Source organism: Brienomyrus brachyistius, chromosome 23 (assembly GCF_023856365.1).
Source record: "Brienomyrus brachyistius isolate T26 chromosome 23, BBRACH_0.4, whole genome shotgun sequence".
In the NCBI taxonomy this organism is placed as follows: Eukaryota; Metazoa; Chordata; class Actinopteri; order Osteoglossiformes; family Mormyridae; genus Brienomyrus; species Brienomyrus brachyistius.
This window is the reverse complement of record NC_064555.1, coordinates 6,118,252-6,258,719: the sequence shown is the minus strand read 5'-3', so window position 1 is coordinate 6,258,719 and position 140,468 is coordinate 6,118,252. Positions and strand designations below refer to the sequence as shown.

The window sequence follows — 140,468 nt, the reverse complement described above, 5'->3', positions numbered from 1 at the left end:
ATACCTTTGTGTGGGCTCAATTCATTCCACGGGTTCAGATTGAATGAATAAAGCACACAAATCAATTTCGTTGTCATTCTCTTGTTTATGTGTGTATGATCTCATTCCATCTTTACTGCTGTTTGGAGCTTTTGACTTTAAATTTAATGTGTTCCTTCTCTTTGGGTGGCCTTAAAGATGTTTTGCTGCTTGCTGTACTGTTGTGCGTCTGATAAAGTTTGATTATACTTTGAATATTTTTATCAGTTGATAGTATGGGTACAGTTTTATTTAACTTAATGTTATATAGACAGCCATTAGCTGAGACTGACTCAAACTCACCTCATATATGATGTTTAACAAAAAAGTCATGTAATACATGGTCTAACAGCTTAGTTTTGGTTCTAAGCCCAGTTAACTGAAAAAACAATCATCCTCATCACTGGCACAGGGGTATCACTAGATTTTGGGCCCCCAACCCAGAACGGTCCAATTATGTTCAATTTTTTATGGTCCTGTCACTCAGTGTTATATACCAAGGTTATACAATTATTGAAAATGATTGCGCCATTTTTCATAGATAAGACCACCAACATTCAGAATATTTTTGTTTTAATACGATTTCGCATGCTTTCAAATACTATATCTTATAAATGCGTATATTATTAATAGTAACATATTTACCTTTGTTATTAATATATATTATGAGCACGCGACTCTGCCCACAACAGATATCCCAGCAGGCCCCGCGAGGCTGCTCTCTGCTCTTGCGTCCGCCGTGTTTCAGTTTCCCCCTGCAACTCATCACTATGGCAGAAAGAGGATACAGCTTCTCTCTAACTACTTTCAGGTACATGCACGGTGAAAGTAATTTGCGTCTGGGATGTGGAATACGGTTACTCTGCGGCTGGGTAATCGCGAAGCAAAGGTGTCCGTAAAAGAAAAGCGTGTGTTCCTCTCCGTTTGAGTAGACCGGGAGTTGCAGTGTCACGGTGCTGACGGCTAGCCTTAGCATTGCTAGCACTGTTAGCACTGGTAACATGGTTCGTTCCGTTAGCAATGTTAGCACCGGGAACAGGATTATTTCACTATTAGCCTGGCATCACGGGTACAACTTTCCAACGTTTAAACGCTGTATGCTTATTCCAGCTATTGGAACATATATCGTTTTAATATGCGTGAAGGCGGTGAATAATATGTATTTAAAAAGTTGAATTGGTTTCACTTTCATTTACTGAGCACCTCTGGGTAGTATAGAGCCCAGTCTCTAATAACTTGATACTTATTTCGTAATGTGGTGTTATATTTGTGCGTGGGATGATTAGATGCTCCCATTGCATTACGCAAAGTTGTATTTACAATATTATGCACAAGTAAACCCAGTAGTATCATAATCGTTAAAAATGTGTCTGTGCTTTTAATGGGTTCGCATCCTCTGCAGCCCGTCCGGCAAACTGGTCCAGATTGAATATGCTCTGGCGGCTGTTGCTGCTGGTGCTCCATCCGTCGGCATTAAAGGTGAGTGTCTGCTCCTCTGGTGGTCTGTTTCTCGCTGCCCCAGCAAACTGTATGTAACACACCGTATGATTTTTCGTCCTTCAGCATCAAATGGTGTCGTTCTGGCTACTGAGAAGAAGCAGAAGTCGATATTGTACGACGAGCAGAGCGTTCATAAAGTGGAACCAATCACCAAGCATATAGGAATGGTCTACAGTGGGATGGGTCCCGACTACAGGTAACAGCAGTTTTTACGCCAACATGTACTAAGGCGCCATCGTGCGGCGGAAGTGGGTGATTGCAGCACTTTGACACCGAGCGACAACATGCTTTAAAAGCGGATTTCTTCGTAGGGTACTCGTGAGAAGAGCCCGGAAGCTGGCCCAGCAGTACTTTCTGGTTTACCAGGAGCCCATTCCTACAGGTCAGCTGGTACAGAGAGTGGCATCAGTCATGCAGGAGTACACGCAGTCAGGGTGGGTCCCTACAGCTTTCACATCGGTGACTTGTACGCTGCATTAGTCCCGATCTTTAAAGGCTGTACAGTAGACCTGTGCCTGAAATGCCTTGTGTGCTGCAGGGGAGTGCGCCCTTTTGGGGTCTCACTGCTGATTGCTGGCTGGGATGAAGGACGGCCCTACCTCTTCCAGTCAGACCCTTCTGTAAGTGCGGCTGGCCTGTCCCTTTTATAAATCTGTGTGTCATTATAGTGTGGTTGTGTGGGTTGTTCATGTCTGGTTAACTTAAAGGTGAATGACAGTTTTCTGTACTCCCATTCAAATGTTGGCTGGATCAGCCTTTTAAGAATCTGGCCTCTCTTTCAGATGAGAGAGATGTTGATTTTTGCTTAATATCTTCATACAGGGAGCATATTTTGCCTGGAAAGCAACAGCAATGGGAAAGAACTACGTCAATGGAAAAACATTCCTTGAGAAAAGGTAGATTAGCATCAACCAACATGTTTTTTTTTTTAAATCATTATCATAAGTATCAGCTGAATGTCTGATTGAGGCTGGAAGGGTTTACAAATTGTGCTGGATGATTGACAGATACAATGAGGACTTAGAGCTTGAAGATGCAATTCACACGGCAATCCTGACTCTGAAGGTGAGTTTCACACCGAGCTTGGGAACCGGGGACCTGTGTCACGAAGGTAGACTTTTGGGTTAGTGAGATAGGTAGTCTGGGATAATGTGAGTGAATGAAGATGGGGGGTGAATCTCAAAACAAAGAATGCAAAGACTTGTGGTCTTGGCAAGACCGGTCTCGCTAACTTGCCTTCCAAGGATGAACTTGTGGCTCAAAGAATCATGGGATTGGTGTCATTTGGCGAGGATGCAACTGATGTATCCTCGATATTTGTGGTGGAGCAACAGCTACACCTGGGCAGCTTTACATTACTCGTGTACTTGCGTTCTTAATATCGGAACTGGTTTTTGGCAATGGAAGATGACGTGAGAACACAAATACCAGTCAAGTATGCATATTGAGATTCACCCAAAGTTCCCCGGTTTAAATGGACTTTAAATCCAACAAGTTACCTATCTAACCAAGAAGTCTCACTTCATGATCCAAGCCTCTGGTCGGCCACTTTGAGCAAATTCGTCGTCTTGCTGTTTCTCTGCTACAAGAACAATCTTTTATGTCACAGGAAAGCTTTGAGGGTCAGATGACAGAAGATAACATCGAAGTGGGCATTTGTAATGAAGACGGTTTCAGGAGACTTTCCCCTTCTGAGGTTAAAGATTATTTGGCAGCCATTGCCTGAAACCACCGGCAAAGCTTTCTATGCGCTTTATTTTTCTAGTTGTCTGGAGTAAAATGACTTAAAATACTGTATATTCAGCCTGTCTTTTTTATTTTTTCTTAAAAATGAAACCAATAAATGGTGATAATGCAGTGATTTCTTTATCCCTCACAGAATCAGAGCAAGGTGTCCTTTAATATTTACAATTTCTTATCATAGTTTACAATGTTGAGAATTTTACAAATATGCTTGGAAAAACCATCTGCCCAGGCTTACTGTTACGATAAATTAAGTCCTCTTATGAAAAGCTGAGCACCAAAGTGCTGAACAGTGTCCTTCTCCCTCAAGCCCCATTTGTTTTCCTGGCCAACGGGCTTCATTCTCAGCTACGTCCAAACCGCTGGACAAACTCAGCCAGAGTGTGGACCTGCCCGTATCCCACACTGGGGTCCATGCTAATGAAGTCATCTAAGTTCATCTTGGACCCTGCAGAGGAAACGGGGGGGGGGGGGGGGGTATGGTGTTAAACTGCTTAAACTGTACATCAGGTCCCTCCGAGGTGTCCGTCTGAGTGCTGAGAGAAACGCTTCATACCTGCAGTTTCGATACAGGGGTATGGGGGTGGAGACATGCGCCAGGACCCAGTAACATCTTTCATATGCGATCTGTCTGATGCAAAATTCTGCAGGAATTCTTCTGCCGGAATAACACGCAGTTTCCTAGAAACAGGCGCACTGATGTGAGTGTCACCGTTTAAGTGATAGAGCCACCATTCTGTTTCACTTAAGATGAAGCTGTTTTGTAAACGAGAAATAAGTATTTCAGGTACCATGTCATAATTGTTTGGTTTTCTCCATTTACCATGCACTTTCTGAATCATTAAATTGTTTAGGCCTACATATTTTAACAGAACCTTAAGGTCTTGAAAATGTGCAGAAATGAGAAATCAGTACCTCCAGAAAGCTGGCTTGATGTATGTGTCTGACCGGAAGGCTTCTTTTATGTATGTATCAAATGGACAAGGAAAAGGCAGAACAGTATCTAGATCATAAATGAACCTTTGATCCTCGTTGCAGTCATGCAGCAGAATAACATGGTAATCCTTCAAGAAAAGTAAAAGGTTGAACATCATATATCATACGTAATATGAAATATGGTACATTTTCATTACAGCTTGGACATACTGTAAGCGTTGACAGAATAGAACCTACCCAAATTACGGGTTTGTTTCCATGGCTAGACTTCTGTTCCCAAAGAGGAACCTGCATGGTATTGTGGACAGATTAAATGAAAGAACAGTGGCACCTACATAAACATCTCCCACTACATCAACAGACACGTGCACCTTACCATCTTTTGCTCATTAGATATGAAGACAGCATAAATGTCATCCATGGGGAATTGCTTTTGGATCTTGGCATATTCACATAGTTTCCAAACATTTTCCTCGCTGTAAAGGAACACATTAAAGACAAAACACTGGGCAAGTCTCAAGCTCGTCTTAACGGCAGAAACCGTTACATTTTACAACGTAATACACATCGGACTGTGGAGGGACATGCGTAAATATTCTGGGTTCCCTAACAAAATATCATACTGAGATCCCTGTCCAATTTTATGTGTAACTTTACGTATTCCCATATCAAGTGCTGCTGCTGCTGCCCCCCCCCCCCCCCCCCCAAATCTGCCAGGGTATCCATGCCCCTCCAACACCCCTGATATTATGTGTGCAATACTCTTTGATAATGAGTTTGCTGTTAAAGCAAAGACGAAATAAAAAAAAACAAGCTAAACGATGGAGAAGACATGGTCGCCACAAAACACTGACATTAACGCAGCCAAATGAATATGTATGTGCAGCCTTACCAGTAGCAGCTGGTGTAAACGCAGTCCTGCCTGCAGGGAATAATGCGCTCGTACTCCGGCGAGGAACTGCTAACCTGCATATCTGAGAATTACTTAATACATGTCGCTGACTAACAACCCGGAGTGAGCCGGAAACCAAGAGCGAACGTGTCCTAGCGATACGCGTCCGTGTTAAAACCACAGCGCCGCCGATACGTTCCGGTTGCGCGCCTTCAGCGGATTCACTTTCTGGGAATGTACAGCACCGTGCGAACGATCAACCACCGTCTGAAATTTCTGTTATATCAATCAAACGTAGTTTTTGTATGATTTCTGCGTTAGTGTGCCTACGCACATCTACGTCTGTTGCACAAATATTTTCAATAATTTAAGGTGTTCTTTTTTAATCAGATAACGTGAAAGTTATGTAGACACATGGCATGTGTAAAGAAACAGGGCGGGGGCGGTCCGAAGCAGCTGCGTTGAAGCTTAGGCTGCGCCCTTCTGTGGAAAGCTATGGAAAATCTTTGTCTTAACCGTACCAAGCAAAGCCTCGTTTCTTCAACCGCCAAACCTAAATAAAACAGAATAAAACAAATATGGACAACAATGCAGAAAAGAAGATAAAGACACAAATGCAACCATTTCTTTACAAATTTGAAGTTTCACCTTCATTAATACATACCATTACGGAAAATGCTGACTGACATTCTTGTATGAAAGATCTGCCAGAACATGGTGTAATATAACACTGCTAAAAGAAAGTGTTGCTCTCATGATTATTGTTATATTTATTTGTACAATGAGATGCTTACTCGCGCCTCCTGCAGGCTGTAAGTTAACAGCTCATTAAAGAATAACACTAAATAGCAACACTGAACAATAACGATGTAGAACCAATATGTAATGCAGACAATAAACAACATAAAACAAATAACATAAAATTGTGAGGTGACTAAACTTTTGCTGTGCCGTAGGACTCCAGGCTGGTAACTTAGCTCATGATGGGAGCCGCCAGCAGCAAAGGATGTGAAGTGAATAAAATCACCGGAGACCCAGGATCGTCTCTTCAGTCCAGATGGACAAAAATGAGCTTAATTTTCCTTGAAATATTTATCTACTTAGATGGAGACGTTGGGTCCAAGTAGGTCAGGCCAGGCACAGTGTGTCACACTTAAAATGTGTGACCTGTTGATCTTAACTTGGTTATAGCTAAGTGCACGCGGCTTGGTTTTGGTGAAATGCTGTCTTCAAGTTTCTTAGCATCACAAAATTCTGGCTTTGAACTTATCTTTAATGTTCACTGATTTATTTATTATATATATTTATTTTTGGGGGGGGGGTGGAGTTTGGACCACTGTTATGATTCAGGTATGTTGTCTCTCGGGATAGTGCCACAGAGACCCCGCCGTGTAGGGGTACAGTACCAAGCCCTGCGCCCGATGTGCAAACCCACGTGTGCGGTCTACATCTTGCATTATTACGCGACCTTGTGACTACAGACGGGAGTCGCGTCACGATGACGTAACGACGTATTTCATCGGCGGTGACGCCCGGTCCATTAAAAGCCTACCATTTAGACCCACCAACTATTTATATTTTATTTTTGCTTTGTTAAAGGCGATGCCGTTTACATTTCTGCCTGTGCTTTTTAACCGTCTCATTCTGCGAGGGGGATAATAAAGCAGGGCTGGTATAAAGTCAGAGACTGACCGTTCAGCGTTTTTTTTTTTTTTTAAATTTTTTATTTATTTATTTTTTTTGTTGTGTATCTATGGCCAGAGCAGCCGGACCCGCTTCTCCAGCCTGTAGATGCGCAGCACCGGAGAGCCTTCGGCGGCAGCGAGCAGCGGGCGCGGCGGTGCTAAGCGGTAGGCAGCCAGGCGAGCGCTCGGTCCCCGCTGCTGTCACACGCCCGGGGATCCACCGTGCAGCCGCCGTCCGTGGTTCCGATACGGATGGGAAGTTAACGGGCTCAGAGCCACCTTGCATTAGTTTGTTAGTTGTTGTCACATACTTCTGGGTAGCGCCACTAACAACTATATATAGCATAATATAGATAGACATTATATGATTATTCTATATTATATATAGCTTCTGGCGCTCTTCCACCATATATTGTGTGTGTGTGTATATATATAACATATATAACAATGCAAGTGGAATGTAAATATATGTCTCCACGTGTCTCGCTTGTAATATCTAATCGTGTCATTGAGAAATCAGTATCGAGGTTGATTTGTATGAATTTCTGGGATTTCACTTTCGCTCTATGTGTGTTTAGCGCAACCTTTGAATCAGGCTGCTGTCGGTACTGCCTCTTAGACTCGCGTCAGTTGTCACACCGAGCTGCTCTACGTTCTTCGGAATAAAAATAATGAAGTATCCGGTTCCAAGAAGTCCAGACAGTTTCAGTGAAGGTAGTGATGGTGGTCATGGAGTCTTGGCTTTGCAGTAAGCTTTGGAGCCCGTAAGATTTAATACTGTTTAATGTTGACTAGTTTATGCTCATAGTTTTGTTCCTATTATTATTATCATTATTATTATTATTATTAATAATAATAATAATTAATAATTTTATTGTTATTATTGCTATACTTCGTATATGTAAGTGCTTTGATGGAACTATATTAGGAAAGGTGTTATATTTAAAATCGTATTGAGATTCAAATCATTGAAATCATGTCTTTCCATGCATCATCTTGTAAACTACAGGTGCATTCCAGAAATGCTGCTTTATCAAACTCTTTCTTTGTTTTTGCAGGATATCGTTGAGATGTACATCCATGTTGGTGGACATGTGAGGCAGACCGTTTCTGTGCGATTGCAAGCAGGGAGATCGCAGAGGAGCAGTGAACCGTATCTTTAAGAAGACTCTTATTTTGGCGCCATCGAAACGCCATGGCAAGCAAACGAAAGTCATCCACACCTTGCATGGTCCTTCTCTCAGAAACAGTGGAGCAGGACCCGGAGATGGAGATGATAACAGAAGGAGAGGAGGGAGTGGGAAGCATGGCCACTGCCCCCGTGGAGGGTGCTGTTGTCCCTGCTGAGAGCGAGCCTGGTGGGGATGGTATGTAGGCCACCATGCAATTTATGAGAATACACATGTAGTAGATTTCAGGTCTCGGTGTTTAGGTTTAATGTTGACAGTTGGCATCATGATGTAGGCCTGAGCTCATCCTGTGTGTTTCGAGATTTTTCTAACCTAGTGGTACAACGCAATTTCAGAGAACAACTTGGGCCCACACTCCGAGGAGGATAGTCTCATCCGGACCAAAGCGAAGCGCAACAGCCACACCGTCCTCGGGCAAACAGCAAATGACTTGTCCTTGGACAGCAGTTTTGGGCTGCAGCCGGAAAGTGAGGAGGGTGAGGACACGACTGTCACGGGCATCTCCTTCAGCAAGACTCCCATCATGAAGATGAGGAGCAGGGCTGAACCTAAGAGGATCGCTTTGTCTCACAAAGTATCAGATGAGGGGGATGTGAGGGCAGAGAGTGAGGGGGAGCAGGAGCGCAAAGAGGCACACTCGGGGACCTTGGACATGGTGACACCATTTCCTGTTGACCCAGGGAAGCCATGTGTCATAATCAGTAATCAAGGTCAGATCTTGACTGAGCCAAAGAAGGCCATCATCAACTCTGCCACGGTTCTTCCCGCAGGCTTGGCCCAGGTTCTGTCCGCCCTTCAGGCCCAGCAGAATTCCCACACCCAGCTCCTGATTCCCGTTAGCAGTATTCCAACATACAATGGTGCCATGGATAACAATGCCATGCTGGTCAACACATACAACAAATTTCCCTATCCATCAGTATCAGAGATCATGGGATTAGCAGCGCAGACGAAGTTTACTGAAGAGCAAATAAAGATCTGGTTTTCAGCTCAACGTTTAAAGCATGGGGTGAGCTGGACCCCTGAGGAAGTAGAGGAGGCTAGAAGGAAGCAATTCAATGGTACTGTCCACACAGTATCTCAAACGATCACAGTCATACCTGCCCACCTCTCTGCTGCAGCCAACGGCCTGCAGTCCATTCTTCAGACCTGTCAGATCGTGGGACAGCCTGGGCTCGTGCTGACACAGGTTGGTGGTGCAAACACCTTGCCGGTGACAACACCCATCACGTTAACCGTGGCTGGGGTCCCTAACCAGGCTCAGCCGCCAAAACCTGCCACAATCCAGACAGCCCCAGCTGCTGTAGAGGTGAAGAGGGCCACTACAGTCCAGCCCCCTGTTCTCACACCTCAGGAGAACTCTGCCCTCAGTGCTGATCACCTCAGTATGCGGACTAAGAAATCCAAGGAGCAGCTGGCGGAGCTGAAGGCCAGCTACCTGAAAAACCACTTTGCCAGTGATGCGGAGATCGCCCGGCTAATGAAGCTGACAAATCTCACGAAAGGTGAGATCAAGAAGTGGTTTAGCGACACGCGGTACAACCAGCGCAACTCAAAAAACTGCCACGTGCCCATTTTCAACGACAGTGCCCCCAACGACAGTGCCCCCAACAGCAGTGCCACCATTGTCATCGATTCTAGTGACGAGACCATGGAGTCTCCCACATCTGTTCCCGTCAAGGAAACGCGTAACAAGGGCAGCCGGAATCCCTTTCCTGACTTCACACTTCAGAAGTTCAAAGAAAAGACTCCGGAGCAGCTACTGCTTCTGGAGGACAGCTATCAGAAATGCAGCACACCCACCGACGAAGAACTGAGCCGTTTGAGGACAGAGACGAAGCTCACTAGGCGAGAGGTCGACGCTTGGTTCACTGAAAGGAGAAAAGCGCCCGAAACTGAGCAGAGGGAAGTGGAGGCTGCAAAGGCCATTTCCTCCACCCGGCATGGAAGGCAAACTTCTCCTAGTAGCAGGAGGCAGGCCAGAGATAAAATTGGTAAGAAGACTCCTGAGCAGCTACATATTCTCAAGGGTGCCTTTGTGCGCACGCAGTGGCCATCTGCTGAGGAGTACGACAAGTTGGCGGAGGAGAGTGGGCTGCCCAGGCCCTACATTGTTAACTGGTTTGGAGACACTCGGTATGCTTGGAAGAATGGGAACCTCAAATGGTACTACTTCTACCAGAGTGGGAATGCGGGAGCCGTGAATGGGGGCGGTTACCGGAAGAGGGGGAAGGGCCGGGCACGGAACCGGGGCAGGGGATGGTCCCGGAGGAGCAAGCGATCTTCGAGTTGGGGAAGATCGCCCCCTGTGAAGTCCAAGAGTGGGAAGGAGATTCTCAAGGAGTATTACCTTAAACACAAGTTTCTCAATGAACAGGACCTGGATGAGCTGGTCTCCAAATCTAATATGAGCTATGAGCAGGTGCGGGACTGGTTTGCCGAAGTCGGCAAGAGGGTGGAAATGGGTGTTGACCCATTTGAGGGCAACTTGGAGGAGGAGCAGCAGCAGCACGGTGAAGGCAATGGCAAGACTGCAGCGAAGCGGCGAGCCGATGGGGCTGGCCAAGAGGAAGATGGCGAAACGGATGACAGCGATGCTTGGGAACCCTCTAAGAGCGCGAGAAAGCCATTTTCTGGTTCAGAAGATTAGTGATGGAGATTCAGGTGAGTGATTAGATCTGAAAGCTCAGGCGACTCTTGTGGGGCAAATCGCACAGTCTGCCCCCTAAGGGCCAATCCTGCTGGCTTGCACTTCTCTTACATCCTCAGACTGATACTGTCTGCTGTATGATGAAGTCTTTCAGGCGCTTAAAACGTGTCGCTTTGTTTCTTACAAATGCAGTTTGTGAATTAATATGATACAGTAAACAGTAAAGATCAGGATATAGCAGGTTTGTGAGACTTTTCAAATATATTTAGCTAATTTCCTGAATGAACAGCTATTCATCTTCATTCAAGAGCAGCTCCTCATTTCTAATATTCAATTTTATTTTGTTTTCCCAGAATTCTCATTTTTTCTCATAATATGAAAACAAAAGACTGAAGTTGACGATCCCTAATTTGAATGGGCAGATTTCAGATGATTTTTTTTTTTTTTTGTGGACCAACCAAAAGGCAGAGAAGCATTCATTTGCAAATCCAGTTGTGGATCTTTGGTGCCAAAATAATGCTGTGGTAGGCATCTCCTGTTTTTAGAGTGAAGTGTCTTGGTTGCTCATACTCTGAAGAATTTCCTCATTACCTACACGGTAACAGAAATATTTTCAAACAATTCGGTGTTGGTCAGTCTTGTGTGATTTCATACGTAGCATGACTTTCCAGTCAAACGTTTTATGTATTTTTCTAAACAACAAGTAGGCAAAAGCTTTGCAGGTCTCACTGTTTAAGCAGCAGCCTACAAATGGCATGAAATTTATACGAGAGGCCTGTGGAAAATCCTAGATGTGCTGCTGTTTTTATTAAACTGCTTCATTTTTAACCTCAAGCACTTAGTCAGTTTTCTAGCTTGGTTGTAGAAAACGGTATTTGTATAAATCTTTTTGTTGCATTTGTAAGGTAATGGTGGGTTTTGATGGGGAGAATTTAAAGGCTCTTTCTCTCTTAAAGGCATTTTCCAGCCCTGACAGCACGATTAATGAACCTCTGCTGTGGAACCGTTCTGCTGTGAGATTTGACAAAAGAGGGGTCAGTATTTCCCAGAGATGGGGCAAAAGGGGTAGGTGGAAAACAACAGGGGGGGTGGGGGGGAAGTACTGAAATGATGCAGATTTCCTGTCAGATTTTTTTTCATTTTTGGTCACTCTGTCTGAATGATTATTCAGACCTGGCTTGGTAAACAGCATGCAATGTTCACAGTATGATGTTATTCTGGTTTGTGAGGTTCTGGGTCAGCTTGCTTAACGCTTCTTTCCATCTTTTTGGGGCTGTACTGGCTCCTTTTGGCCCGATCCGATTGCAACACCAGTTTTCTAATCAGCCGCAATGGTTCCATTAATTAAAGTAATGTTAGGTTATTGTTATTAACATTAAGAATTTTATGTATATATTCTTTTCCAGTAATGCATGGTCACATTTTGAGTCTCGTGTAAAGAACATAATGTAGTATTTGATTTTTAAAGTAACAAAAAATACGAAATTCTCTGCTTTTCATTTAAAGTAACTTAAATCACTTTAAGTAATACTGTTTTGAAGTGCTGTGAAAATAAGTATAATTTTGGTCTAGGTTAGGAATAAGTTTTGCTTGATGCACAGTTCAGTATGTTTAAGCTATGAAGTTTTTAATTTGTGCTGTGAACCTTGTGTAAATGTAGATTTCTTTCCACTGAGGTTTTACATACCTAGGATGTAGATGTTTCTGACTGTGGCTTGAAGTAAATTGAAATTTCCTTATGGAAACTGCATTTCAACATCAGAACTAATGCAGCCTTGGGCGAAGGTATCGTTTTATCAATTGCGAAATATTTATCTGCACCTTAGCAGTTGATTAGCAAAATGATTACTGAAGTAGGCCGACAGTGTTTCATGAATACGTCTGCCCGCTGAAGACCAATGGAAAAATGCCAACGGTACCTTTAGCGTCAAGTTTATAATTTTTGTAGTTTTTTTTTAATCTAGATTTTATATTTTGACTCCTACTTGGTTCCCTGCACACTTATTCTAGAATTTTATAGCTGCTCTATTAGGTCTCATTAAAACGTTGCTTGGAATGCACACAACATAAATGTTGGATTCCCAAGCTCTGCGTTTAGACTTCAAGGACCTCACTATTGTCTCGGAACGTTGATCCTGCACTTCTAGGAGCCGTGGAAGCTTTTTATGGACAGATGGCAGAACTGAGATCAGAGATATCCGGTAAAAACCTCTGAAAGTGGTTCCTGCTGGAAAAGACATATGGGGGAAAGTTACAGTATTTTTTACAGTGTTTTATGTTGTCGCTTTTGAACTGATTTTTTAAAAAATGTTGCCTGGGTATGAAACATGCCTTTCATGCATACTGTGTATAAAGACATTTGGTAAAACAGGAGTTTCCTGCACATTTTTAAGTGGATTCTCACTGAGGAATCATTTTGGGAAGCACAGGACATAACTGTGTACGTCCTGCGATTTGCAGCTCAAGGATGTGGTTTGTGCCTGCCAAACTCAATGAGTAGCCCAAGCCGAACTCCATTAACAGACCAGTTTTGCACCTGCAACGTACTGTAGCTCACTCTCATTTTACACATTCTCAATGCACTTTTTCCATATAAAAGAACCTACAAGGCTTTCTTTCCGTGAACGGCCGCTATAATTATCTGAATTGTCACCTGAATCATTTACTTTCAGAAGTATTTTTTTTTCTGAATGTGAAGTTTCTGAAAATGTTCTTGTCTGAATGATGTTTGAAAAGTAGAAAAAAATGTCAAGTTGCGCATCAAATGGAGCCATGCATTATTACAATCTGACTGTCTAAACAGGGTGCAATATGCCATGGTTTATGTCCACATAGTGATGAAAATAGGCAATAGTGCATTTCTCAGAAGATTTCCTGATCAGTTCTAGCTCCTTATAAATTAAGAATGAAATGTTACTAAAATATATTGATTGTGCAAATAGATGTTTTGTTGTTTGTGTGTATATAGTCCCTTACAGGACAGATCTGTAAACCCTTTTAAGTTCTGTTTTGTCTGTGGTGGCAGGAGCTGTATGTATTGTAAATTGCAATTAATTTAAGACTGAATAGCTTTTTTAAGCTGTGGCTTTTACTTGGGTAACTTGAAATATATATTTTCTACTGTGGCCAATAAATGTTTGAAGACACTAATGGGTTACTATGGTCCATTTTTTTTCTTAATTGCAAATGAAGTACACAGATACTCATACAAACATTAAAAAATTAATTTACTCATTCTTAAGCCACACATAAATCAACTTCTCAGTCACTTCAATCCAGTTTTAACCTGAAGGAACTTGGGTCAGCGCTGTGGAAAATAACTCTTGAAACTTTATGAACTTTGAGCACTGTACCTGATTGTGCTTTTTGTCTTCTTGCCATAATGGATTTGCACCTCTGTGTTTTTGGTTAAATTGTTTGATGATATGTCCTGTGGCTTATTTTTGACTCTATACAGGTATGACACCTGTTTGTTGATCATCTGTTCTTCGTGTGTTGCTCTTTAAGAATAAATTGTTGAGAAAACGTTCTGTATTGTGTGTAAATTTTCAGTTTTTTTTTGGGACTGTTGGTGAGCTATTTATATATAAACCATCAACCAGACCCAGTAATCACCTCAATTCTTTCCAGAGCCATGGAACTTGAAGTCATCTTTGCTGCTAATAATCTCTCTTTACCACAAATGCTGCTGCCCGGGTTTATCTGTGAGGGCATCTGATGAAGGTCTTGGCTTTCGGTCTGTGTCTTATTCAGGAGGTTGGGGTGGCGATTGCCCATGGCATAACCATATAATTCAGCACTTGGGCTTCCCGCATGATGCAGCTGCTTTGTCAGTGGTAGAGAATGTCAGATCTTAAATGTGATGTTCTTGAGATGTTGCCATGATTTTGTAAACAGTGGCATAGTCATAACTTAGCCAAAATATTCTAGTCCAAAAACATGCTGAGGACTAACTGGACTTGCAAAATTGCCCGTAGGAATGCATGTGTGAGTGACTGGTGTGTGAGTGTGCCCTGTGATGGGCTGGCCCCCCATCCTGGGTTGTTCCCTGCCTCGTGCCCATTGCTTCCGGGATAGGCTCCGGACCCCCCGCGACCCACTGAACATGTTGCCCCCATATGTCCAAAAATGCAATACTAAAATGTGTTTTTAGTGTTCAATGTAAACTAACTGTTACATTCTTTAGTGCCTGTTTTGGAACAACCCTCTTGGAACCAGCAACGGGCTAGTGATAATTTAAATAAAAGAGTCTGACCTATATTAACCACTTATTGTTAAACTATTCAGACTGCTGCAGAGATAAGACTTACAAATAATATCAGGAGTAAAACACATGGATCAAATCATAAACTCTAGTAATCAGTACGTAAGTTAGGATATATATTGTGCACTAGTTTTTCTGCACTGGGATTTGACAAGACGAAATAGTGCCCTCTGGCGTTTTCTCTGCTTTATCTGCCACAGGAAGTGTGTCTCTGCACTAGTCCTGAGCAGCCACGTCAGGAAAACTTAACAGAGAAGGCCTCCGAAAATCGATACCGTAGACGTGTAGAGAAACGAGCCTTAACGCTGAGGAAAGAGGTTCGCTTTGGACATTTTCAGTTCCTTTTGGAACATCTGTGAGACTACGCTGGAGGTGCAAGTCCAGAACAACCGAAAATGTCAGACATTGGGGACTGGTTTAAAAACATTCCCTTCATCACTCGGTACTGGTTTGCTGGGTCTATCGTATTACCCTTGATCGGAAGGTTCGGGCTTATTAGCCCTGCGTATCTTGTTTTGTGGCCGGAGAAGTTTCTGCACAAGTTTCAGGTGAGCCGTTATTTATTTCTGTGGCTGGGACGCGAACATCAGTGTTTCTGCGGTAATAAAACCAGTTCGGGGCTGTCAAATGCATGATTTCTGTTGTTTACCTTGCTGAAATCGCCGCATATGTATATTTGACGATGCACGTAAGTCGGTAGCCGAAAGCCTTTTAATAAAAACTAGCAGGAATCGTTAATCAGACACTGTGTTGAGTTGTTATATAAAGAAGAATATCTTTAAATGCACCATGCTTTGTAATAATCTATAGGGCTCTAGGCCCAAGCCTTACATTATGGACGGTAGTACTGACAATAGACTTCCGCCGGGACCAGCCAATAGGCGGCCCCCACTTCTGGTCCCGTGTCGGGGAGGATTTTCATTGGTTCCTTTTGCTGTCTGTCTTCCTTACGAAAGATGAGCCTCAGCATCGACAAATGGTATTTTTTTTAAAGATAGCGGAAGTTACCGCCCTGAAAGTGGGCGCGCCCGGACCGTTTACTGTTTATTCAAATTGGCGGCTGTCAGACTGTTCCTCAGGGAGTTCAAAAATCCGTTGGCATTTCACACCAGGTGCACCTGTTTATCGGCTTCAAATTTAGTTCATTAGTTTAATTACATTGTGTGGAATTGTACTAAAAGTGTCATAGAATAAATTGCTGTGTTCGCGGTGAGTCCAGTTTATGAATCCCAATATAATCCAAAGGGTGGGTTTTGTTTTGGTCTTGGCCACAGATGATCTATAGTCGGTGATACTCAGAATCTGTATCTCAAAAGCAAATATCTGTTTCTCACCAGTGTATTGATAACATCAGTAACAGATATGTACACGTAAACTTAAAAAATATATATATGTGATAAACTCGTATGCTATCTTACTACGTTGAATTAAATGTATACGTGTTGATTGTGTTCGTTCATTTCCGTGCGATTTAATATGTTATTTTTAAATAAACTACTAAAAGGGTTTATTTGGAAAGCCATTTCTTGGGAGCCAGTCGGGAACCGTCTGGTGCAACTCTGAAGATTCGCCACTAGATGGCGTAACACACCTAGTGGCCACTCCTGTTTACGCAACCGACGGTAGTCTGCCATTCAGAAATTTTAGCTGTGGCAGAGTCGATTCGTTCTTACTCACTTGCACAGATTTAACTGGGATTACGTCCAGCAGATCTGCTGTTAGTAGCAAGTGTATAGTAGACACATAAAAATATGCAAATGTGCTCAGTAACTGTTTACAGGTGCGTGGACGACGTGCTACTCACGAGTTGGGCTTCCATTGCGTATATGGACTGATTTCCACATTCCTGATGGTCAGAGTTATGAGCTAATGCTGTCTAGCTGTTAGGCACTGTTTAGGTTTTAATTTAGTACTTATTCAGGAATCACACTGTAAGAAATATTAACAGCACTGATTTTAGGTGGCCTAGTTAGACATCCTTAGGTTTCCTGTTACGAGTATTTCTCAGTAAGGCTTAGTTACTGCGCCTTGTGTCCTTTAGTCCGTGTGTGTATGGAGAGAGGCTGTATGCTCATAACTAGCACTCAGCTAACACTCATGAGTGTCTGATTCAAATTAGACAGACTATTTGATGCATGACAAATGTGTAGTGGGGATTCGTTTTAATGATCCAGTAGATAAGTCTTTAAAACAAATCACTGCAGCATTAACACTGGTAATTCTGATGTGTTCCCCTCTGCCTCTCATTTGTCTGCTTTTGTGCCTTGAATTATATTTTATGAAAATGTTGCCGTACTTTCTGTCTAGATCTGAACAGTCACAGGCGTAGCAGCTCGACCCCAGTTATGCACGTTTTGTTTTGCTGTTGCTTTTGAGTAACCTAGACTCGGCAGCTCCTGTCGAACGTCTGAATAAACCGTCTGGTTGCCAAGGAACAGTATTTCCTGTGGGGGGCGGGGGTTAACTGGCCCGTTGGAAGCTGCCTGGTTGGCCTTTCTTCCGCCGGCTCTGCAGCTGAAGGTCACCCACAGGCACGCGTTGGTGTGGATGTGAGGTCCACGTGACACTCCGGGCTGTTTGATGTGCAGCCATCAAAGCGTTAAGACCCAGGGGCCGTGCTGTCCAGAGCGCTGCCTGCGAGTTTCCATTCAGACTACAGAGAGAGACTGGCTCTTGTTTACTGACCTAGTTTTCCATGCCAGCGAGTCACTAAGCAAATGTGAACAGCAGAGCAAAAAAAGCGCATGCGGAGTAGTCAGACTGCCCCGGCACCAGGACAGGCTCTTAGGGGAGCCAGACTCCTCTCCTGGGTCACTCTGAAGACCCACCCCACCCATTCTTAGACTGGCTTGGAATGCTATGAGATGCGCGTCACGCCTCACAAGTCATGTGATGAATTTCCCTTCCCATATATACCACCACATACATGGCTTTCTGAAAAACCAGGAAAGGTGTGCCGTCACGCTTGGCCGTGTTGTCCTCTTCATGTTATGCCATTGTCAGTCGTCTGGTTTCTCTCTATGCAGATTTGGAGGCCAGTCACTTCGACACTCTATTTCCCCGTGGGTCCTGGAACAGGCTTCCTTTACTTGGTCAACCTCTATTTCTTGTACCATTACTCCACCAGACTCGAAACAGGTGAGGCAACACCAGCCATTTGTCCCTCTGCTATGTTCTTAGCATCGTCATTGTTGTGGCCTTATGACGAGATCTGAGGCAGTAAGTGTGCAGAAAGGCTCCGCTGTCCCACCCACAGCTAAAGAAAGAAAAATTGGTAGGCACTCATCAGACACTTGGGCAAGGTTGTTCACTATGGTCCTGCAGAGTTACTTCAGATACAAGTCTTCCTGCTTTCTTTGAATATGTGCAAATCTCAGTGCAGATGAATTGATTTAAAGAAGTTATTTTGATTGGGTATTTATACTTGGCTGGAAAGAGCAACTCCCAAGCCACATCATCAAGAGTAGGGTTAGACCCCAGTGAGGTGATGGTCTAAGTCTTAACAACATAAAGTTTTGTTCTGGTAAAAACCAAGCTGGGGTTCTCATTTGGGCTGATCTGCTACTCCGATTACAGTGTGGATCTTAGCTCTGTTGTTTTCCCAGGTGGGAGGAGGGAGGGAGGGTTTCAAATCTGGTCCGGATGCAGTTTTCAGCCGCTTTGCTGACCTGTTAGGCTCTTGCCAGTCGCTTGCTGCCAACAGCTGGGGCTGTGTTGGTCCTTCATTCAGCGTTTAGCTCCCCTGCTGGGGTACCATGTGATTCTCGATGTGAGAACAGGGCAGAGTAATACGCAAAAAGTCATGAATCGGAGGAGCTCTCGCCAGCTGTCATCTGCTTCCTGGCAGATGTTTCGTGGACGTGTGGGGGCTGGGGGTTCATTTTTGGTCACAGATCACACCCAGGAGTAGGTGGATTTCCAAACTCTGTCCATTGTCTTTTGAATTGTATAGTTAGGAGACATGTCAGATGTGCTGTCTAATAATTGTCCAGTGTCTGGGAGGCTAACATGTACACCTGTGTCCTTTTGCAGGGGCTTTCGATGGAACACCAGCAGACTATGTCTTCATGCTGCTCTTCAATTGGATCTGTATTGTTGTATCTTTTCTTAACTATCAGGGTGACGGATTACGTCATTTTTTTCAGTGGTTATTTTACCCGTTTAAAAAATATATATATATAAGATTATATACAGATTATTTATATTGCAGTGATAAAGCTAAAAATCACACAACAGCCTCAGCTTCCTACCCATAAAGAATATCCATACAGTGTGGTGATTATGCCCACTGTAAGTGACGTCATCACTGTAGCCAGTGATTGGGTGACAAGCAGGGGGATACACTCATGACTGTCCCGGCCGGATATTTCATACAGCCACCATCTGGGTTCTGAGAGCCTGGGAGGGGAGGGGATCCCAGTGCTAGTGACCAGGAGAACACGTCTGCCTTTTTGGTGCCGGTCCTTTAGGGACCCTGGGTCCAGTGCTCCCTGAAGCGTTGATCAGCTCGGCTTATGTGACGTAACTGAGGTGATCTGCCAGTTGTTTCCCCAAAGAGTGTGCAGGCTTATTTAGGGCTCAGCTGACATTTAAAGTCTGTTGTTTGAATTGTCAACTTTAACCATCTTCATGGCCAGTGTACAGCTTCTCCGCTGTGGCAGCCTGAAATTGTCCTACCCACCAAGGTGTGGCATTGGATAAGAGGTTCATTTATAAACAGTCACCTTTCACTTTCCGGTGTGGACGGTCATGTGCTGAATATGCTTGATGGCCCTTAACCAAACGTGCAGATAACTGGATTAATCATGGACATGCAGGTAAGAGTTCTGTTTTTCAGTCTGAAGTGCTTTATGTAATCGTGCAATTTAAGGGGATAAAATAAATATAATACTGGAAGTAATATGCATACATATACATGCAACTGTATATCAGGCGATGTTTAAATTAAATATATAGATAGGGTTAGGATGAATTACCTTCTACATTCGATATGGTCGACAGTGGGTTTCTTAGTAAGTCTCAGGGTTCATTTGCTCTTTGAGCGACTTTTTTCCCCCCAAAAATCTTACCTCAAGCACCTAATTATTCATAATTGAGAGTATGCCTTGTTTGACAAGTGCAGCAGGAAGGACCTTAATCAAACCTGGTTCTGTTCTTCAGCTCCTGATGATTCCTATGATCATGTCTGTGCTGTACGTTTGGGCCCAGTTGAACCGGGACACGATCGTTTCCTTCTGGTTTGGAACCAGATTCAAGGTACTGGTCCCTGCTTACCTCATAATAAAGATGGTGGCTAGATGTTCCTCACAAGTACCACACATAAATCAACTGTCCTACTTTCCAGGTCCAAGTTGCTTACAAGCATTAATTGGATGCTTTGTTTTAGCATAGATACAAAATGATTTTACATCCTTGAAAAAACATGGCATGAACTGGACAGTGTCTGACTTCTTTTAATTCCCTTAAAGGCGTGTTATCTTCCTTGGATCATTCTTGGATTCAACTACATCATTGGAGGCTCGTAAGTTGTTCATGCAAATGTCGATCTCAGCTGTGACATTCCTCTTTCAATTGCTCATTATCATGTGTATGTACGACCAATCTGATGCTACATGAAAACTCCATGTGTCCATTTTCATATACAGCATTATCAACGACCTTATTGGAAACCTGGTGGGTCACCTATATTACTTCCTGATGTTCAAGTATCCCATGGACCTGGGCGGTCGAGCCTTCCTGTCAACGCCGCAGTTCTTGTAAGCGTTTTTCCGCTCCTGAGCGGGCTCTAACAGGGCCTGAGTATTAGCGATGATGGCATCTGCTTCTTGCTCTATATAAATACCTGATCTGAGCATATCTATTTAGTTTCAAAATGATGTCATTGGAAGTTGGCTGAGACAGAGAAATCAGTCTGTTTGGTATCTGAATTGTTGGTGTTAAAGAAACACTGACTCACGTTGGGCTGTTTGGATGCCCACCAGCGAGGTCTCATTTGACTCCTTGTGTCACGTCTCTCACAAGCTGCTCCTCCCCCCGGCAGGTACCGCTTCTTCCCAAGCCGACGGGGTGGAGTCTCTGGATTTGGCATTCCACCTCCCAGCAGGAGACTAGATCAGGGTGGGCCAGAAGGGGGACGTCACAATTGGGGCCAGGGCTTCCGGCTAGGGCAGGACTGAGAGATGCTGGTCCCCTGTTCCCCACGACATCGGCACTGACTTTACCGCGCAGGGGGAAATGTTGCCTTTCCCTCGGACAGCCGAATGGAGAGACCTGTCCTATGACGATGTTGCGTAGCACCCTTCTGTGTTTTTGTTTTTCATGCTCTTATGCCATATTTTTTTATCACACCCCATAATTAATATCCCGAAGTGTACAGGTCTGAAGAGCTCACATGTTCAGCGCTTGTCAAGAAGGTGACAAAGTTGTCTCCGTCCCACTTAAAGATTGATAATGTGCAGAATGCTTGTTGTAAAGGAACCTTGGCTAAATAATTTTGGTTGGCCTTAATCCGCTCAGATGTAGAGAAATAATATTTCATATCGAATGCTTGTCTCTTATTTTCCCACCCTGATTGGGCAGAGATGATCTTAATGAAAATTCTCCAGCTCGGCCCTGAAACCAGCTGGTCAGGGCAGAGGAAAGGAGCCGTGGCGTTCTGCCCTGGGGCAGCCTTGTGAAGAAGGCCACAGCAAGGCATCATGGGTAAACATGGTGGCTTGTACGTGGTGTAAATACATCAGCAATCTCTGGGAAATTACAAATGGCTCCATGATACTGTGTGCAAGGGAAAGGTCCTTCACTCGTCTGCACTCGAGACCGCAAAACAATGGCAGCCTGCTCTCAGAGATTTGTGCAGTAATGATGGCACATGACCTTAATTACAGCTGCAGGCACTTTGTAAAGAAGATTGAGATCTGAAAATAATCCAATATGAATAGAGCAGACAGTCCTGTAAGAAGTCACCAGGGTTGGGTGGGGTCAACTAATGTATGGTTTTTATTACAGTTAATGTACTTCTGTTCATTCTGTTAGTAGTAAGCATTGATCAGCTTTGTGTCTGTTTTGATTCGAAAAGAAGGTCGGACATCAGTTCTGATGAGTTCAGAACATTTATCTTAGAAATGTGAGAAGATTAAAGACATTGTGATCGATCTTGGTTTTTCACTTGGGTCATTTGTTGTGGATTTGCCACATGTAGTAATCCAAGACGTCAGTCAGTCTAATAAATGTATTCACGATTAGTAGCTTGGTGACTCAGTAATGATGTAATGGTTCTCACGAGTCCAGCATGATCGCACACCTCAGTTATGTTCCAGCACCAGCTCACGTCATTCAGCTATCACCAGTAAATGCTGTAACCTACTGTGTGTTAGTAATTCCATTCTAAATATCTAAGATACAAAATATACATAAAGAAGACTAGTAATTGGGTGGAGGTTGGGTGTATAAAACATAATGAACAATGAAATTACAGCCTTCTCAGAGTTTCTTGATTGCACTCCATTCTCTGGGAATATAAAACAGCTAAGTAAACATTTAGGACAACAATGAACAAGCCAAAGGGAGTCTTACTGACCCTCTGCAGTGTTTCCTGTGTAAAATTGAGCGGTTTTACTGTCAAATAGCATTAGTGTGGTGACACTGGTCACTCCTGGAAAAAAAAATAAATCAAAAATGATCCAATACCTCAGAAGGACAGAGGAAGCACCTAGACACTTGGCAGTCATGCAGAACATCTCAAAAATCAGTGCTTTTAAATAGGCTGTGTTTTATTGGATTACAGCAGATGGCAGCAGGATTCAGAAAGAGTAAAGCAGGATCCTGGTAGAATTACAGTATTTTTGATATATTTGAGAAACTGACATTATAGCAGAAGAGTACCATAAAGAGCATGTATGTGCTGATATTTCCTGTTTATACAGTAAAAATGGAACTAGCACTACTAGGGTTTCCCTAGAAACCCAAATACTAAGGCCAATAATAATGTGTGTTCATCTGAAAGGAGAAAGTAAGACTATAGAAGAGTTGTATGTGCAGGATGTCACTAAGATCCTTAAGCCGTTCACAGCCCTCATTTCCTCGCCAAAATGGCAGTTAGGTGCAGGAGCCCTGTGCTCCTTGTTCGCGAGTCAGGCACCTTGCAAAATGCATACTGAGGGCAGCCATCTCCGTGTGAGTGCTGTGTAGTCCTGGACATTCAGCTGTACCCAACGGTGGTCAGTGCTTGGACTTCTAAAGTTTAGAACATCCTCAGGATGGATTACAGTTGGACACTGTAAAGTTACAGGAATAAGATGCCAAAATATGTAGTGGTTTATGGCGTCATTACAAAAATCAGAACAAGGACCAGCCAAAACTCAAGGGACGAATCCATTCCTATATAAACGTAACAAAACTCTCCCAATATCATACAAATCTATCATGTAACAGAAGAAATATTTACAGGGAGCATCGCAGCAGTTCCGTTTTGGCACTCGACGGTCACCTCCAGCGGACGGTCAGCGCCCTGGGCGTGTGGCTTTCTTACAGTGCCCCTGACCATCAGTCGGCACTTTACATTCCACCAGCATTTCCACAACATTCTCAAAGTTTTAACAGCAGACTAACTATTGTAAGAATGCAGCCTTTTAGCCCAGAGCAGGGGTGTCAAATCATTGGTTCCAAAATATGGAAAAACAAAGCCTTTCCTCTTCCTTTTCTTCTGTGCAAATGGCAGCAGCCAGTTTTCAAACCTGCAGCCAAAACAAGAAGCATAATCATCTCAGTCTAAGCCTGACTACTGAAATCCAGTGGACCCTCCATATATACTGTGCTCTACCGTTATGTCCAACAATCGGGCACACTGATTAAAGATGAAAATGGTCATCGTGACTAAGATTTGGCTGTGTATCTACAAAAAAAAAAAAAAAAGGAGTCTGTTTACAACCAATTTCAATGCTTCCTGACAGGATTCTTTGCAGTGAAGACTAAGATCTTTAATCACAGGTTTCCTCAGGTAACAGACTGCGTTTATATACACCCTGAGCAGTGTGAAGGGAATTGGTTCTCACCAGTCCTAGTGCCCACAAACCTGTTAGCTATGTAAAACGATTTTTTAGACACCTGCAATAGACAAAAATAGCTCATAAATGTATCTATAAAATCTAATTAACGTATCACATGAAACCAGCACAATATGACAAGCAATTATGTTAAATTACATGGCTTTAATACCTAAGCGCTCATATTTTAAAAGAAAACAGTACCATGTTCCCTACCACTGCAGTAACAAAATGTTAATAGATTACTACTTAAACATTCTGAAAGAGCAGCCTGCATTTTTTTGTTTGACAGAATTGCTGGGAACCTCAGAATGTGCTAATAAAACCAGTCATAATCATAATTTAGCCCACAGAAATACTGGTCATGGGACATGGATGGGAGTTGGAATTTATTGAAAATATAAAATTTATTTCAGTCAGTTAGCAGAACATTTTAAATACCCTGGTTCTCGAATTGACATTACATTTTTGCATACTAATAATTGAAACATGAATATGCTTTTCAGGTTACTAGGCAACAATACTATCCCTGAAATCTCCCATTCACTCATCATCACTAGACATTGTTTTGTCTGTTTGTAGGTATGTATGTATATAAAACCGTTTTCCACTGAAGTAATAATCCCATGTTGGCTCCATGAAAAATAAAGAATACTGCATGCTAAAAACCATCCCATTTCTGGAATCTGACTCCCACGTGCATAGCTTACCTGGCACACTTTGTATCACCCTTCCATAGGTGTCTTCACATTCCCAGCATCCAGGACAAGCTCCTGATCCTTCAAGCCAGCAGCTGTCCCCATGGTCATGTTAACCCAGCTACCAGGTTCCTCTCTACTTAGGCCATTTTGGCCTATATTTTTGCCAATGTCAGAAGTGTTCTGCCCCAACCTGTTGGCGAACCAGTCCGTGATCTCCTGGTTGCTGAGCTTGGTGCGATCCGTCAGTCCATCCAGGTCATCGGACCGTGTTGCTTTGCCTTCTGGATAGTGCTGCAAGATAGCACTCTGGGTGTGCTCTGTGCTGGACAATGCACCTTGCCCATTCGCTTCCCTACCACTTATAGGCTGGAAAGTCTCCATCCACTCCAGAGCTCCATTTTTAAGCAGCAACCGGTTGTCTTTGAACCAGCGGACAATTTCGGTGCGTGCAAGACCTGTCCGGGCTTCTAACTGACTGTACTCCTCAGGTGACGGCCACCGAGTTTGTGTGAAGACATCTTTCAAGAGAGTCAGTGATTTACTGTCAATAGGCAAGGAGCATGGAAAAGGGGTGGCGATGGAGAGAGAAGAATCCCTGGACCAGCTGTCCTTCTCATGGCATCCGTTCAGCACACTGTGTCGCTGCTGCCTCTCCCCTCCATCTGCCTTCCTTGAGCCCATGGAGTTCAACACTGCTTGCTCCAAGTTGTCTCGTAGTGCTCTGCGCTCCGAAAACCAGCAGTCGATTTCCATCTTGGAGAGCTTAGTCTCACTTACAAGGCTCTCCAATTCTCCTTGTGTTGGAACACTACTCCTCTGGAAGCTTTCTTCCAGAATCTTCAACTGTTCAGCAGTCTTCCCTTTCACTCTGTCAAGAAGAGGGAACCGAGAGGGAACAGACTTATGCAATGTCTCTTTTGGAACAAATTCGCCACTCATGTGTTGTGGACCCTTAGCGGTTCCGTGCTGGTTGCTGAACCCCTTTATGCCACCTGCAAGGACAGCGCCTTCATTAAGAGCATTCGCCTCATCTTCTGGAAGTTGGCTCTTGTCATAGTTGGGCCTCAGCTCCGTGATATGTTCGCCCAATTTCTTACAATCCAAAGAAAACGTGATAATGGGAGAGGTGGCCTTGCGAGGTGACTGGATTGAGTGGATTATAGTTGGCCGCTTCACTTCAACAGCAGGTGCTGCAATGTTCTGCTTCCCAGTAGGAGAAACTGCCTGGGGAACAGGTAGTGACTTTCCATCAGTAGATACTGTGGGAGCTGTGAGTGGACGCTTCACATCTGGGGCTACAATTACAGCTGCTGCTGGACGCTTCACTTCAGGGGGATAGACTGAGGCTACAATTGGCCATTTTGCCTCAGATGTGGCCACTGAAGCTACAATTGGGCGCTTTGCTTCAGAGACTGCCACTGGAGCTATAATCGGCCACTTTGTCTCAGATGTGGCCACTGGAGCTACAATCGGCCACTTTGTCTCAGATGTGGCCACTGGAGCTACAATCGGCCACTTTGTCTCAGATGTGGCCACTGGAGCTACAATCGGCCACTTTGCCTCAGATGTGGCCACTGGAGCTACAATCGGCCGCTTTGCCTCAGATGTGGCCACTGGAGCTACAATCGTCCGCTTTGCTTCAGAGACTACTACTGGAGCTATAATCGGCCGCTTTGCTTCAGACACTACCACTGGAGCTACAATCGGCCTCTTTGCTTCAGAGACTACCACTGGAGCTGACCATTTTACCTCAGAGGCCATCGCTGCAGCAGCAGTTGGCCGTTTCACCTCAGGGGCTATCACCGGGGCTATGATGGGTCGCTTAGCTTCAGAGGCTACTGCTGGGATAGCAGCTGGCCGCTTTGTTTCAGAGGCTACCAGTGGGGCTATAATAGGACGCTTTGCTTCAGGGGTCAGCAAGGAAGGCGCAACTGGACGTGTCACTTCATTGGCTAATGCAGGAGCCGGAACAGGAAGTTTCACATCAGGGGCCATCACTGGAGCAATCACACGAGTCACCTCAGGGGAAAGTAAGGGTGCAACTAAAGGTCGCTTCATCTCAGCTGCAATCACTGGGACAGCCACAGGTCGCTTCACTTCAGGGGCCACCACTGGGGCTGCCAAGGGCCGCTTTAGGGCTTGTGTCTGATTGGCAACTGTAAGTGCAATGGGCGAGCAAGTGACAGTTGACCCACTGGCAACAGTCGTCAACACTAAGCTTGTCTGTCCCAGGAGGCGGCAGGGGACAGTCTGAATAAGAGGCTGGGCTGGCTTGGCAGGCTCTGTCACTGGGGCAGGTAGAACAGTAAATGTCTGATGTGCAGGTGGGATGGAGCCATTAAACATTTTCTTACGAGCCTCCTCTACTTCCTCTGGGGACCAGGTAATGCCTTGTTTTAGCCGTTGGGTTGTGAACCAGACTTTTATTTGTTCCTCTGGATGCTTAGAGGCAGCGGTCAGCCAGGACAGCTCAGCATGAGTTGGGTAGGGAAACTTGTTGAAGGAGGTGATCAGGGTTAAGTTGCTGTCTAGTGAGGGGTTGTATTTGGTGGTGTTCAAGGGGACAGCAACTTTTGGTATGGAGTTAAAGTTGGGAGGACGCTGAAGTAAAGGCATTACGTGAGAGAGCCCTTCTTTAATTGTCGTTTCAGGAATTATAACAGTCCCATTCACATTGATGGCAGTGATTTGGTTTTTTGGGCTAAGGTTAGTTAGAGGATTTTTTTCAAATTTAGACTGACCAGTCTTGGTGGTAGCCAATTTACTCAAGGGACAGGAAGGAAATCCTTCTCCGTTATGAGTGCTTGCGGCATCACAGATAACCACGTCCGTCAAGCCTTCGATGGTCTGCTCCAGTACAGTCTGACCATTGACTTTGATCCTTTTGAACTTAAAATTGGTCTCTCCGGGATGACACTTCTCATTATGTTCTGTGAGCGTGTCAAACTTTTTTGTGTTGAAGTTGCACACTGCACACAAGTACAGAGGGTTGAGTATGACATTGGGGTGACTCGAGTCTACATGCTCTTTGAAGTCGTTCAAGTTCTGAGTGGAGAATGGACAATACTTGCATTCATAGCCACCCTGTTGTTTCCGCAGTGGACGTGTTGCCTCTGAATTCTGTTCCTCAGGTTCCTCCCTGTGCTTAGATCCGGAATCCCTTCCTGAAGAGGCATCTTTGTTACATGCTTCAAGAGGTGGGATGTTTTGGATAGTGTTATTGGAAGAGACATCCATGTCATCAGAGTCATCCTGTTCAGTCATATCACTGAGTCGGATCATGCAGGGAATCGTAGACTTTCTTCGACTGGCCATAGCTGAATGGCACAGAACTCAGGGAGTATGGTGAGTGGACAGGGCAGGAGGGTGTGTCTATTCCTGAAGGAGGTAAACTCCTCCAGCTGTATTTGTGTACTGGAGATTCCTGCTGACGGTCAATGTCAGCTCCAATGGAGGACTTCATGAGACTTCATCACACATTGCCTGACCTAAAGCAGAAAAAAAATATGTATATTATTATTTTTTTTTCTTTTAAAGAACTTCAAGCACTGCAAGCTCCTACATCAGGGTGGCGAATACACTGTAACCAAGGTCTCAAAGAAACAGGGTATGAGATATTGCTCTTCAACTAAGAAATGTAATAGAACATTTCAAGAGAATTTTAAAAAGGTTATAAGTGAGTATTAGACCACTGATAAAACAGCTGGGGTCACAGTCATCTGGGATAAACACTACAGAACACTTACATCTGCAGTTCACTTCTAACCATCTTAGCACTGTGAAACAAAACTTTTGGGGAGAACATGCAGACTTCAAACATGGGGCTTGAATAAGGAGACATACAAAATGTACAACATTCATTTCCTGTTAACCCAAAGAAAGTGTGCTTTATACTTATAATTGTGCTTGACACAAGCTGTTCCATGTCTAAAGACCATGAATTGGTAATTATGAAAAATCTTCAACTCATCTCCAATCCTGTCACACCAGTTAAATATTATGCAGACCATGTCATTAGGCCTGTACACTGAATACCAATGTGTGTCTAACTGCCCTTTCACCATTGCCATACATCAGTAAATAATCATAACCAGAATACAAGTGACAGACAACAGGATTCTCAGCCAAGCACGCAAAGGGAACTGCATTATGGAAGGCAGAACATAAGGACAAAATATATTCAGAGACCTATCGGAAGCAAATAGCCTGGTGTCTTGAGAACAGCAAAGGGAAAAAAAAAACCCGGAAGATTCTGGATATACAAATAAGAGAGATAGAAATGTGAGTAACAAGCAAGTCTCACTATCAGTTGGCACAAAAAGGAGGATGGGCGATATCTGCCTCGCCATGATCATGGCCGTCCCAAGTCTTCCCGGCAAGTAGTTTCTGACTTGTCCAGTTGTCTTCTGAGATGTATGCAGGTCATGCTGACTAGCTGAAGCCTGAACCCCTACGAGACTCCTGACACGTCAAAGGCTGGCACATGGTGGGGGATCTCCTGACAGCCCCTGTCGACATGAGCTGCATCCAGGCAGTCAGGACACCAGTCATATAGCGGGGAATTTCACAGGCCCCGTCAAAGCGGCGGCACGAACAGAACGCGAAATAAGCCAGAGACGCAGAGGTTGGAGCCCGGAGAGAGTGATGCAAAGCGACAGCAAGTGAACAGGGGGAATCTATCGCGTGCATGAAAAAAGTGGTGAGCCCACAGAACCAGTGGGTATAAGCGTGTGTGTGTGTGTGTGTGTGTGTGTGTGTGGCGTTGCTCCCTGAAGGTTCCAGTAAAATTGGAGTTCTTGTTTCATCAGCAAGCACAGAGTCACCATCTATAATGCAAACTGTCACTCGTCCTGTGTGTGACTCATTTCATAATCAGGAAGCTTATCTGATATGGGGAAGGCGACTACACAGAACTCATTTCCAATAAACAACCTAAGAGGTACACAGCACAGATGCAGAAAGCACACGCTAAATCGTGATACCTCAATTCTACCATACAAACAAACAACAGACACATGTCCGTGTGGTGGAACAAAAGAAAAACTCTCAGATGAAAACAGAATACAGATGCACATTTTTTTTTTTTATTATATTGTAGTCAGAGCAACATAAAATCCACCATGCAGGAGAAAGGACTGATACGGTAAGCCAGGTCCATCACAGCTGAGTCTTAATTTTTACACGACGAAATTTGGAATGAATTTAGATTTTGGTTATACAGCCTTTACTTATCATTGTCATAATCATCAACTAAAAAAAAATACAAGAAAGGACTGAATGACTTCCAAAAGCATGAGGTGGAGGTGGGGAGAGTCTGCTAAGCCCACAGTACTTTCCATCTGTTGATAGCTAAAGTGCTAAAATAGATTTTGGAAGAAAGTTCCTGTCTGCTGCAGTGCAACATCAAAGACGTGGAAAGACAAACATCAATCAACCTTCAGAAAAAGGCTGTTAGACAAACAGGTCGTTGCTGCCTCAGAGTTTTTTTCCCCAAGACGCAAATAAACTTGAGAACACAAATGTATTCATAATGAAAATGTATATATTTCTCATTTTCTCCTAAGATTATAATACGGTATACGCAGCATCCATCTTCTATCTATTCAAAATAAGATGTAAATCCACAGAAATTGAGCAGTGCTCCCATTCCACCTTCATTGTAATGTTTGCACTGTGATCCACCTTCAGAATTAAAATAAAAACTATATACTATAACAATATACTATTATTCTAATGATGATAATAATCCTACACTTCTTAATCTATAAGTAGAAATATTCAGTCACTATCAAATATTTTATAGGCTAATTATGGTTTGGCTTATATTTTTACAGGTGTATAATACTATCCATAGCCTCTTACTCAATTGATAACTATCTTTTGAGAAATGTCACAGGCAGTCAGTGGGCAATGCGCTTCACAGCTGATCAGGCTGTACTATGGAAAACATTTTGGTCTATTTTGCCATCCACCAGCGCATCTGAAGATCGTCAATGCATCGACACACAGATAATGCACAAGCTACTTGGGCAGAATACTGACAAAAATGTTGCTTTTTGAATTTTGTGGAATAAGAGCAGGTTCTAAAATAATAATACAAAAGTAATACCCCAAGGAGGTTAAACAGTCCTTAATTGTCACATTCTTTAAAAAAAATTACATCAATTTGAATAAAATATTTAGATTAGACATGGAGATGTAAGATGGGATTCAATTACCCAAAGCTTTGGAGTATTCAGGTCAGCCCAATTTTTCAATCCAGAGGAAACAGGCATGATGGGTAAGTATCTGGGGGTAGAGCAGGTGTTAAGTCTAATTAGTTTAAACATATCATTACTGTCCTGGGGAAGGCCTCCTTACAATGCGTGTCTGTGAGAAGTCCAAGGCAACCTGTCCAGGGAACCTGTCTGTAGCCCTGTGCAGTACAACCATTTTACCTTCCATTTTAAAAGACAGAAAATTCTGCACCAACGTATGGCGACTCCTAATGATTGGACATGTCTTATTTCAGGTTTAACATGAGAATGACATGTTTGCAGGATCGTTACCTTGTACCTGTGACCATGTATCTTATTTATTTACCATCGGGTGTGACATTCCTGGTAAACATCCATGCAGACCAGTGACTTTAAGCCAATATCTACTAAACATTGCAAGGAACTGCTGATGAACCGCTGACACTATTACGGTTTTCTCCCACTGTACTGTTAATGCGATAGCAGTTTCGAAATGTAAAATTTAGGAGGGCTTCATTTTCATGCTGTTGTTATAGCAACAGCAGAGACGGAGACGTCCCCTGGCGAGCCTGCTGCTGCATATTAATGACCTTCTTGCAGGTATTAATTAGGCGAGGCGAGCAGCGCCGAGGTGAGACGCAGCGCTGGAGGGGGCACGGGGGGGGAGCCAGAGTGGACCGGCCTGGGCGCCAGCGGGGAAAGGCTGAACTGATCAATCATGCATGAGTCGCCGTCTCGCTCGGCGTCGTGGGCCTGGAGCGCCAGCGACAGCTCTGAGACAGGAGGAGTCCTCAGCCTCCACATAAAGACAGGCTGCAGCTGCTACACTGGGCGAGTAGCACCAGGCGGGCAGCACCCTGCCCACCCGACTCCATAGCACAGGTTATGAGCACCGAGCACAGAGGAGCTAACGCTGGAGAAAAATACCAAATCGACTCTAGACTAAGCTATAGAATATGAACACGATTCCTTTCCGAAAGTCAAATGGCACTCAGACAGACATTCATTACAGGTCATCTTTAGGACATCACAGTGCCTGGTCCCAGATATTTTAACTTCTAGGGGGTGTTCGTTTCCCAGGTTCAGGGAGCGCACAGTCCAAGACTGTGGCTTGGACTGACGGGTTGCTATGGAAACCACAAACTGCAGGTAGACCCATTTAATTTCCCCACAGAGCCATGAAAAGGAGACTTTTCATACAGCTCCCCCTGGCTAGCGCGTCCAGGATACCACAGAGACAACACTGCTTGAAAAATTTATTAAAAAACCCTAATCCAACTTGAAATGATAGGTATGAAAACTTTTTGCCACAATCCTTTTTTTTTTTTTAAATACTTGCATAATATGATGGTTATTTTCGGTTACGACACCCCCCATACACACACACACACACACACACACAGTTTAGTGTAGTTTCAGATTGGCTCCAAGTTGATAAGAAGCTTCAAGAAAGCACCACGATAGGTCACAACCTGTAGCAGATGCTGACCTGTACCACATACTGGAGCCTTTCCACCTCCATAAAGACGTTCGTTTCAAATACCAGCCAAGCAGGGAAATATTTTGGCTGCACACTGTGTGTAGTATTAAGCCTGGATCCTGTAAATGCCAGTGTTTCATTCTTCCTTCCAAATACCTCAGGGACAAAGAATCATTTATTTTTTTTCCCTGTGTGGAGAATCACAGCACCTATGTGTGTTTTTTTATACTGATAGAACACAAAGAAGTTAAAGTGGTGTGTAATATTCCAATTACAGGACAAGGTTAAAACTGCAGAGCACTGGAAATGCTGAATATTTCAAGAGGGGGAAACGGCGGAGCATGAGAGAGCAGTGGACAGGCAATCGATTTGTGGCCCTCTGCTGAGCTCATGTGAGTGGCCCGGCAGGACCAGAGTCCTGCAGAGAGATGGCTCATGGCTTCCTTCCCAGAAATGATTAAATACAGTAATACAGTAACGCTGGCCGATCGCAAATAAGGTCTGCAGAAAGGGAGAGGGGTGGGCGGGGGGGGGGGGGGGGTGGACAGCATTAGCCAGCAGTAACAGGACAGCAACATCCAATTACAACAAAGAAAACAAAAACACATACTAAAAAAATTGGCTCTCCATTTTGAAACACATTTCACAGACCTCGTAATGGACACCGGGCATCATTAATCAGGACCACATAGGAATGTGATGCGATTCCTCTCCCTCTCAGCTCCTGGCTTTTTAACATTTTGGATAAAAATAAATTAAAATTAACTGCGCGGCAACCGTCAGTCACACTGTGACATTTTTTATAAAGAATTTACAGTAACTATGTACACCCCACAAAGCAGCAGTCTTACCACAAACAGTGGTCTTATGCTGCTTTCCATTTACCTTGAAGGTTGGAAGCTGGAACGGAGAGCGACGAAAGGACGCAAGTAGGAAAGCCATTTAGCAATAGCAGGGACCAGTTTCAAAAAGCAAAATTTCTTGCTTAGCTGGATAACTTGTCCAACTTAAAGGCCATTTAAATTGGGGTAAATTATCATCGTTCACTTACATTTAGCCCAGGCTATCTGGCTAAGCAAGAAATCCTGCTTTCTAAATCAGGCCCCAGTCCTAGCCCGGTTAATTGTTAGTCATTGTTAGCAATATCAGTTGATAACACATTATGTGGTATTTTGCACATAAAAATAACATAGCAACACGTCTACAGATAGCGGCAGGACCATTCTGTGTGCACGACCAATTTAATGAGCCACAAATAAGACATAGGTACTAATAAACAATAAAGACATAAGTACTAATAAACTTCTGTTGGTAAAGAGTGCAGCCATCTTGAATTCTGAGGTCGGCAGGCATTCCGGTTGAAATTTCCAACTAGGAACTCGGAATTTCCGAGTTACGAGTTCAAATGAAACGCAGCATTAGCACAAATGATCTACTGTAGTAGCAGGTCACCAGATCATCATGCAATTCCTTAGGTGACCATTTACTTTGTATTGCTCTTTGTAACATCAGGAAAGCAGAATGTAAAATGGCTGACAAACTCTGGCGCAGTATTGATGCTACACTTTTGTCACCACTGTCATCACCAACAACAAACTGCAAATCGTAAGTACACTGTATAGACGTAAAATCAGCAGCAAGTTTTGGAAAGAAACAGCCTTCCAAAGGGAGTCTCAAGTCCAGTGAGATGTCCTACCGCAGGACAAGACGACAGAGGAGGAAATACGCGTCTTAAGAAGCATTCGGATGCCAGCTGGGACGTTGCTAGCAGAACACTGGCTATGAACAACGTCCGGATCCCTCTGTCAACTGACATGCAAGTGAGCTGGGAGCAGAAAAGCCAGCAGGCCAGATCAAAGGCTTCAACTCGTCAACCAAGAAAAACACTTATCAAATATCTGACAAGTATGAAATAGAATCGAACAATCAGGAATTGCAGACACTCATTGACCTGGCAGCAGAGCAGTGTAAAAACAAACCTGCACAATGCTACAATCTGTTAGTATGGCTCTAGTGATTGCAGATTTCAACAGTGTCTGGAATTTGGTAATTTATCGAGTAGAGCATGAGCATTTAGCTGTATATTTACAGAGTGTTATGTATTATATGCGCATTTTTGATCTTGATACAAGGACTAAGGACAAGGGTCAGGCTACTGACTAGACCTGTGAGTGAACCACCTGTCAGTAAATCTCATCTGATGCTAAGGAATTGGCATGTATGTCAAACAAGGAATTATGGTCTTTGTATTTTGAAGTAAAGGTTTTCACTAAGACTAAGGACTATATACCACTGCCCACAGTATTGTTTTAAAAGAATTTTGTCCCATCTACCATTACGTATTTTACTACTCAGTGCCAACTGAGTTGTGAAACGGTTTTACCAGTGAAAGACTTTATTAATCACCTTCCATGCACAATGTTTTAAAACTATTATCTATAAAGTTAAAAAAAAATCCACCAGTTACGAATTTAATAAAGATATGTTTGATAAACGGTACTTAAATAATCATTGTGTATGAACCATGTTTAAAAACAGTTCCATTAATAAACTGAATTTATGGATACTGTTTTAACATGTATTACTTAACATGCATGCATGTGTAGTTATTATTATTTAAATGCAATTATGCGAGATGCTACAGGTTTACATTTGAAAGGTTTATATTTAATTAAATACTTGTTTAATAATTATTAAAACTGCATGTGTACAAGAGTACAGGGTAGGTGAAAAGGGTTATTTATAATTATAATATTCTTGGTGTTGGCATCATTATTCCTGTTAATAAAATGTCATTATTTGCACAAGCTTCTTCGTTGGAAAAATTTAACAACTGTAAACGAGTTTCACATGCTGCCATTGCTTAAAGTGATTGTTTTCTTATTCACGCTGTATTGTGCATAGTTAAATGCAAAGAAAACTAGGGCGATTTAAGGCACCATATAAAAATGAACTGAATTAATACTAGACAGTGATGGATTAATCATAATAAACAGAGAACTATTAACATTGAACATAAATTACTCTATGGAGGATTTGTCTCCAAATAAATTTACACATTTCCCCCTTAGCGATTTGTTAAGTTTAACACTGTATTCATTCAAGCTCCATAAACCCACTTTAATGCCGAAACGAAGAGGCGGAGCATGTCTTTTACATCATTTCCTTACCCTCAGGTGAAATTTACTGACAGAGGAGTTTGACTCACAGGTGAAGTTTGCAGCCAGACCCTTTATTTGGATTCATCAAGGTTATTATATTGGCCTCGTTCAACTAATACAAAATTCAAGATTAAACATATTGACTCAAAACCTATATGGTTTACCGAGGGAATGCATGCTTTATTTACAAATTGTGATTATAGTAGTTTAAAGGTTAAGAATCTTCTATGGATCCTGGATGTCAATAATTACTTTAGGACTAAGACTAAATATACATTTTTTTCCATTATGGCAAAAGAACAGACTGTTTTCCATGAAATCCATGCTTATCAGAGACAGCTTTGCAATGTGCTTGCTGAGCGTCCTGGCTTCCATGTTTTGCCTACGGGTGGGGGGGCAATCACCTGTATCAGACTTGCCCTGCTCACCTTTTCTCTCTTCCTGACACAGAGCACACTGGGCAATATCCCTGCAGAACCTGGGACGAGAGGAAAACAAAGCGTGGGCCTGCAACAGAGGCCTAAAGCTGCACCGGTCTGTGTTTTCTCAAAAATAGAAGGTTGTTACCTAGGAAACATGTCGAAAGCAAGTCGGTGGCTTTGGGACATTATATTGAACAACACCATCTGCACCGTTTCATGTTATTGCTCTCGCCTTCCATTAACTTTGTGCAACCTAGAAACAGCCCACTGAACCAACATTCTCCTGAATATATGATCAGCACAACTTATTTTGAGAATCTGGCCCTCGGGAGAAGCACAGCTGTAGCCATTAGCATATTAATCATGAGAAAGGATTTCATTAATAAATGTACTTTTAGAGAAAAGCCTTGTCACTTTAAAAGACGTTTCACAGAGCTGGTATCTCCCACTTTATGCAAGTTCACACTTCCACCTCTGATGTAGGTTTCCAGCCTTTCATGATGACGACAAATAGCAAAACACATTCATTTGATGATAGTCATCTGAACCCGACCCCCCCCCCCAGTTGCACTGGGGGTGGAAGTTATTTGAAGGCTACCCTCCAAAGCTCACAGGTGGCCGAAAGTACTTCGAAGACGATTTCAAATATCCAGAGAATCACTCAACTATATCACATGCAAAAATACACAGACACCTACGCTGCAAAAATACAACCTTTTATACAATGCAAAAGACATTTGTATGTAAAAAGAACCAATGAGACAATGGCTGGTGAAAACCTATGAAAGGCAAAGAAACAAGGGGCTTAGAATCAGTCTTTGCTGCTACAGAAGTGTGTGAAGCATTTTAAAACTTAGACCTTATTTTAGAGATTGAACCAACTTATGAAGACGTGACTAGATAGAGCAGCAACTGTGTAGGAAGCTGGGTCAGCCTCTGTAAAGTGGGGCAAAGAGCTGGAGAGGAGCCAAGTCCGTACACTGCTGCCCTGGGGCAGTGTGCATGCGTGTGAATGCATGACCGCCTCTTCACCCCATACTACCATATCAAATACACCTTTTAAAGAGATTACATCATTAAATTTCACCTGATCTCCTATTAAAAGAAATAAAAACTGCAAAAGGGCCATCAAGAATAATTATATAAAGCAATGTGTTATAATGTAGAATATATAAAACTAATCCAATCACAATCGGTCATCATGATACGAAAATATTCTACACAAATTTAGCTTACATAATCAAAGAAACAGTAAACAAGCAAAAACTAGTAATTTCTTGCACGGGAGTTTCCAGCAGCCTAGTCTAACATGCACACGGACTCAGCGATCAGTAGCTGAAGTTGAAAGGCCTTCCTGTGGCACCTGTGAGTAAAGTACTTAATACAAATTACGGCAAAGAAACGTCTGTGTCTCTTTTTAAAGCTCCAGTTCATGCAGCTGAATTTTACCACAGCAACTCAGGTTATATATACATAACTGGCTAAAAAACTAACTTTATGGTTGGAAGCCTGCTGTGTTCTGTGACCAAGGAAACAAGCCTCTGAAGAAAAAGGGAAACCTACAACGATGACATCACACAGCCAGCGCTCTTAGTCATCACACCTGGCATTTTCTGGAACACAGGGAATCTAACTCCCACTGCGCCCTGACCAGCCCGCCTCCGCTCTTTGCATTCTTTATTAGGTGCCAATCCATCTAACTAGAGAACGATGAAACATGAGCTGTTGTGCAGATGTAATCTTTTATTTATTCAGTGTTAGGGAATTCCTCCTGGTTGATGTATACTTTTGTGTCTGAAAGACTCAAATTGATAAAGAGTGTGAGTGTGATGCCGTATATATATTAAGCAAAACACACTTCAAGTCCTTCGGATAAGTGTCACCAGAACCCAGGAGCACAGCTCACCTGGTGGTACTCCAGGTACTAATACTAGCCTGGATTATTCCTTTTTAAGGTACAGGTTTTAAAGGAACGAACTACGAGTAGGAAAATGGATGGGTTTGTAGTTGTCTCTCTCACAAAAGAGGCTGTCTACTCAAAGCCTCATTGGCTCCCCTATTCCTAACACTTGCATTGGTTCCATCCAAATTACCATGTACTGGATCTTGCAACTGCATCTGCACTATGGACTGCTGGAATCGCCATCATCATGACTTCATCTTGAACTATTGAGCTCAGTATCCAGATCATTATTCCAGATTATCCCAGATCATGCATATTCTGGAAGATTTTATTTCAATTAGCATCATTTGGTCTTGGTTTTGAGTATTTCCAGGGATGATGCGTTTGTTTTTTTTAATCATATCCTTGTACATTTGCATACATTCCTGTAATTGTGCTGTATCACTGTCTACCAATTAGCATTTGTATTAGAACTTTTACGTGTCATTTGCATTTTTGTTAATGTACATCAGTTTGTATGTATTGCATATCAAATACACACACAGTCTTCCCAAACAAATTCAGAAAACAGCAATAAAAAAACAAAACAAAAACACCACGACGTGAATTCGCACACTTAAGGGTCAACATAATGAGCAAAGGCTACAGCTTCATTATAAATAAGCTATTGCCAAGGTGATGAAGCATTTATACAACCATCACTGTCACATAAGTCACGACACAAAGCTGCTAGCTTCTATAGCAAGTATAAGCTAGCTTTAAAGGTGACAATTGTGGATGTTAGTGCAGTCAGGAATCTGCATCTGGACACACTCAAGACGAGAGAGCAACTCTGCCTGTGGGACCTGACATTATTGTGGGGCACATGGGGAAAGGCTCCAAGATACAATTTATTTGATAAAAAAAATAACTGATCTGATGTTAAGTTTATAACTGGAGATTTCATCTGATGTTATGGAAAAATATATGGCATCTCCTCCAACAAGTGTATATAAGATTCATAACGCCGCAAAACCCTTTGCACACCAATGGCCATCCAGAACTCTTATTTTATTGGGTGACAATTTATGACAGGTATTAATTACAGATTGGATGTATGAAACCACCAGCAGGGCATCTTGAAATTCCATGGTGCCACGACAGCAGTCCTGCTAGCCGATCATTAGAAACATGAGGTGCGAATATGTCACTGATAGCTTTGCTGGAGACTAAAAACTGAAGGCTGATTTCTGAAAGTCAGCTGCATGTCACACCAACACATTTTACATGACACTAAAACAGGAGAGATGGAAAAGCCAAGGAGACAATGAATCTTTCAGGCCCAGAGACATCAAATATCCAAATTGATTATTTCACAGGTTAATTCAAGTGCACCACACCTTCATTAAAAATTCACTAATACAAATTTAACAGAACACTCTGTCTCAGGGGCATGGATTAGCTTCACAGGATATGACATTATATTTGCAAAAGACTTGCCCAGCTTGAACAGAAACAGAAACCCACTGTGGCTCAGACTTATGGGTTTTAGCAATACATAATTCAGTTCATGCTAAGACGAGCTGTCACAGAGTAGAATGTATTCAGAGTTACAGTGCAGCAGTGTGTTAAAAGGCTGAGCCAAGCTGTTTCTGTTAACTGTGCACTTGCAGGACAGGTATTAAAGGATGCTTTTCAGACTACATCTCTCTGTTAGTGGGTGGAGATGAAACCATACAAGTGCATCTGTGCCGACAACTAGAGTTAGGAAATGACAAATACAGAAAACTGGCTTGCTGAGCAGATGTAAGACATTTGGTAAAGCATCCGAAGCATTCTTGAAAACAGAGAAGATTTCTTGCTCGCCAACAACTATTCTTCAGAGTTCAAGAGTAGGGCATGGCAGTAATGATTCGTCCCCTTGACATTCCTAATATTTTCATAACTGTCTGCTTAAGTATCAAGCAGAGCATTAACCTGACTAAACAATAGCACTATATTGTATTTTTCTCCAATAATCCTATACATAACTTAGAAATAACCTCCTTACTGGGAAACACCGTGAGAAGGCAATAAAAAACAATTTACTGAGTGGAGGTACTTAAGGCTATGAATTATTCTGTCGCTGAGCCCCAAGGACCATGGAGAGTATTTCAGGTAAATACTTTGCTGTTATCTTCACTCATCACTGGTTAATTGTATAAATTTGGATAGATGAATAGACTAAGTGGAAAAGGCCATCATTAAATTTTCAACCAGCAGGCTTTCGAGGCTGTAGAACAGAATGGTCATAAATGTTCAGGTCTGAGCTATAAAGAACAGATATGCTGAAAAAGAAGAGACTACTGGCCAAGTCTACAGTGACATCCTTTGGCAGCACTTATCCTTGTCAAGTTTAAGAGATGCTAGTATCTAAAATGAACTAAAATACTAAGTGTTTTGGTCAAGGGTTGTGTGTAGGGAGGAAACGAATCATCTAGAGACAAAAACATCTGTCAAGCCATATAAAAACCATCTACAATGAAGGCTACGATCTACACATGAGGTAGATGCAGTCTTCATGGAAGAATACTACTAGCAGAAAAAGGATTTTGCTCAGGTTACAAAAATAATACTGTATGCTCCACTGTCTCAGTCACATACTGCTACAAGCATAACTATCTAAGTTACAGGTAATCTATTATAAAAATCAACCCAATTTTAGAAATGCATTTGCTGACCTTTCATTTAACATCCAACTCCTGAGAAGCTTTTGAAAGATGTGCACAGTGCACTGATCATAAACCATATAAAGTTTATATATACCCGTCAAGCAGCGGCTCATTGAGTTGGTTAAGAGCTGTACTTATCACAGTCGCCCGTGTCATTCTAAGTCATACCAGTAAACTACAAACTTAAACAACAGTCTCAAAGTCTAAAGGTAAATATATGGAGTTTACAAAAAATCTGCAACTAATATTGTTTCCAAACATTAACAGATTATTTGCATGCAGTTGCTCATCCAACTCTTAACCAGAGTAACTGGGGTTAAGTGCACCAATAAGGGACTCCACATCACAGTCTCTCCTGCCACTTGAACCAGAGATGATTAGTTTGCAAGTTCATGTTCAGAGCCCACATGCTTACGGCAGCCCAACAAATAAACTTCCACTGCAACACTGAATAATTTAAACATTTAAACAGAGACTAAAATCATATTCATTCCTTCACAAATACATATTTCAGCTTGCTTCAGAAATACTTTAATCCACCGGTTTCTGTAACTACTGCTTGTCTTTCAGCTGACAAATATGTACAACAAAAATGTAATAACGGGAGGAAATTAAATAGCAAAAGCATTTCACTTTAAAGTCAATAAACAAGTTGGAAAGGTAATCGATTCTGCCGCCCCTATTTAGACAGTTCCGGTGTTATCTCTGAAGAAGACAAACAATTTATGCTTCACTTGGTTACACAGTAATCACAAAAACTATAATATGATACATACTATATTTACACGGTTACCTGAACAGACGGAAACCTTCATCTAGACGGTATGAAGGGGGAAAAAAGAGGAATATGTGCGTGCAGCGGGAGGAAAAGGCGAATATTCGGTTCGGCGAAAAGCGGGTCGACTGGGCGGGGAACGGACAGGGGTGGACAGCTCCACAGGGCAGCGGGCTGAATAGCACTTCAACCTCCTTTTCGTTTCTTTGCTAATTATGAACTAATAGTAAATAATAATAATAAATAATAATAATACCCAGATCGATTCGATACGGACGGCCGAAGGACCCCAACCGTTCCAGCGACTGACACACGGGTAAAGGTTCGGGTTAACCGCCACGGGCTCGGTAAGTTACAGTCACAGAGTCTCTGGCTCCAGCTGTTTTCCGGCGGGGGTGGCCAGCTCGTGCCCCCTTTCTCCACGGTACTCCCCGTACTGGGTGATTCTCCTAGGCGCCGCCAGACAGTCCTGCTGCGGAAGGCGTCGCCGCCGCCGGCCACAAATCAAAGCGCCGCACAGTTACCTCAAGCACGCGTTTAACCAGTTAGTTCCTCCCCTCTCAAAAAAAAAAAAAAAAACACTAACCAGGCAGTAGTGAGTAAAAGTGCGAACCGTGTCCTCCCAGCGCGTGTAAACAGCGAGGCGTAACGGACAGGTAGCCCGCCAGCCCCCCGCTAGAAACGGCTTGTTTTATTCACGGCGACGTAATGTTAGCCGGTTAGCAAGGCGAGCTAACGCAACGCCATTTCGACACCGGGAGCCATATTTCGGTGATTATTTCGACATTATTAAAAAGTAGAGCGCGCTGCCACACGCGCCACCGCCGACCCAAGCTAACCACTGGCAGGGTGTGCGCTGAAACTTTTGGCTCTCCGAGCTAAAAAGATAAGAGACACATACGCGTGTAAACGCTGCAAAGATAGCCGGCTAACGGTCCCTCGGGACGGGAGCCCGTCGTTGTATTCAACCTACCCAGTCCGGTGCCTAGCTGGGCCAGCTCTCCGCACGATTTGGGACGACCAAAGTTCACGCACTAGTTTAGCTTAGCCTAGCATAGCCTAGCCAGCTAACTTACCAAAGCACCGCGAGTGATGGGAGAGACCCGGAGTAGCTTAGCCTAGCCTAGCCTAGCCGAGCGAGCAGCTTTTAACTTTACTTTAGAAAAGGCAGCCTCTTTTTAACTTGTTTTCTTTTTTTGTCGGCAGCCTCTAAACCATTCCGTTCAACAAAAAGGGAAATGTGTGCTTTGGCAGTTTCCTTACCTGCCCCCGCTACATACGCGGTGCTGGGTGGGCGATTTAGCGGGAGACTCCCCCCAGAAAGCGGTGCCTTTCTCGGCTAGTAAAAACAAATACGGTGATTAATTCTAAAGATTCTCACTGAATCCTAAAGACAACAGTGGGGGGGGACCTTCACGGGGGGAGCTACGCCGAGGACCACGTGACCTGCGACGTCAGCGCATAATTTGCATACGATGCCGAAGTTACTTTCATTGCAGTTATAGATATACTTGTTTGCTTTGGTAAGGGAAAGCCTGTGAAAAGACAACAAAATCAAAAATATGTATACCTATATCTTAATTAAACGATATATTGTCAGAGTGGCGGGTCCCCAAAATAATTCCCCCATGAAAGTGAATGAGACTGCGGCTTTGGCGTCACGTTGCGCCAGCAGTGAAGTCGGCGTAATTGCATATTAAATTATTGATCTGGTAATTGCATGCTGTCCAGTTGGACCGAAGGATATCTGAAAAGCCTGTTGGCACCGCAGAGAGGCACAGTTTGTATATCAATATTTATTTATTTTACATAACAAAAGGACATTTAAAAACGAATGTCACCTGTTTAGAAAGTTGCCCTGTGTATTAATATACAAATTAAGTTGAAACCTTTATAATGTATGATTTAATTATATTAAATGTGTTTATTGTAGAGCGAATTAATCCCTGAAATGAAATTCGGTTGTATCGCATATTTTGATCCTGACTCATAACTGTCAACAAATTATCCATATACTGTAAACAGATCTCGGTCCGTATGCAACCTTTCTACTACGGACTTCGAAAGAGAAGCCAGCATTTAATATAATTAATAAAAATACATCAAGAAATTATCAAGAAATTGTTTCGTTTGTGCTGTTGACGTTGCTACATTGCATAAGAATTTCAAACTACCACTGGAAAAGGTTGACCGAATGAAAATGCATGGCCAACAGCGACCTCTACCGCTCAGTGATCATAGTAGCGTATTAAGATATTTCCTTGGTATGGTTTGTTTTATTGGGTGATTTTTTTTAGGGCCTGCTGTCACGCAGCCGCCCTAATGGGGAGTTTGCATGTATTCCTTTTGTTGCTTGGGTTTATATCCGCACTGCGAAGACTTCCAGTTAGCTTAAGTGACGCTCATTAAATTAGTTGTGTTGTGAATTTGAGTGCGCTCTGCGACGTACTGGCATCACATCCAGGGTGTGACCATGCCATGTTCTCTATACTCGAAGGGACAGGCTCCAGCTACCCGCACCTTGTGTCGGATGAAGAATTTATGGGTAATTTGATTTTGACAATAGGTCGTAATGTTTAACCTTTCAATATAACACTTGCATATTAACTGATTATAGGGAGATTGTCTTTACCATGTTCTGTAGACACATTTGAGTATATTAATCATATTCAAAACAAACAGACAGACATGCTTTATTTGCACAAGTACAGGTACATTAGAACACTTCCCTTCACCAACCCCATCTTGCTCTTCATAGCTTGGAAGTCACAGTGCAGGGTCAGCTAATATATAGTGCCCCTGGAGCTGTGAGTAGAGGCCCTTGCTCAGGAGACTATGGACATGTGACTGTTCTGTCAAGATCAGGTCTCAAACCAGCAATCATCTGATCACAGACACAGAAGCTTAGCCCACTGAGCCACTCACCACTTTATTCCTCTTACTGCCTTAAGGATAGTCATATATACTGATGCATGTTAGTACTTTACTACATGTACCCATCTGTTGTGCTAAATAAGAACATAAGAAATTTACAAACGAGAGGAGGCCATTCGGCCAATCAAGCTCATTTGGGGAGAACCTATCTAATAGCTCAGAGTTGTTAAAATCTTATCTAGCTTTGATTTAAAGGAACCCAGGGTTTTAGCTTGCACTACACTGACAGGAAGACTATTCCATACTCTAACTACACGCTGTGTGAAGAAGTGCTTCCTCAAATTCGTTTTAAAATGTTCTCCCGCTAACTTCCACTTATGGCCACGAGTTCTAGTATTTAAACCAATATTCAAATAGCCATTTGGCTGAGCAGCATCCAGACCAGTTAGAATCTTATATACCTGGATCATGTCCCCCTTTAGTCTCCTTTGCTCGAGGCTGAACAGATTTAGCTCAGCCAACCTCTCCTACATGCACGACGTTCACAGACATTGTTGTGAAAACATTTCATCTTTAGAGTTTGGTGGAGAAATAAGTAAATAAATAAATAAATAAATTTGCAGTAGAGTGGATTTTTATATCCAGAACATAATGAATACCATCTCATTCAAGACCAAGCGGATGCACATCAACAGGAAGAAAACACCTGCTCCAAACAGGGACGGGTCTCTAACACACTGCCACTCATCATAGATCCTGAAGCTGCAGTATTAAGAGATTGTTGTCTCTTTTCTAAGGGGTTATGGGTCCACTGTTCTTACATCGATGTGTCAGATGCAGTGCTGGTTGAAGCCCATGTGGCCCCTAACGCAAACTTCACTGGCGGATTGCTGAATCGACCCCCACTCAGATGAGACGCTTAGATGAAAAGGGTCTTAATGTCTTATTGCTTTTACTAAATTAACTTGACGTGATTTTGTCCCATTTGATAGCTACTATACCCATTGTGTGTGGCTGTATTACATTTATGTTTTGCTTATTCTAACAAGTTTTGTAAGTTTGTCTCTTCAATGCATTATTTAGAGATTTTTAAAATATATTTTGTACAAGGTGGTATTTGTTTAAATCTTTGCTTTTCTCAATCTTTGCTTTTCTTTGATTCATTAACTACCCTGTCCCCAAACGGGGGCCAAATTGAAACTTGACTACACCAGAGAAGGAGATTAATAGCTTGAAGAAGACCTCTTCACACTCCTGCCTGTATGTCAGTTGCAGTATCTCAGCCTTGGGGGAGGAAGATCTGTTTATCTGAAGTATTTGAGGTTAAGTAGGCTTCGTTCTGGGGCCAAAAATGCAGTCACGGCTCGAGGAGTGTTCACGAGTGTCATTTGCTTCATTTGTGCCAGGGAGACACTGTCATGTGAGTGCTGTGCACTCATGCTGATCAAAATTCTCAGGGAATATTCAAAAGAAGCTGATGTAATAACAGCGTATTGTTATTAGCACATTGGTGATAAAAAGGTAGTTTTAAATCTAGAAAAATATTGAAGGCTATTCAGATTGGAGTGCCTGCCTCATGCTATTTATCTGCTAACCAGGTCAGCTGTTGTATATCAATGACCTGTAGACCCAATGTGACTCTGAACCTGAAAGGTTCAGACAGCTGGGCCAAGGATTACTGCCCTCCCTTTGACCCACTGGTGTGTGTTCTGTCCTGTATAATGGGCATGTTGACTGGTAATGAATCACTAAAGAAGCCTGTGAGGCAGAAAATTCCAGATTTTGATCTGTTTGTTCACCGGAGCTAGTGAGACACAGTTCCCATCTTTATTGGTGTTTGATGTGTGTAGTGCCATTCAAATGATGGCGAGGAACTCCAGGAAGGTGTAGTAACGAGTCTGACTCTGTTTAAATCTCCTAGGCCTTAAGCTTTTGATTTATCGTGGTACAGATCAATCAACTAACACTGTTGCCTCACACCTCTGAGACTGGGGTTTGAGTTTTTGCCCTGGCTCCGTGGGTGGGGAGTTTGCATGTTTCCCCCATGCCATCATGAGGTTTCCTCCATGTACCCCGGTTTCTGCCCTCATAGTCCAAAAACATGCTGAGGTGAACTGGAGTTACCAAGTGGTCCATATGTGTGTGCCCTGTGATGGATTGGCACCCCATCCTGGGTTATTATCTGTCTTGCGCCAGTAGCTTCCGAGATCCAGACCCCCACCACTCCGAACAGAATAAGCAAGTACAGAAAATAAATGGATGGATGGCATATTTATCAAATATTTTTACTTATGTTATCCTTATGTTGTATTTCTTTCTTATCTTCAGTTGTATTTATGCTTTGTGCACCTGGACAAGGACATGTCCCATATCAGGATCAATAAAGTTCCGTTTTTATCTTTACCTCTATTATACCTGCTATATGCCCCCAGGGGGCACTGTCTCCCTGACTGCAACAGTCTAGTTCTGTGACTTTACTGGCAGTCCCAATGCACTTCAACTAATGCAGCAGACAATGAGTAAATTTAATATATATCCATCCATCCATCCATCCATCCATTTTATCTCAAAGTTATATGGATTCTGGGTGTGAGGAGTATGCAACAGCACACCAAAACTGTGATTCTTAAATGCACTTATCTTACAAGTGCATTTGCTTTCTCATTCAATCCATCTGACTTCATGAGTCTAAGGATTATTATTATTATTTTTTAATCTGACCTGCTCTGTAACTCTTGATGACCAATGTTGTCTGAAAGGAGGAGAGGGCCTTTGTGTTCCACCGAGAAAGTCAGGTGCCATACAGGTAGGAAGGTTTGGACTTTTGGGTGGGGCAAGCTCTGACAGCTCATTGGACCATATCTCTGTCAGTCACCTCAGAGCCAATCATATGATGCCTCTGCTTAGCTATAATGGGGGGGGGGGGGGGGGGAAGAGTCATGTTTGAAATCCATCATTTGATGGAATTTGCTTCTCTTTGGTTTTCCTTCCGGTGACCTCTTGTATGACTTCATATGTGGTCATATGTGGTCTTTCTGTAACCTTAAGAATTAATTTCATACTTCACTTTTTTCCAAAGTGTACTTACAGGGAACAGATAAGAATAGAATAATAGAACAGAATAAATATATTGATAGGCTCTCATCTCTAAATGGTAAGTTGCCCCAAAACACAAGGCAATATGCTAGAGCGTGTCTTTATTAAATAAACCCACGACCCAAATCTGTCCAGTATCAGACTCATAATCATATGTACATAGAGCCAGATGAGAAGCTCCTCAACTCTGTTTGCAGTTGTGATACGTGTTTGAATTGAAGAGCGATGCAAGCCTGCTGATAATCGGGCTGTTTTGTGGTTTCGCTCGCGCCATTAAACGCACAGCCCTGGACCCCTGGCGTGTTTCAGGGGCCCGTAGCTGGGCTGACCCTCTAACAAAAGCTTTAAGAGACTTGGCTCATATAGAAACACAAGCTGGATGTGTCACTGTACAACGTCACCACTTGGCGGTACAGGCGGCCTCGTCCGGCTGGTGTCCCTTTAGTGCTTTTGATGGTCGTCTCGATGAGCCAAGTTTAAACATTAGGATCACAAAACAGAAATGACCAGATCATGACTTAAATTAGACTCGTACTAATCGTCAGCCCCCAGTGATTTGTTTGTATTAGAGATGATAAAATTAAGGAAAATTACACAGCATAGTTCTGTTTTTTTTAATGCCGTCTCTATCAGTATAACCTACATAGATGAAGTGAATCTTCTTACAGTGCTGAATATCATAAAGCTGTATTACAAATAGATTATAGCCTTTTCGTTTTCTAGTTTGTCTTGGCAGCATGGAGAGTAGAGGATCTAATTTTCTGATAAGTGGAGGGTTTGCTATCATCTCACTGCCTGGGAGTGAGCAGGAAGCAGAGCGATTTGAATAGCAGGAGGTTTAACTCCAGGCGTAGTGGCGTAATCGGAGGCTCGAAATCTATACATTCATACCAACATGAGGTCATATTTCACAGCCAGGAATGATTTTGTTTTGTTTTATTGGCCTTTAGCCCTTAGAGACACACACAAACACACAGGTATGTACTTATATCTTTGTGGGGACTCTCCATTTATTTCTATCCAGCCCTAATCTTAACCATGAGTGACCAAACAAAATGTGAGACTTTTGGCATTTTTAGTTTTTTTGATTGCATTCACATATCTTTGTTGGGACCTGAAAAATGGTCCCCACGATGTCAAAATAACAGGATTTTATCTCATTGTGGAGGATATTTGGTCCCTACAATGTAATATAAACATAATCCACACGTGCACGTGCGCACACACACGCACGCACACACACACACACACACACACACACAGAGCAAAGATCGTTGCATTCCTTGTAGTTTAACCTCCCTTTTATTTGCTTAAAAATAACATAAGAATAGTGTCAAAAAAATACCCTTAAGGCAGGACAAAAGAGTGCTTATTTTCTCATTATAAAAAACTGTATTTCACTACTCTGCTTGTAATTGAAGGTACTGTGGTTGTCTGTGTTTAATGGATGCCCCATAATGCAACACTGCTTCAAAATAAAAGCCTAATCTATTCTGCCTACCTGGAAATGAAGAAACAGTAGGGAAATACTGAGGGTATTATTTATAATACTACACAAGCTGTACAAATGCTCTCTGTTGGTCATTTACAAAAGATTAGTACACATCAATGAACACCCCATTTATACAATTAGCTTTCACATTGCCTCCAAATCCCACGCACCTTTGAGAACATTAAAATTGACCACATTTTTACTTCTGCACAAGTCTTCGCTCCAGCCACCTCTTGACTTGGACCTGACGTGACGGGACAGTTCCTCTGGCCATCGTTTTCTCTGTCCTCCTCTCCTTTCTTCCGGGACGTGTGCATGTTCGAATACTTCAGTTGGGCAACAGTGATTTCCAGTCTTCCCTCTTTGCTCTTCTCCCCATTGCAGCAGTGGGGACCTTCTTCCCAGACAGACTCCTGGAGAAGCGATGCATCCCAGGAGATCTCACCTCCACAGTGTCCTCTGTGGGAAAGGGCTCAGACTCGGGTTCCACGGGTCGGGGGGCGGGGTAGTTGGGTTGGTAGTACTCATGGGGGTAGCCTCTGTACCCCTCATATGGGTCCTCCTCATTATCATAGGGCTGGTAGGGTTCAGGAGCCAATTGTACTATGGGAACATCTTAGTAAGTTGGGTCACCATCATGTCCGTCTTATAACCATCACCACCCAGTGTCCAGGTTAGCATGACAGACAGAGGAGTGAGTATGAAGACGAAAGGACACTTAATAACAACATACCAGCAGCCACAGATAGAACAGTCATCTATAGCCTTTCCCGTAGCATGGTGTTTGCTGTTTTTGGGGCCTCACTGAAAATGTCACTTGGCACCACGTCAGATGTTTCAAAAATTAAATAAGCAGCTAGCAAGGGGGGTCAGAAGATAGTAGCTGGCTAGCTGGTTAGCAGAACATGCTGCGTCTGCATCTCCTAAATAAGGAACGTGTCGATTTAATATTTAGCCTTCTGATTGTTTATGGCCAACGGGCGCCCCATACAAATGTGTGGTTTGAATGGCGGTAAACACCGCAAGCCTAACTGGTGAGGGTCCATCAGTTTCTTTCTTTTCATCTTGAAGTATTCCTCTGAAGATCTTAACATACGCCAGTATACTCGGCCATCGAGGCTGCTGGGTAAATTGACAGTGGGGTGGACATAAACAGGTGTGCTTGGTGGTCCATGAGTAGTTTTGGACACAACCCTGAGCCGACTCTCCTGCTGGTCCCTGTTTTTGTCTTTCATGACAGAGTGTGGCCGGTGCTGGGGGGGTGGTGCTCAGTAGTCATTCTCATACTGACGTCGGCCTTGAGTTAGAACAATTTAGAGACAGACAGAGACACAGATGACCCGTCAATCAGGCACCAGCATGCGTCCCAGTTACTGACCGTGTGACATTAAGCATCAGCTAACCATAACCTGTCTAACCAAAACAAACACCCCATGCAGTTAGAGTGCCGCGGCGAGGGTCGGTGCTCCCACGAACACCATGACCTGGACACGACGAAGCACTCTTGTCTGATGCGGTGAGACTCCATCATGCATTAACGATGCATACATGTCACACCGGACCACAGAGACATCGTATCCGAATTACGGGAAGGAAACAGGGTGCTCTTTGTAAAGCTCTACTGTAACATTTTAATTCCAGCACTAAGCAAGCGTTTACTACACATATGATTTTATTTACAGTTCATTAAGTCAGTGGTATTCAAACTTTTTTGACAGCGCCCTCCTAGGGCTGATATATTTGTCATGATTCCCCCACCCCCCCTCACACACATACTGATTTTACTCATTTCAAATGTCCTTTAAAACAGGACATTATACCTACAGCCTGCCTGCACTCTACCTACAGCCTGCCTGCACTCTACCTACAGCCTGCCTGCACTCTACCTACAGCCTGCCTGCACTCTACCTACAGCCTGCCTGCACTCTACCTACAGCCTGCCTGCACTCTACCTACAGCCTGCCTGCACTCTACCTACAGCCTGCCTGCACTCTACCTACAGCCTGCCTGCACTCTACCTACAGCCTGCCTGCACTCTACCTACAGCCTGCCCGGTCTCTACCTACAGCCTACCCGCACTCTACCTACAGCCTGCCCGCACTCTACCTACAGCCTGCCCGGTCTCTACCTACAGCCTGCCCGGTCTCTACCTACAGCCTACCCGCACTCTACCTACAGCCTGCCCGGTCTCTACCTACAGCCTGCCCGCACTCTACCTACAGCCTGCCCGCACTCTACCTACAGCCTGCCCGCACTCTACCTACAGCCTGCCCGGTCTCTACCTACAGCCTGCCCGCACTCTACCTACAGCCTGCCCGCACTCTACCTACAGCCTACCCGCACTCTACCTACAGCCTACCCGCACTCTACCTACAGCCTGCCCGGTCTCTACCTACAGCCTGCCCGCACTCTACCTACAGCCTGCCCGGTCTCTACCTACAGCCTGCCCGCACTCTACCTACAGCCTACCCGCACTCTACCTACAGCCTACCCGCACTCTACCTACAGCCTGCCCGGTCTCTACCTACAGCCTGCCCGCTCTCTACCTACAGCCTACCCGCACTCTACCTACAGCCTGCCCGCTCTCTACCTACAGCCTGCCCGCACTCTACCTACAGCCTACCCGCACTCTACCTACAGCCTACCCGCACTCTACCTACAGCCTGCCCGGTCTCTACCTACAGCCTGCCCGCACTCTACCTACAGCCTGCCCGCTCTCTACCTACAGCCTGCCCGCACTCTACCTACAGCCTGCCCGCACTCTACCTACAGCCTGCCCGCACTCTACCTACAGCCTGCCTGCACTCTACCTACAGCCTGCCCGGTCTCTACCTACAGCCTGCCCGCACTCTACCTACAGCCCGCCCGCTCTGTCTTCAGTGCATTTAGAGATATGAAGGAAATACCTTTAAATGGCTGGAATAATGAAGTATAGCTATAACCATAATGTAACACATGGGTTACACTCAGAAAAACAGAGTGATATGATTTGTCTTTGCAACATTATAGAAATGCTGAACTTCATTTCCTTCAGGAGTCTGAAGCGGCGACATTTGTAATGCCTGATTCATTTTGTCTGTCAGCTCTGCACCCGAAAACAGTGAGTTACATGCACAGATGTCTACAGCAGTGTTTCTAATCCAGTCCTCTGGGACTCACAGACAGTCCACATTTTTGCTCCCTCCCAGCTCCCAGCTGTGGGTCCCTGAGGACTGGATTGGGAAACACTGATCTACAGACTAGAATGAAAGTGCTATGAAGACACAAAGAAAAATGACTCAAAACTTTGAGCTTAAAGCCATTCCCAAAAAACAGGGAGTGTGTCTCGCCTCTGTTTCTTGGGCTTAACAGACAGCTTCAAAGTTCTGATGGAATTCAAGGCTGCAGGCTCAACACAATGAATAACACTGCTGTACATAACTACTGCACATGCAGAGACCACATGACCACTAGCTGTCAGGTCAGAGCAGCCCATTGATAATTACCTCCTACGTTGTACCCCAGGCAGGAGTTTTGGTCACAGTATCCAGGGGGGCCAGCCGGACCAGTGGGACCGGGGATGCCCGGTCGACCAGGGGTTCCAGGGTTGCCAGGGCGACCAAGGGGTCCCTGGCTGCCTGTGCGGCCCTCTCCAGGGGATCCTGTGAGAGCAACCGGTACATTACTGCAGTCAAAGTCCCACACAGCCAGTATAAAGGCCAGCAGCCCCCCCCTCTTTTAACATGGGTTACTGCCTGTCAGTGTTACCAGTATTCCATCATGGCTGAAAGACAGAGCACCCATGATGAATGTGTTGCTATTTGCATGTGCGTTATACTGTCCACCCAGTGGATCAGTGTCCTGTTTCTTGAATTCTCAGGTGGGGTCGTACCTGGAGGCCCTTGGGGGCCCCTGGGGCCCTGGATTCCCACCCCTGGATTACCCCTTTCGCCTTTCTCTCCTGACAAACCTGGCAGAAGACACAAACGATGAAAAGGAGAGAGTCATCCAGCGGCTGGCTTAAGAGGTCTTTAAACACCATGGCACCCTTAAACTGTAACAAATCCCTGTGGTTACCCTTAGTCTGGCATGCCTTTCTCTGTTGCCATTATGTCCATTGTCAGGTAGGTAATGGTTGTATCCGTGACTATAAATGATCATATTTAACTATATTTCTCTCTGCGGGTTCATAGCAAAATGCAGCCTTTGAGGATTTTAAAATCGGCAGATGAAATAATCAATGATCCCACTTAGCTAACAGAGTAGCTAATTAATGCATCGTAATGGTACTGTAATGTAGTCGAGAAGCAGGCAAAGCACCCACTGATTCACAAAGGCCTGGCTGTTCACTTGATGCCGACCCTGAGACCCTCCGCCTCTCACCACCTCCCGGTGTGGGCCAGGACAGCCCGCGGTGGCATACCTCTCTCTCCCGGCTGCCCATTCACCCCATTGCTCCCTGGGAACCCGGGTCGGCCGGGGGGGCCCTGCTCTCCTTGGGGCCCCGGGGAGCCCTGGCGCCCTGGCTCTCCAGGGGGCCCTGGGATGGTGCGCACGGAGACAGGTTGACTGGGGATGTGGTTCAGGATGGAGTTGTACCGGCTCATGTGACCTGGTCCAGAAATGGTCAGATAATTATGGGTCTCCATCAGATGCTGGTTCAACCACCGTGAAAAGGTCAACATCTCACACCCTGTTGCCCCCCCTCCCCCCAGCTCTGAATCTCAGCCTTTCTGTGGCCAAACCGTGAACTTAGCATGTACAAGTGGTGAAACATTGGTGAAAGTGGTGTCATACATGGCAGTCACACGCACACTCACACACGCACACACACGCTTATGTACACGGCTGAATGCATGTGGCTTCAAGCTGGTGGCCATTAATGACCTCTAACACCCAATGGCAAAAATTCACAAAAGATGAATGAAAAGTGATTTAGTTTTCAGGGCAGGTGACGCACAGACGCCCCTCCGAGAAGGCGAGACGTGTCAGCACATGTACACCGGGGGCGGGACATACTCTGAATGAGCTGCTCGCACACCTGCCGGGCGATGGCCTGCACGGCTGCCTGCGACTGCGCATCTCCCTGCAACAAAGAGCATGCACGACAGCCTGAGGCAAGAGGGCAAGGCCATCCTCCATGGGAGGAAGTAATCAACCGCTCCCCGGGGAAGGGGGGGGGGGGGGGTAACCAAATATAGTAACTAATTATTATCTACTTTCCAGGTAAGCCATGATGGCGGCTCCTTGCTTGCTAATTAGCACGGCCCCCTCAGGGGACTGTACAGCCACAAGGTGGCGCTCTCTCCAGCAGCACAGGTCCTGAGTCGATGGCTGCACACACCAGGCCTGTGCGCCAAGAGTTTGCAGATCCAGGCAGCCACAGATATGGGCATCAAGGCCAAAAGGTCATGAAAAGCATCACTGGACCAGACTTACCCGTTCACCCTTCTCTCCCCGGACTCCAGGAGAACCCTACAGTCGGTAACAAGCACAGTAATTGCACAAGAATAAGACAGATAAAGGGCATTAAAAAGCTGGACTGTGTCCTGTTCTGCTTACACCTGGAATTTTTCTTATTAAAAAATGACACCAGAGGTCAATAGGGTTTAATCCATCCTGTTCCAGCCATGCAGCTTGTAGTGAAAGTTTAGCCAGTGACTCACAGGTAGTCCCTGATCTCCCAGGGGTCCAGGAGGTCCGTTTGATCCAGGCTGTCCAGGACCTCCAGGTGGTCCCTGTTATTTTGGAGCGATGACAGGTTAGATGGGTCACCAGCACCCGGTCAGTGCCATGCCCCCCACACCTGCATGATGACGCCATGATATTCATGCCCTTGGCTGCAGTAGCACAAGGGGATTTTAGCATGTCCATTGTCAATAAAGGGATGAAGCCAGACCCACAATGGGCCTGAGTTCTGAAGAATGTGCGATGTGTCAGTACAATGTGAGTCAGTGCGATGTTTCAGTACAATGTGAGTCAGTGCGATGTTTCAGTACAATGTGAGTCAGTGCAGTACGAGTCAGTGCGATGCAAGTCAGTGCAATGTGAATTGGTGTATCATCAAAAGTGCTCCAGCCATCTTGGTGCCAAGAGTCCATGTGTCACTCACAATGGTTCCTGTGGGGCCAGGGAGTCCGGGGGGACCATCTTTTCCAGGCAGTCCCTGTGGTGGGGGGGGGGGGGGGGGGGGACTAGCGTGAGCATGTACCAGGGGAACCACAGAATCAGGGCTACAGCAGACTGCTCTGAATCTCTGCCACGGCTATTTTACAAGTCTGCTCTGCCCTATCTCCTGGAAATATAGTTTTGTGCACAGATTTAAAAGCAGACTTTAAAAAGAGGCAGCCCGCCCCCTGGTGCTCGGGGGAGGTAAACCCGCCTGGGAAGTGAATAAATTACATCAGCTGTTCAGAAGTCACTAATCTACGAAATCACCCATTTCCAGCGGTAAGGGCACTTGCCCGTGAGCCGTACAGTCAGAAACGGACTCACCCTTTGTCCCGCTGGTCCATCCCGCCCAGGTAAGCCAGGTGGTCCCGGTACCCCCTAAGAGATCACATGATGACAAAAACAAACTGCTTCAATAGACCAGCACTGATACTCAATGAGCCTTAACAGATAATATTAGGTTAATAACTAACATTATTTAACAAGCCCCAGAAATTTTTAAAACGAAGGTTTAATTTTAAAGCCTTGTTTCCTATGATTAAAATAGGCCTGTAAAAATGCACTTTGCAAATGCAGCTTGGAGGGCTGCACAGACAGGGGACGGTTTTGAGGCTAGACACACATTCCTCTCAAAGGCGAGACATCAGAGGGACTCAGGGGAACGCGGCACCGTTACTGCAGCCACATGTCCGGCACTTTTGGACGTCGTTTAATCACCGTTTCCAGGGAAGAGGTGTCATTTGTAAAAGCGTCTACCCAGGTAAGAGTCAATTGCAGGTATAACTCATGTCAAGTGAAAATTATTATTAATCCTCCTAGACATAAACAGGCGACTTTTATCTCCAGGAGCTGGCAGGATCTCCAGCTTTGATGACAGAGGCTAACACACAAAGAAGCACCTCGAAAAGAGCTGCAGAAGGTGACGAAGAGCCCGGAGTGCAGACTTAAAAGGCCCTTTAATTAAACACACACACACAGACACACACACACATGCACACACACACTGTGGATTTACCAGGGGTTCACACTCCTTAATTACAGACTGATCACAGGTCAGGCATCAGGCACTTCAGTGGGAAACATTTCTCATTATATTTATGATTACAGCCTCGAGCCTCCAGGGGGCAGACTGGAGCAGCCAGTAACAGAAAGTAATCAGTCTCCCTGGCTATACTCTGCTCAGAGCCTGGGCAGCAACCAGACCTGCTGTTGTTCTGTGGAGGAGTAGTAATTTGCGGCTGGCTTACCTGTGGGCCCGGAGAACCGACATCTCCCCTCTCGCCTTTCTCTCCCGCAGTGCCCTGCAATGTGTCACCGGTAAGAAGTGTGATTTTCTCCTTACAGTCTGCCCCCGCCTGCCCCCGCCCCCGCCCCCCCCCCCCCCCGACCTCTCCATCAAGCATACTTACAGCAGACTGCTCGCGGGCTCCTCAGACATTTAATAAAGATCTCACATGAGCTTCCAGGAACTTACCTTTCCTGGACATGGCTGCTGCCATCTTCAGTAACCATTCTGTATTTTGCGACTTATATAATGCATTTGTGCAATCAATGGAAATCTTATTAAGTCACTGGACACTGCATTATCTAGCTAGTACTCAGTAGAACTTACTTTATTAGGTACACCTAGCTAGTACTGGGTAGGACCCATTTTTATCTCCAGAACCACAAGATGTTCTTCAGCTAGGCTTTTCTGAATGCCACTGTTGTACAGAGCTGTTGCACTTGCTAGCTTTAACGAGGATGGCCCTCCTGCTCTCATTAATTAGGTGTTTTCACCCAAGGAACCCCCCCGATTGGATGTTATTTGTCCATCACACCTTCCTCAGTAAACTCCAGACACCGTAGGATGAGAAAACCCCAGGAGGCTGGCAAAGGTGTGTGGTGACTGAGATGCTGAAACCACCACATATCGCTCCAAGAATTATATCAAATTCAAAACCACTCAGATCCGGCATCTTCACCATTCCAATGCTTAGCTGAACAGCAACTGAATCTCTTCATCCTGTCTGTATGTATTCAGTTTAAGTGACGTGATTGATGACACATTGATATCAACACTTTGCATCATGGGAAACCAGAAGTGTGGCAGGTAGCCACATCAGTCTTACCGGTGGCCCCTGAATGGACACGCCGCTTGGGCCCTGGGGTCCCGGAAGTCCCTGAGGACCTGGTGGTCCAATGTCACCTACTAGACCCTGTGGGCCCTGTGAGACAGAGGAACCCAAATCACAAGTCACAATTTCATAAGAATTGGCACATAATCAGCACAGGCTGGATTCAGAAAAGCCGCTACTTATCCTAGACTCAGACCTTCTCTGAGACTTACACATTTAGCCTGCTGTTTAGGATTACTTCCCAGATTTTCTTATGCAGAACCTACTTACCACCAGCCCTGGTTCCCCTCGGTCTCCTCTAGCACCTCTGGCCCCAGGACCTCCCTACATTTAGAGACAACCATTCTGAGAGACTCCTCTTCCATTTCATCACATGGCAGCAGCTTTCCGGATATTCATTTATGTTGATGCTGATATCCGAAGGATTCATCTCACGTGAATTAGGTTGTTCTAGAATCTAGCCTGAGATGAAATTTAACCTAATCCAAACCTTCCAACCTCATGCATTAATTTTAGGGATGACCCTTCAGCCCCCCAGTCCTGCTATGTACTCATGATAAACTGTAATGATCTACACCAGCGTTTCGCAGCCCGATCTTTGGCAACCCACAGTCCATGTTTTTGTGCCCTCCCAGCTCCCTGCCTCACAGTTCACATTTTTGCTTTCTACCAGGAGCTGGGAGGGAGCAAAAATGTGGACTATCTGCGGGTCCCCAAGACCCCGATTAGGAAACACTGATCTACTCAACACAATAAACCCAAGAAAATAACTGAGTAATGTAAGTAAGGGGGTTCTTACCGGGGGTCCTGGGGGTCCTGCGGGACCTTTACTGTCCTGGGAACATGTGCAGGCGTGAGGCAGCGCTGGACACTGTTCCTCATCTCTCTGGGACACATGACACAGTGAACCATGAAGCTGCACATTTTTGCACACGCATGCACACACGCGCATACTTCCCATTTCAGAAGCATCCGTTTGAAAAAACAAACCAAGGGCAGGAACTGTGCATAATCATCATTCTCAAACATTATTTCTGCACACTTCCTTAAGATGTGGTCTGTACTGTCTCAGGGAATCCTTTGGTGTGTCACTGTCTGGTCATAGTGAGACAGATTGGCTTTTCCCGGATGCCAGCGGAAGCTCGGCCACGTGTCTAGGTCCTGCCCCCAGCCTTTATTACCCAACTGTCACACCGCAGACCTGTGCAACAAAACAGGCCGGCCCAGTGTCTGGAAGGACAAACCCTGTCCCTTCCAAATAGTTATGGCCGACAATGTAATAAAGGCCCATATAGCATGTGGCCCCCACAACCCTATAAAGCCAGGGATGGGAACAAATCATTCCTTGGTGAGTTGGAATCAAGTCTTGAGTCAACACATCGCAGTCTGAGTCAAGTCTTGAGTCATTTGCTCTCAAGTCCAAGTCAAGTCCAAGTCTTTTCATCATTTTTGCAATCAAGTCACAAGTCATCAAATTTGTGATTCGAGTCCAAGTGAGTTGTGAGTCATGTAACTTGAGTCCCTACATATGTCAATTTATTTTACCTTTAGTGATTAAAACTTGCTCCAGCAAATACACACCACAGTACATTGTAGAATACATTCTATGGAGGCAGAGGTTGAAAAGAGAGTGTTCACTCACGATTGTCCTCACACAGTTTTTACGTCCGTGTATATGCAGAGAGTGATGCATCTTTCAAACTATCCCAGGAAACCTTACATTCAGGCAATTGAAAATGCAGACAGTGGAGAATTAATATACAGTGAAATTATAGAATTAACATTATGGTGTCCAGAGGAGGACTATAACTTCATGTCTTCTCAAGTCATAGGGTCCAAGTTGGGTCCAAGTCTTGAGTCATTGCCCTCAAGTCCAAGTTGAGTCCAAATAATTCCATCAGTTTTGCTGAGTCGAGTCACAAATCATCAAATTTGTGACTTAAGTCCAAGGCCAGCCGCAAGTCAGTGACTCGAGTCCCCACCTCCCCCTAAAGCACCCAGGAGGCTAGCCACACTGGTACTTACAAGACCTGGAAGCTCACAGCACTGGTCCCTGCTAGCCCACGAAGAACTGCAGATGATGTCAAACATTTGCAGCTGAAACTGAAGACGAATGCCACACCAGGCATTAATATAGCTAACATGCGGGAAAGTTGCATGCTTGAATTCTCTAGTGAGTTGATGTTTGTGAGGAAATGCCCATGGGACCGTCAGAGATGGACTTGTGGTAACTTACGGGCGCCGAGTTGTCTCTGCTCCCCCGGGACCGGACCATCCTGCCCAGCACCTCCAGCCCATCCGTGGTGATGTTTCCTGCTGCGTTGATGGACTTCTCACCCACCAGTTTACAGTCGACGAACGCTTTGGCGGTGACCTTGCTGACGGCCACGTGGATCTGAGGATGATGGGAAACAAGGGTCTCTGCTGAACAGGTAAGATCGGACAGCCCACAGGCAAGACATACGTGGAAAAGCGAAACCAGCTTCACACGTGTGTGTAAATGATCTTTGCGAACTTAGGAGTGCTGATGCAGGTCAGGTAAACGTCACAAAGGTAGCAAAAGGCTGATTTATACTTCTGGGTTGAGTCTATGCAGAGCTTACCTCATGGCCTACTCAAGTGGCCTACCTCACTGGGAGCATTTATAATTGGGTGCTGGTGTGTCTGTGTTGCTCTGAAATCACTCATCAACATTTTAATATGTGATATAAAACAGAACAAACCAAGCACTGCAATTTTAATGATTTTACCTTTTTAAGATTATCTAGTAAATCAGTTTTAAGTTCAGTACGTCCCTGTCTACAGCCAGGCATCTTCATAAGGTGAAGTAACTCACTGAAGGGTTTCAAGAGTCGGTTCAGAGTAATTTATCAACTTCTAGGCTAACGGGTGGGACAGCTGTACACAAGCGGCCGAAAGATTTGTGTGTGTCATTAACGGAGTGTTAGGGGTTGTGTGAAGGAAAGGATGGAAGGAATCATGGCCAAGTGAAGAGACCATCTCACTGCTTCCAGCTAGCATAAAGCAACTAAGAGCTACATCATAAAACGAGCTACGCCCTGGATGAGATACACCGTGAATGAGCCACACCACAAAGAAGCCACAGAGTGAAAGAAATACACTGTGAAAGAGGAATACTGTGAAAGAAACACCCTCTAAGAGCTACATCCTGAAAGATCCATGAAAAGAAAAGAATCCTGAAAGAAACCGGCACACTGTGAAAGCGACACACTGTGAAAGCGGCACACTGTGAAAGCGACACACTGTGAAAGAGGCACACTGTGAAAGCGGCACACTGTGAAAGAGGCACACTGTGAAAGCGGCACACTGTGAAAGCGGCACACTGTGAAAGTGACACACTGTGAAAGCGGCATACTGTGAAAGCGGCACACTGTGAAAGAACCACACTGTGAAAGAGGCACACTGTGAAAGCGACACACTGTGAAAGCGGCACACTGTGAAAGAGACACACTGTGAAAGCGACACACTGTGAAAGCGGCACACTGTGAAAGAGGCACACTGTGAAAGAACCACACTGTGAAAGCGGCACACTGTGAAAGCGGCACACTGTGAAAGAGGCACACTCTGAAAGAGGCACACTGTGAAAGCGGCACACTGTGAAAGTGGCACACTGTGAAAGTGACACACTGTGAAAGCGACACACCGCGAAAGCGGCACATCACCCACATAGCACTGACCTTGTGAAAGCTGCCATGGAAGATCTTTCTGATCTCTGGGCCTTCAAACGTCACAGTCTGAAAGTCTCCTTTATAGTCATAGTTGAAAAACGTGAGGGTTTTCCCACCATCTGCACGTGTAGAGAGAGTGTGACACTTTTAAATAACAACATGGGACATGATGGTCATCATCTTATGTCATTCGTCCAACAAACTTTCTGTAATTTTGGTCACTGGTTTTTTTACCTGTACAATACCAGTCAGCAGATTTTACACACGCCTAGAATCTGACGATGCCATCACCACACAACAAGGTAACAAGGATGTCAGACAAGCGCTGTTACACACTCTTTCCATGTTATAAAGGAAACTTGTTTTATTTGATATATTTTAATTCACAGTTGTTCACTCAACTTTTCAATGCTTAACATGAATAAAAAATGATTTTTTTTAATGAAATTTTATTTATGAAATAAATGTAAAAAGTGGTAAAAACCTTTGTGTGGTAGTGTACATAAGGTACATTTTCTTTAGAAACTACTTAACACCTACTATAAATGTATGGCCACGGATGGCAAAATCCATTTGACTTGTATGTTATCCTCAACTTAGCATTAGCCTGGCAAGGAGGCCAAAGCTCCAACACATTGTCATGACGGCCTAGACAAGCAGGTTGTGTACTCACTGTCCAGGATGACCCCGACCAGAGGCTCATTGGCCTGGTTGAGGATCTCCCACAACGCAAAGGGCTCCTGGGGAGTGTCGGGCAACAGGCGGAACAGTACTGTGATGGTGTAATCTGAGGGCAAGCCTTCAGGGTGAAGAGACCTGAATCGTGGAAAGACCTTGTCAGTTTCTGGAGTTATGATACACCTTTTATACAGCCCCCCTCCCCCCCAGGCGACAGTGAGAATCACGTCGGTCTCGTCTCCCTGAAAGAGCATATCTGTCACTATCTCTCTGGTACTGCACTTTGGTTGTGTTCCGGCCGCTGATTTCCTGGTTGGAATACATTATAGCCCTCTAACGAACTCATTACTTCCTTCATCGCACTGGCTCCTCCATGTCACACCTTGTTGGTTGACTGATGAGGGCATCTCTGTGCAGCCGATAGCATGGGAAGCTGTTGAAGGTTCCAGGTTCCATAGAAACTCCTTCCACACTCCCGTATTGGTTCTCTGTCAGTCCAAACATTCCCATCATCTGGAAGCCTGTGGACAAAAGGAGAGCCTGAGCGGATCAGGGATGGAAGCAGCTGGATGCACTGACATCATAAAATGGTTTAATGGCCCAAACATGGACACCACTGTCCCCCAGGACTGTGGTTTAAAGGAGATAAAAAAACTGTAAGATATAACTTCCAAATCCATTAAAATAACAAGCATATAAAACTGTGGGGAGCAGATTTCTAGCTATGTTCTTCATGCCAGGGTCTCCATTGGCTCACATCTTACCTGCCATGGTGCCACCTTTCATCCGTACAGATGGACAAGCTGAAAGGACAGTGGGTGCAGGTCAGAATACTCCAAGAGGCCTCGTCCTAATTCACCAGGATTATTCCAAAGGCTACGTGCTGCATACCGAACCAGCCCCCTAAGCCTAATCCCAATTCAACGCACACCACTTACTCGCTGAGGCAGCTTCACACACAAACGTCACCAGCTTTTCCTCGATCTTCTTGAAGGCATCCAGGTCGTCCACAAAGAAGACATGTCGTTCACTGGGCTTGCTGGCAATGCTCACCAGCTCCCCGTAGTCGGCATCCGCGAAGCCGATGGCGAAGACGACGTAGCCTGCAGGGAGGCGCGAAGATGAAGGGTGGACTCACATCTGACGTCCCGCAGTGATGCCTCCTTCCTAGCTACGCACCCTCCATCTGCATCTCCTTGGACACCATGCTGACGTCATCTTGGGAGCGGCCGTCGGTAAGCACCACCAGCACTTTGGGGATGGCCCTCCTCATTCCCCCCTCTGGGGTGAAGATGGAGTCCTTCACGTGCTTTATGGCCCTGCCTGAACCAGAAGCAAGCTGAGGGTCATCCTTAAATCCACGAGAGCACTATTTCCAACAAGTAAACCTAGTTCAATATGACCTTTAGTTCAGCCTGTAAATATCTGTGACACACACAGCACAGAAGAACCTGGTGTGAAAGTAGGGTTCAGAGCCCCAGCCCTGAGCTCGCTGTTGACCACCCCGCCATCATCAGCAATGTAGCAACGCTGTTCAGATGCTCCTCCTACCGGTCTTGGTATTTCCTCCCTTGTATGAGATGCTCTGAATGGCAGCCAACAATGTCTCCTTCTCATCATAGGCACTGAGCTTGAATTCTGTCCTGGCGTCGTCACTGAACTGAGCGATGGCCACCTGTCAGGAAGCAACAAAGCTCTGAGGTTCTCGTCTGAGGAGTCTGAGGCCTGAACTGCACTGTCTCCGGCGCGCCCGCCTGTCTGAATCCGCCCAGCTCTCCTCTCCTCCGTTAGACAGACCCTGTGATGAAAGCTTACTGCGCACCTGAGTGCCATCGGAGCCGATCCTGTCCAGGGCGCCGGTCGTGCTGTACAGGAAGCGGATGATTTTCTGGAAGTTGTCATCCCCGATGCTCCAGGACCCGTCCACCAAGAAGACCAGGTCAGCCTTGGCTGCTTTGCAGACTGAGAGCAGAGAGAGAGAGCGGAGGGTCAGGGGGCTGGGAGGGACAGGCGCCCGTCAGGGGAACCATCTGTATCAGGGAAGCCAAGTGACATTTTACAGGAGGTGTCTTTCCAGACCAGCTAGGAGAAGTTTTCATTGTTAAGCTTTTTCTTGTAGTTTGCAGACTAAAAACATATTGTTGTTATTCTAAGGAAATAGTAGATCAGGTACATTTCACTACTTCATAGTTATTATGCAGGATTGGCACTGATCCGCTTCTTACCGGGATTTTTAATCAGCTATATTCAGGCATTCTGCCAATTTATCTAGCAGAGTTTATAGATATATAAAGTGTTAACCTCTACTTGCTGAAACAAATGCCCTGCAGACAGGGGGCACTGAGCCAGTGCTCACCTTCTTTAGCAGGAGGGATTGTGGGAGGGGGCGTGGTTGTCGGGGCCGCAGTTGTCGGCTGGGGGGGGACAGGCACTGCGAAGTAACGCAACACAATTCAATCAGCACATCAGGACCACAATGCACTGCAACAGATATCACTGTTTATAAGTCAATGCCATTTCGGAGGGGAAAAACATTAATGCCAATAAGATGAGGCCTCTCGTACTTCAAGGCTAAATGACCTTTCATACGTACATTGAAACGTGGGGTAACAGAAACATTAGCGCTGAGCTAAGCTGCCTTTCCGGAAGATCACTGCGGTGTAGCTCTCCGATGCCAGCTTTAGCCCTGAGCTAAGCTGTATCTCTTCTAGAGGCTTGGTGTTAGCATTAGCCATGAGCTAATCTGGCTGTCCTCTGGAGGCTTGATGCTAGCATTAGCCATGAGCTAATCTGGCTCTCCTCTAGAGGCTTGGTGCTAGCATTAGCCATGAGCTAATCTGGCTCTCCTCTAGAGGCTTGATGCTAGCATTAGCCATGAGTTAATCTGGCTGTCCTCTGGAGGCTTGGTGCTAGCCATAGCCCCAGGCTGATGCATATGTGCTTAAGGCAGGAATACACTGCTCCTGGGTTAGTCTTATCTCAAGTCTAAAAATAGTCCTGGCTTGAGGTGCTTTTGAATTCTGCTGGAAACACCCTCAACCTTTGCTGCCTGGGAGAGTGAACAGTAAATCATAAAGGCTAAATGTGAGTCCATAAAAAGTGATAAATCTAAGTATATCCTGCTTCATTATGAAAATTAATGTGAGGTGACCCTAGATATACAGCCTCCATACTCCCCTCCAACCCCTAATTTATTTCGGCACGTTTTATCAGGAGTTTAACGCTCCTTATGCCAGCAGACTGTCGCACTGTCACAAAAATGACCGATCGTGCCACAGACACAGAGGATTGGCTTCTTATCATGAGGGGGCGTGTCCTCCTTCCCTTGAGGGCCACCTACAGGTGCTGTCGATGACGGTGACAGCCGGCCCCTCCAGGTCCGGGAGCTGGGAGTAGATGCTGATCTTATACTGGGTGTCTGGGTGTAGGTTGTGGAAGCAGTGTCTGGAGGCCCCCCCAGACAGACTCACTTCCTGCTTTTGTCCATCTGAAATAATCAGAGACGCCCACAGTGAGCACTGATCACCAAAACATCAGTCTGTACAGCATTACTCTTCCTGCAATATCAACCATCTTTACGTTCCAGCGTGTTACATCATCACATACTGCTCTGAGTTCGCTCTTGCATTTAAATATGAATTTCAGACCAATTGACTTACAGGTTTGATCAGAATCCAGCACCTGAAAACGACTCTAGTATATTTTCCCCTTTATCATTCCCGAGCAGGCAATATAAAACATAATTACAGTAACACTGACAGTAAATATATCCTGCACCATTAAGTCTATAATTTTCATTTTTTTCCCCTAGTGCAAACCTTTAAAAGCATTGTCAAGGCTCCACATGTTCTTATCTTTTAAACCGCTTATGGAAAAAAACACAGAAACACTAAAACAGCGTCTCACAAACTCGTGCACAGAGACGGAAATGAGAAAAAGTTTTGGGAGTGAAGAAATAGAGACTGGGATGGGGGGGTACTGAGGTGATGGTGGAAGGGAGGGCAGGCAGCCTGGGCTTAGAAGCCAGTGTTCATGGAGGGCCCCAGTGTTCATGGAGGGCCACTGGGTTCATGGAGGGCCCCAGGTTTCATGGAGGGCCCCAGGGTTCAGGGAGGGCCCCAGAGTTCAAGGAGGGCCCCAGGGTTCAGGGAGGGCCCCAGAGTTCTTGGAGGGCCCCAGGATTTATGGAGGGCCTCAGAGTTCATGGAGGGCCCCAGTGTTCATGGAGGGCCAAAGTGTTCAACACGTGCTATCAAATTGACATTTTGGGGGCAACAGAAACAAAGGGTATCATACAGAAATCAATCCAACTCCTTTCTACACCAGAGGACCAAACAACCACATGCAGCAGCTACATAGGGCATCTGAACAAATTGACCAGTTAGATGACTTCAATCATCAAATCATCTGGATCTACAGACATACAGACCTTTGCAAACAAAAGTAGCTCATATAAATAGGTTTGGTGTGTGGTTTGGTGAGCCAGGACACTACCTGTGATTGGAAGGTTTTTAGTTCAAATCCCAGGGTCCACAAAGTGATTTTTGCCATTGGGACCCTGAGCAAGGCCCTTAACCCCCAACTGCTCCATAGACCGAGTGACTAACCCTACTTTCTCAGTTGTATGTCTGCTAAATGTAACTAAATGTAAATATTTAAAAAAAAAAGACTCTGCATGGGGTAAAAACCTGTACCCTTCTGGTGAGACCTGAAGTTTTACCACTTTTGCCCTGGGGCAGTTCCAGCTAACAGTCATGTGGACATCGAGTGATGGCAGACGACTCACTCAGCAGGGACTCGATGACGACGCGGTAGCGGGTGGCATGGCGATGCGGCTGCCACTGCGCACACATGCTCTTCATCCGAACCTGGTAGATGTTCAGGTTGGTCACACCCAGGTACACTGGAGAGGAAGCGATGGCAACAATTTTAGGGTAAGTATCCCCCAAAAAGCCTAAAAAAGCACAGCTATAAAACAAAGTGTCCAGTCGCAATAAACGGAGAAAAATATAATGAAATCCAAAGCGGCATGGTGGTGCAGTGGTTAGCACTGTTGCCTCATACCACTGGGACTAGAGTTTGAGTCTCTACTGTGGCTTCATGTGTGTGGAGTTTGCATGTCTCCCCATGTCGGCGTGGGATTTTCTCTAGGTACTTTGCTCGACACCCCCCCCCCCCCAATCCAAAACCATGCTGAGGTTAACTGGAGTTACTACCAAATTGCCCATAGATGTGTGTGAGTGTGCCCTGTGATGGGTTAGTGCCCCATCCATTATTATTATTAATAATAACAATAATAATAATAATAATAATAATAATAATAATAAATAGAGACCCATGGAAATCTGGAGAAGAGATGGAATGGAGGTCAATTTACAAAAGTGACACGATTACCACACAGGCCCAGGGTGTTCTGGCTGTGGGAACCAGTGTGGTCATGTGATCGTGGCCCCTCCCTCCCAGATCCTGCACATTAAATCTCTAAACTCCAGATGCCCCTTGGCAGTGGTGACCTAGCTGTAAACGTCAAACATCTGGTTCTAACTGGATTGCACAAGCTGGCCCCACACATACAGAGGCTTCTGACTCATGCTAACAATAATAACGCAGGAGCCGATCCATTGTGAAACCCCCTAGACCACACTCAGAGCTTAATATATTCTGGTCTGCTGGGATTAGACCATCTGGAAACTGGGGGGAAAAAAAAACAAAAATCAAGATACCTGTCAGTCACTGCCTGGGTTAAACCAAGGGAACCTTAAACAACCAATAGGAAGTATGCAGGTGGTGACTGACAGTGTAAGATAAGCCCACCCACCATGCAATACACGATCTCATCTCTACCATCCCATCATAATTGAGGACTGATGGGATTATCAATAAATTTCCCTGAATAATCCCTTAACTGTTTTGCTGAAACTTTAAAATGACAATTTCTTAGTTACCTATTTATGCGGCTGGATATTTCACTAGTGCAATTCCTAGCGTCAACATCAGGGGTAATTGTGAGCCTTAAAAAGACAGCCCTTTGAAGTCTTTGAGGTTTTCAGTCTTTGTTATGAAGCAGTACACTCCCCAAATGCATTCCGGCTGAAGTTACTGAGTCAATAAACACCATTAGTGTAGACTGACGCCCAGGTATTGTGCAAACTGAAGCTGGCATTCACATTTTACGTTCTCTGGTTTCTCGAAAAACATTGCATTTGTGAATAAAATGTTTCCCCAAGACTGCATGTTTGACTCGGAATAGAGGTCGTGTCGTGTTTAAGCCTCGTGTTTTGGAGACTGTTGCTCCCGCAGTCTGTAAAAGCAGGCGCTAAGCTTGGGGTGGGACTCTGACTTACACGTCTTGGCCTTTCCGGCCAGGGCGTCGCTGGAGCCTGTGGTGTAGGTGGAGATGACCTTCACGCTGTACTCCGTTCCACTCAGCAGGTTCAGAATCAGCATGGTGTTCACATCCTCCCCCACAAATGTTTCCAGGGCTGGTCCGGGAGCTGTGGGGATGGTCTGTCAGCACACTGGCCTGGCCACAGAAGTTCCTGACCATCAGTCTGGACAGCATGCCCTCTGCACCCCAACACCAACCCGGTCAAAGCTTTGAAAGTCATCACACAGCCCATCCAACAGCATTACTGTGTGACCAGGACTAATCAGACCTTTTGGGTGATGCTGAAACCTTGCTGATAAGTACTAGCTAACTCTGAATGATACGGGGATTGGACAAAGTTACATCAGAGCCGCCTTGAGTCGGTGCCTACTGGAGATTGGCTGGTAGACCACCCTGTAGCCCATGGTCGGCGATGGAGGTGTATCCCAGCTGATGCGGAAGCGGTTGTACCACTCCTCCGAGACCCTCAGGTTCTTGGGCGCCATGAGCGGTACTGTAGAGGAGCACATAGTCTCAGACACCCAGTGACATTGGCCTGGTCAAAGAGGCCGAAATTAGCCATGAAAGTAACCCAATCTGACATCAAGGATCCAAGATCAAGGATTTTCATTTGTCATTGTGCCAGTAACAACAGAAGGCTGCTAGTAAATTTCATGGTACTTGTGTAACCCATTTCACAATAACAAAAATCCTTGACGTCGACAAGATCGTTGTGACATCACGTGACAACCTCGAGGACGCACTTACAGGTCTGGCCCACGCGGGACACACTGAGCCCGTCAGTGCCGGCGTAGACTGGGGTCACGGTCACTTTGTATTCAGTGTCGGAGAGCAGAGGCTGCAGCAGGACACTGTTCTGTCGGCCGGGGACCATGAGCTGGAAAGCAGCAGCACACCGACGAGACAGGAGACGTGAACACGGGGACCCGTACTTAGAGGGCGTATCATCACACTGATGTCAGCTTGTCATAGGATGCAGAAAGCAGAATCCAAACTGTGTCTAACTACCTAAGCCAAGTTTGGCTGTTCACCACTTAATATAAATAGAGTTGCTTACAGTTCCAGTGCATGTGAGTGAGAAGAATCAGAGAAGCATGAAGGAGATACATTAAAAGTAGAGGTGGGCAATTCAGGTCCAGAGAGTAAAAATCCGGACCAAGATTTGGGTGCTAACCCATCACAGGGCACACTCGCACACATCTATGGGCTAGTCCAGATTACTTTCTAGAACTGAACTATCGATCTCTCATTAAGATGATATCAGAAAATAGCACATTACATCGGAGCTGTTCCTGACGCTCAAATCAAAGCCAGCCACCTGAGGAAACCTCGGCGATTATCTCGTTACCATGGCAGTTTCCATGGCATCACTGTGGCAGTAATAAACCCTATGAACACGTTTTGCTTAAAGAGACATGAAGGCAACCTGATAAGTCAATGGTGACTGGTGTAAGCTTTCTTAAATGTTCGGGTTCACCGCAACCGTGACCTGGTTAAAAGGTGGATGGAAGGATTAGCCAATGGGAGTGAGCAATTTGGTCAGGCGGTAATGACATATTTGCATTCGTACCACTTCCTCAGCGCGGTCGCCTCTGGCACTGACATAGGTCACACGGTACTGTCGCACGTTGGGGTCTTGGAGCTCCCAGGACACCTGCATGCTGAAGGTGGTCTCCTCATCCAGGCGAAGGTTTCTCACACCCTGTCGTGCCACTGAGGGGAAGCACATGTGGCTGACTTACATGGTACACAAACACAGAATCCCAGACGACTTACCCAAGGTGACTTCATCGACTTTTAATGTTGGATTACCTAGAGCAGATCATGTTGGGTCCCTCAACCACGACACCCCTTGTTTCCATGGATAAAAGCTCACAAACTACAACATCAGTCGGCGGAAGATAACCAGAGCAAATCCTAACAGGCTTTAATATGCCACTATCAATCCAGGGCACAGCTGTCGTTTGCACTGATGGAATGAGTTGCTGAACCACATACAGTCATCAGATTCATTCTCCACCTTCAAGAAATGCATCAAGGCCCAAGATGCCATTCCACGCTTGCTGAATATTCTTAATGTTGAACTTTCTGCATATTTGAACAGTTGTCTCATTTGTTTATTACTGTTCTGTAGATCTTGCTTCCATACTATTTATTGGAAGCGCAACCCAGCCGCACTCGTGCCTTCTTTACTCCGTGACAGCATGTATGTTGGGAGTGTTTGTCGCACTTCCACGCTGTTTTAGATAAAGGCTTATGCTACATTAAATGAATGTAAACGTACCTGATGTCGTCGTTGCGGTAGTTGTCGTTCTTGCCACTGAAATAAAATACGTGGACAGATGTTCATCCAAGGATAGTTTTTGCTTTATAGCACCTTTCGGAATGATACAGCAGATTATAAGGCGAAAGATTAAACGCTAGAAATAACACAGTAGGGATTAAATCAAATTATGAAGTGTTAGAGTACAGGAAAAGCTCTTACATGTCGTGGTCAGGGTAGTGACTGGTGAACTCTCCGTCCCATCTGGGAAGATGGCTGACAGGGAGACCACGTACTCTGTGACTGGCCGTAAGTTGGTCAACACGGCTGTCATTCCATTCACAATCCTCTCCTGCACGGAGACGAGCATTAGTGCAAGTTACACCCAGCAGATTCAATCTGTAGTCCTCCTTAGCGTGACAGCAGCATGTAGCTTAGCGCCACGGGCAGGTGTCCTTTTGTCCCATCAAGAAGGTTAGCTGGCTGCTCAGATGTATGGTGCCACCACATGGTCACAGCTTTACGTCTCTAAAACCTGAGGCTTCTGGGTGTTCAGCAGGTCAATCAGAGACCGTAAGCGACAATGCTGACCTCCTTCTGCGGTTCATCATGGGGCCACCAAGACAGCTTGTACAGCAGAACATCTGAAGCAGTGGCCTTCCAGCTGACCCGGAAGCTGTCCGTAGTCACATCGCTGGTCCGGACGCCGCTCGGGGCAGGAACGGGCCCTGAGTCAGACACGGAAATCTAAGCTGAAATAGCACGCAGGGAACATGGCATGTGGCATAATGGCCAGAGTGTCAGATTAATAACAACATGAAAACCAGAGACTTGGGATTGATTGTTACAGAAATAAAAATATCCCATCCACCCCCACCTCCCAAAGAAAGAAAGAAATAATAAAGAAAATGTATATAGCAGGATCAAGCCAGAAAATATTGTTCTAGTATTGATGTGTATACTGTATTTTTACTTCTAATCAACCATTGTTAATCTACCTATGGGCTGAATTATTGGTCTATTAGCCTAGTGAGGGTTAGTATTAGGGTAACTGGTTAAGGTTCCAGGTTTAGGATAAATGAGTGTGAGGTTTAAGGTTAGCAAAAAGCATTGATTGGCGGCCTTACTGGTCGTGAAGCTCTTGGTAAGGGGTTCCGCCTGGGCGTCCTCATAGAGAGCGAAGACGGCCACCGTGTGCTCTGTGTTCGAAGTCAGGTTCCTCAACTGCAGTGTGGTGACCTGGCCCACATCCACCTGTCTCACAGTCAGAGTCAAAGAAAACTTTATTGTCATCTCATCGTAGAGAACAAATGGGGACTGTTGTGTACATAAATAAGACAAGACATTGTGCGCAGACAGGACTTCACTGGCGCTGGTCTGATCTTGTATCTCGCATCCCATTGTATGTGAGCTCACCTCAGTGGTCCGGACATCATTGGTCTTCACATACAAGATGCGGTAGCCCAGGACCTTCTTTGATGTGGCCTCCCACGTCAGTCTGGCAGAGCTGTGGTCAACGTTGGATATCTGGAGGTTACGAGGTGCCATGACGGGCACTGTGGAAATAGAAACAGGCTAAAACCAGCTAGTTTATGTAGTGAAAATAACAATCAGGCGATACATGTTGTTCAACGATATTTGACAATATTTGATGGTGGAGTAATCGCTGAGGAGCATCTGATATGGGTGCAGCAGCCCGACACCCACATGTGGTCTCCTGGTGAGTCATGGGGTCGCTGGCCTCCTCCCCATACATGACGTACACAGTCACAGTGTATTCGGTGGAAGGAATCAGCTTCTCCAGCTCGATATCCGTGACAGACTCCTCCACCTTCACCTGTGTGGAAGCCCAGGGGAGGATGATGAAACGTAGAGAAGGACACCAGCTGTCACGTCGTTGAGGTGGCACATCGAGTCCACGGTTGGCCAAGGTTACATCAGTTTTCCTCGGGCATCACTCAGAATAAGTGAGATTTTTAACAGAATGCCAGTAGATATTTCTGCTTCGCTTTAAAGGTATGATGTGCTGTGGTCAGAATCCTAAACATGCTCGGAAGATGAAGTAGAGTTTGAACCCAATGGACCTGATGCTCAGCCTGTTGCCCCAGGGCGTTAGCGGGGAGTCAGGCATGGTGATTTTAGAGTGAGGTGATCAGGTGAAGTCCTCAGTGTTACCTCCTTCTCATCAGCTACTCCGGAATCACTTAGCGGGGCGTACAGGATCATGTAGCCAGTGGCACCATCGACGCCCTTCCAACGAGCACGGAGGCTGTTGTGGGTCACATCGTAGAGCGTCAGGTCGTTCACCATAGGCAGGGTCACTAGAACACACCAACATGCCTGTGATCACGGGAGCGCCACACTCTGCCATGGACCTGGCCTGGCATGTGGATTTTGGTGCCCAAGGTCGAAACCGACAACTAAGGGAACCATTTGTGACCTCTGTGATCTACCCAAGGGCTCAGGCCTCGATTGACTCACAGGTAGTCTCGCTGCCGCGCAGGGCTTCGCTCGCGGCATTGACATAGACTGCGAATACGGCGATCTGGTACTCCGTCTGAGAGTTCAGGTACTGCAGCACCACGGAGTTCTCGCTGCCGTCCACCACGGCCTGAAGATCGAAGACAAAGCTCCCTGTCATGGACCTACGCTTGAAGGAGAAGATCTAGACACCAGTGGAGAGTAACGGCCATGAGAAACCATAACATGATGGTTGGTCACCTCGTCTGGAGTCCCCCCCTTGGTGGGATAGAACACCACTCGGTATTTCTCCACAGTCCCAGAGGGGTGGCTCCAGGACACCCGGAAGCTCCTGGCAGTCACCTCAGACGTCTGAAAATCCTGGGGGGATGCTAGCGTTACTGGCCCCGTTGACTCTCCTGGATGTATAATGAATGATACGTTTAGGGTAGACATACACACTGCAAACCAGCACTTGTACCTAAACACCATAGGAGGACATTGCTAAGGTCCATCCACTGATGTCTATCTAGTTTGGGCTCGTGATGTGACATCACCTCCACGTGTAAATAGAGGCATGGAAACCAAACTACAGGTAAACTTTGAATCTATGCTTTTATTTCTCCTCCAAAGGCTCCGCCCTCCAGTGCTGCTGTAATGATCCAACAGTGTAGCCTTGCCTGTTATTTCCTTGCCCTGTTGCTCCACCCTCTGGCACAGGGTCTTGGTGAGGCTCTCCACAATGGTGCTCATCATGCTGAAGTCGGCCACGTTGTAGACGTGCGTGTCCTCGGGAGGCGAGGAGATGGCCTTCAGCTCATTCTCATCTGCATTCTTGACGCCTTTGCCCAGGAAACATGGCAAGTCGAGACCCATCTCACCCTCTGCTCTCAGCTACTGCTACATGCCTTAATCAAATGTAATGTTTTCTGCCATCTGAACCCTGAAGGATTTAGGTTTCTTCTTCCAAGATGTGAACAAATCAAATATCCCACGATCACCTCCAAAATATTTCCCAATTCTCTTAGTAGACTAATTTGTTTACAACTGAATTTCTAATTAGTACAGATTATAAAGAATAACTGCAAAACTCTAGCAAACAACTATTTCTTGGGAGGGTAAATTTATATTACAGAAACCACAATGTCAATGAGCTGTGCAACATAAAAAGGTTATTATTGTGAAGGGTAAACAGTGAGTTACTCATACCAATGGCGAAAAGCTCAATGCCCGCCTCTCGAAGGCTGTGGGCTGGAGGGATGACATCATCCTGAGACTTCCCATCAGTGATCAGGATGCCGATTTTGGGAATGCCTGGCCTGGCCCCTGACTCCGGCTTGAAGCTGTTCTCCAAAATGTAAGTCAGAGCAAGACCTGCAGAGACAGAAAAGCATCATGAAGTGGGAAGCTTCTCAGTTTTACTTACATAAAAATGTTCCGAGGGCAGAAGGAAAAATGATTGGTTGAGAGCGCTAACCAATAATATTGCAGAGAAGGTGGGTCCAAGCAATCATGAGATCAACCAATCAGATGTCTTGGTCCTGCCTCCTCTAGTAGTTTGGACCCAGCTCCTCTACAATCTGATTGGGTATGTCTCTGTACCAATCTTTTTTTTTCTGCCCTCAGAATATTTTTGTGTAAGTAAAATTCCCACAAGCTAGCTCACGTATCTTGATGCTACCCAGTGTTCTTTCCTGTTAGCCTATTAACACAGATACTAGTCAATGTATCTCGATCTTCGCCAATTTGTTTTGCTGATAGCCAATTAGCACGGATGCCAGTCCATGCACCTGAATGCAAGCAAACCCCACTGATCATGAGGGACAGGGCACAGGCAGCTTTTGAAATGACTGAGCTACAAGGTAACTGACACATGACCAAGAAACAGAAACTGAGCAACCATACTGAACGCTATAGGACAGAGGTCAGGCAGACCGTGGTCTGGGTCCGGACACAGAAGCTGTCCCATACAGACCCGGACCGATAGCCAGAACAGAATGAATGATTTAAAACCTGACGGGGCGCAGCTTTTGTAGTCTTTTCGGTAGTTTTTTTAGCACTAGTACCGCCGTTTCCCATGCCAATGAACGTCAAACGCCTTTAACCACCAAGCAAGACGTAGTTAAGCGTATGCAGCCGTCTGTTTGCGCTAATGTGCCATTAGTGTTAATTGCAGCAGCGAAGCTAACACCTGCAACCAAAAAGCCGTAATGTTCCTAATAGACTGGCTGCTCTGTCCTGAAATCCTACAGCTGAGAAGTTTTCAAACACAGTATGTATTATATAACATGTTGGATAAATAGACGTAGTTTATTGGTGATTTCATGTTAGTTGAAGTTTCCGCTTTTTAACAACTGTATAAAGTAATGCTACTTGTCATATAAATCAACTCAGGTGAAACAAGGAACGTACGTTTTCAGGGTTGCCAGATCTCAAGAATCTGGCATGACGCGCTTTCAGACTCACGCGGGAAATCTTATGGCAAATCTATATTATTCCATTACTATACTATATTACATCCATACCTAAAGTTAGCTATGTCAAAAGCGTATTTACACGGGGTGCAGACATCTCAAACTGAAAATCTCACTCCAGCCAGCTGGCCGAAGTTCTATGTCACGTGACAATAAAGATTGTCAAAAAGTTTTTGAATTGTACTGAATTAATTGGATTTGACAGTCGGGTATTGATTACATGCAATGTTGATACAACTAATAGGCTACCGGTCAGCGTGTTCCCGCCTTTGTACGGCAGGTTCCTCGCAGCATCGATCACAGCATCTTTGGTGCTGTAGGCATTCAGATGCCACTCAATCCGGGGATCCCCGCTGTACTGGGCCAGTCCTAGCAGGGACATTCACACAAACAAGACCGTCAGAAAGAATTATAGCAGTACTACTTGAATACAGTTGGAATGAAAGACAAGATGACTAGACGACACCAAAGGTATTGAAGAACCAACAGTCCAACGAAGATGTGTGCAGGAATAAGAAGACCAAGGGGGGGAGCTTTGAGGTCAACAGCCTGTCACTCACCTATGCGTGTCTTGTCAAAACCCACATTGAAGGCGCTCACCAAGCTCTCCAGGAATGTACGCACCAGGCGGAAGTTCAACCTGCCAATGCTCCAGGAGCCATCGACCAGGATGACGATGTCGGCCACAGATGGGGTCTTACACTGGAACTGGTCCCCTGCGATACGGAGAGCCATGTGATCATAACAGCTGAAAGATCATCACATCGCAGCTGATGACAACATCAACGCTATGGAACTTTGATGCACAGGTTTGGTCCACTGTCCACACTAAAAATAAATTCGACCCCCTCCCCCTCCCCACAAGAACACAGCTTTCAGGATTTACAACAATGTTTTTATTGCAAAGTTTGAGATATGAACAAACACAAAGAAATACACCGACAGAAACGTAACCAAAAGCAGCTATCTCTGGAAAACAACACCAACCGCCAAAGCGGAGATGAATTTTGGATGTCACTGGGCTTCCTGGACAGAACACCGGCTCTTGTTTTATCGTGAACCATAAAACATTCATATGTAATGCTCCCCCTGTCAGTGCTACCCAGACCCAGCGGATCTCAGAGGTCCACTATGAATAAGCTAGCAGGGGAAAGCTAAGGAGGAGCCACCGCTAGCTCTGGATGAATAAACTCCTTCAACCAGAAAACTAGCGCAGGAAATGACTTTCGCTTTTAATCCCTGGACGCAAATTGGCCGGGAGTCCAGAGAAATTCCATACCCCACTTCTCACGAGGTGGCCTCTTTCTACCCACTTTACACACTGAGCACTTGCAAAGTGGTATTAACCAGGAAGAAAAGGTGTTGTCTGTGGCCCACTTTTCAGGATGGCTGTCACAACAAGCTCAAATGCATAGGACAGGAACTTGTCTGGGTTAGCGGGCTTCTACGGGAGAATGCTGTAGGGCTACAGCCAATGGCAGGAACACTTATATCAACAGGCAGTGAGAATGCTTGCATTTGATGAAAGCACCATTCTGAGATTAAGTGATTTTGGCCGACGGCACATTGTAACAACATGGCGACGAGAGTCAGGCCCCTGACTTCATTCTTCTTCTCAGCGTTAGCTCCGGCAAATGGCTAGATCAGCAGCAGGGTGTGTCAGGTCACGTGGCTCGGATTTCTGGGTCGCAGGCCGTCGCTCTTCAGGCTAAACAGCTGTGGATTGCAACATACTGTTCCTCTGCCTTCCCATCAACCCACTGGGACCGTTAAACCTTCAGGAGCGTCTTTCCGTCCGCTGCCTGGTTGTGTTGGAGAAAGGATAAACACGAGATTCTGGTCAAAATAATGAGCGCCGTGCTTTTCAAAAAAGACAAATCCGAAAATCACCGACGAACAAACCTCCAAGATGTGTTTTTATATCATATTAAATTTCCATCCACAGGTGTCAACATGATTTCAAACACGGCCCCCGAAGTGCGTCGCACCGTAAGAGTATGGCCGCAAGCATATTGGCAATAGGGCTGCATGATATCGTATCACAATATATTTCTGATTTCTATGCATGTGCAATAATTGCCAGGACTTTTCAGGATGGGCAAAAAAAAATGAGCATAGACGTACTACATTGACATTTACCTACGTTCACAATTTGATAACCAGATTAGCAGTACTGCTAAAATATTGTTGAGAGGGATATCGCGATGCCCAAAAGTTAGCAGTCTGTGTGAATTCGGCATTCCCTCACGATCATTAAATTCGGTTAGCGGTTTACATGCAACCGTTGCGGTAAATCATGGAAGCGGCGAGCGCTGAAGTGGCGGCGAAGAGTGGGACAGCTCAGCAGCCGCGGCGTTTCAAATGAGGAGATACTGCCGTGAACGAGGTAAAAAGGCATTGGTGGTGTAGCAGTGCTTTCTGCGGCTTAAAGTCCAACACGTTTGTCAAACATAAGGATACGCCAAATTTACAGAGATTACTAAATTTGGGCACCGCGATACGCCTCTCATTAATATTTTAGGAGTACTACTAACTCTACTTAACAAATTGTGAGCTTATGTAAATGCCCGTGCAGTGCTGAACAACGGGTGTCCTGACAACGCCTGTCACCCAAAGCCCTGTAATAACATTGCGTTTGGCAGCACTGATGTGTGCCTGTAGACACAACTTGTGGCAAAACCGGTACCTTATTTGACACGCGCTATTAGTAGATAATAACAAATTCTGTTTGGCTGTAGTTTATTTCGGGTAAATTTCATCTCCTTATTTGTTTTGTAGGTGGCACAATATTAAGAATGAATATTTCAAATAATCGTGCCACGCTGATCAGAAAATAACAGGGAAACCACAACTGCCCTTAGCCGACCCTCAAAAGCAGGGCTGTGAGGTGAAGAAGCTGCAAGATGGCGTGGGAACCTAAAACTGGAGCCTAATACCCCCCTCCCCGCTTCATATCAGTCTCTCATCCTGCCACTCATGGCCTTTTTACATCACCATCTTACTTAAGAGACATATCCAAAAACATGGGGGGGGCAGTTTCAGAAACTGAACGCTTCTGCCGTCACATATAAGTACCAAGGACTTGGTGTTGGCATTTTCATGCTGTTTTGACAGTTTAGTTTATAATCAGGCTGGCACTGCATTCTCAGAAAAGCTCCTCGGGGAAACACAACACAGATTGAGAGAGCAGGTCTGGAAAACAGAGCCGCAGAGAAAAGGCAGCCATTGTGAGCCGGGTGAAAAGGGTGCGTGTAAATCGGCCTGCCTCTTTGAAGCGTCACAAAAAGCCCCTCTGAGTTCACACACGGGCAGCCCAGCCCGGGGAAATTTACTGCCCTTTCCTTGTAGCCATCGAACTGGAAAAATAGAAAAAACCATTCCCACCACCTTACAGACCTACGCTTATGCCGCTTTTGAGGATTGCATCAAACTGACCAGCTAGCAAGAGTTTCTGCTGTAAGTCAACGCTTTGAGAAAGATTTGTTTACATCACCCAATTACTTATCAGCCAAGTGTGACGTCTTACGCTATTATCCTGGAGTCCATCTTTGAAATGCACGCAAATGCTTCACAGAACCTTGTTAAGAAATCCCCAGCCAGCTCTTTCAGCCTCTGCAATTCTGCACTACTTCAAAAATTGTGCTGTCAGATCTTTCAGCCAATCACGCGTGTCTCTCCATCACGTGATCCCAGTTAACTCCTGCTGACCCTGAACCCTATGTTTGCATTAGCTTGAACGACAACAATCATTGTGTCAGGGTAGTACGATACCACTGATACCCGTTGCTTCAGGCTATACAGATAAAATCTCATTGGCCATATTATGTGGTGTCCTCTCACCTCATTGGCTGAACCATAACCGTACATGACACCTGAAGGGATAGGGGGGGATGGTACAATATTGCCATAACAATAACCTCACCCTGAACAGGAATTCAGGAAACACAGCATTAGTCACATAGCAGGAGTCACAGACCAATCCCTACTGATGACTCTCTAGTGGAAACATCAGCATCTTCCAACCCACAGATCTCAGAGATGCTGAGGTAGACAGGGAACATTAGATCAATCCACAGCTTGTCAACACCTGTCAACAGCAAAGGAAGTGAACTTAACAGGTCATCTCACATACTTGCACTCTGTAGAAGCTGGAGGTAAAGTTTCTGACCTCAGGTTCACTACATACCAAGCCAGCGACTGCGCAATTACTAAGAACAGTCATTCACCAGTCGAAAACCAGTAACCAGGTACACAGGTATACTGATTTTCTGATTTCTTCCCTAAAATTACATAAACGCATACAATAAACAGTTTAATCACCCACCCGACATCTGGAAAAATTTAAATGTATAGCCTTATGTTAAGAGCCCAGCCTGGTATATATTGGCAGCATTCTTTGTCCACATTCTGGTGATGAACCACTAACGTAGGCCCAAGGTTGAGTACAAGCACTTGTCCAGCACCAGGTCCACCTGGACACCCTCTGGGAGTAACATCAGGCAGGTGGAATCGAGGTGGGGTCTTGATTATCTTCGAGGAGAAGCCGGTAACACATCTCAGTGGTATTCTGCAAGTGCAGGCAGGAAGCTGTCAGGAAGCTAGCGATTTGCAGCAGGCAGGAGGAAGACGGCCTGGGGTTACGTGTCATGGCCCTCCCAGAGTGGGTGGGATAGGGGGCTCTCTGTACGCCTGTTTCTCAGGAGGGCGCACAGCCTGAAAATCCTCGCCAAAAAAGTCAGAACCCAAAACACATTAAGAATAATAATAGATCCGCAGAAGAATTATAGTACTTAACGTTTACAAATAATAAAGGATCAGATGAGATCCTTTTCAGTAAATAAGTGAGCATTTATTTAGCTCACATTACAGACTGACGCAGGTGTTCCTCTTGCCAGGTGCGTGGATGAAATCGAGAGGAATTAGAAAGTGAAAGTAAGTTGAGAGGGAGATGCGTCATATTCACATGAGCTGAAATGAGTCTCTTTGTCAGTTTTGTTTTAAACAAGCCTTTGTTGGGGTCGTGCAGGTTAAACGGCAACACTAACCAGGCCTCAGTGGTACTCATGCCCTGGCCAGTGCCAGCAGTAACTCATGACTCTCACAATTAAACGGTTGCTTTCACAAACAGTGAAGAACCAGAGAACCAGAAATTGTGTCCAGCCTCACACTTGAGCAACTGGACCAAAGCAATTGGCACAAGAAACTTACATCAACACTGTTACACACTGAATTGTCGCTACTGAGTTTCCTCCCTGCGATACTGACTACTTTAATCAAAAAATAGCAGATCAGGCCAGGATACAGCAGAAAACCGAAAGATCTGCAGTCCCAGCGTGTCGACATTGCTGAACATGGATGATTTAGCGCCTGCTAACCCAACTGGCTGCAGGCCTCAGTCGTTACTGCAAGTCAGATCTCTACCCTTCAGGCTTTCCAGGCAAGGCACATGTCATTCTACAATTGAGTTTATGATGTTCAAGCAGAACCTTATTTATGAAAACTGATTTATTATCCCAAAGGGATTTAGCAGCCAGAGGAGATGAAAACTGAACGGCATGACGGATAGATTGACCTTGGGCATTCAGCTGGCAGTTAGCTAAGCTATCACCGTGTGGAATTTCAACATACACAAAGTTCTGTCATTACACGAGTTTCCAAAATGCGAATCAACTCATGCATTATTGACAAATAGGGGAAAGATGTCTATATAATTATTTTGGGTGTCTGCAGAAAAATGAAACACAGATAGCTCTAAGGGACTAAGATTAAACCCCTTGGGAACCAGACACCAATCACTACAAGCAGGTTCTCTGTTTTAAACAGCATGGCCGTTGATGTAGATCTTTGTTAATGACGACCTCATCTTCGGGAATCTTCAACTTCTTAACACTTGTAACTTCATTACAATGTCATCCAGTGGGCAGGATCTTTGACCTTGAAGATGGATGGGATTTCTCTTACTTCCCATCAAAGGATATTTTAAACAGGGCCTTTCGGTCTTTGTCAAAAAACTCACCCTTCAGTCTTTTCTATTCCCCCTTGACCCTCCAGTGGTTCTAAACAGAGCTGTAACTGATGTGCAGCTACTCTCTGATGTTGGAAACCCAACAACACCTCAGCACTACTTCTCACTATGGATTGTATTCCGTTGCACAAGAGACAATCTGAACTGACGGTTGTGTACATTCTCAGAACAGGCGCTCGAGACACACTCTCGAAACATACTCTCACTCATTCTTGCAATTCCCAGGATACAACATTGGTGATTCAACGACAGAGTTCCTAGTTTATGAAATAGCCTGCCGACATAAAGCCATGTCACTCAGGTCTCAGCATTGAAATCCCTGTCAAATTTAGCCTATTTACTGTGGCTCATTTTAACCAGACCACTGAAGTGCTACTGCTCTGCGTTTCCATATCAGTGTTTCTCATCCTGGTCCTCAGGGACTCCCACACAGTCCACTGCTCTGTAGTTCCATCACGTCTGTACCAACAGCGCCCCCTTGCTTCCCTGAGGTACCTCATCGGTACATGGGCTGAACAGGACAAAGGCCAGAAGAAAAGGCTACCATTAGACTCCAGATTTTCACAATACGCGCACACCTGCTTCTGATTCCCACAATACAGCATGTCCGCAGAGGGAGGGGCAGCCTGTTGACCTTGGACCCCCCTCCTGGAGGCTCTTCTTTCATTTATCTACCACAGGACGTTCTTTCCTCTCCTCCTTTGTTCTCACTCCCCCACTTAAAGATACTCTATAAAATTAATGGCTGCTGTGTTCATCTATGACCCTGTAATCTTTAAGCTCTTCAGACCAGCAGTGGTTGAAACAGCCGTAAATTTAAAATAAACAATGTTGAATAGAAGCTAATACCAGCAGAAGAAATATGAAACATGACTCATAATTCTTCTGCAGATACAGTTAGTCATTTCCTGCCCTCCTATTGGTGCATCACTTTATGGAAATGCCTGGCTACAAGGTGGACCCATAACCATGGTGCCGGACTGGGTTAGCAACAAGCCCCGCCCACATCCCCCCACTATTCTGCATTTTGAACAATGACAGATGGCGCAAACTCATTAACATCCTCTCTCTGCCAATGAATGTGCGTGTGTGTATTTTGGAATGCGATGTTATAGACAGGTGTGAACTCTGACCTCTGCTATCATTCTTTTTTTTTTTTTACTGCAGGCCCAGACAAAGTAAGTCAGAAGATGTTCTAAAATCTTAAAAAAAAGATTTTAAAGCTTTTGTGCCGTGTACGTTGTGAATAAGGTTTTTTTTTCACCTTTCCATGACAACAAAGTGCATGCAAGCTCCCAGGTACATCTCAGCAAATACTTCCACTTATTTTAATCAACAAAATTCTATTTTTTTCATCGGGCCACATTTTTGCATCTCGACTCTCAGCAGACAAAACAGCCAAAGCACACGGTAACAAATGTAGTATTGTCTGTACGTAATAGATCATAAAACCCTCACTGGGTGCCTTGTCTTCAGCTCGCTTTTGGTACAGCCGCGCAAATGCAAGAAATCTTAAGTTCTTACCTCGCATGTGCTATTCCTTCTGAGTTGTTCAGTCGCCTACGGGCAGCCATTCGAAGGCGCCTGTCTCTACCCTCTCAGACACACACATGAGTCTGGACCGAACTCCAGGCCTCTCCTCCAGCATGGCACCTTCAGTAACATCTCACTCTCGTTGTTCACGTCGGAGGATGAGCAGGAACTTGCCGTGTGTTCATTCTGACATGCCCATCCGAGCCAACCAGTTTCCCCTGAGGTTTCAGCAGTGGTGTTTACCACCATTTAAACCACGCATTTACGTGGGCCCCCTCGAGGTTTGGAGACCCCTGTTGGTCACAAGTAGTCACTACACTGTGAAGGGTGGGGACCCATGAAGGCCTTCTAGAGTTGGGCTGCAAAGACAACAGAGCCGCTTCTGCTGTAGTTGAAGCAGAATGCTCCATGACCCGGTACCGGAGAGGCAGCTGGGAGACGTACGAAGTCAGGTCAGCCCAGCCTGGTGTATACTGGTGAATATGAGAAGCTGAAGCAGTCAGTCCTGAGCTCCCAGTGGAAGGCAACAGCCTGGGTCTCGTCTCCTTACCTTCTGTGATCCTGTTGGCTTCCTCAACCACACTGGCCACCTTTAGTCCCTGGGGCTCAACACCTTCATCCGGACGCACATCTTGTGCTATAATGTACACGCACAGCCAACAAAACGTCAAGGTGTTAATACACAGGCACGTTAATGCATGACATTAAATAGACATGAAACCATTTGACACGCGTTTTGACTGTATTTACGACATACCTGCACAGGTCGACACAGATTAACCTCAACTCTGCTTGGCCCATTAACCCCTATATTACCAGATAAATGGGTAATGTTCTAAAATTCAATACATGTTGTCGTTTCTCTAAAACAGGTCATTATGGGATTTACATATAGGGGCCCAGCAGAAAGCAGAGTTTGATCAGAAAAAAGGACCAGCTAGAATAAATTAAACCCTCCACAGGCACTAATGGAACCTTTTCTTCCTGTATGTCAGTGTTTTTCAATCCGGTCCACATTTTTGCTCCCTCCCAGCTCCTGGGGGGCTCCCCTTGGACCAGACTGAGAAACACTGCTGTAGGTTAATAAGAATAAAATTTATTCAAGCTGCACCAATTAACTTTGTACTAGAGGAAAGCTGTGTGCTTTTCTTATATTAATTTGGTTTTATATTCAGCGTTGGTCCATACTTCAGGACTGCAGTGAATGCGCTTCTGGCCATTATTAGACATCTGCCAGGAAGCCATCTGTCCATGCCCTCGAGGGTAGGACTTACTCACAACGCTCCAACACGCACAGAACTGAGTTTATATTTCGTTAGCAGACATACTGTTCTCTGATACTCAGCATAATACTCTACTTGCAGGTGCTTTATGACTTTACTGTAGACACCACTGCTTCAGGGTCACCCAACAGTGACTGGGGTACTGATGTTCGGAAGCTTTGTTTCCGTACCTGTGAATGTACCTTGCAGTGGTTTACTCCTCTGGTTTCCACTCACTGCGAACACCTTGGTCCTGTACTCCAAACTGGCATTGAAGTTGTCTATGACAACTTTGTTCTCTGCCTTGGGCAGCTGTGACTCTGTTACTTTGCCACCTGCGATTGGGGTCAGAAGGGATGTCATGAGCTGCAAGATATTTGTGTGGTTTTTCTGCTGATCGTTTGGTACAATATATGTCCAGCAACCAGGGGGTGCCAACGAGCAGACACCTATATTTGTCCCTGGAAAAACTCCACCTGCCACACTGTACCCTGATTACTGGCCAATGCTACTTGCTGCCTTAAACTGATGATGGCAGACTGGGCTGGAGCAGCCATTACCATTGAGGGGTAGTGTGTGGATCAGTGGGTTTGGACTCTGTGCCTGTAACTGGAAGGTTGCTTCATGGACTGGCTGGTCCTGCTCTCTCTATTGTACGTCACTTTGGATTAAAGCATCCTCGAAATAAATAAGTGAATGGAAAACACCACTGCTCAGAGGAAGCGGGAGAAGCTCATTTAGCACCGCGCTCTTAACTGCTACGCCACCTGCTGGCCAAAGCATAACTGCAAGGCGGTGATTATGTCAGACATTTTTGAGGATGCAGAGAGTCCACACCCACCGATAGTCAGAAAGACGATTCCATATGGCACTACGATCCATTTTGGTTAAAAAGCGGCAATCCACTGCATATGAACCTGCCGGCCTTTTTGCTTTCTACCTCGAGCGAAACAGAATCACAAAACAAACACAGCAAACAAACGAGGCTTTAGAGCCAGGAAGAGGTGCCTGTATGTGAGCACGGGCAGTTACGCAGATATTGTTTGTCTTGAAGAGGCTTTGCCAGTGAATTTTGGCGGAGATTCAAGACATCGGGACACCCCACCCTCACCAACACAAGCCCTGAGGCGTTCATTCTATTCACCCGCGCCTGATTGCTGAGGTGTGCCAGCGAATGCAGTGGAGAAGGAACAGTGTGTGGTTTAATCTACATTCCTGGACCTGTACACACTGGGGACTGGCTGGCGTAAAACCGCAGAGGAGAACCACCTCACTCTGCTCCTCAGGGGTCAGACAGTGCAGCACTGATATCCTCATTTTCTTATCGTTTGCTGTGAGTGTAATATAAATTCTGTAAGTGTGAAAGCAGATGTTAAGTACTGCTTGTCAAGCACGGCTTTTATGTAAGCAGCTCAGTTTGCTGCAGGAGCCGCAACAGCATGGACATTAAGACAAGAACCATGAAGGCATTATTCTGTCCTCACCTGGCACCCCCTCCCATTAAAATGCTTTTCGTTACCAATCAGGCATGTAGCCAGGTAGCGAAATTACGGGTCTGAACCCCTTTGAAATTTCTACGGAGGGGGACCTCCCCCCTTTCAAGGGCAGCGAAATTTACAATAAGGCACGTATCGGTAGGGTTGCTGGACCCCCCCACAAAATTTACTTCTGGCTGCTGGCTGGGTTCTCACACCCTGTCCAAAACATTTCCAAAACATTCATTCAAATTACATTAATGTAGTAGAAACTGAGATCTTGCCATAGTTCAAACAGAAGTCAGGATTTATGTAGCTTGTGTTTAAGGCTGTATTAAAAGCAATCCTGTATGCAGTATATAAAACAGCAGAAGGTCCCCAGTAACAGACTGGGATCCCCCCCATTTCTGCCAGCCTCCAATACAGTGCAATCCAAGCACTGTGGGGAACTGCTGGCATCCTCTGTCAATCAGGTCTTTTTTTTAACCCCCATAGCAAACTTTTCACCATGTGAAAAGTATACTGACTGGATTACATACTGAGGATGGATTACATACTGAGACTGGATTACATACTGAGTCTGGATTACATACTGAGTCTGGATTACATACTGAGGATGGATTACATACTGAGACTGGATTACATACTGAGTCTGGATTACATACTGAGGATGGATTACATAGTGAGACTGGATTACATACTGAGGATAGATTACATACTGAGACTGGATTCACCATATGAAGACCGTAAAAAAAAATCAACACAAACGGATCGATCCAACGTACCTGGGTGTGCATTATAAACGAACATATAGCCGTCGAAATCTCCTCGTGGTTCTTTCCACGATACCAGCAGTTTGTCAAAACTCAGCAGTGTATAACGCAATTTCCGTGGAGGTGAAACTATAGCGGGGAACATAAAGAAAAGGACAGCCGTCTTGTTAGTCGCCGAGAAGATCCCACTGGAGACGGTCACAAATCAGTTCCAGGTCCAACAGACGGAACGTCCCAAGGGTGGAATCGAATAGAGCTGCCAAACTGTAAAACAGTCCATAGACATGCATTGTTTTCTATCTTAGCTTGAATTTCCAATTCCACCCAGGTTTAGTTAACACATACTCGTACCGGGCTTTGAACATCATAAGGGCATCAGGACAGACGTGATGGCAGCGACAGATGTTACACAGAGACCAATCACACTCTCTAAATGAAGAAACTCTTTCGAAGCGGACACTGCTAAATTTTTAATTTCCTGTGTTTGCCAAAAGCATCTGATTTATTCATAGGAAATGGTTATTCGTGTATGGATGGCAGCTTCGCAGGAGTTTTCATTAGAGAATATGATGGTTTTTTTCCCCAGATATAAACACAGAGAGAGACACAGAAAGAGAGATACTGGAATAGTTTTGTGAGCGTCTAACACAGAACATCTACGTCTATGGTAGGTGTGAAAAAGCACTTTCACCATCCTTCTGCCGTCTACATAAGCTCTGCTATGTAGACATGACCAGACCCATCCTGTTCCCAACCAGAACTGAGGCAGCTCAACCGAAACAGCAGGAAAACGGAGCGGCGGCCTCACAAACCCCGCAGTTTGTGTTCTCAGAGAAAGAGGGACGTAGCGCCGACGTTCCCTTTACATACCAGCACGTTCATCCCCCAGAAAGAAAGAGCTTGTATGGAGTAACAATCAGCCCTCAGTGAAGAGCCAGACCATCAGAAGTGGAGGTATGCAAATTTCACACAGTCTGGCACCCACTAATTATTTTGGAAACAAGGAATATTTAGAGAGATAAAAAAAAGCAAATAATAGCGTAACAAGATCACCAACCTGGAAGAGGGGATGAGGCGTCTGCTGGGTTTATTTCTCTGTGAAGAAAGACCTCTCTCCTTGGAGTGGGTGAAGGAATTCACTCTCGGAAAACCGTGCGAGCGCGTGACCGTGCGCATGTGTGTCTGCTGGTGTGTGTGTGTGTGTGTGCATGCGTGTGAGCTCTTGCATGTTTAGGGGAATCCTGCATCCATGTACAAAGAAAAACAAATGTACGCACAGACCATGTGACATTAGCAAGGACAGTGAGGTCACGCCCAGTTGATCGCCAAAGCACTTATCACATTTCCGGCGTACATCCAGCCTGGCAAACAGCACAGCAAGGAGCAGAGAGGATGATGCAAACATCACCATGTCAGCAGACAATAAGAACTGGCTTCTGGAATGGTCCTGTTAGACCAATTTGAAACACGCATCAGAGTCTGACAACTGCCTGTAATTCCCCCAATTTCCCCGAAAATCCGCTGGGTTTTCATCGTGATATCAGACATTCTCACATTCCATTAAACCACCATCCTCAACGCAAGACATAACCTCGAGGGTATAAGTTTAGGTTGAGCATTGGGGGGTTGAGGTCTCCACCCATTTAAGGGGGTCAAGAGAGTTGAATTGGCTGGTTTTGATTATTGTGGGGAGGTTGGAGGGGTCGCACTCCCCCATCTCGACAATAATTTACGCCAGGGGTTGCCAGTCTTATCCGCAAAGGGCCGGTGTGTATGCAAGTTTTCGCTGCAACTCCCTAATTAGGTCACTAATTAGAGGACTGATTGGCTGAAGAGTCCTCACACCTGGGTTTGAACAGCTGACCTAAAGGTTACCCCAAAAACCCACATATACGCCAACCCTTTACGAATATGATTGGTCACCCCTAATTTACATCCATGCATAACTCTACCGCTGCACTTTCTTACCACCAGTCAAAGTTTCTTTACGGAAAACTGTCACAGCGAGCAGTTATGGACAGAGAATCCTCCCACGCTCAGCTAGGCACAGACACGCCTCTACCTGCCCGTGGCACGAGCGCTGCGGGGGTCTCGACCCCCCCCCAGCACCTGCCGAAATCACCTCGGAGGGCCGTGTCTCAACAAAAGCACAACGCACAACAGGGAGGAACTAGGCACGGTGTTTCAACGTTTTTCATTCCCCCATGGGGAACCTGGGTTGAGTTGCTCTGGAGAAGGCCACCTCACGAGTCCTCGTTTGAGGGGCCAGGTCAACAATTGATTTAATACACAGGGATGGACGCTGTAATTATGTTTACAGGACAACCACTCATCACATGTCAGACTCATCTAGGCCAAACAAAGAAGACATGAACAGCAACCGTGGATGGACCAAACCTGCACATCACACAGCAGAAGGGTACACAGAGCCAAAGGAGGCCGGTTACCTTGACCCTGAGCAGGGGCGATAAGTAACACAATGAGAGCCATGAAGAGCAGTAGACAGCAGTACACCCGCATCCTGATCCTCAGAAACCTGCCGCTACCTTTAGTGTGGGAATGTCAATGGGGACACCTGGAACGACAGGTGGGAATGGTGTTTAGCAGCTGGTGCATCTGAGAGCAGTCCTGTAGGATCAGCGGGGAAAGGACAGATCCCACGGTAAGAGAGGGTCACGAACAAGTCACAAGACATTTACAAGAGTTTCACCCACAGTTCATGGCTGCCAAATAACACGGAGGGTAAAATGCTATTTAAAACAGCAGAAATACGTGTTAAGAATGGTCATTAAGACAGCTGAGCTTCGTCCACCTGTCCCGGGAGTCCAATAAACACGTCACCTTGTAAGAAATCTTCAATAAATATGTCACATTGAAAGAAAAGTGGTTTAGGTGTACACACTTTTACGTTTCTGTGTGCACTAAACAATCAGATTTTCACAAATTCAAGTAAAAAAAATCATAAACACGTCTCGCGGAAGAGTGTGCTCAGCATTTTTTATTATAAGTAGACCACTTTGGTAAACATAAAAATGTAAATAATTTAAAATGTAAAACATCTTGCACACTTCGAAACTCAAACATTTAAGTTTTAACGTTAAAATAATTCAAAGAGAGAATTATTTAGGCTTGTTTAGTTAAAATGCGAGTTCGATCACTTGCAGTTTCATATACAGACGTTTTATATTAACGCAAAGCGCAAGTCGGAACGCAACTTCAGCCACGCATTTAAATTTCTAATAAAAAGATTCTGATCATTATCATTTCTTGGTTATTTTACCCTTACCTATAGATAACATATTGGTCACCCTACTTAGCGGTATTTCCGTTATGTCTGTTGACGCACTTAAGTTTCATTAGACCAGTTAAAGTTTTCCTGTTTCTGTCCCGTGTTCCCACCATATTTAAAATACAAAGACGATGCCATACCTTTAACAGCATGTATCAAGCCGGACTCTCCCCTTGTTACGGGACAACGCGATGGCCAAAGACGTGAGTGTGCCCGCAAACAGGGCAGCAGCAGCAGACAGCGCCGTAAAGCGGGACCTGCGGCGCTGGGTGTTTCCCGCGTCCCTATTCATTCACTCACCCCTCCAGCTATTCATTCCTTCACCTCGTTAATCCTCGGTGAGGAGGGGAATGTCACTGGAGCAGCCAATGGCAGGAGGAGCAGGACGTGGGGTCTGAACACCTGAGGGGGACCTGTCCTGCCCCCCGAGCGCGTCTCCGCGAACACGGGAGCACGGTGCGCGTTCGCGACACAGCCCTGCTTATTTCATTTCCTTTGATGCTCTTTGTCAAAAAGCTCGTCAGTGGCATTTGCTTTTGGCGGATTATGTCAAATGATTGGTTTCTAAATGGCTCATTATGAAAGCGATCATGTAAAAATGGTGATATTATTTTATTTTATAGTATACTATATAGTAATAAAAACTTTAGTTTTTCGTTTATTATTAGAGGTTTGTTATTTCTAGGGCGGGGGTGCCTGTATCTAGGTGTTAACCTCCTGTCGGGTGTAAGGCAGCCGCATGCCTTTGAAACGGTAATCCTAGGTGCGCCGCCCTTTCATTCCTTATAGCATCATTAGAAAGCAGCTTCAGCGCCTGTCTGCATACCTGCACCTTCGGGTTACTTATAGAGGCCCACTATACATGCCTGGGGGGGCGGGCGGGGGTTAACGAGGTTTAATTTCTGCTCGTCAAACCCAAATGGCGGCGTTACAATTTTAATTCCCACATGATACGTGCATAATGTTTGCTCCCTTTGCCGTATTACCAGCGCCTTCTACCGCCACACAGCGTCTTCCAAGTAATTGCTGCTCCTCAATGAGGACATTGTGCTCCCCCTTTTCTCCCTTTTCGCAGGGACCTCCAATAGACGAAAGGCGCTATACTCCTTAACTAACCGCATTTAGCCGAGGCACTCTCACCTTCGCCCTTTAGGGGAATAATAAAGAAGCTGAGTTGCTTTGGGGGAGGGGAGGGTCTTTGTTAAGCGCATTATTAAGCGCCTGGACTACTTATAAATGAATTGTGTACATGCGTAATGTCAGGCTAATAAATGATAAAAAACAGCTCCGTCACGAAATGGTTCATTGGAGCTCCGATCTAAACCCCATCGCATATGGTTGAGGATGAGGGTCTTATCCCTGGACAGTCGCGCACCGAGTCTGGGGAAATATGCCGTGTTTTTAGTTCATGACAATAACACTGCAGTGTGCAAAACAGTGATAAACTACGTTTGGAAAGCATCCGCTGGGGAAATGACAGCTCAGAGACATCGTGATTGTTTAGGTGTTTATGCGTTGGCAAAAGGAAATTCTGTTATTGTTAGATGTCCCGTTACGAACTAATAAGCATTAGATTACCCGTTGCAGCTGTCTTTTTTTAAGGGAGCTTCTGAAACCCAGATGAAATGAAATCCCCTTGTAGTTTGGAGCGACTTTGGTGTTATAAGCAGTGAGAACCTCCTGGACATGTTAAAATAGATGCAGGCGTGGGCCGGTCTTTCTTCCCCTTTATATAGCGTTTGGCAAAATATACCAAGGGGGACAGACCCCCCACCTACACCCCCGTTCGGCGACAAAATACATCAAGGGGGTCGCTTGACAGAAAATTCCCGCGGCTATTTTTTGTTGCCAGACTGCCTCTGGCTATAGTCTCAAACAGAGACCTGATCATAATAACCAATAATGTAGTTTTATACATGAAGCGATAAAGTTATGTGGAAAGACGGGTTTCAGGTTTATAAGGACGGGTTGTATATATAATCAGTACTTAGAAACAATGAATATTGCGGTTGACAATAAAATCTCGGACTCACAAACACGGAGAATCATGCAGGAAAGCATGATGATGAACATTTTAATCAAATACTCGCAGGAGTGGGAAAATGTTTGGGAGGATATACAGGGGGCAGAAACCCACGGGCCGAGGACGGGTTTCCTTTTGGGATCCAAGGGAAGCAAGTTCATACAGGCAGGCAGGACGGAGAATGCAGCCTCTTGGAAAGACATTAAACATCAAACCTCCTCTCATGGGTAGTTTTGTTGCGTCTAGCAAAGCTAATTAGAGCCGCCAGGAACTGCAGTATAGGATATATCATATGAGTGATGTTTAGCAGGGTCGTCAATTGTCACTTTCAGAAATTCACGCTCACGCAAGAAATCTTACGGCAGATCTGTATTGCTTCATAATAAACCTAAAATTAGCTAAATCGAAAGTGTTGGTGTAGTTTGCAAACCCTACAGACTATTTACAAGGCAATAAAGCTCTTGCACATGCCTGCATGTAAATGCGTGTGCCGACTTGTCTCGAATTGAAAATCTCACGCCAGAAAGCTGGCCGAAGCGGGCAACCTAGTTGTTTATTAATGAGCAATGTCGAATTTTCAAAAAACGATGTCTGTTTGTAGATAGTATGACGTGAAGTGTGTGCTGGTGCATTACAATACAACTCATAAAAATAATAGGAGTCTTTAAATCGTCCAGAAAATGATACACATAAACATAGCAGTAAACTCATAAGTTTATTTTGTGATCACAGTGAATAATGGTAAGCCTATATTATATGGCATGAATCGACTGAAATAAAATGAGTCACCATTATTGAAAAACATACCTTAAATATTCGCAAAGAAGCAAACATTATTTAACACTGCCACCTGCTGGTGGATCTGTGCACCTCAACGCACCGAATACAGACGATGACTTTTTTCCACTGACACGGTACATTATGCAACATACATACTGATATGAGGTATGAATGCATTACAACATAAATCTAAGATGTTTATGACCGTGTATTACAACTCTAATATTAGCATGATTTTTTTTGTTAAATAAACGGAGAAGGGTCGTGCCCTTTCCAATTGTAATTATGTGTGAATGGCGCGAGCGCGCGCGCGCCCTGAAATAGTTTGGTATCGTGACTAGGGTGTCTTCTGCTTTTCGCCCTGTGACAGACTGGCATCATGTCTCTTCCCCTCCAGGGTGATTGTGCATATAGCCCAAACCTGCTCACAGAGTCAGTAAGGCAAAGTAGATATGAGACGTGCGATAAGCGGACACCCCTGCTCTGTCAAACACGGGTTGGCATATTATATTTATTTCTCCAAATAACACAAAGGTGATGTTATCATATCATTTATTCATGCAAAATGTATAAGAAATGCTGAAAAATTATACTGATTACTAGTTTCCCACTCAAACGGGCATCGTTGACGGTGAAAAGCCTATCCATTATAATAAAATATGCACCATTGCCTGAAATGAACAGACAAGTTAGTTAACCTTTAGGAGTAGCTGAACGTGAATCATTGAAGACAAGCGAAACAATTTCCATTTTAGAAATTTTAATGAAAGTGAGTATTTTAATACTGGGAATAGCTGTCAGTATAAATTCACCAGGTTTATGTACGAAATGACCCCTATCAATAAAAATGTGCTAACACTATAAAACTAGGTCAATGTGCTTAGGTTTCATTATTATTAAATCTTTCAATGGCACTTGTAGTTAGTTGTAATCAATTCACACCCATAAGTTGATTCCTAACTCAACATATCAATGGATAGTAAAAAAAAAAAAACCCCAAAACATTTCAGTCACAGTATCAAAGCGACAATTGGTGTTTGGCCGAATGAGGTCATGTGACATGGCATTATCTAATCAGTATTAAAAACGTCATTAAAAACCACCACGTACAGGGGAACTCCAATACACCAGCAGGATTAGATGCAGCATGTTTTTTAAAAACGTTTCCTTATCGCTTGTCAGACTGTTACAATTTAAGCTTTAAATAAATATTATTACTCTGCCCATCCCTTCCACAGGGCGCCCTCTAGCTGTCGGCTCATCCCACCTCAACGCGCTCAAGGCTTCTGGAATCTTTCCTACCTGCTGCCATCAGGCACTACTGTGCATAACTGAGTCATGACTTTTTACACCATCCATCCATCCATCCATCGGCTATTAAGTTATAAAGATGTTTTTCCACTTGGTCTCCTTGCTAGCAAGCTTACACCAGCTTTCAGTTTTTGCTTCCACGTGGGCAAAGACAGCACACTCCCCCATGGCTCTCAGGAGGTGCTCTAACAGACCTGCAAGCAAGTAATGTCCTGTTCGGCTGCCTACATGCCCCATATCAGCAAACCACTCTGACGGAAGGCAGCAGCATAGGGGGGGCTGTTCTAAAGGGACGTGGAGGTGACGTTTCAGGAGGGGGGCAGCATGACAGCAGCTGAAGCGGATGTGTTGCCGAACCCGGCTGTTGTAGTTAGCATTTCCCTGCAGAAACGGTCAACGATTAGCCTTCCTGTTTTAGTATGTGGGACTGATTTCCCAGATAATTTTTTTAGACTGCAGAGAAGGCAGGACAAAGGATGTATGGACTTTCTGATTCTTTCGGCAAGGGGACACAAGCATGTGTACTGGGTCAGATCACTCCATGAAAAGCATCTCTTTGGAAAACCAATAATACTCATTGTGAGTTATGCCTAAAAGCCCTGGTTATCTGACGGCGTGTTGGCCTGTGTTCGAATGATATCATATCCCTTGTTCAAAGATACACAACACTCCCTTGTTCATCTGGTGGGGACAGGGGCGGGTGGGCTGTTTGTGGGCCTCACTCAAAAAGATCACTTTGGGGTCCCCCCCCCCCCCCGATGCCTCACAAACAAAATAAATAGCCTGCAAGTAGAGTTAGAAGACTGTAGCTAGCTAGCTGCTTCAGCACCTGCTATATAAGGAACGTGTTTATTTAACATTTAGTGTAGGTTGCCTGTTTGTCACATTTGTCATTGTCATGCCCCGCCCCCTCATCTACCCCATGTTTACCAGCAATTTCTTGTTGCTGTTAATTAGTCGTGTATATTTCAGTCCGCGTTCCGAGTATGTTTCCCTAGTCCTGTCATTGACGTTGCATGTGTCCTGTGTATGATTGACTTATAATAAATCCCTCCGTTCCCGATTCTCTGTCTCCACGCTCCTGCTTCCCTGGTCCGCGTTGTGACAGTCACACAAAGGCATGGTCTGCCGCTGGGGGTGGAGTTTCCGTCACATAAAGTGACCAATGCAGAAAGGAAACAGGCAATAGCAAACCGACGTGGAACCCAGAGGGAGCCATGCACTGGATCCCCCGTGTGCCTGCAGGGGCCGAGCGCGTATCCTGGCCTCAGTGGTCAGCCTCCTTCTCCTCCATGACCTCCATGACCACGGTCCGGGGGCCGGTCAGGATGAGTTTGCTAACAGTCCTGTAGTCCAGAGCCAGAACGTTGAGTCCGTTGACAGAAATGACAAACTGACAGACCTGAGCAAGGATGAGACAGAAGATATGAATGGCAGGGAATTTCAGTATCATATGCTAAGGTGGCTCTGCTAAGGAAAAACCAAAGGAAATTGTAGGACCATTAAACGCCACCATCCTCACTTAATATACCACATTCACTTTTTTTCCTGTTTGTTTTTTCTGCAAAGAATACCATGCATACTTTCAGACAGTACCACACTGCTGACATAACAATGGTGAATGCATCCAACACACTGTAGAGAGGACTCAAAAATCCAGTGGGCAGAACAGAGGAGGGAATGCTCAGGGAACAGGAACGTTGAGGGCCGAGTGAAGGTTCCGGGAAAAATCCACGAGTGTTGCAGTGTTACAGGACGGATGAATAGAAATTTGTTTTCAAAATCAAATCCACGCTTGGCGTCCAAAACTCTCAGACAAACTTTAATATAAACCGAGCCGACTTTCCAGGAAACATTTTTATTGTTTTTCCCAGAGGCAAAAACATATTTTCAGGCTTGATTGTGAATTGTTATCAAAGAGTGATGTAGCATGGCTTGTGGAAAAGACAAGTGATGTGCAATAAGGTAATCAGCGAAGAGCAGTTCAACCCTGAGCCCTGAATATACAGTACTGCTAGGGTGTGGGGCCGAGGCAGTGGGATTCAGCAGGGTGGGGGTGGGGGGTTATGGTTTGAGTTTTGGTCAGGGTTACGGTTAGACACAATTACGGTTATGGCTAAGGTTAGGGTTGTGGATCAAGTTATGACAAAGGTTAAACATCCACCTGCATAGTTGCTCTTCTGTTAACCTACCGCCGTATTTCTCCACGTCAGAAACAGCACAATGAAATACAACACAGGGCAGACAGGGACATACAAACCAAGCAGCACAGGAGTGACGTAAAAGGCAGAAAGGAAACCAAGGACGGCTGCATATTTACTCAGAAAAGGCAGATGCAAGAGTGGTTCTCTATTGGTTTCTGTTCTGGAATGACATTTCCGCTCATGGGCAGCCAATCGTGCATCAGTCTACCCATGATGCCTTGCAGCTCACCTTCATACCAGCTGCGGCAGCAGGTCCCCCGGGGTCCACGGCCTGGATGTGACAGGGCTTACAGCCCCTTACCACGAAGCCCCAGCCCACCGCATCACCCACAATCTGGAGGGGAAAGGTCAGCGTTAGGTCAGGCTTCCCCACTTAGTAAAACTCTAACTAAACATGTGAAGCAGATCAGGTCAATCCTATGGGGGGGGGGGGCGACTTAGTCGGACGAGACCAAATGAAATTCGGCATGAAGTTCACTCCTGCTGAGGAACTGTGCGCTGTAAGAAACTCACAGTGAAGGTCTTCTTGACGTATGCACCTCCAGGAGACAGCAGCTCTTCAGGGGTTACCTTCTTCTTAAGGACTGAGGAGCAGAAGATACATGTGAAATATGCAATCTAATATGAGAAGGTGACATATAATGATTACATGCAGTCAAGGATTTAAAGGTTAGATTTCTTTAGTCACTATAACACGGCAATGCAGTATTTGTTCTTAAATACCCCTGACTGATAAACCTCCTATCGGGTAACGCAATGTCAGGAAGTGCAGTCGAGATTAGAGAGGCACTGTAATGGCGTTCCCTGGGTGACTCAGCCCTCCTCATACACACTGTAAGACATGAAGATCAGACCTCAAAGTTCTATCCATTGTGCTGTGAACTAAACCCAAACATCCCCTTCACAGGCGCTGTTTTCCTAAGAACCTGTCTAAGCTGCTTCTGAAAAGCCCTCGTGGCTTCTGTGTCCTTCAGTGTTTCACAACGGGCCAGACGGCTCCCGGTTTCACCTCCTCCTGGTACCACCTGACATCCCGGAATCGCCGGGAAGGTGAGCAGGTCAGCAGGGAGAGCGCCACCTGCCTGATTTGGGGTTGCACATCACTGGGGGGCTGCTGCTCAGAACGGGGCTGCTGCCGTAGAAGCCGTTCGTGCTACAGCCGCTGGTCATGCTGCTCCGCCGTACAGCTGACACCATCTTAACCTCCTTACTGGGACTGACTGGGAGACACAGGTCACGCAGAGTCACCTGTGCACTTGAGTACAGTACTCATCGCTGATGTGGCTGAGCATATTGTACCCGAGTATAGTACTCATCGCTGATGTGGCTGAGCATATTGTACCCGAGTACAGTACTCATTGCTGATGTGGCTGAGCATATTGTACCCGAGTATAGTACTCATTGCTGATGTGGCTGAGCACATTATACCCGAGTATAGTACTCATTGATGATGTGGCTGAGCATATCGTACCCGAGTATAGTACTCATTGATGATGTGGCTGAGCATATTGTACCCGAGTATAGTACTCATTGATAATGTGGCTGAGCACATTGTATCCGAGTATAGTACTCATTGATGATGTGGCTGAGCATATTGTACCCGAGTATAGTGCTCATTCATGATATGGCTGAGCATATTGTACCCGAGTATAGTGCTCATTCATGATGTGGCTGAGCATATTGTACCCGAGTATAGTGCTCATTCATGACGTATACCTTAGTACAGTGCGCCTGAGCTTCGTGGTCATTGACAGTGTCCCTGAATGTGAATGAAAGCTGCATCTATATAGCACTTTTCCAGACACCCAGAGCTCTTTATAGAAGCAATAGTGTACGTGAGTATAGTGTATGGACGTACTGTAGAGTGATCTTTGATGGTGTATCCCTAAGTCAGGTCCATGCATAGTGTACAAGGTGTTTACTCTGTCTTTACCAAAGCTGGGGGACAAACACTCTCTGATCTCTGAGTCACTATACAAACCTTTCCTGGGACTGATGAAAACTTTCCTGCTCTGGGTATAACTTTCATTCTGCTCAGAGCATAATGGGATAGATAATGAGCTCATTTAGCTTGAAATATAGAACGTTTCACATTTGGTCTTATTGCACAGTTTTAGAACTGACCAACCTAGACAAATCAGAGATAAGATCATGAAAGAGCACAGCATTCACCTCTATGTTCCTGATCTTTTCATGATAGTAGCAAACCAAAAGCATGCTTTTCATGTGTCCCCCTCTGTCTGCTTGGAGAGGCACTTACAGGCTGGTCGAAGTTCATCATTCAGATTCCCTGGACTAACGCTCAGCACCGAGCCAGGCAGCCTGCTGCGACCCGGCAAGGTGACCGATAGCTGAGCTGGCAGCCGCCCGCCGGCGTAAATGTTAAACTCAAAAGCAAACATCGCAGGCCGAGGAGGGGCGACGACGGGGAGGACTAGCTCACTTGTTGCCTAGATATCCAAGGCTACAGGATAACAACCGAACGGCACGACTCATCAATCCTTCAGTGCGAACAATGCGGTCTCCGCCGCCGCTTGGCACACGGGGGATGGGAAAACGAGGCAGGGACATTTTACGATACATCAACCAATAAATCTGATGAAGGATTTGCAAACAAAGCTATCATCCAAATCAAACACAGAACTGACATTTTTGTAATGCTACTTACTACACAACTACCAATTGTGACTGAATAAAAAATATCCCTATAGTTCCCAGGATGCTAAAACTATTGTGCAATGTTAAAACAAAGCTCAGAACATCTACACAACCAAAGGCACAGGCACCAGCAAATATGAACGGGCCATTATTGCAGATCAGACAAACCAACAAGCAGAATAAAATATATTTTTTTATTAAATTAAGACTATGGTCATAGATCCACATGGGGAGCTGGCCTGACACTATGTGGGCCTGTCGCACCCAGCTCTTACCTGTCCAGCCGATAAATATATAAATAAATATATCCACACCAGTCTGACCATTGAGAACAAAGCATCTGTAAACTGGTAAAAGATAAGCAAGCAGGGAATCAATTTTGTGGTTATAATGGAAAAGATAATAGGGAAAAAGAAAACCTTTAAGTAAATATCTGCACTGTATATCCGCTCAGATGCTTTACTTTACGGGGAAGTCAGTATCTGCACGGGTTTCGCTGAATACCTGAATTACATTTAAGGTGGTTTGGGAATATGATAAGTGATAAGAAGCCTGTTAGGGTCAGGGTTAGGGTTTAAGGTTAGGGTTAGGGTTAAGGTCTCCCACTTCAAGCACTCAAGGACGTTACACCTTTCAATCTGCATAAGTGGCCTGGGAAATTATTATATTAAAACCAAAATAGTTAATAATTTGGATAAAATCAGTATTGCTGATAATGATGTTACTAAGAAGAGGCAGAGGGGGCATCACCTGACTGGAAGCTGTTACTGCCGATGTTGGGGTTCTGTCTGCGCAGGCAGAAGGGGCTGTCGTGGTTCTCCGGGATGCTGGGGCAGCGGTCGGTCAGGAGCTCCATGAGACGGCGCCGTCGACGGAAGTTCATCCTGAACTGGAACAGCAGCTGCCCATCCACGAAGGGACTCTGATTGGTCACTGGGGAAGGAGGAAACGCCAGTTAAAAAATGGACTCTAATGTCACCATCTGCCAGTGGCATTATCTGCAGGATTAATGATGTCCTTCGTTGAACCTTGCGAACTGGACTGTTTTATTGCGATAGTAGAGTGACGGAGCATGTGACTGTCGTGGGTTTCCTGTGAGATACCTTCTGCATAGATCATTCAGATGGGCTTTAATCCTCAGCCTACGTGTGTGACTTTGGAAATAGTTCATATGCATGTGCATTTTGTTCTCTGTGCACAGGTATTCGCTGCCAGACGGGCATCCATGCACGCTCTCTCAGTGCCGACGAAACACCCTGTTCATGCTATTGGATGCCCTAATACCCCATTTCCACTAATGTGGGGCCGGTGCCAGGCTGTTTTTCCATTCCAGAACCGGTTTTGTGCATTTCCACTGGAAAAAAAAAAACTGGCCCTGGATCAGAAAATATGGCTCCAACTTGGAACCGTAATGTCAGTAGAAGCAGGACTGACTATACTAACTGCTGCAAATGTCAATCAAATTAATGGTGAAAAAAAAAAAGTTACATACCCATCATCCTTAGAGCATCCATCATGAATTACTAATGCTGCCTGTGCATGTTTATTATTGAAAGCAAACTCACACATGTAATTTGTAGTGTCTTTAAAAGCAAAGGGTCAATGTTGCAAATAAAAAGGAATAAAAAGATGGTTTGAAAGTGGCAAAGAGAATAGCACTTTAATTAAAGACTAATCAGTGATTCATTTTGTAATTTCATTGTTATTTCTCTAAACCGTCTAGCAAATCAGCTGAGTTGTGTTTTCTGATAGGGGCACTATCGCCTGCAAGAGGTCACATGATCCACCCACACATTCACACATGGACTGTGTTTCCTAGATAATGGCAAACCGCCTTGTCATTTGTGACGCTCAATGTCATCGCTGTCCTGAAGCTAATGTTCCACCACTGAGCCACCATCTCCGGACAGCACCTGCGTTAATGACCAATTCAGAAAGACTGACGGAAGGCTGGCGGAAGTGAAAGCTGCTGGGGCTCAGCTACTATGTCGATGCTTCGATTTATCGTCATCAGAAACAATTTCCTCACGTGCAGCATCTTATGGCATCAGGTCATCTGAAATGCTCTCTGGTGCAGCTTCTGTCTTGTCATACTGCATTCTAACCTACGCCTGAGTTACAGACACGATCCTTCTGTTTGGGATTGGGACTCTCCCCTCTCCGCCCCGCTCACCGGCCTCACCGTGTTGCAGGATGCCGTGTTCCAGCAGCCTCTGACCCAGCTGCTCCGCCTCCTCTCTGGTGGCCACCTCCCCCTCCTGCAGCAGCCAATCCACAAACTCGGAAGCCACAAGTGTGCGGTCGTAGTCCCGCCCTCCCTCGTGCCGTGTCTGCATGGGGCCGTTATCTGTACTCATCAGTCTGCGGGGAGCGAAGGGGGGGGAGGGGGGTGGTTAATCAGGCCATCGTAGGAGGGGCCAGTGTATGTTCAAACAGTCACTCTAAGCAGCTGTGCAGAGTGGGGGGGGGGGGGCACAATTCAGTGCAGACTGTAGAGGAGTATTAGGGCGCGATGCTGGGGTGAAAAAACCAATGTGGCTTACATAAAATAAACAGAACAGATTGATAACCGCGAACTTAACCAGAGTGTTTGTAGAAGTGGTGTTCTCCAACAGTGTATTATAATAATAATAATAATAATAATGATAATAATAATATGGATGTGTTCTGGATTTCCAATTTTGGAACAAGGGGTCTTACAGTCATGTGCAAGTCTCTGCTGGAGAGGAAATTAAGCACCAGATGCACCAGAATTGGTGGGGGGGCATGTACAGGGTACCCCTGACCCACAGCCGTAATGGCCCAGGACACACAGGACACAGACATCAGTGCTGCGTTTAACAGGGAGGCTGGGTTAGGAGGGCAGACATCTGCAGAGACCTCCGGAAATGGGACATTCGCTCATGGTTCCGGGGGTCCAAGCCTCCCCAGAGCAATTAAACGCATCCCTGTGCAGCTCAGAGCCATAACCCACTTTGTGGAGTTAGCACAACGCTACAGGCCTTTATATCTGACGTGAGCCTCTTTCGCATTTACAACCCGGCCCACACTCTGTCCTCTCATTTATCAAAACACCGCTGACGTATGTTTAAGGTTGTACACAAACACGAGCGTCTCCAAGCATCTTGGTGACAGCAGACCCTGTATAAGCTGACCTGGAACGCGGCAAACTACACACCTTAAAATATTTCTGAAAGCTGAAGACAAATATAGCATACACTGCCCATTCGCTAGATCATCACTAGATCGATTTCGGGTCATTAAGAAACTGGGAAGCAGGGACTGTAGCAAGATGTGGGTTTGTGGTCTAGAGAAGGTTAAGTTTAGGTGCTTTCTGGGGAAAGATCAGCATCAGTGACATGCATGCAGTTGTAGAAGTGTGTCAGTGTAAAAAAGTGAGCTATTTCCGGTGCTGCGCGGTGCTCTGCTAACCTAGTAAGATGCTAAACATAAAATACAGACTGAAAAGGTTTCAGGGACTGTTAGCACATAGCATACATCAGGTAAGTGTAGCTGGAGCACCGTGAAAGCGATCGCCTTCGTTTTGGCATCTCATACAGCTTCCACAGACAGGGATCACCTGCGTCTTTGAACCTGAAGCATCTACACAGGGTTCTACCCTGGAACCATCCCTCATTACTACTGTATAAACCAATAGTGCAGAACTGAGCTGTTACCTTGCTTACCATGGTCGGAGGGGACTGTATTTGACACCACTGTACAGACACCCAGCTAATATCAAGCTAGCAGCAGAGGCGTGCAAATCAAATTTGTGGGTCGGCACCATTTCAAACCAAATTTAAAAAAAAAAACACACATACGGAAATATTTACTGCTACTGAGATGCGTTGCGAATGTTAAAACGTGAGAACTTGCAGATGATGTGTAGAGTTATTGGTAGAAGAGAGGAATGACCAGGGATGGGGGAGGGGATTACGAGATGCGATCTGACACAGGAAGTTCACTCACTGGTCAGATTATCCCGACTACAAGTATAATGATAGTTATTCATAGTCAATGTAGACATGTTATTGCTTGACTGAATGATTCATTTATACTTTACATTTTTAAGAAATATTGGGTAGGCACATGCCTAGCTAAATTTATTGGCACAACACCACTGGTTAGCACTACGCTAGCACTGGCTACTACTGATCATTCATCACGAAACAGTGATAATATTCCCGGCGTCTGGCCCTGATGTCGAATTCCCATGACGCATACTTCTCATAAATCCTCTGTCCTCGCATAAAAACCTTGGCTTCGTTGTCCATCGGGAAGGTCCCGTCGTCTATCCTGAAACGGTAAAAGAGCTTCATGTCCTTGAACTCCATGTGTTCATCGCACACTGTGAAACGAAAAGAAAGACCGACTCAGCGTACAGTTCTATACCACAAACATGCGGTAAGACCGAGCAGTGGTTCGGACACCGTAAAATGAAAAGCACGCTTCTGAAATTACTAGAACTGTACGTCACGAAGAAAGAACATCCAGAAAAAGTACAAGAAGTGAAATCTTGGTGTGTTCCATTCAATAAAAGAAGGTTACCACCAGATTGAGTACCAGCAGTTTATTGTCCTCAGTGCAGAAACGAAAACCCAATGCTTAAAGTCTGTGGGCAGGCTAAGGTCAACTGGAGTCCAACAAAACAATGAAGGTTAAAGCAAAGTCATAAATGGAACACGCAATAGGGAAGTCATACGCAGAGAACCAGAAACTGGAACTTATGATCAGAATGTAGCTGAGGAACAAGGAGTAAGACTCTGTAACTGGAGTAAAGGCACGGGGGGTTTAAACATCCAAACATCTAGGAAGATACCGGAGAAAATAATAGGTCAATGTGGAGGGAATATTGAAGACTGTGAGAGGGTGAGACCCCATTGCATGTGGACGTGACAAGCAGCCTGACTTAGTGAACGGTACCATTATGAAAACAGGTTCCAGCCTCATATCAATCGGAGACCTACCGTGATGGATGATGCTCTGGTCCAGAAGCTTCTGCATGATTCTAATAGCGGTCGCTCTGTCAGGGGCTTCCTTATGTTCTATAAGCCAATCAATGAGCTCCTTGGCCACGAAGCAGTTGGGATAGGTCCGGAGGTGATGCCTCCTGTCTTTGATGACCTTCCCTTCATGCAAACACAGCCTAAACAAACAAGAAAATAACATGGCTGTCATGTTTCTGGGGGCTAAATTACTTTGGGGCTCCCTGCTCCTCCTAGTGCAGTAACTGTGTGTGGCCAACAGGGGGCCCAAAATCTTGGGAGGCACCACACAAACGTGCAGTTTGAGTGGTGGGAAACGCTGCCGCTGAGTACAACATGATGAGGATACATTATTCATTTGATAGCTTTATTTAGGTCAGTTTACATATGAGCTTTACAAAGTCCCACAATCAATAACCAATAGGAAGGCACTTTACAGAGTACAGAATCCGGTCACTGCATTACCAGACCAAATTAACCCTAAAAGTTTTTAAAATTGTGGTATTAAGTTAGATTTAGTTGTTTATATTCTGGCAGGCTGCTCGTTTTTTCGCCTCGCCCCGGGTATTTTGGCTCATCTCCTACTTTAGATGTGAGTCAAGCTGTCAAATCTGTTATTAAGTCAACAGAGACAAGCTTTCTGACAACCATCCAAAGCGAGAAAGTTTCTTCAAAAGTTTTACCAGAGATCATAGACACCTCAGTATCTCACCAAAACAAGTTTGAAATCTTACGTCACTAATAACATGAGGTTACCATAGTGTCACATCGCCACAGAACAAAACTACCCATAAACACATAATCTGTAAATAACTTTAATATTTATAGTACAGGCAGGAAGACCAGAAATCTTTTCTACTTCTATCTACAAACCAAAGAACATTTAAACCAGGAACTTACAGTTTACATGAATAAACAGTTATGATTATGGATGATTCAACAAATCAGTAGATTTACTGAAAGTCCCATCTCACATCAGTATGTACACCAGGAATCCAATCAATTTACATTAAAGCTGAGAAATTATTGTGCTGTTTCTTCCACAGAAGAACATCTGTGTTCTGTGAACAGTGATACAAAGAGCTGGACTCCATATCCAGGACGTTTTCATGAATGTAACCATAAACAGTTTTGCATGCACTTTGCTGAAAATGCATGGCTTGTTGTGAATGTGGAGAAATTAGACTTAAATTTGGCTTTTGAAACCAAAGGTTGTTCCAAAACCCCTTTCAGGATTGTTAACAGATTTTGGGTAAAATTTATGACTATGATTTGGCCACCATGTACCTCTTATATTAGCTTAATGACACCAGCGGTCCAGCTGCACTCCATCACCAGTTAGACATTAACCCATGTAAATGCTGTTCTGTTTTTTATCAGTGGTACATTACTCACCCACTGAGAATGACCTCATTAATATTACCCCAACCAAGCGGTGTGTACATGGATCTGGAGGGGGGTGGCAGGGGCACATATCCACTGTGGGGCTCCAAAGAAACCCATCCAGCATCGAAGTGTCAGTCTTCAGACACAGTGCTGTTATTCATCTAACCCTTCTATCGTTTTCTCTAACACAAGCAAGTCAGAGGATTCTCTACCTGTTTCAGCAAATGCATACATTTACTTAAGGGCTATTGAGGCCGATGCTGTCCCCAGACGAGGATGATTTACAAAATCGGAATCTTAGCACTGGTGATCCCGTACAAGGCTTAAATCTGCCTGTTTTCAAGCACTATGACAGTTGGAAATGGTTTCCGCATGTCCCAGCAAAAGTATTGATTAAAAGGATGATTGTTGTGCTTAAGTGCCGTCGTTGTAGAACTGAAAAACTGCATCACCAAAAGAAATGTTTTTGAAAATATGGTTGAACAGAACTGTAACATCTCAAGATGAAGTTCCAGGAGTTTTTCCAGATCAACAGGACGCTCCAGGATCCAATATTTCAAAGTGTCTCCGGAGTTGAATTTCAAGTTCAATGACAATATAAAAATGGCTAAATATGGGCGGCTCAGACTGTACACATTTTTCAGCTGACCTACAGGTATTCTGGTACCTGCGTCTCTATTGCCTTTATTCCTTATCACCTTCATCTTTATATTCCAACTAAATAAGGGATGAGCATCAACCAATATAATCATTAAGACTTTATGGCTTTTCACACAGCCAAATACCAGCTGAAACGCCCATCTGGTTTTCCCGCTGAAAACCACCAAGACCGAAATGAGCTATTTCGACTTATTACCAATGTCGACTATTGGTCGACATTGATGAGCTGCGTCATAAGCACTTAGGTGAGATATGCTGTCACAAAAATCAGTAAACGGAAATTCGCGAGATATTTTGTTAAATGTTAAGGTTTGTTAAACCCAGGCGCCTGCACTAATGTTAGACGCACCTGTACCTCCACTCTAACCGTGACTCTTATCATAGTAAATTCTCTCATTTGTGACCACATGATTTGTCTCCTTTCACGAACTACGCATTGCATCCTGATGTATGCTGTGGAAGCCGGTCCTACCTCAGCTGCTCCCCGGTAACCAGGACTTCAGCCATGCGCTCCAACGCCGCAGACTTGCCCTGCAGAGACTTCCCCAATCCCTCCATCATCCACAATCTGTTTATGAAGAATAAAGTGTACGAAGAAAAAGATCAGCGGAAGGCGATGTAGAATTTTAATTTCTCAAATCCTGCCGGTTGCAGAAACTGATGCCGCTGTAGGGGGGGGGGTGTCGTTTCTTCGGCTGGAGAAGATCTGTCTGTCACCGCCGACCATGAGCGATCCCGTCAGATGAGCTCCTCCTGCGGCCAGATCTCCTGCACAGCACAGGGCAGATCACTTCGTGCTCCGCCACATCCCTCTAGGTTTCAAAACTGCCAGTGAAACATGTTAATCGACCGTTTTCTTGGCATAATTCAGTCCGAAACCTTCTAGATAAACTGCTGTAGTCATCTCCGTGAAAACGACAGGGCTCTTCCTTAAAAAAACGTATCAGAAAGGTATGTGCGCGTTTAGTTAATGTTTCTGTATTTCCTCTCGGTGCGCGGTGGTCGCCCAGCTTGGCATTAAAACCCCGGCATGTATCCGCCGCTTTATCTGCAAGGTGTGCCGCTGGAGAACTTTCCACAGTTCACAAATGTTTCGTTTACTTTTCGATGTCAGACCAGGACAAAATGCAGCCGTCCTGCCTCCACAGCTTCATGTCCAGTTTGCTACAGGTGCAAAGTTGAAGCGGCTTTGGACGGGTATGTCCGCAGCTTGCACGTTGTCAGAGGGAATCACTGTGCCACGAATACACTCATTTGGCATGTTTTACTTTACAAGCTTACCCATTCCTGTTCATCTTTAATGTTTTCTAATAATCATATCAATATGATTATCCGTCCACAACACCATAACCATTTTCCCTTGGGAGGAAAAATAGACGTGAACAAATAATGGACAAATAATCTAAGCCACATTTCAGAAATCTAGATTGGTGCTGTTTTTCCAAACATAACACGTATGCTGTGGGTTATATTTCCAGTACATGTTATTGTAGATAAAGTTCAACTTGCTCATGCACGTTAACACCCTTTCTGCTTGCTCCAAAAAAACAAAAAAAAACAACGATATCTGCAAAAAGTGACGGAATGCATGGCCACATCACGTGACACTAGGCCGGCCACAAAACTCTTTGTGGTGTAGACTCATGGCTGAAGCCCAACACTCTTGTGCTGTAGGTGGCGGCAAAGTTCTGCTGTGGACTTTGTAGGTTGCTACCAATTTGTGTCCATCATTAGCTACATTCTTATTATTAGGCCTGTCATAAAAGGTAGTCTTATGAATACTGATTCAACTTCTTCTATGTACTTTTTGTTGTTCTAAGGACAGGTGAGATCTTGTATGTCTTTTAAAACTGGTATTCGACTGAGTGGAAGAGTCCCAGACGTCAGTGTTTTACACTATCCTTGGAACTCCGGTTCGAATCTGTTTCATGGTGGTCCAGGTGGTCCTGTAGGAAAGAGCCTTTGATCCTGAGTGTCAAAGATCAGGGTCCTGGCGTTTAGGTTTCCGTCTTTAAAGATACGGAAAAAAAGGAGAACAACAGTTTGACTCATCAACAAAACTGTCACGACCAAAGTAGAACATTCTAGGAATAGGTTACTTGGCGCACCATACCTTGTGACTCTGGAATATTCTCAGTAAATTGATAATATATTCAGTTTAAGGCATTAAGAGGCACAGTCAGCTCCCTGAGGAATGTACCCCGAAAAAGCTCGGAGTATTTGAGAAAATGAGGTTTTGGACTTAAGTTCAGTTCCTGAAGTTGAATGCTGCATGTCTGGATATCATCAGGAACCGGAGCAAACCTAAGTACTTTGTAACACAAATATGGATTTACTGAGAAATACATGGACCGGTGATGTAAAACCACAGAGCAGATGTAAAAAAAAAAAAAATAATGAATGCAGCTGACATTTTCAATATAAAATATGCAAGTTCATAAAAGGCAGAAAATCCAGGCGAGAACAAGCCGGAATGTTTCCTTAGCAAACAGCGGGTCACTGCAGGCTCTAGATGTGACTATAAAACATTTACCTTTAGCCTGTCATTAGTTAATGTTCTACACATGTAGACACATGTTCAAACTTGCTCGGCTGTGCTTCAACACCGAAATGACTAATTTAAATATTTACATTCATTTAGTAAATGTACTCAAGAGTTCATGGTTCAGAGCTGCTTCATTGTAATGACCTGAATTGAAGTCTGGTCTTTTAATAAGGAAGGTGCACGTTGCTGGTCACTATTGCCTGTGAGATGCATCTACGATAAACTCAGAACAGCAGCGAGAGCGAAAGAGCAGCGTTTCTGGGGCACTTGCACAGGAAAGGCAATTTGCTGATCAGTCTCCTTCTGTCTCACACAAAAGGGCTCTGTGACTCATTGGCTGTAGGCCGACATCATGTGAACATTAAGTTCAGTCTTTGGCAACGGGGGCGGGGTCTCCTGTGGTGAAACTCCTCGGTCACGTGACTCGATGGGCTGTTCACTGCCACGGAGTATCAAAATTTATTAGCTAGTGGTTTAATATACTTATAAATATTACCTGAATTATGTAATTCCACAATTGTTCCCATTGCTCTGGAGTGTGTGTGTGTGTGGGGGGGTTATTAGCCTAAAAGCACTTATGCCCTGCAGCGTATATTGTGGCAGGAATAAAGACAAACTCTCCAGATATCCACATGCTCCATAACAGCTGGTGATCATCTTAGTGAGCGATGTTGAGCAAAAACTCAACGGATTCCGCTTCAGAGAAATCAGCGGATACAAAGTCCAGCCGCGCTCCACTGGCCCCATGGAAGGAATCAGTTCACGGTTCGTAACTGCATCTGTATCTAGGATACACACTCAACCTCATTTTCGTTACCCAAAATAATAGAAGTTCTCTAAAGCGCATAAGAAACACCTTAATCCGGTACAATACTGCCCTCTAATGTCGTTCCTTATACACGTCATTAGCCGCCTGTAACGAGCTTCGAGTTTTATTTTCTATTTCTTTAGTTTCACTATATATTTTTCTCTTTAATGTTGGTTATGTTTTCATACCAGCGTTTCCATTCCTAGTCCCAGACGATAAGTACCTGATCGTCAAACCTGCAAGCCTACAATTAGCAATGAAAAGTATTAAAGCTGTGATTAATAATATATTTTGTTCTTTTTTGCACCTGTTAAACAGATTGCCGGGTGACTAGGATAAGCATTTAGAAGATGGATCGATCGGTGGATTTAAAAAACAAATCAGATTAAAGCTAGGAAGGATTATTTTAGTATCTTGCTACCAATTAGCCAAATTCAAGAGAGTTTCTTGCTATTGAAAAGATCAGGAACTAAGTCAAGTGATCAGACCTAACGACTCCCATGGTCTAATATCTGTCCTAGTAATACCATATAAAGAATACCAGAATGCCAAGTATTACGTAAGATACGTAAACGCCACATTATAAATATAAACATGACATTTGGTTAAGAACGTTTTTAATTTTATACGTTATTTCTCCGTTTTTATTTTTACAACAGGAATAGACGATAGAGGACAATCAAACTCCTCAATATATTTTGTTATATTCTGAATTTAAACGGGCATTTTGTTATGAACTGTAACGTAAGGTTAGTGGGATAAGTACTTGATTAAAATGTACAGTATTAAACAGGTCTATTGTAGCTGAGCTAGAGGTGCAGGTTACGGGAGCCGCTGTTTCCAGACGCAGCAGTTCCATCAGGACTCGCTGCTGAAGCGTGACTGAGCGTTTAAGGCCGACCAATATGAAACGAGGTTCTTACCCACAGCCTTGGATGAGAGTTTGTGTTACAGAAAGTTCTCAGGGTATCCAGCAAACAATGGACCTCACTGTTAGATTTAAGATAAATCAGATTCAGGGGCTTTTCTGACCCCTGTTAATTCTCTGCAGTCTGTAGTTACCAGACATTGTGCACCTTTCATTGTTTACTACATCGAAACTGCAATCATTTAATAAATCACTTCTTGGTTATTTTTCCACTAGCTTATTCTGCCAGGCATTAATTAAAACATGAATTTCATAGCAATTATATGCAATTCACGGGGTTTTTCCAGAGCAGATCGAAAGGCTCTTGTACACATGTGGTCTTTCTTTTTCATACAGGCCACTTGTATTCCTAAGTGTAGCTGTTAACGTCACATTGAAATGTAACACTGACTCTTTGCAGCGCTATTTACTCTGTGTCTGTTGCTGAACTCCCATTTCTAGACGAGTAAGGGGTATCTTGAATCAGGAATATCTCCGGAAAGCCATCAGTTGCTTAGCATCTTTATCTCCGTGAAATCAGGCCAGCAGAGAATTTACATTACAGCAGTCTGAGTCAGTTCAGGGAGTCTTGCCATTTTTGAAACCAAAACTAGCTTCCAGTAGTAACCTACTCAGGCTTTTGGTACCAAAGGCACCAGGAGGCTGATGCCTAGGAGCTTCTCAGCACCTCGATGAAACTGCTGAATGTAGCAGGCAGGCACAGTATGTGGCAGCAGTTATCTGCGAATAGCGAATGTGCGTGTCACTCTCGAGTATGAGCTCCTGAACCTGCAGGTCACCCATGGGAAGCAGAGGAAGGACAAAGCGATGAAGACGATTAAAGATCCTATCCACGCCAACAATGGCCCGCCGCAGCCTAGAAACCAAAACCAAGAAACCGAGGATGAGTTTCGACCCTCTGGCTGTCCATGAACTGAATAAGACTCCCAGTGACTAACACCAATTTACACACTTTATACCATCCCACACTTTCATTATATACTATTATTTTACCCTGCTAAGGTGAAGTGGAGTTGCCAGATTGTGTGTAGGTGTGAATGTGAGTGTGCCCTGTGATCGGGTGGCACCTTGTCCTGGGTTTTTTCCCTGCCTGGTGCCTGCAGGTTTGGGCCCCTGAATGGAACAACTGTATATCTGATGTGAATGGATGACGTTTTATTTTACAACTACTAATATCCATTCCTGTTCTGCATTTGGGATCACAGGAAGTCCTGAGCTTCTCCCGGAGGTTACAGGCATAAGGTCAGGGAACAACCAAGGATGGGGCATCAACCCATCGCAGAGCATACTCACATCTATGGGCAATTTGGCAAGTCTGATTAACCTCAGCATGTTTTTGGACCATGAGGAGTGGGGGGTAGAAACCAGAGTACCCGGAGAAACCCCATGATGACATACGGAGAACATGCAAACTCCACACACATGGAACCATGGAGAGACTCAAACCCGGTCCCAGAGGTGTGAGACAGTAACACTGACCACTGCACCATCATGCCGCCCCGCGACTAATATCCATGTTCTCTATTGTCTCATTTTGCAGGCGTGTGGTTTTTACTATCTGCTCTATTATTTATTCCAATTTTGTTATTTTAATCATTTTCCCCGCATTATATACTTCCTTTCAAGCATGTTCCTGGAGTGAAAAGCATTTCACTATACAAATGTACAGCACATGTCTGCGTTTGTCACAAATAAAGCCTGAAACTTGTATGCATTTTCATTCAGGCTGGAAGCCAGGTAGAGCCCAACACAAAACCCCACAGCGTTGTAAGTGAGATTAGACCGTGTTGTTTCAGCTCAACGGTGCAGCTTCTGCGTTGGTAAAAGCCAAAAGCTACTAGTGTCTGGAGTGAAAATTCTGTCATAGGGAATTCTGGAGAAATGCTAGAGTCATTACTGTTATAATGATCGTAGCTGCTGCCCGATCATACTCAACTATTCCAATAACAGCCTTGACAGCTCTACTGTTGAGCAAGCATTCAGTTTGCATTGTGACAGAGCAGTTGACCGGGTAAACATCTGTAGATGCTCCGAGGCCACTCTGCTCCGCTGTGCACACATATACGAGAGACCTGAATACCCATCTCTAAGCAAAATCGAGGGTCGTTACTGCTTTTGTTTAATGTTTTTATATGACTTTTCTACATAGCTGTTTTACCAGCTGACCATATAGAAGGGTTTTTTTACATCCATCCATCCATCCCTTCGGTTGCAGAAGACCCTTGAGATTTGCACAGCGTGTGACCGCGTGATCCCATCAATGGACTGGTGTGCCATTTTGGAAGTTCCCCCACCTTGGGTTTTGGGCCCTGGGGGGCGTCTCCTTTGCTTCACTCCCTTAGATATTTCACATGCCCACTTCTGGGACTGGAAGCAGTGGGAGGTCTGGAAACGTGATCTGCTCCACCTCCCCAGCATGCTGAGAAGGTCACGCACACGCCCGTGTGGGGCAGAGCACATCTCTGCGTGGCCACTTCTGCGTTTAACCATCTGCACCCAGGTCTCACGTTTCCCATCTTCCGGATGCTTCCTGCAATCGTTCATACTCGGGGGTTTGGAGAGAGACCGTCTCTCGCAGACACTGTGTCTCCCACACTCTCTCCCAAATGGGATAGGTGCTGCACCAATATTTTACCCAGATTTTACTATCAAAACACATTTTTTTTCATTACTATAACCATGTGTTTCACTCATTTGTCTTTATTTTCTCATTGTCAAAATTATTTCATGTTGTACATAAAATCCCTGTGGATGATAAGAACAGTTCGCTATGTACCCAATTAAACTATGTTTCTTGTTCTACAACTCAAAAGATTTTTCTTCAGATCACATTAATACATTTTTCCATGATCTCTCTCTGTCACTATTATATCTCACAATACAGACTGATTATATGCACTGAAAAACTCCACTTACCAAAACTGGTTGATTTTCATTAAAATTTCATTTGCACTTAGCAGGAATATAAGAGACAAACAGTAAAGCCTAATTCTGTCCAAGGTTTAAAGTTTTTTTCCACAGATTTACGCCTCTTCTGCTCACACCAATAAACGTTCCTGCAAATACCATGGATTCCACCACAAAGCTGAATAGGACGGTGAATATTACCTTTGCTGTTTTCATAAGACTACTAATCTGTGGAGATTTTTCTGATTAATTGCCTTCTTTTAACTGAACAATGACCACCTGTTTACAGATGCTGAATTTACAATATACAAAACACTTAAATACTGCCTCGTGCCCATTGCTTCCGGGATAGGCTCCGGACCCCCCTCTACCCAGTAGGATAAGCGGTTTGGAAATTGGATGGATGGATGGAAAACACTTAAATAGGACTTTTGGTCCCGTTTTCTCAAAAGACACCTGGACACTTTGTTCTTCAGCAATGATTAGGTACAGGCAAGCAAAAATGGCCCAGGTTAGCTTTAATAAGTCAGAATGTTTTGTACCGAATCAAGAAAAAAAGTCATTATTTTTAACAGCTTTTGAGATATGGCTCTTGGAATAATCTGATGAGCAGTATTTCACTTTCCACAGCTGATTGTGAGATTTTACAAATCTCTTAAAATTAACTCTGTTTGCAGGCTTTTTGCTCCCTATTTTATTTTTATTTTTTTTTGTAGACAGGAAAATTGGGGGTGAAACAGACCAATATTTTTGGCAAAAACAAAGAAATTTTGACTTCAGTGTGGCCTTTGAAAGATATATATGCTGGCAAAAGGAAAAGAAATAACCCTGTATTTACATAAAAATGTTGATTCTGAAGTGTTTTTGTCCAGTCAAGGCACTTACCTGCCAGTAGCTACTGCCATGTGACACGGACTGAATATTTAACAAATAAACATGCCATCTTTATGCAATGAAAAAACAATATTATACACTATGAAGTATCCACATTCCTTCTATGTATTATATAAAGTAGGCTGCTTGCTGCTAATTCACATTTAATGTACAGGGTTTGCCGCACGCTGTCGTTAAACAGCTTTCAGCTCTTACATGCAGACAATATTAGATACCTGAACTTGAGTCGCAGCGCAAACGCCGACTCCCACTCTGGGGCGATTTATTGGGTCTGTCAGGGGTTATCCTGTGCGTAGGAGCAAGACCACTACTGAGGGCTGACTGCGTTTAAAAGGACATCTGATCCGCAAATAGCGCCATTGTCGCACTGGGCAGCTGTCACCAGCATCAGTCTGAACACTGGTGGGGATAAAACCAGTACAGGAGACAGGAGCCCAGGAAAAAGCAGAAGTATCCCAGGAGAGAGGAGCTCCGGGGTTGCGCACGGTCAGAAGCGCGTCTAGGTCCGAAGCGGCAGCACCGGCAGCTGGCGAGGGTCATATCGGAGCTGGGATCATCATGTTGCTGGGAAAACTGGTACGGTAAGACTCCTTTGTGGTGCTCTTAGTACCTTAAACACTCAGCTTCGGGTGGGAGATTTTAAGACGTTAAAGTTTGTGTAGTAATAGCCGGACCGCGCCTGTTCTATATTTTCTGTCCATTTAAACCGATGTGTACTTTGAATCTCACGCGTTTCTGTCCCAAAGACAGATAACCTAATTTCGCAATTTCACCAATCCTGAAGTGCTGTTTACTTCCCGGATAGTCGCCGTGCCAGTGCCTCGCATTAACGCTGCATTTATACTGGTTTGCGTTATGGGCACTGAAACGCCGCTCATTGTCCCGTTTCTGGTGGACTCGTGTTGAAACTAGTCAGCCCGGCCATGTCAAAAGTGGGGCATTTACTTTTGTCTGGGTGAAAACGTGCGTAGACTTGCTCATTACGGGATCGTTAATGATTACCTGCTCCCACACGTGTGTCATGATGCCTGTCAAACTCCGGGGAGACTGTTCAGGGATTTATCCTATATGCAAAGTTGCAAGCCCAGGGAGCAAAGCCGATGGGAGAAATCATCGGGGGAAACGTGTAGTTGCATGGCGTTTGATTTATTTTTTTCCGTAGGTGCTGCATGCTGTCGCCTTGCTTACTGCACCCAATGTTTGCTTGGCGTATGTTTTTCAAGCAAAGCGCTCAGGAGACTGGGATGAGAGCCCGCCGCTTTCCAAAGGTTAGATGAGAGTCTTCCCGCACACATAACCCTCATTGAAATCGTTATAATCTTTTTAAAACCTTTATCATAATGGTATTTGTGTAATTTGAGTTTTTTTCTTTTTTTTTAATAAAGCTGAAGGAAACTACAATTTTTATACAAACTATATAATAAACACTATATTTTGTGTCTTTAAAGAAAATGATGGTGGAGATGTTTGAGGAGAATGTTGACATTTATCCAGTTAGATTGAGTGACTATATTATTTAAAAGGACCTGTATAAAATTGTTCATTCAGCTGTTTTGCATATTGCGTACTATTTATTATGCTGAATACAAGGAGAGAGGCTTACTTTGGAGTGCTGAGGTTGAAAGTGCTAATTAATAGTAAAACTCACAAACATTACTTAGGATGCCTCTCATGTCCCTGCGGTGACGTTTTGCTAAAGCTCCGAGACGCATTTTGGCTCTCGCCTGTCCTCCATAGACCGTAATGACCGTGTCCCCCCCGAGAGCTTGTGGGTCAGCTCCTCGGGTTCCTGCAAGAACCGCTGCTTCGAGCTGGAAGAAGCGGAACCTCCCACCTGCCGCTGTGACAACTTGTGCAAGACCTACAATAGCTGCTGCTTGGATTTCGACGAGCACTGCTTAAAAACGGGTGAAAACATTATTGCGGGGTCCCGCCTTCATGCTCGGGGCTCGTAGAGTTGCCAGGAAGAGACTTTTCTAAACTTTCAGGGTGATTTAGCACAATACATAACACCCAGCAGCCCTTGCAGCCATACCATCAAGGGTAAAGCGGTGTTTTGCTCGATGTTTTAACAGCTGGGGGGTTCGAATGCACCCAGGAGCGCTGTGGAGAGACCCGGGACGAGGCACATGCCTGTCACTGCTCCGAAGACTGCCTGGAAAAAGGAGATTGTTGTTCCAACTACAGCATCCTCTGTAAAGGTGACATGGTGTGCTTCTAGCATGATGGTGGTTAGAAAGCAGATTGAAATTCCAGCACCTTCTGTTGGATAAAAGTAGCAGTAATAACAACCTAATAGACATTAGTGTTCTTGATTCAAGATATTAGCGAGATGAATGGTGGACAACGTATGCAGCCCAGGTTCTCATTGTCGCCGCTTTGCACGGCTCCTGTGACTGGTACGCAGTAGATCCCTCCGCAGCGCCCTCTGCTGAACGCTCTCTGACACTCGACCTCTTGTCTCGTTTGGCAGGGGACACCCCGTGGGTGCAGGACGAGTGTGAGGAGATTGAGAAACCAGAGTGCCCTGCGGGGTGAGTGGTCATGTGACACCCCCCCCCCCCCCGCATCTGTACTGTATTCTTGGAATTTCTTCTAATGGTACAGCTGCAAAATCCAACAGCTTAGGAGATGCTAATGGGCCTGTCCGTCTCCTTTAGGTTTGTCCGGCCACCTTTGATCATGCTCTCTGTTGATGGATTCCGAGCCACGTACCTGCAGAAGGGAAGCGCGGTGATCCCGACCCTGGTCAAATTGAGTAAGACACATGCTCTCGTGCAGTGAGCCAGCTAGGTTTTTGGCTTGCGGTCCGCTGGAGGATTAATCTCTGAGCTCACCCTTTAACAGGCAGGATTTTCACTGGTTCCTTAATCAAATGGAAAGGTCGGTACAGCTACGGCCATAAATAATTCACCAGTCGTTGCCGACCCTTTTCGGAAAGGGCTGGCAGGTTTTGAAGCAGCCTTCTGAGACGTACTGAGCTGCTCTGCGCTCCAATCATGATCTGTGAACCCGTCTTGTTCTAGAAACATGTGGCACAGCCGCTCCGTATATGAGACCTGTGTACCCCACCAAAACCTTCCCCAATCTGTACACTCTCGCCACGGTAAGGTCCTTCCCCCCCTTCCCCCACACATGCTTCCCACCCATCCGACTCCATCCATTACATTTTCGTTGATTTGCAGACTCTTTTATCCAAAGTGACATGCATACGAGACAGCAGGGTCAGCCAGTAGCTTGGGGGATCAGATGAAATCATGGCACCAGTCATGGGATTTGAACCAGAGACTTCAATCACAGACTCGGTGTCCTAGCCCAGTTATCCACAGACTGCCCCATCATTGCTTTGTTACACTAAGGACAGGAAAATCCACATGATACTCGGACGGCATGTCGTGTCTTTTCTGAGAATGTATTTGAAATAATCTTTTTCACGGGGATGTCTTACCTGATGTATTTATGTCTCGTTAAACGTAGGGCCTCTATCCCGAATCCCATGGGATAGTTGATAACTCGATGTACGACCCCGTGTTTGACGCAAACTTCCTCCTGAGAGGCAGAGAGAAGCTGAATCATCGCTGGTGGGGAGGCCAGCCTGTGAGTCTTGGACCCCCTGCTCGCCGCTCCCCTACAGCCGATCTCCTGACTGGGGCGGCCTTTTCGTACTCGCACAGTAAACGTGGGAGTGCTGCTGTGGTTACTTATCGGCCTGTGAATTTCACATAAAGATCGCTGAGCTGTGCATATTCCAAAGAAAGACTTTTCGTTGACTAAGATAGCAAGTAGTTTTGTTTTGAGTTAATCACGTTATGTTCGATGGTACGACTGAATACACACAGCGGTCGGGACGTTTCGACTTGTGTCATGATGGTTTCAAAACTCAAATCATGTTGAGAATGGTATCACAGCTTTTTCATGCACTAAGCTTGAACCTTGCCTTGAAGATCTGGATCACCGCTGTCAAGCAAGGAGTGAAGGCTGGGACCTTCTTCTGGCCTGTGTAAGTGTGCGTGTGTGTGTGTGTCCATACAAGTTTGAGGTTCATTTACATGGCTGTTCGATGCTTCTCTCCACGTCCGCCTAAAAATGAGAGCATCGCGCTGTCAGTCGGCCCGCTTTCTGTGTAACTCATAAGCAGTAGGATGTGTTGGGTCAGTCCAGTGTCCAGACAAAGGGTCCCTCATTCACAGCACAGACAGGCCATTGATGTGTGAGAGCATTCAACGCACGGGGGTGATGGGGGGTGGGGTGGATTTCTGACTTAAAAGGTGTAAAGAACAAATGACGTGGTGGGTACTGTGGCAGCATGAGGCGGTATTCTACTCACCCAGTAGTAAGGGGGTTAGCAAATATTTACACGTGAGTTTTAGTGCCAAGGTCAAAATGTCCGTATCAGCAGAGAGTGTCTGGGAGACAGGCTGTTCTGCAATGTCTGTGGCTGTTTTGCGTTGTATGTGTCCCGCGTCTTGAGAAGGTTGAGGGACGGTACGTACCCACGGGAATCCCGGAGACCGAGTGGAAAGCAAACGTGTCCCCCTCACCATCATCTCTGTGATATTACACTGTGCTATTGACTTCACTAATAGACAAGATGGTTTGTTTATAAACCAGGGCTGTCGGCGAGTGTTTTTGTATTCGGTGGTTATCAGAGATTTTGCTGCGGTCAGCTACATCACGACAGCCGTTTGTCTGTATGCCGGCTGCCTTTCAGCACGGCACGCCGACTAATAAGCATATTTTAAAAGGCCGACAGAACCACTGACCCACGGACCCTGTGTTGTGTTTTAATGGTGAACGAATGCAGGATCACTGTTACATCATCCCTGCTTTTCCACAGGGTGATTCCGCTGGAGAGGAGAATCCTGACTATCTTGCACTGGCTTCACCTGCCAGATGATGAGAGGTAGGCCTCAAACCAATCCCTGTGGAGAGAAGCCAGACATTCTGTCCCCTTTTCCACTAAAAATGATGAGTAACTGGGTCTTTACCCGCCGCAGGCCCTATGTGTACGCAGTCCATTCTGAGCAGCCGGACACCTTCGGCCACAAGCTGGGGCCGCACAGCAATGAGGTCAGGCGATCGGGAAGGGAAGGACATGGATTCGCTCTTTGGCATGTCACTCACCTGCTCCGGCCTATTAGATTTTACTTGCCGGTTTTGATTTCGGACAACTTGACCTTTGACCCGCTCGTGTAGCTGAGTATTGGCTAAAGAAACTATTATTAGAATTACTATTAGCTGCGTCAACTTGTGCTTGTTTCTCATATTTTAAGATGAAGCACATAGTTTGTGACTATTCTGATGCCTGGTGTTCTGGCCCTTAGCTGAATAATCCCCTGAAGGAGATCGACAGAGTTATTGGGATGCTGATGGATGGCCTGAAACAGATGAATCTACACCGGTGTGTCAACATCCTCCTGGTGGGAGACCATGGTAACAGCATCCATCGCTCTGGAAAGGAAGGCCTAGAGATCTGCTGGTGATCTAGACTGTCTGAATAGCTGTTTCTTCTTTTTCCTGGTCCAATGCAATGATTGCTTGTTTTTCTCCTGCCAGATTTTTGAAATTCATGAAATAACATTATCAAACGTTTTAGCGTTCTTTTTAATGCGGTAATTCTCACGATTAGGGAGGTGGACCAGTGGGTAAGACGATCTTCTCACACCTCTGGGGGCCGTGGGTACGATTTGTTCTCCAGTTGCCCTCAGCAGGTCTATAGGAACACGGAACTTTGCTAACGTTCCAGAATTAAATTTATCCTGACATTTACTGCAAAGAGGAAGGGTGCAATGACCTATTTCGCCAGGTTGGGTGTCGTCTGTTTGCCCATAGGAATGGAGGAGGCTCACTGTGACAGAACGGAGTACCTTAGCTCCTACCCAGTGAACGTGGATGATCTAATCCTGATTCCTGGATCACTTGGACGGATCCGGGCCCGAAATCCCAACAGTTCCAACTGTGAGTTACGACAGGACAGGAAACGGGGTGGGAAAAGAGGTTCCCAGGCATGATTGCAGAAGGTCCTTGAGGCTCACTCAACAGCTGCCAGACTAGATAAAAAGTAAAACTTTTGAGGACTCGTCCTGTGTTTGCATTGCAGCAGGGTCCCTGACCCTGGGGAAAGCAGCCTGGCTTTCTGACAACACAGCTGTCTTCTTTGGGACCTACTTGGAAAATTGTCTTTTTTTTTCTTTTCTCCCTAGATGACCCCAAGGCCATTGTTGCGAATCTTACTGTAAGTGCTTGAAGTATTCTACAAATCCCATACAACCCCTCTAACGCTCCGGAAATGGCAGGAATGTACACATATGATCGTGTAGGGTATAAGATGAGAATGCCACTGTGTGCCATCAACTTGTGTTCCTCCAGTGTAAGAAGTCGGATCAGCACTTCAAGCCGTACCTGAAACAACACCTGCCCAAACGGTTCCACTACGCCAACAACCGCAGGATCGAGGACGTCCACCTGCTGATGGAGAGGCGCTGGCATGTGGCCAGGTATTGCCGTCTTGCTCCTCTTAAAGTGATGAGTGGGCTACGCCGAATTTTGACTGGAGCAGCACCGACGCAAACGTCAGACGTGCTGGAGTACAGCCTGTTCATAGAGCGAAGCAGGACAGGGAGGGACACCAGTCACGCGGTGGATGGAAGACCAAGATCATCTCAGCCGCTGTAGACCACCTTCATCCACTTGCTGACTAATGACTACCTATGGTGTTTTGGAAAATGAATAGACAGTTTAGGATCCTCCTGATGTTTGTTTGTTCAGCTGTTGTATGCATGAGGGTGGGTCTGGGCCTGAGGGGCAGATTGCATTATAGGTGACAATGTCTTCCAGGTTATGTCTGATCACAGATTCAGATAAGCGGGATTCTGTTCCTGCTGAATCGCATCTTCGAGTATTTTGCTATCCATATTACATTCAGATTAAAACCTAAAAAGGACTATATATTAATGAGTTGAGGTTCTGGATATATTGGAACTTCCCATCTGGTCTTTGGAGATGGTTATCAGCAGTAGAACCAGGCTTGTGTTAGTAGCTTTGTTTAAACCTGAGAAAGAACTCCACCCCAAGGGAGTTCACCCAACTTTCATCCAACCGAACTGATGGTCAGGTGATGGTCTCTCACATTCAGCAGTGAGATGGAATCAGACATTTCGAGCAACCCGGAGCTCGGCAGTCACACGGAGTTCATGCACAGGTAATGGACAACATGTGTGGTGGCTGCGGTGTCCAATCACGAGAGGGCAGGGTGGAACCCTCAGCCCTGAGCCAGTCATTGGCGTTCCCATGTCCTCCATGGGTGGCCGTTCCCTTTGACTACTCCAAGTCAAAAGGACTGCTCATAATCTGAGTGTGAACTTAATTGGGTGTTGGATGAGGTTTTGCTCACGGGTGAACTACTAACCCTCTGGGATGAAGTTCTTGAAGGTTCTGCTTGGTCTACCCTATCTTTCACCTAGTCCACATCAAGTCAGGTTCAGAGAAATTCGATCTTTCATTTGGTACTTATGTGGAAATGGTGGGGGAAGGAATGGGGGACTGCCATAACTGGTGTAGTTTTTGTGAATAATTTTCCAGGAAAATACCGGAAGGCAAAAAGAATCTTGGTAGATGTGGTTTCTATGGTGACCATGGCTATGACAACAAGCTCAGCAGCATGCAGGTAGAATGTTCACAACCTCTGATCTCTGTACCATGTCATGTGCTTCCTGCTGCTGACAATGAATGCTAGCTGTCTTAACTTCTACTTTTTCAGACTATCTTTATGGGGTACGGACCTAGCTTCAAATTCAAGACATTGGTGCCGGCTTTTGAGAACATTGAACTTTACAATGTCATGTGTGGTAAGACTCTTTCCTCCCTGTTGTGTGGACCCAAATTGTCTTTGGCAGATTCTCTAATCATCTATCCACTTTATCTTGCTTTCGTTCTCTCAGACCTCCTGGGTTTGCAGCCAGTTCCGAACAACGGCACCCATGGCAGTGTCAATGGCATGTTGAGGAACCCCTTCTACACGCCTATCATGCCAGAGGAGGTGTCTCCTCCTATTCCGTTGGAGCCAGGCGCCACCTCCATGGATGACCTGGGCTGTAGCTGTGTTGATAAAGTCAGTGTAGGATCTCCTTGGGTTCCTTACGGTGCATCTCCTGCAGAGCTTTTTAGTTTCACCACTTGGCCTTAAGCCTGATGCACCATTCAGAAATACGATCTGAATTAACTTGGACTCATCTTTTCACTAAGGGACTGGGTTGTCTTTAAATCACCACGGTAATGGTGTCTGTCTCTGAGGCTCCAACTCTGTTTCAGAATAAAGTTGAGGATCTTGATCAGATGCTCAGTGAAGATGAAGGCCGTAAAGACAGTAAGGATTTATTTACTGACTTATTCAGACGTTTGTTGAAACTGCTGATTTTTTTGATAATCCAGTTAGAATCTGAAATGGCGGCTTTGATGGAGGTTGCGATGGCAGAGGTAGCTCTGAAATGGTTTCGGATGTTAACATGATCTTTGAACTCTTTGATGACTAGTGCCTGAAGGATCTGGTTAAACAAAAATGGTCGCTGTGCTTTTTGAGTCCCCTGATGAACTTCCCTTCGGACCTGTGTGGCTTCCTTAGGTGGGCAAAATCTCCCGTTTGGTCGACCAGCGGTCCTCTTCCAAGCCAAATACAGCATCCTCCAGCACGATGACTTCATTAGTGGGTATAGTTTGGAGCTGGCCATGCCCCTGTGGACGTCCTACACTGTTCCGGCAGATGTATGTCTGGTTGTTCCCTTGGCATTAACCCCTGTGGGATCTGAATGTGCTCCAAGTCACGGTATTCTCACAAATGGCCGCTCACTTCCCTTGTAGGTTGATGTTACCCCTCGCCCTGCATTTGATACCGGTTGTGTGAGGCCAGATGTCCGAATTCCTCCCTTTGAGAGCCAGTCATGCACTGGCTATGGCGCTGATCCGAAGCTGTCTTACGGCTTTATGTTCCCCCCTGGTAAGAGTTCCCTTCCTCAGCAGCTCGATGGAGGCTGCTGGGTGTGACTCCTATGTTCCTGTGCCAGTATGAATGACTACTACTGTACTTTTGCACTAAATTAGGCTGTACCATTATTGGCCTCTTGGGGGAGCCAAGGGTTAAGAGTTGATTCCTCCAGTCTTAAATGCTGTAGGTTGAAAATGAAAGTGATGATCCTCTCTTATATTGGTCCCCATGAATGACTGCCTTGATAGTGCCTGGAGTGGTCAGTTACATGAGGCTGTACAACCCTCAGCTGTACTTTTTCAGTAGTGAGCTACTCAGACAGGCCGCTAATTTCTTAGGTATGGAGGGCAACGACCAAATAAACAAACGGTTCTGCTGTATTTCCAGGGCAGGCCTCGACTCCTAACACCAGACAGGACGCGGTCTTGATCACAAACACCGTTCCGATGTACCCTGCGTTTAAGAGTGAGTATGTGTTATAACTCGCGTCGAATATTCTGCAGAAGTCTGTTTCCCAGCAGTAGAAAACACGCGTCTTAATTTCAGTCCTTGTTCAGTCTGATTCTGTAAGTGTCTCAGACATTAGCATTACTGCTTCAGTACAGCGAATACGTGTAACGATTCCCAGCCCCGCACATGTTTTCCCCGAGAATCGGCGGGCTCTTGCGCTTCCTGCGGTTAGGGCCAGCAGGTGGCAGCGCGCCATAGCCGTGATGACCTCAGTGTTTCGAGTGCTGCACTGTGTTGTCTGTGTCTCGGGGAGGCTGGCACCCTGGCTGCTCCAGAACAATGTGTACACACACACACACACACACACACACACACACACACACACACACACACAATCAGCGGGCTGGGTTATAAACATTGAGGACATAGTACTCCTTTTATCAGCCTTTCCACTACCAAGATTGCCAAAGTGTCACATGACGATATTTTTAGTTAGAATCACAATCCATGATGTAGATCATGAAATGTATGAATTATTTTTTGTTTACAAAGCAGCCAAATTAGAATGTCTACTGTGAGGTTAACCACTTAACCAGCAATTACATTCTTGGAAGAATATATTATAATACTCTAAATTATTGAAGTATGAAAAATACAGAACGTACGAGAGATACTCATTATAAGAATGACTCATTATAGCAAAAGTTTTTTTTTAATTTTAAAGTTTCAAAAGATCTGAGTACAAATTAAGGTTAGTAACTTTGGCCAGTAACAAAAGACTCATCTAAACCATTTGCACGCAATCAAAGTAGAACCTCTTTTTGGAACCAGTTTTTCCTCATCAGTCTCTGGTTATTCAACAACGTATCCGACCTGTCTATAGACCTTGTGGTGTTTGCCAGGTGACGTAAGTGCAATATTTTTGGCAGTCCAATGGCGTATGAAAATACTAATCCACTCATCTGTGTTAGCTAGCTGGTTTAAAAAAAGGTCAATTAAGTTTCTTGTTCAAGATCTAGTCACAAAGTTGAGATCCACTGAGACTGACAAAGAAATGAGATATACAGACAGCGCTGAGATGTTGTGCTTTGCTTAGTTTCACATCAGCCTGTTGTTGTCGTAGTAACTGTTGCAGCCTCCGAACACACAGGAATCCCAAACTTGCCGATTGGGTTTGTCATCACTTAAGTAATGCTGTATCACAATTCTAACAGTCGCTCCAAAACGCTTATCGTAGATCCAGTTGCAATGGGTCACGATAAATTACGGCCATATTAGCCACCATTATTTCTAGCATCATAAGAACATAGACCTGTTTTTTTTTTTGTTGATGTTATGAGGATTTTGCATTTGTTTGTGTTTTTAGAGTCTCAGAGTGGGGCTCCTCCTTTGTCACTGTAAGAACGTGTGGCGTAATTCTGCGTAGAAATTCTGAAAACACATGACCACCCATAACTCCTCTCGCCTGTAGGGGTGTGGAGCTACTTCCAGGAGACCCTGGTGAAGCGATATGCCAGTGAAAGGAACGGGATCAACATTGTCAGCGGTCCCGTGTTCGACTATGACTTTGACAGCCTGCGGGACTCCATGGAGAAAATCCAAGAGTAATGAAGGATGTGGTTCATTTAGGGACTGTAGATAAGGCAGCCTGGGATAGGGCCTCCAAGAATAGACCCTGTTATTGACAAGCCTGCTCTGGGTATCTGCTATCAGCTGCAACCTGCGGCCTGTACTATGAAGCGGGGTTACTGGCTTATCCGGGGTAAATGGTCGGATTTAAGGTAGTCTGGGCAAAATGTAAGTGAACGAATATGAAATCCGTTTAAACTGTGGTACCTTAAATCCTACAAGTTACCCCGATAAGCCAGTAACCTTGCTTCATAGTACAGGCCATTGGCTGACAAATACATGAAACTCTTCTTTTTGACTTTGCTTGTCAGCATTTATGCAGTACAAATAAAAACAGTACAAATCTATGCAGTTGCTTCAGCTGTTGTCGACCAGTGAGATGAACGTCATGCTACATGGCGTCTTCTATATCTGTGTTTGCAGGTTGGGTGGCGAGTTCCCAGCGATTCCCACACACTACTACAGCATCATCACCAGCTGTCCGGATAGCACCCGAGCTGCGGACGAGTGCAATGGCCCACTGAGCGTCTTCTCTTTCATTTTGCCACACCGGCCGGATAATACCGAGAGCTGCAACGTGAGCATGACGCTAAGCACAACAGTAACATCAAAGACCAGCGCCTGTGCACCTTGGCGTTACATCGCAGTGCTCGTTTTCCTTAAGCGCGGACACAGTGCTAATGCTACGAGGCCGTCTGCCAAAGACCAGCGCCTGGACGCATTCCGTGTCACATTGCATTGTTTACTTCCCTTATGCTAAACTGACTAGTAGACAACTGTGTTTCTCTAGTCTTTCATTGCCATTCTGTTCTGCTACCAAAGCACTAAAGACTAAACTGAACAGCAAATGTTGACTACTGCAGTATCGAGAAGATTTGAGGCTGTTTCTACTTTGAGCCACATGTGCTTTGTTGCCATCTCATAAAAAACAATACAGATTAAAATCACATCCTGCGTTAGGAAGGCTAATAACATAAGAAAATGATGCTGTACTGATTGGTTCATTAAAGGCATTGTACTATTTAGCTAAGGAAGGATTACAGTCTCAACAATCAAGCCAGGGACTCCTGTTGTGTCTGAAGCTCCTTTGTGTGTTTGTTTGTGTCCTACAGAGTCTGGAGGAAGAGTTCAGGTGGGTAGATGAGCTGATGAAGATTCACACAGCACGGGTGAGGGACATTGAGATCCTCACTGGACTGGACTTCTACCGGATCACCAACCGGAGCTACGTGGAAATCCTCTCGCTAAAGACTTACTTGCACACATTTGAGGATGATATGTGAAATCGCCTGTCCCGTCACTTCTAGGTGTATATTTTTATATAGTGTATTATGAATCGATAGAATATTAACTGGCATTAAAAATTTTAATCATGTAGCAATTTTTTTTTTTTGCAAAGTAGCTAGAGGAATACTGTTGTTTTATTGTTTGTGATAATTGTCTCTGCTGTGGGTTGCGTTGTGGTCCTGTCACTCTGTACACTGTTCATTCTCCAAGGTATCCTAATGCGTGATTCACCATTATTGACCTCTACGTCATGTGACGATCAGTTAATTACACTGCAATAAACCAATATTTTTACTCGGCTGTTTCTGAATTATTATCGAGGTACTTCTGACTATCTTGTGGTATCTTGCTTGAATTCCACCCCCGCATTAATTATCATTTCAAGCACTATACCTCTGTTAACCTGTTTCTGTGTGGACATGTGGTATGCTGTCCATTATGCTGTAGCAAGTAATTAATTCTCTCCATCTGTGCTATTGAACAGCCGATCAATAAGAAAGTTCCAGCTGGGTATGTGTGTGTTTATTTTTCCAATGTTTTGTTGCTCATGAAATTATAATTGCAGGATCATACTTTCGCCTGCATTGACTCGACTGTTATGAGTTTGGCATATTCGTATTATGTTTTCACGTCAAGCAAAGTCTAATGTTTAAAGTCCTCTACTTATCTTCTGGCACAGCAGTAAATCCCCAGAGGAGAGCCAATCCTTTTCGACTCCGAGACTGAAAGGTCAAGGTGTGAACACGCCGAAAAGCTGGTTGCCCTTTAAAACTATCGGTACCGGGTTTCTGCAATGCCGCGTCTGTGTGATATTTAGGGGATGCAATCGACTTCCCCGCACCTGAGTTCTCTGGAACTTTAAGTGGTTCTGTTAATCATTAGCCGGTCCGGGTTGGATGTCACACGAAGGGTGTCTACGCTGTCAATCCCCTCTAAATGAGAATGAACGTGTACAGACTTCCAGGCACAAAGGGGTCATCTGCGTCTTCCATTCTCTGAATCTGTGGCTCCTCAGCTTTTGACTTTAGGAGCCCCTGTGTCTGGTACCGTTTATCGGAGTACTGCACTCAAGATGGCCACCTCTAGCATATTATTAGGAAGAAAGAAAATCATAATTGTGAGTATTGGTTTACATCTATTTCAATACTCAGTGAGTATGGGGTTTACATTACAGTTCAAAGGTAAGTGTGATGATACACAGGGCAACTTTTTGAGCAATGTTGCCGGTCAATGTTGCAGACCGATGTTATTCGAGCACTTATATTGATAATGGGCAACAAATTTTTACTGAAAAATCTTTGATCGGCAATGGGCAACTTTTCATAATCATCCACATCTCTCACCTAGTTAGCAGTTGCCCGGCAACATTACTCAGAAAGTTGCCCTGTGTATCACCACCTTAATTAAGATGAGATGTTAGTCTTTTAGATTATCGGGGGGGATTTAGTTGTTGTCTGGTGCTTCTACCCAGTGCGGTTGAATGTTTTAGTGTAGTACAATATTGTAGAGTTGACCTTTCCTTACATTGACAGAGTGGAGTTGCAGTCATACCATTCAAACACTGCAGCCATGTTTTATGTATGTCTGTTTCCATGTACCGAGTGATGGTGGCTTGTATGAGGGGTGTACTGAGGTGTTTGCTGCTCAGTAGATTAGTCTGCTGGCTGTCTCCATCGTCACCATCATCCTAGGGCTTGGTCTAGGGCTCGGACTGCAGCTGGAGGACTGTCGCAAGAAAGGTAAATCTGTCTGCGGGTGTATTTCCCAGCACTCTGCAATCTGCTGTGCCCGTTTTCAGATTTTTCAAATTCAAGTTGTCACAGAATCCAGAATGTTTAAGAACATCTTGAGCAGCCCCTGAAAACCCATCTCTGTTCCTACAGATGCCCACATTTCCTGCAGGAACCGCTGCTATGAGCCCTTCGACACCGAGACCCCCGGATGCCGCTGTGACGCCCAGTGTGGGACTAGCGGGGGCTGTTGCCATGACTACATTGACCTCTGCGTCACACCTAGTAAGCTGTCATCTTCAGAATAAGCGTGGCAATCAAACAGAATCTGACGTCCTTTCTGAGTGATTCTTCAGTGCTGATTCAGGTGTGGTTCAATAGAACTTGCGTGGCTACCTATAGGTCAGCAGTGGGAATGCACCAATTTACGCTGCAGTGAGAAGAGGCTTTCTGAGAGTAAATGTCACTGCTCGGTTGACTGCATGGAACATGGAGATTGTTGCACCAACTACGAGAGTGTCTGCAAAGGTAGATGACGTGCGTATGATGTCTGGGATGGATTGTATCTGAGCCCCAGCCTGCCGGGCTCCTGCATTAAAGCCTTGTGTGCTGGCTCAGGTGGAACAGAGTGGAAGGAGGATGTCTGTGAGGATATAGTGGACCCTCAATGTCCAGCCAGGTACTTGTCCGTGGATGGAATGCACGTCATAGTGGTGTTTTTGTAATGGCTTTGGACTTACCTAACACCCTTTTATTCAGCTTTTCCCGGCAGCCGCTGCTCCTCATCTCACTGGACGGATTCAGAGCTGAGTACCTGAAAACGTGGAGCACGATACTCCCAGTGATAGACAAACTGAGTGAGTAACTCTGCAGAGAAACTCCAGACACACAATCGGGGTATGTGAAGGGATACTATCAGGAACATGTTAGTTGTTGGACCAGGCTGGTATCGTCAGCAGCAAACCAATATTCGTAATTCTTTTGTGTGTATTAAAAGGGAAAGAGTGCTAAACAGTTTTGGGGAAAAAAACATGGTTAAAAACTTATGAAACAAATTCATATTTATAAAAAAAAAGGAGTTTGCTCAGTATTGTCTCACTGGAATCCAAAATATTTCCGCACAAATGTCCTTTCATCCTTTCTTGTTCGTTTTCCTCCTCCTCGGTTATTTTTGTGAAATTACTCGTAAACACACCGAGTGCCCAAGAGCATGGACAAGCAGGCGCAGAGCTCACGCAAAAGCAGTGGTCGTAAACTTTACACAGATTTTTTAATGTGTACGAGATAATCATTAAAACTTCAAAGCTTGCTAAGGCTTGTTTCCTCAGTAAAAAAAAAAAGCTTTAGTGTAACTGATGTGACTTTTTCTGGGAAACGGGGAGCCTCCACAGAAATGCGTGGTTTGGAGGGAAAACACTGCGGTTGGATGATATGAACTTACAAATATTTATGACCTAAACCTGAAATGCCGATGGGTAAATGGGTAAAATGTGGGTGTAACTGGGAGGATACTGTGAAGACCCTGATACTCTTCTCAAACAGGAACATGTGGAACCCACAGCCCCTACATACAAGCGGTATTTCCCAGCACGACCTACCCCAATCACTACACCATCGTCACGGTGAGTCCGCGCCTGTCCTTACACCGTCCCTATAGACCCCATCACTCATCCGCTGCGGCAGGCTGTAGGATCCCCACCAGGTATGACTCAGTGGGATGCTGTACCTGTGATTCAGTGGTTTGCTAGTTCAAATCCCAGCATAAGCAAAATGTTTTTGCTTGGAGCAAAGCCCGTGACCTGCAATTGCATGGTATATGTGTGATCCTGCTTTACAACTTTGGAGAAACATCTGCTAAACTAAAAAAGATGTAAAACCGTTCCCAGACTGTGGCCAGTGACTGTCGGCAGAGTAAACTTCACTGGCGTTCTATCCACATACAAGGGTCGATGATAATAATAATGACACCTGTGGGGAAATTCTCTTTTCGCCTAGCCTGTCTTGCTCTCCATGTCACACAAGCATATACATAGAACAGAGTAAGCTTGGCAGTGAAGGGAAGCCACTTACTGTACAGTGTCACCCACGGAGCTGGGAGTTAAGGGCCTTGCTCAAGAGCCCACAAACGTGGCTATTCTGCCGAGGCCAGGCACAAACCGGTGAGCTTCCGATCATAAGCACAGATGCTTAGCCCACCGAGCCAAACGCTGCTGTCTCCACAAGGGGAAATTCGATTTTATAAAAGTTAGTGACTGCAATCAGTATTTTGTTTAGGTTGTGATTGCTGATTTTCCCCATAGAGATAAATGGAGAGTCCCCACAAAGATACAATTACAAACCTGTGTGTGTGTGTGTGTATGTGTGTGTGTGTGTGTGTGTGTGTGTGTGTGTGTGTGTGTGTGTGTGGGTGTATACCTGTATATATACACTGTGATGGCCTTCCCGGAATTTACCTTCCCTCATTTTATTCTTCCTTCCTGAGTCTCAGATTCATGATGAATTTCGGAATCATTTCTTCCAGGGTCTCTACCCCGAGTCTCATGGCCTGGTCGAAAACAGCATGTACGATCCTGTCTTCGATGCTTCCTTCGACCTCTCAGGCACAGAGAAGGAAAATCCCAGGTGGTACCTGGGCCAGCCCGTAAGTGCGGAAGCGTCTCGCCCGTGTGCCGTCCGTGGGACGCCGGCTCTGATAAACGTGTCACTCCTTCGCACAGCAGTTGCCTGTTCTGCATGGCACAGTGAACTGCAGCATGAGAGAACAGGGTATAGAATCACATGAACATTTACCGCAGAAACACGCTGACGAAATCCACGTCCACTGTTAGCCCGTTTAAACAAATCAGCCTCTTCGTTCTCCTGCTTTTTCCATCTCATAGATCTGGCACACAGTCATGAACCAGGGCCTGAAAGCCGGAACGTTCTTCTGGCCGGGCTCCGACGTCCAAATCAATGGGAGTTTTCCAAATATATATGAAGTCTACGATGGGTAACCGTGCAGTTTCTGCTTAGACATGCTAAATGTTCATGCTTTAAATTTTCTGCTCTGACTTTCCTATCTGCTTCTGTAGGAACGTGCCTTCTGAGGAGAGGGTGTTTAAGGTATTGCAGTGGCTCAGACTGCCCGACAACACGAGGTGATTTCGGCTGCCCGGCACCAGTCATACAGGGTTAACACGCAGGCTCTTGGCGCAGGCCGATCTGTAAAATTGTGCTGTTTTCACAGGCCGGACTTCTATACCTTATACCTGGGGGAGCCAGATAAGTCGGGACACAAATTCGGGCCGGTCAGCGGTGGGGTAAGGATACAGACGGGGGGTCGATTCGATACCAGAAAATGTTGCTTAACTCAGAATGGCACTGGGGATGTAAACATGGTGACATACGTGGGATTGGGATCTACCTCAGGTCCTGTTGATCAAGCCTGAGAGATGTGGCTAAATTTCATTGGAACAGCAATACAAGGAAAGAATTATATCACATTCTGGTGGCACTCAATCAATGCTAGTCAAAGACCATGTGGCACCCAAGGCAAGCCCTTCCCACTCCCTGGCAAACTATACCACCAGGTATATACCATGTATAAACTATACCATGCCGGGGGGGGTGACCCCCAGATAATGGCCCCACGTGGCGTATAATGTCACCTAGTGGGTTGACCGGTACTGCACTCACTGATGGAACAAGTTGATTATTTGTGAATGGCTGCTCAGCGATCGCCACTGTAACCTAACACTTCCAGGGCGGGGGTGGGGGCTCTGAATCCCTGCCCTGCTGTGTGTAGGTCATAGAGGCCATCCAGAACTTGGACAGGATCATAGGCCAGCTGATGAACGGACTCAAACAGATGAACCTACACCGGTGTGTGAACATCATCATCGTAGCCGATCACGGTGAGGAGTTCTTTGTCTGCAGCATTGCAGGGAGGACGGAAAGCGTACCATCAGGTCACTCAAGGGACAAAAAGTGGGAGTGCGCTTCTCAGGGAAGGATTGGAGCTAATTCCGAAATAATGTATAGCGTCTGAGGGAGGCATGGAGCTGGTGCTTAATGACATGTGATGGCAGCTTGCAGTTTGATGACTAAAGAAGTTAGTTAACCTGAAGTCTTCTGCTTCGGCCGCCAGACGACGTGCCCCGTCTACTTGTATGGATTCAATTGCTTACGAAATAGCATAGCATTAAGAATAATAATCATACGAATTTACAGTGGATATAGCAACGGTGTTTATTAACACTCATGCTGAGCGTTTCGAGGAGTCCGCTGTTAGCCACAAACAGCCATTCAGGAGGTACTGAAAGAGGATGTTCTGCTGACCAGCTAGCTAGCTACTGACTCTATTCGCTAGCTATTTAATAAGGTTTAGAACATCTGGGGGGAGGGAGGTTGTCCTGAGTTTTTTAAGTGGAGTAGCAGAAACAGCAAACCTAATCTGAGTTGATAACCACGTGTATGTGAGTCTGTAGCATGTAAGTTGAGATCAGTAACTCGTGGAGGGTTATGGGTAGAGTTGGGGTTTTTGGTGGTTTGAATCAAAACAAACGCAGACCCAAATGCACCCGAATAGCCTGACTCTTATTGCAGGCATGGAGGACACCAGCTGCACTCGAATGGAGTTTCTGGAGAACATGCTTGGAAACGTAAATGACCTCTATGTGTATCAAGGAGCTTTTGGTAGAATCCGGTCGAATATCAAAGGACAGAGCTGTGAGTAATCCTCTATCTCCCGGCTTGGATCAATAAAGCGACTAGGTGTTTAGGTTTGGATCTAAGACCCCAGACAGTGAAGCACCTACTACACGAAGCTTAGCTGAAGCCTGCAGAGTCATTGCTGTGCTGTGTGTGTTAAGAATGGTTCATCCATGAGCTGCACTGTCATGGTAAATAAACAGCTTTTTCTCTTGTTCTCTCCTTTTGGACTTAGTGGATTCCGCACAACTTGTGGCCAACCTTACGGTAAGTGACGGCTCTCATTCAGACATATAGTTCATTAAAACATGGAAGTGCGTGTTGGCACCTGGCGCCTCTCAAGGGTGATGTTATATATTAGGCAAGCGGACAGTCAGCTGGTGAAGTTCATATTTTGGAAAAATGCATGGATGTGAGCAACTGTGACAAGGGCCAAATTATGATGGCTTGATGACTGGGTCAGAACATCTCCGAGACAGCAGGTCTTGTGGGGTGTTCCCAGTATGCAGTGGTCAGTCCCTACCAAAAGTGGTCCAAGGAAGGCCAACCACTGAACTGGCGATGGAGTCATGGACACCCGAGGCTCGCTGATGTGCATGGGGAGGGAAGGCTAGCCTGTTTGGTTCAATCCCACAGGAGAGCATACATTTCTGAAAAAGGGAATGTTGGTTATAATAGAATGGCACCCCAGCACACAATGCATTACAAGACACAATGCATTACAAGACACAATGCATTACATGACACAATGCATTACAAGACACAATGCATTACAAGACACAATGCATAACAAGACACAATGCATTACAGCACACAATGCATCCCAGCCTGCGGCATATGAGGCCGCATAGCTGCAGACCGTTGAAAGTGCCCATAGTGACTCCACACTGCCAAACACACCTACAATGGGCATGTGAGCGATAGAACTGGACTTTGGAGCAATGGAAGAAGGTGGCCTGGTCTGACGAGTTTACTTGGGGAAGTGATGGCACAAGGAAGCACTATGGGAAGAAGGCAAGCCGGCAGAGGCAGTGTGATGCTCTGGGCAATGTTCAAGGTGTTGAATTGGCCTCCAAATTCTCCAGATCTCAATTAGATCGATCATCTGTGGGACGCACTGAATAAACAAGTCCGATCCATGGAGGCCCCACCTTGCAACTTAAAGGAATTAAAGAATTTTCTGATGCCATGATCATTTTCTGAGTCCAGGTCTCAATGGGTCAGAGCTGTTTTGGCTGCAAGAGAGGGACCTACACAATGTTAGGCAGCTGATTTTAATGTTATGGCTGACTGGAGTACATTGTTGAAATGCAAATGATGTATTCTGCCTGCCTGTTTAGTTCAGAGGATTTATAGAGACTAATGAGATTTTAAGCATCAGAATATGAGCTTAACGGATCCCGCAGTGATGTTACCCTGGTGCAGGATCCGATGGCTGATCTGAATCATCATCTCTGTCCCCATGGCCAGGATTTCCAATGCCGGAAACCAAGTCCAAAGTTAAGACCCTTCCAGAAAACTCACCTGCCCAAGCGATTCCACTACGCCTCCAGCCGACGCATCGACGACACTGTCATCCTTGTTGAACCCAAGTGGCTGTTCGCGAGGTAACGATGGAGACCAACTCACTCACTCTTATCTCTATGAGTCACCCACAGGGCAGAAACAGTGACCCATGGCTTGGAGGGAGTGTGAAAGGTTGCTGTTCATGACTGATGACTCTTCCGTTCAATTCTGCAATATTTGTCCGCCTGAAAATATATATTTCCTTGGCTAAGGCCTCCAACCATTCAGTTGCTCCGGTTACTAGCTCACTCTGCTTTTTCAAAATATTGTATGTCGCTTTGGATTAAAGTATCTCTTAAATAAATAAAATGAGCAACTTACAATGTGAATAGATGAAGTTTGAAGAGGTCAGTGAGTGAACACTCAGCTGTTAAAGAAAGGTAAATGTTCTCATGGTCATTTGACATGGTTTCAGAAACAAAAACACCTACACCTTCTGTGACGGCGGGGCCCACGGATATGACAATGACGCGTACAGCATGCAGGTAGGCCGGCCGGCCGCTCGCCACAAAGCCAGGCAGAGCTGTGATATCACTGCAGAAGAGACTGAGCCACTGCCCTCTGATTCTTAAGGCCATGTTCCTGAGCTATGGACCCAAGTTTCAGTACAAGACTCAAGTTGAGCCTTTTTCCAATATTGAACTGTACAATCTCATGTGCGGTAAGTGGACACATCGAGTGTGCTTTTTATCTTGAGTGTGCAAATCACATGCTTGTCTTTGGAAACTTCTAAAAATAGCTATGTTAGAGCATGCAGAGCAGAATTTGACACCAGGGACACTAGTTTGCCGATGTTTTTCTCTCTTTGTTTCCTGGAAAACAGATGTGCTGGAGATTTCACCTGCCCAGAACAATGGTACCCATGGCAGCTTGAACCACCTCCTGAGGAATCCCAGGCATGTGCCCCAGGTTCCCGCTGAGCAGACCCCCCCAGGAACCTGCCCCCTCTTTTCTCTCACCCCCACCGATGACCTGGGCTGTACCTGCACTGGCCAGGTCAGTCCCTGCCACTCTTCCACCTCCGCCTGCCCATGTCATTGCAGATTTGCTGTGCTGAATGCAGAATCATGGCGTCCTTGGCCTGCAGTAAATGCGTTCTGTAGTTCCACTCCTACACTCCACAGCCATCATTGCCCCAGAAGGTCCTTTAGGGTTCAACAAGTGCTATGGTAATCCTTCTTGTTATCACCCGTTACTCAAGAACCTCCTATGTTGGGGGGTGCCCTGCTGGCCACTAACAGTCGCTACACTAAATAAAATAAAATAAATAAAAAAACGTACCCCAGGCCTTCTTTATGGTAACTATGTATTCCCGAAGGTTTCCATGGTGCATGTAAACTAGAATTAAGGGCATGTCTGCTTGGCTGCCCCCTTAAACAATGCAGATGTTCAGAATGGTCGATATGACGACCTTTACATCTGGACAGATGTATCAGAGATGTACAGAGCTGGTGACACAACCTCAGTGTTAAATCCAGAACGTGACTTCAGTCTGAAAGTAGTAAAGTGTAATATGGGTAAGTGTAAGATGGGTTCATATTGTAAAATGTCATTCATCCTGTACTTATACATACTGGTCATTGTTATAACTCGAGTAAACATGAAAGGTATCACATCTGCATCTCTTTCTCTGCAGAACTCTACCTTGCTGAATAGACGCCTGAATCTGACCAGCACTGAAGGTAAAGGCCTGCATGCTGGTCTGCGCTAAGGGTTTTTAGCACTAAGGGGTCACGGTGCTAAGGGGTCATGGCAGTTAGGTATTATGGCACTAAGGGGTTGTGGTGCTAAGAGGTTGTGGTACTAAGGGGTCATGGTGCTAAGGGGTCATGGTGCTAAGGGGTCGCACTGCTAAGGGGTCATGGTGCTAAGGGGTCATGGCAGTTAGGTGTCATGGCGCGAAGGGGTTGTGGTGCTAAGGGGTTGTGGTACTAAGGGGTCATGGTGCTAAGGGGTCATGGCAGTTAGGTGTCATGGCGCGAAGGGGTTGTGGTGCTAAGGGGTTGTGGTACTAAGGGATTATGGTGCTAAGGGGTCATGGCAGTTAGTTGTCTTGACACTAAGGGGATACAGTGCTAAGAGGTCATGGTGCTAAGGGGTCATGGCACTAAGGGGTCGCACTGCTAAGGGGTCATGGTGCTAAGGGGTCACATTCGTAGGGGGTCATAGCAACAGCAGGTCACAAGGTTAAGGGACTGTGGCAAAAAGGGCTCATGGTGGTTTGCATCAGTAGTGTGTATAAATGCTTCTTCTCAGTATCTGACAGTGAGAAGAGGCACATGGTGTTTGGGAGGCCACGCCTCTTGCGGCCCGTGTTCCAATACTGCCTCCTGCACCAGCTGGACTTTGTCAGTGCGTACAGCCAGGCTCTCTTCATGCCCCTCTGGACCTCCTTCACCCTGTCTAAACCCGTAAGAAGCCAATTTCACTGCCGACTGAATTCTTCCTTGCTTTCTTTATGTATGTCTCTCATATATGTATGTCATATATGTGATGTAATTGATTACACCAGGAAACTCTGGACACACAACATGATGGACATTACAGGTTAAATGAAAATATCAATCAACACCCTGTTATATGGAAAGCACATAACATTTACCTTAACAGAGTTTCATTCATTGTTGTTATTATTTGAGCTCATATTATTTGAGCTCTTATATCGTTAGAAGCGTTATTATGGAATGAACTGCATTTTGCATGTCTAAACCTGTAAGAAGCCAATTTGTTCATCCATAAATTCATTGATTTGTTTCCTCTTTCAGTCCCTAACTCCATCATAAGTGCTTCTTCCAAAACTAACTTATTTGCCTTAAATGTATTTATTTTGACTAATTACCACTGAATCTGTTGTATAGGCAGATCTGGAGCCCCTTCCTGAGGTCGTCCAGAACTGCTTAAGAGCTGATGTGAGGATTGCGGCTGACAGCAGCCCCAGCTGTGACCAGTACACCGCGGCAAGAAACATCACTCTCGCCTTCCTCTACCCACCCAGTACGAGATGCCTCACAAAAGTCCGGAAACCAGATGCGACTCGTCGCTTTTCACACGCGGATGCCGAAATAACGCTTGACCTGTTTCCTGTGCTTTTTTTTGCCTGCAGACCTTAACAGCACGGCAGAGGGCCAGTATGACGGCCTGCTGATGTCCAATGTGGTTCCCATGTATCAAGGCTTCAAGAGTAAGGTCTCTCCGTCTGATGTCATCGGGTGTCGCATCACCTACCAGTCATCCTTGCCTCATTCGTTTTCTGTCAGTCACAAACTCCATCAAAAGTACTTCTTCCAAAACTAACTGTAATACAACAAAAGCAAACATCAAATATTTTCCATCACCATTAGGGAAGCGCACTTGTAATTGAAAGATTGCAGGTTCGAATCCCTAACCAGCAAGGCACCGCTGAGGTACCTTGAGCAAGGTACCGCCCCCAAGCCCTGCTCCCCAGGTGCTGAATTAGTTGCCCCCTGCTACGTCACGATGTCACATGGGTTAAATGCAGAGCACACATTTCGTTGTTGTACACTGTGTGTTAACGACTGTTGTGCTGTGGCGTGTCAACAATGACAATTAGTCGGTAAATTCTAAACTAATGATTTATTTTAAATTACCATGAAGAAAACCTTGTTACAACGCTTTATGTAATAACTTGAGAATATGTCAATGAAGACCATCTTCACTGTTTATTAAATAATGCATAATACTACACTTTCAAAATTAAAATGTGTAACTCCTGCATTTTGCAATAACATGAAATAATTTATTACAAAATGCACAAAAATGTATTACATACTGTATTGCTTTCAAGCTGCCTATTATAAAATGCATTAGAATATTCCAAAATGCAGGCGCTATTGCATAATGAAGTGAAAATTTGTTACATATTGTCAATTTACTACATAATGTGCTGTAACACACCTGGAACACGTTTCACCCTCTTTGAGCACATTGATACATAACGTGTGCCGTGTATTCATGCAGAAATCTCTAACGACAAAGATAGTTTATCCCTAGAAATAAACATTTCTTAAACTGAAATTAAAAAATTAAGCAGAAGTATATCTTTCAAATGAAAACAAATAACTAATAAATCGCACGGAAACTAAAACTAAAATGTATTTCGAATGAAAATTGAAAATAATATAAAAATAAAAGCTACATTTAAAAACTCAAAACTATAAAACACTGCTTCAGAATGGCGTCTGGTGTGTGAGAGCCCACACTTATCCATGTCACTTCCTTCCGTCTGCGGGCCTTTGCTTTTCTCGTGAAGAGATATGGGTTTACCTTCAAGACGTCCTTCTGAAGAAGTACGCCCAGCAGTACAATGGCATCAATGTGCAGCTGGGTCCGGCCTTCGACTATAACTATGATGGACTGTACGACACCCAGCACCAGATCAAAGAGTACGCTCTCCGGGTGAACGCACGAGCACACACAGACGTACGTGTTTATCAGTAAGGTGAGACCTCGAGGGTGTTGTGACTTGTCTCTGTTCCCCTGCAGATTCGTCCCTACCAGCTCCATACCCGTACCCACACATTACTTTGTGATTTTAACCAGCTGTGAAAACGCTTCACAGCCGGTGGAAGGCTGCCATGAGGAAATGCAGGCCGTGGCCTTTCTGATACCACACCGGGCGGAGCACACGGAGAACTGCATGGTCAGAGCCGCCGCGCCGCAACACGGCCGTCAAGCGCGAGGTTAGCAATGGAAACCCGACTCACCCCATGTCTCCTGCCTCTGTCACGCTGCAGGGTGGCCAGCCGGAGGCCCAGTGGGTGGAGGACTTACTTTGGTTTCACAAATCTCGGGTGAGAGATGTCGAGTTGATCACGGGACTGGATTTGTACCAGGGAAGCGGCAGACCAGTCGCAGAACTACTCCGGCTCAAGACTCGGCCCACAGCTGCCATCTCGAAAATCACATCAGCGTGAATTCGTACTTTCGTTCGTTAGAAAAGCTGCAATGCTGTTCCCGGTTTTTAAACTTTATACCGCGGTGCCCGTATACCATGACCCCCATGAGTGATAAAGTTGACACCAACCGTTCCCCCAGCTGTTCCTTGCCCTCCAGATGACTGGAGTTGAGTTCTGCTTGTGTATTTTCCACAAAGAAATGAGTGTCTTCCTCTGATCTGTTATACCATCATTCACATTTCAACCAACAGCACATGCAGCATTTAGGCACCAAATGTTTTCCAGGTGTAATTTGGATTTAACCAGGCGCAAACTGAGCCAAACGCGGTGAATCCTGCTGGCCTGTTGCATGTGTTTTTTATTTTTTATCAATCAAACACATTTAATCAAAAATATAACCATAAGCAGACATGAGCAGACTGAAAGAAAAGGTAACAGACAGTGAATTGATCAAAGTTGAAAGCAGCACATTGGATGTCTATTAATTAATTGCTAAAGGCCTTGAACAATATTTCAATTTTTTTTATAAAAAGTAAAAACATAGAGGCCTTTTTAAGCAACTTATATTTCTGAATATAGAATCTGGCTAAAAGAAGAAGCAAATTAACCACAAAAATCCTCCCAAAATTTTTTATAGGGTTTTTAGGAATCCCAAAGTAAACATACGTCTTTATTAAGTCTGGGGAGATTCTTTACCTGACATAATTTGAAAAATATACTGTTTATAAAAGATTTACTATAATTAGATTAGAAGTATCCAAAACAGGTGGGGGTCAAGATGGGCCCTTAGGGTTAGACTGAAGCAGCATCCTGGAAGAATTGGGAATAGCATGACAAAAATGATTGCATATTCTTTTGACGGGACAGGAAAAGGACATTTATCCAGAAAAATTTTATGAGAAAATTCACCATTTTCAAAAAGTTGTGATACTGATAGGATGCTTGTTTTCCAAACCAAGAACAGCAGAATAAAGTTTTGCGAAGGTTTTCATCTAACGTCCTTATTATTCCATTTGAAATACATACATGGCGAAAAATTGTGATTGTACATAAGAGACCAGCTGGATAAATGTCGCTTATGAAAGCCGAAGGAAGCTTGGATATATTATACTTACAATGAAGAAGAAAATTATAGGACAAACCCCCCCCACAGATGCCAACAGGTAGTTGTGCCCTTGAGAGGTAACGTGGGCTATCCCACAAAAACAGAGTTTTGAGAAAATGTTGATTTTTTTTCCAAAAAATCTGTGTGCCTATACCCTATAATTGATATATATCATAGGTAGCACAGAGGTATGACTTAGATAATAACAACTTATCCAACTGAAAATATTCAATAAAAAGGGGGTAGGGTCAAAAATGTGGGATAGCCCACTTTACCTCTCAAGGGCACAGTTAGGAATACAATTCCATTAGATGGGGGATTCCATAAAAACTATTTAATACACGTGATCTTGGATTGTTGAGCTAAGAGAAATCAATAAGACCGAATCTGCCTGAAGCTTGATTCTCCAGCATGATACCTTTTTAATTAAATAAGTTCTACATTTCCAAACAATATTTACAATTAATCTGTCTAATCAACTGCAAACATCAGGTGGGACACCTAACATCGTTGGGTAGATTACATGGGACAGAGCTTCAGTTCTTGAGAGTAGTAATCTGTCAGACATTGATATGTTCCGCTGTAACCACAAGTTATATTTTCTTTAAATACCAAGTACACGGGGATCAAAATTTGCTGACGTCCTTTCGTAACCTTGCCAGATCACACTTCCTTGGTATTTCAAATCTGCTTTCACCATAA

General features: G+C 45.0%; 10 protein-coding genes and 1 long non-coding RNA gene across 71 annotated transcripts in view; 7 read left to right on the top strand and 4 right to left on the bottom strand.

Annotated features, from left to right (window-relative positions):
* Nucleotides 1-65, top strand: part of sdha (succinate dehydrogenase complex, subunit A, flavoprotein (Fp)) — an 8,400-nt gene extending 8,335 nt beyond the window's left edge. Inside the window, exon 15 of the mRNA XM_048993741.1 lies at nt 1-65. This exon is cut by the window's left edge and continues 797 nt beyond it. The gene's annotated coding sequence lies outside the window, so the exon portion shown is untranslated.
* Nucleotides 66-707: 642 nt separating this feature from the next.
* LOC125719407 (proteasome subunit alpha type-2-like) lies at nt 708-3,375 on the top strand. Its single transcript, XM_048994146.1, has 8 exons — nt 708-829; nt 1,421-1,497; nt 1,582-1,714; nt 1,830-1,952; nt 2,057-2,138; nt 2,341-2,414; nt 2,526-2,583; nt 3,128-3,375. The coding sequence occupies exons 1-8, from the start codon at nt 789-791 to the stop codon at nt 3,242-3,244; spliced, it is 705 nt and encodes a 234-aa protein (XP_048850103.1). The 5' UTR covers nt 708-788; the 3' UTR covers nt 3,245-3,375.
* Nucleotides 3,376-5,393, bottom strand: wdyhv1 (WDYHV motif containing 1). The gene is made up of 6 exons (XM_048994147.1): nt 5,090-5,393; nt 4,574-4,673; nt 4,435-4,485; nt 4,177-4,325; nt 3,818-3,942; nt 3,376-3,709 (listed from the first exon to the last, which is right to left on the bottom strand). The coding sequence occupies exons 1-6, from the start codon at nt 5,167-5,169 to the stop codon at nt 3,606-3,608; spliced, it is 609 nt and encodes a 202-aa protein (XP_048850104.1). The 5' UTR covers nt 5,170-5,393; the 3' UTR covers nt 3,376-3,605.
* Nucleotides 5,394-6,442: 1,049 nt separating this feature from the next.
* Nucleotides 6,443-14,144, top strand: LOC125719425 (zinc fingers and homeoboxes protein 1-like). 4 transcript variants are annotated; one of them, XR_007385080.1, is made up of 6 exons: nt 6,443-6,761; nt 6,851-6,939; nt 7,833-8,141; nt 8,300-10,628; nt 10,968-11,138; nt 11,571-14,144. XR_007385080.1 is itself a non-coding variant. In XM_048994177.1 (4 exons), the coding sequence occupies exons 2-3, from the start codon at nt 7,970-7,972 to the stop codon at nt 10,612-10,614; spliced, it is 2,487 nt and encodes an 828-aa protein (XP_048850134.1). In that variant the 5' UTR covers nt 6,443-6,939; nt 7,833-7,969; the 3' UTR covers nt 10,615-10,628; nt 10,968-14,144. The 4 variants fall into 4 exon arrangements, 1 of the variants encoding a protein (XP_048850134.1); XR_007385082.1 differs by lacking the exons at nt 6,443-6,761; nt 6,851-6,939 and adding an exon at nt 6,946-7,488; XR_007385081.1 differs by lacking the exons at nt 6,443-6,761; nt 6,851-6,939 and adding an exon at nt 6,946-7,522.
* A 917-nt stretch (nt 14,145-15,061) lies between these two features.
* derl1 (derlin 1) lies at nt 15,062-22,029 on the top strand. 3 transcript variants are annotated; one of them, XM_048992996.1, is made up of 8 exons: nt 15,062-15,426; nt 17,905-18,016; nt 18,911-18,975; nt 19,669-19,695; nt 20,039-20,134; nt 20,347-20,399; nt 20,524-20,634; nt 20,919-22,029. In XM_048992996.1, the coding sequence occupies exons 1-8, from the start codon at nt 15,274-15,276 to the stop codon at nt 21,052-21,054; spliced, it is 753 nt and encodes a 250-aa protein (XP_048848953.1). In that variant the 5' UTR covers nt 15,062-15,273; the 3' UTR covers nt 21,055-22,029. The 3 variants fall into 3 exon arrangements, with proteins under 3 accessions (XP_048848953.1, XP_048848955.1, XP_048848954.1); XM_048992998.1 differs by lacking the exon at nt 15,062-15,426 and adding an exon at nt 15,463-15,990; XM_048992997.1 differs by lacking the exon at nt 15,062-15,426 and adding an exon at nt 15,463-16,087.
* A 597-nt stretch (nt 22,030-22,626) lies between these two features.
* On the bottom strand, nt 22,627-42,900 carry LOC125718844 (zinc fingers and homeoboxes protein 2-like). Of its 6 annotated transcripts, none has more exons than XM_048992991.1 (3): nt 42,261-42,900; nt 24,630-28,108; nt 22,627-23,610 (listed from the first exon to the last, which is right to left on the bottom strand). In XM_048992991.1, exon 2 carries the CDS (start codon nt 27,933-27,935, stop codon nt 24,645-24,647), a length of 3,291 nt encoding a protein of 1,096 aa, XP_048848948.1. In that variant the 5' UTR covers nt 27,936-28,108; nt 42,261-42,900; the 3' UTR covers nt 22,627-23,610; nt 24,630-24,644. The 6 variants fall into 6 exon arrangements, with proteins under 6 accessions (XP_048848948.1, XP_048848947.1, XP_048848952.1 ...); XM_048992990.1 differs by having other exon boundaries at nt 42,551-42,900; XM_048992995.1 differs by lacking the exon at nt 42,261-42,900 and adding an exon at nt 41,544-41,856.
* Nucleotides 42,901-48,540: 5,640 nt separating this feature from the next.
* On the bottom strand, nt 48,541-89,742 carry LOC125718884 (collagen alpha-1(XIV) chain-like). 50 transcript variants are annotated; one of them, XM_048993149.1, is made up of 51 exons: nt 89,466-89,742; nt 88,484-88,611; nt 86,049-86,165; nt 83,980-84,123; nt 83,077-83,163; nt 75,529-75,684; nt 75,218-75,337; nt 73,704-73,868; nt 73,175-73,336; nt 72,756-72,913; nt 72,516-72,645; nt 72,210-72,355; nt 71,742-71,871; nt 71,451-71,590; nt 71,162-71,288; nt 70,626-70,762; nt 70,257-70,386; nt 70,056-70,091; nt 69,342-69,484; nt 68,519-68,648; nt 68,142-68,264; nt 67,728-67,877; nt 66,170-66,286; nt 64,724-64,870; nt 63,740-63,814; nt 63,206-63,345; nt 62,935-63,058; nt 62,563-62,706; nt 62,322-62,486; nt 62,148-62,186; nt 61,766-61,904; nt 61,379-61,521; nt 60,715-60,824; nt 59,253-59,411; nt 59,042-59,119; nt 57,816-57,902; nt 57,287-57,340; nt 57,011-57,106; nt 56,147-56,200; nt 55,224-55,277; nt 54,841-54,894; nt 54,395-54,466; nt 54,168-54,203; nt 53,748-53,814; nt 53,152-53,340; nt 52,621-52,698; nt 51,274-52,390; nt 51,164-51,207; nt 50,944-51,097; nt 50,834-50,877; nt 48,541-50,789 (listed from the first exon to the last, which is right to left on the bottom strand). In XM_048993149.1, exons 2-47 carry the CDS (start codon nt 88,554-88,556, stop codon nt 52,206-52,208), a joined length of 5,310 nt encoding a protein of 1,769 aa, XP_048849106.1. In that variant the 5' UTR covers nt 88,557-88,611; nt 89,466-89,742; the 3' UTR covers nt 48,541-50,789; nt 50,834-50,877; nt 50,944-51,097; nt 51,164-51,207; nt 51,274-52,205. The 50 variants fall into 50 exon arrangements, with proteins under 50 accessions (XP_048849106.1, XP_048849113.1, XP_048849092.1 ...); XM_048993156.1 differs by lacking the exon at nt 51,164-51,207 and adding an exon at nt 51,142-51,163 and having other exon boundaries at nt 50,944-51,075; nt 51,340-52,390; XM_048993135.1 differs by having other exon boundaries at nt 50,966-51,031; nt 51,098-52,390.
* On the top strand, nt 55,583-56,212 carry LOC125718886 (uncharacterized). The gene is made up of 3 exons (XR_007384970.1): nt 55,583-55,659; nt 55,746-55,818; nt 56,083-56,212. It is a non-coding gene; the product is annotated as an uncharacterized LOC125718886 (long non-coding RNA).
* Nucleotides 89,743-92,871: 3,129 nt separating the features above from the next.
* Nucleotides 92,872-106,877, bottom strand: LOC125719343 (DEP domain-containing mTOR-interacting protein-like). The gene is made up of 9 exons (XM_048994022.1): nt 105,805-106,877; nt 103,269-103,447; nt 102,526-102,649; nt 100,484-100,662; nt 99,052-99,234; nt 96,726-96,863; nt 96,157-96,227; nt 95,873-95,977; nt 92,872-94,841 (listed from the first exon to the last, which is right to left on the bottom strand). Exons 1-9 carry the CDS (start codon nt 105,891-105,893, stop codon nt 94,707-94,709), a joined length of 1,203 nt encoding a protein of 400 aa, XP_048849979.1. The 5' UTR covers nt 105,894-106,877; the 3' UTR covers nt 92,872-94,706.
* A 6,785-nt stretch (nt 106,878-113,662) lies between these two features.
* LOC125719338 (ectonucleotide pyrophosphatase/phosphodiesterase family member 2-like) lies at nt 113,663-126,054 on the top strand. Of its 2 annotated transcripts, XM_048994011.1 has the most exons (26): nt 113,663-113,990; nt 114,577-114,682; nt 115,152-115,322; nt 115,490-115,615; nt 115,888-115,948; nt 116,075-116,172; nt 116,441-116,520; nt 116,892-117,011; nt 117,359-117,414; nt 118,252-118,317; nt 118,412-118,484; nt 118,739-118,847; nt 119,247-119,372; nt 119,618-119,649; nt 119,784-119,911; nt 120,550-120,615; nt 120,996-121,080; nt 121,174-121,261; nt 121,355-121,524; nt 121,725-121,779; nt 122,035-122,174; nt 122,271-122,406; nt 122,782-122,859; nt 124,316-124,448; nt 124,897-125,050; nt 125,586-126,054. In XM_048994011.1, the coding sequence occupies exons 1-26, from the start codon at nt 113,973-113,975 to the stop codon at nt 125,754-125,756; spliced, it is 2,646 nt and encodes an 881-aa protein (XP_048849968.1). In that variant the 5' UTR covers nt 113,663-113,972; the 3' UTR covers nt 125,757-126,054. The 2 variants fall into 2 exon arrangements, with proteins under 2 accessions (XP_048849968.1, XP_048849969.1); XM_048994012.1 differs by lacking the exon at nt 120,550-120,615 and having other exon boundaries at nt 113,665-113,990.
* A 457-nt stretch (nt 126,055-126,511) lies between these two features.
* On the top strand, nt 126,512-139,652 carry LOC125719570 (venom phosphodiesterase). Its single transcript, XM_048994484.1, has 25 exons — nt 126,512-126,877; nt 127,412-127,499; nt 127,644-127,775; nt 127,893-128,018; nt 128,109-128,169; nt 128,250-128,347; nt 129,033-129,112; nt 130,012-130,131; nt 130,370-130,479; nt 130,562-130,627; nt 130,717-130,789; nt 131,275-131,383; nt 132,075-132,197; nt 132,415-132,446; nt 133,650-133,786; nt 134,161-134,230; nt 134,319-134,406; nt 134,569-134,741; nt 135,382-135,427; nt 136,002-136,156; nt 136,604-136,739; nt 136,849-136,926; nt 138,016-138,148; nt 138,249-138,405; nt 138,500-139,652. Exons 1-25 carry the CDS (start codon nt 126,833-126,835, stop codon nt 138,677-138,679), a joined length of 2,616 nt encoding a protein of 871 aa, XP_048850441.1. The 5' UTR covers nt 126,512-126,832; the 3' UTR covers nt 138,680-139,652.
* Nucleotides 139,653-140,468: the final 816 nt, after the last annotated feature.

Coding starts and splice junctions, on each gene's coding strand:
- LOC125719407 (XM_048994146.1), top strand. CDS start 789: ATGGCAGAAAGAGGATACAGCTTCTCTCTAACTACTTTCAG. Junction 830..1,420: donor TTCTCTCTAACTACTTTCAG/GTACATGCACGG, acceptor CATCCTCTGCAG/CCCGTCCGGCAAACTGGTCC. Junction 1,953..2,056: donor CAGGAGTACACGCAGTCAGG/GTGGGTCCCTAC, acceptor TGTGTGCTGCAG/GGGAGTGCGCCCTTTTGGGG.
- wdyhv1 (XM_048994147.1), bottom strand. CDS start 5,169: ATGCAGGTTAGCAGTTCCTCGCCGGAGTACGAGCGCATTATTCCCTGC. Junction 4,326..4,434: donor GAAACAAACCCGTAATTTGG/GTAGGTTCTATT, acceptor CTTTTCTTGAAG/GATTACCATGTTATTCTGCT. Junction 3,710..3,817: donor CCCCTGTATCGAAACTGCAG/GTATGAAGCGTT, acceptor TTTCCTCTGCAG/GGTCCAAGATGAACTTAGAT.
- LOC125719425 (XM_048994177.1), top strand. CDS start 7,970: ATGGCAAGCAAACGAAAGTCATCCACACCTTGCATGGTCCTTCTCTCA. Junction 8,142..8,299: donor GAGCGAGCCTGGTGGGGATG/GTATGTAGGCCA, acceptor ACGCAATTTCAG/AGAACAACTTGGGCCCACAC.
- derl1 (XM_048992996.1), top strand. CDS start 15,274: ATGTCAGACATTGGGGACTGGTTTAAAAACATTCCCTTCATCACTCGG. Junction 19,696..20,038: donor GATTAATCATGGACATGCAG/GTAAGAGTTCTG, acceptor TCTGTTCTTCAG/CTCCTGATGATTCCTATGAT. Junction 20,400..20,523: donor AACTACATCATTGGAGGCTC/GTAAGTTGTTCA, acceptor TTTCATATACAG/CATTATCAACGACCTTATTG.
- LOC125718844 (XM_048992991.1), bottom strand. CDS start 27,935: ATGGCCAGTCGAAGAAAGTCTACGATTCCCTGCATGATCCGACTCAGT.
- LOC125718884 (XM_048993126.1), bottom strand. CDS start 88,556: ATGCGGGTGTACTGCTGTCTACTGCTCTTCATGGCTCTCATTGTGTTA. Junction 63,815..64,723: donor CACCGTCATCGACAGCACCT/GTAGGTGGCCCT, acceptor GTTACTTCGCAG/TGCCTGTCCCCCCCCAGCCG. Junction 54,467..54,840: donor CTGGCCCCACAGGAACCATT/GTGAGTGACACA, acceptor CCAAAATAACAG/GGACCACCTGGAGGTCCTGG.
- LOC125719343 (XM_048994022.1), bottom strand. CDS start 105,893: ATGATGGAGGGATTGGGGAAGTCTCTGCAGGGCAAGTCTGCGGCGTTG. Junction 102,650..103,268: donor CCAGAGCATCATCCATCACG/GTAGGTCTCCGA, acceptor TTCGTTTCACAG/TGTGCGATGAACACATGGAG. Junction 99,235..100,483: donor ACACGGCATCCTGCAACACG/GTGAGGCCGGTG, acceptor CTCCTTCCCCAG/TGACCAATCAGAGTCCCTTC.
- LOC125719338 (XM_048994011.1), top strand. Junction 117,012..117,358: donor GCTGGTGGGGAGGCCAGCCT/GTGAGTCTTGGA, acceptor CTTGCCTTGAAG/ATCTGGATCACCGCTGTCAA. Junction 118,485..118,738: donor TGGGGCCGCACAGCAATGAG/GTCAGGCGATCG, acceptor TCTGGCCCTTAG/CTGAATAATCCCCTGAAGGA.
- LOC125719570 (XM_048994484.1), top strand. CDS start 126,833: ATGGCCACCTCTAGCATATTATTAGGAAGAAAGAAAATCATAATT. Junction 134,407..134,568: donor ACTGTACAATCTCATGTGCG/GTAAGTGGACAC, acceptor CCTGGAAAACAG/ATGTGCTGGAGATTTCACCT. Junction 136,157..136,603: donor CCTTCACCCTGTCTAAACCC/GTAAGAAGCCAA, acceptor TCTGTTGTATAG/GCAGATCTGGAGCCCCTTCC.